Here is a 133394-nt window from a genome sequence, read left to right as displayed (position 1 = left end):
TCCAACTGGTGCAGAACGCTGCTGCTCGCATGCTGACCGGTTCCAAAAAGAGAGACCACATCGCTCCGGTCCTCTGCTCTCTCCACTGGCTCCCAGTTGCTTTTAGGATTGATTTTAAAATTTTACTGCTGGTTTTTAAGGTTCTTAACGGTACTGCACCTCCTTACCTGGCAGAGCTTCTTAGCATTTACCGCCCCAGGAGATCTTTGAGGTCAGCAGACCTGATGCTTTTAGATGTTCCCAGGTACAGATTAAAGACTAGGGGAGAGAGGGCTTTTGCTGTGGCTGCACCCAGACTGTGGAACAGTTTACCTCCTCACATCAGATTCTCCACAAGCCTAGGAACTTTTAAAACTGCTCTTAAAACTCACCTCTTCTCATTTGCTTTTAGCAAGGTTTAACTTATTGTTTTAATTTATTGTTTTATCAGTGAGATGTTTTATGTACTTGCGTTTTATTGTATTTTATATTTGTATTTTATTGTACAGCACTTTGGTCAGCCTTGGTTGTTTTTAAATGTGCTTTATAAATAAACTTGACTTGACTTGACTTGACTTGATGATGAGGTTGCTGATGCTCCAGAGCCTCCATGCTCAAGGAGAATATGAACTCGTTACCTTCAAAGAAACAGGTAACGTATTTCAGTTGATGTAGTTTGACACTGTAAATATTCTTAAAGAAATTAATTTGTAACCTAAATGAAACCACTTTCTCTTCCCAAGAAGTACTTCAAAAAAGGTCTACAAAAGGCGTGTAATGTTTGTGTGTGATGGATCATTGGTACTCCTCCAAACAATTTCAATTACGTTCTGCAAAACAAGTCTGGAGGATCTGCTGCAGAAGTACTTTTCAATAATCATTGGTCAGCATCCATCATAGACGTTCAACCTTCCTGGTCTTCATTGATGTTTGAGCCACATCATGAAAAATGCTAAGGATCTTTGTGTATATATTAAGAAATGTGTGTACATTTATATCAATAACTGTATGACAATATAATATTTCTGGTTTAAAAGTACTACTAACAGTAGTTCCATGTACTTTTCCCTGCATTTCAGAAAACTGCAGGCTTGGAATGCATGTGTTTGGGCTCCTTAAATGTTGTTCTTCAATGAAAGACATGACATGGATGGGGTTGTCCATAGTGTAGCAGTAATGTTTTTGCAGGCCTTGTAGTGGCAGGAACGTAACAAAGCACTACAACTTGAAACTCCTCATGCAAAAAAGGGGACTCTGGATGTTGATGAAAAGTGATTGCCAAAGACGGGAAAGTAAGTTAGTAATATTACTTTGTCATTCCAAATGAATGTGTCTCATTGTCTCACAGAAACTGGGTGCAGGTTACATAAAAAAGATAAATTAACTGAATAAAATGCAATCTGTTCGTTTTTAAAAATAGAATTTTGAAATCATACTGTCATGTGTATCTAAACTACCAAAACCTTAATGAGAAATTTAAATAACACCACACATAACTGTGCATGAAAGTAAGAAATATTGTTAAAAATTGTTTCATACATCACTGAATATTCATTTACAGAAAGATGTTGGGGAAACCCCGCCAAAGACCCATTTCCTGGAAAGTGTTCATGCAGCATTACTGGACTGTGAGGGTCCAGGATGTCATGGTACTTGTCCTGCCTACTTAGCTCAGTAAACACAATCACAAACACAATCCAAGAACCAGGTATTTTGAAGATGATAAGTGCAGCAGGAGTTGTAGAGCAAATTGAGAATAACATATAATAAATTAACCAATGTACTATTAAATTTCAGAATTACACACAAGTAGAACCCAGGTGATTTTGGGGGAAAAAGCCATTGGGATCCAAACAGAACTTGTATCCAATGAAGAATGACAAAGCTCGTGCATGGGTGGCAAAGGTGTGAGAATTGGAGGGATGTATAGGAAGTTGAGATGAAAGCCTACATTGGAATTTTAATTCTAGCTGGCATCTACCACTCAAGGCATGAAGCAACACGTGATTTGTGGGATGACAAGACCAGATGGGCAATATTTCGTGCGACGATGTCCCACTACCGCTATTCTCAGATCAGTGCTAACATCCACTTTGATGACAGGCTCACCTGCCCGGGACGCTTCAGGGATGATAAGCTTGCTGCATTTCATATCCTGTGGGAAAAATGGGTTGCTTGTTTTCCCCTGTTGTTCAGTCCAGGGGTTGATGTGCGTGTTGATGAACAGCTTGTTGCATTCAAAGGCTGCTGTTGATTTCGACGGTATATGCTCAACAAGCCCGCAAAATATGGCATTAAAATCTGGGTCACCCGTGCTGCGGTAACCTCCTATGCCTGGAAGGTGCAAATTTACACGGGGGGAAAAAAAAAATCACACTCCCCACCCGGTAGTTCCCAGGCAGTTGTGCTCCAACTGACAGAAGGGCTCCAAGGACACACTGTCACATGGGACAACTTTGCGTAATTCATCTTGGCAGTATAACTCCTCAGAAGGAAGAGGGAGAAAAAAAATTGGCTCTGGTTGGCACAATCACAAGAAACAAACCAGAGTTACGATAGATTTGTTTCGCTCCAACAGAGGAAGACTCTGTCATCCGTCTTTGCCTTCACCAAAATGACCATGGCGGAGTCCTACGTCCCCAGTTGAGGGGAGAATGCTTTTAAGCACAAAGCACAGGCAGTGATGGGGAAAATATGAAGCCTGCAGCAATCCTGTTCTACAATAGGTGCAAAGGCAGCGTAGATGACCTGGACAAGGTTGTTGGCATACGATTGACATACGATTTTTGATAAAGTCTCTTTTTAACATGAATTGCAATGTATAATAGTTGATGCAATACTCATTAAAAGGATACAAGCATTAACCCCATGGTGTGCTCTAGTCAACAAGAAATAGAGACTTGTCTCCTAAACTTCGAAGAAGAACTCCACATACTGCACAAAAAGTAATGATGCATAAAAATCATTTGAATAAATATAGTATAGTATATAGTTAATATAGCTTTGTTTTGCAGGAGTTTTCACAATATGAAAATACAGTGGGGCAAAAAAGTATTTAGTCAGCCACCGATTGTGCAAGTTCCCCCACTTAAAATGATGACAGAGGTCAGTAATTTGCACCAGAGGTACACTTCAACTGTGAGAGACAGAATGTGAAAAAAAAATCCATGAATCCACATGGTAGGATTTGTAAAGAATTTATTGGTAAATCAGGGTGGAAAATAAGTATTTGGTCACCTCAAACAAGGAAAATCTCTGGCTCTCACAGACCTGTAACGTCTTCTGTAAGAAGCTTTTCTGTCCCCCACTCGTTACCTGTATGAATGGCACCTGTTTGAACTCATCATCTGTATAAAAGACACCTGTCCACAGCCTCAAACAGTCAGACTCCAAACTCCGCCATGGCCAAGACCAAAGAGCTTTCGAAGGACACCAGGAAAAGTATTGTAGACCTGCACCAGACTGGGAAGAGTGAATCTACAATAGGCAAGCAGCTTGGTGTGAAAAAATCAACTGTGGGAGCAATCATCAGAAAATGGAAGACATACAAGACCACTGATAATCTCCCTCGATCTGGGGCTCCACGCAAGATCTCATCCCGTGGGGTCAAAATGATCATGAGAACGGTGAGCAAAGATCCCAGAACCACACGGGGGGACCTGGTGAATGACCTGCAGAGAGCTGGGACCAAAGTAACAAAGGTCACCATCAGTAACACACTACAACGGCAGGGAATCAAATCCCGCAGTGCCAGACGTGTTCCGCTGCTGAAGCCAGTGCATGTCCAGGCCCGCCTGAAGTTTGCCAGAGAGCACATGGATGATACAGCAGAGGATTGGGAGAATGTCATGTGGTCAGATGAAACCAAAGTAGAACTTTTTGGTATAAACTCAACTCGTCGTGTTTGGAGGAAGAAGAATACTGAGTTGCATCCCAAGAACACCATACCTACTGTGAAGCATGGGGGTGGAAACATCATGCTATGGGGCTGTTTTTCTGCCAAGGGGACAGGACGACTGATCCGTGTTAAGGACAGAATGAATGGGGCCATGTATCGTGAGATTTTGAGCCAAAACCTCCTTCCATCAGTGAGAACTTTGAAGATGAAACGAGGCTGGGTCTTCCAACATGACAATGATCCAAAACACACCGCCCGGGCAACAAAGGAGTGGCTCCGTAAGAAGCATTTGAAAGTCCTGGAGTGGCCTAGCCAGTCTCCAGACCTCAACCCCATAGAAAATCTGTGGCGGGAGTTGAAAGTCCGTGTTGCTCGGCGACAGCCCCAAAACATCACTGCTCTCGAGAAGATCTGCATGGAGGAATGGGCCAAAATACCAGCTACTGTGTGTGCAAACCTGGTAAAGACCTATAGTAAACGTTTGACCTCTGTTATTGCCAACAAAGGTTATGTTACAAAGTATTGAGTTGTATTTTTGTTATTGACCAAATACTTATTTTCCACCCTGATTTACGAATAAATTCTTTACAAATCCTACCATGTGGATTCATGGATTTTTTTTTCACATTCTGTCTCTCACAGTTGAAGTGTACCTCTGGTGCAAATTACTGACCTCTGTCATCATTTTAGGTGGGGGAACTTGCACAATCGGTGGCTGACTAAATACTTTTTTGCCCCACTGTACATAATCAAAACACTTCCTATACAGATTCAATCCAAAAGTTTATCAAGTGTCACTGAGCAGTCTTTACCTTCAAATCTGACCCCCCCACCCTGTGAAGTAAAGCAGCTGGGCCTTTAGCAACACAATGTTGAATTTGAAATAACCTGCCACTTGAAAACACGTCTCTCTTCCTGCTTCCTCTTCTTCTGTAGAGCTAGCTAGATTTTGAAGTATTGCGACCACAAAATGCAGACACCTGCACTCCTTCCAGCCCACTTTAACCCCTGAATATAAACGCTATAAATAAACCTGGAGTAACGAATCTGGTTTAAAAATATGATGAGTAGAACCTACTGATCTTTGTTAAAAAATGTAGGTAGTAAAAGTAAAGAGAAAAACAAATAGCCGAGTATAGATTTAAGTACAGTTACCACCTCATACAGTATGAAATAGTGATGCAAGCCACTGAAGCCATTTTCCAACCCTCCTCATATTTTCTTTTTTCTGTTACGTGTATTATTATGACTAAAATCTGTCCATTCAGAACAAACCGCAGATTGACGTTCACATTTAATCAGTATCTGTTTCGAAACCTACCAGAAATTATGCAGATACATGCAGTCAGCAGTTATTTCTCTGACTAAAGTCATGAAACTAGTTCTCCAAATGATGAGCCTGTAAATGTCTTAAACATGTTTATTAGTCATATTTTCTTTGTAAGGATTTCGCCTGAGACTTTAGTCAGACTATTTAGTTAATATCACAATTAGAAGTCATATCATATATATCTGTATATACCAGCATGTAGCACTTGCTAAAACTGAGGATTTGCCATTGAAGCTTACAATAAATCAGTTGTTAAGTAATATAGAAAACTGCAACCAGCAGCTTTCTATATTTGAATGAATAGTTTACTTCTTTTCTAATATCCTACCATAAACACCAGAAGTCTGAACAGGAAGAGGTACCCAGGCAGACCCAGGACTTTTTTTTTTTTTTTTTTTTTTTTTTTTTCTGCCTGTCCCATTTGGTTCTTTAGCCATCAGAATTGTTGTCTGAAGACCAACAAGGATACCCAATGGATTTACTTTGCCAAATGGATCATCGTGGCATTGCCGTATTGGTCCATTTGGTCGATCTTTGTTTTTATTATTTATTATATTTTATTTTCAGATGTTACAGACGGGACAGACATGAGTGAGGGATAGGAAAGGGAGAAAGAAAGAGGAAGGAAAGGAAAAACAGAAGGGGAGAGGGACAGTGAGAAAGGGGGGGAGAAAAAAAATAAAAATCTCCTGGATCACCTGTTGAGAGAAGAATAGAAAACAAGCAGAAAAAAAAAACAAAGCAACATACTAAACACAACACCATCGCATTAATCTAGCTAAGTGTAAACAGCAGTAAATACTAAATATTCAATGTTGTTGTGCAGCACGCAGGACAGATGTGCTTCGAAGTAGCAGCCAAGAAAGGTGTAATTTGGGTCTACGAGCAGTGAACACCCGTGTGCATACCTGTGTGGATGCGCGCGCTTGCATTCCAAAGGTTTCTCCATGTAATGATCTGCTAGGGAGTGTGTGGGGGGGCCACAGCCCCGTCCTCCGGGGTGTGAAGCGGGTATGGAGGAGATCAAAACTCCAGACATCCAGAGGCCCCCAGAACACAAGAGACCATGGAAGACCAAGGACTTTTTTTCGACAAATAGGGCTTTCACAAAGCTCTGGGAAAATGTACAGGTCGCAGAGGTGAGTTGTCTAGGGAGAAGGACACAGGATGAGTTAATCCCAAAGCTTCCCAAAAAATCCATAAAGACAAAAAAAGACTGATCCAGATTGCCTACTTGATTTATTAGAAGGCGACGTCCAGAAGGGGTTTGGGTCTGCAGGGTGGTGACTTGCTGAGGAGTTGTTTGAGCATAGGTAGGCAGGTGAAGCGGTAGGTAATCATTGAAGGCTCCATGTGATGAGATGGAAAAGGAGGAGTACTCCTGCAGTCAATGAGGAGATACTGGAAGAGGAGGGAAAGGACTGCTAGAACACAAAAGGTAAGTTTCACAAAATTAACTTGGTTTAGTCTGTTTACCATACAAAACTGGCAGATAATCTGATGAAGACTGGGAGGAAAGGAATTCAGTAAATTCTAATACAAAATTTTAAGAGTTAGTACACAAACCAACTGACAGACCACAACACAAACCTGGATAAGTGGCACAAAATGGATGAATGAATAAAGACAGGACCTTTTTAATGTAATGATGGATTTTGTTTTTTTACTTAGCTGATTGGTTCTTGCCATAATATGAATTCTAACAGTTGTGAAATCAGGCTGTCAGCAGGGTACCAACCTGGCCTGACAAGGCACACCTGTAAAGTGAAACAGGTGTGAGGTGACTAAATCATGAAGCTTATTAAGAGAAGGCCAGGGGTTTGCAGCACTTTCAACAAAGCAATGGGTGGCTACTTTCAGGAATCTATATTATAGGTTTTTTTTTTTTTCTTTGCTACATAATAGTGTGGATGCTGTAAAGCTAATTAGTTAACTAATTAAGGTTAAGTAACAAAGGTTGCTTGGTTTTTATTTATTTATTTTTGTTATTTTTAGGTTGGCTGTGGCTCAGGTGGTAGAGCAGATCAGCTACTGATTGGAAGGTTGGTGGTTCGATCCTAGGCTTCCCCAGTCTGCATGTCAAGTGTACTTGGGCAAGATACTAACCCCAAATTGACTTGCTCTTGACGAAGGCGGTCGCACTTTTCTCCTCTCCCTTAGCTTCCCTGCTTAGTCCTTGTCTAGTCTCGTGTTTTTTGTATTACTTTTCCCTGGAACACTCTCTTACAGTCTGTTCTCTAAAAACTAAAAGAGAATTATGGATTTGATCAACTGGTCTCTGAATGCAATTGACACCCCTTCTCAACGAGAAGTCTGGGCTCGGGTGAGCCTGACTGCTGAAGATATCTACCTATTCGGAACCATGATAACAGGGTTCTGGTTGATCGGAGCTGGCTTGGCCCTGGCTTATCGCAGAATTAAGGAAGCGGAACCAGCTGTTCAAACCCCCACAAGGCTGCCCGCTGGGATTGAAATGGTGGGACGAGGCGTGAGTTTCTCAAAATGGGCTCGTCGAGTGCAGCACGGAGAAGATCTTGGAGAACGCACAGCTGCCGTGAATACTCAGAACAAGACCTCTGAGTGAAAAACTGGATTACATCTGGAGGGGCTAGCTCGAATAACACCTTTGAGCGCAAATTCGATCACATCTTGGGGAAGTGCACTGCGGTCGTGAGTTCTCAGAACCTGCTCTTTGAGCAAAAAGAACGACAACATCACGGAACGTAAGTTTGGATAACATCATCACAGCAAAAATGCCAGTGTTGGTTTTTCAGTGTTAGTAGATTTCAACAGAGTTCCGAGTTAGTTCAACACTTAATTGAGTTAAAATAACACATCGGGAGTTGATTCCTGAAAAGTGTAAGTGTGGATTTTAGTCGTTACTGCATTTTAACACTGTGGGTGTTAAAACAAGACCAAGACTTCGCAATGCTGTTTGGGGAGGAAGTGTCTGGTAAATTCCTTGCAAAGTGGCCAACATTCTTTAAGCCAAGAATCATCAAAGATTGCAAAAATCTGTCTCAGAGTACAGAATTGGATGACCTGCTCGTCTCTGCACAGGGGGACTCTGACGAGGGTGGTAAGTTGGAGATGGTAGACTTCACATGTCTTTACAGCATTTTCACAATTCCCACAGCACAATATATTAGTGGACCATACTATTAAATCAAAACATGTTTTGGCACCTTTACAACAAATTGGAATACAGCTTTTGATTTTATAAATTCCGTTGGGTTTCTGTTCATTTCAGTATGGTATGAAAAGGAATTTACAAACTTTAATGGCATTTAAAGTTTGACAAAAAAAGTTACATAATGTAGTATTGTTATGACTCAATATTTACGTCACTTGGTGGCCAGAAGATTTTAAGTGTCTTGAAATGAATTTTCATACCATACTGATGACAGTGGAAAACTGCTTTATTTGAAAAATTATCAGTTATCTAAAACTGAATAACATTGAAAAAATGACTGCTGTGGACCTTAATCAGAATCAGAATCAGAAAGGGTTTTATTGCCAAATGTTGAGTGGGTTTACAACATTAGGAAATTGCTGCGGTGCTTCAGTGCAAACATACTGTTATAAATTAAGCTTAAATAGACATGAAAATAAAAATGAGAACAAGAATTAAAAGTGCTAAGTAGATAGATAGATATATACATGATATATACATGAGTGCAGGTGGTGATCAGTGCCAAACATGGAATGATGCAGTGAACACAGCGTAGGGTCATGTGTTAGTGGTGGGAACAGTTATACGGTTATTGTTCATGTATTCAACAGCAGAGGGGAAGAAACTGTTCTTATGGCGAGAGGTTCTGGTGCGAATGGACCGGAGCCTCCTGCCTGAGGGGAGCAGGTCAAACAGACTGTGTGCAGGGTGAGAAGGGTAAAATGACAGTAATTGCGATTATCCTAATTCCTATTCTGTTGTTTGGGACTGCGAGTTGGCTGCCATTCTTTTGCTGCTTCACTTGTTACCTCCAACATCTAAAGGAAGGAAGTCTTCAAAGATTAGCACATCAGATGCTGCTCACCACCTAATGAAATTCATGAAGGTATGATTTTTAGAAATGTGTTAAAGTAGCTTTCTCTTTTGATGAGAAAAGATCCAGATTATCAGATGTTTTAAGAGGGCAAGGGGTTCCACTGTGCAGCAGATATATCTATGCCAGATAGGCTTGGTGTTGCAATGCCGGCACATTATTATTTCCATTAAAACTAAAATTACACATTGGAACAAAAAACTGTGGGCCTGAAGTAAAACATTCTAATATTGTCTTAATTTTAGGCAGCACTGCCACTCAACATCCAATTACCAATTTTGTTTAATGTGAATCATTTGGTTTCTTTCACTCCCTCAGGTGGGAGGTAGCATGGAGACTTTTCTTAAGGCTGGCCCCACTCAGCCATTCCTCCTGTGTGTTGGAGAAAGAAAGAACATCATCCAGACTTTCTACATTGTCCTAGATCAAAAGGTCATCCCCTGTGTGACGCAGACGGGAGTTGCAGCTTTTGAAGAGCTTTTCAAGGCACATTTTGTATTTGCTGTGTCCTATGACGAAGCATTGCACAACTTCTGCACATTCATCCAGACCACCGTGTATGGCATTGATGTTGGCAGCGTGAAAGAGAGTCCTCGGGTCAGGGAAATCAGAGCAAGAATCCTTCACAGTACAGTCTAAAGACATCGACTATACAGCACTTTGACTGGAAATGTTCTTGTGTTACTTTTGCAAGATACACCACACAAGTTGCTCAGTGTTATTTAGACATGTAAAGTTCCAGCAACGTTTTTACGTTTGACCTTTGGACAGCCTAGATATTAATTTATCTTTTACAAGCAACACCTCTTCAAAGCACATGGAGACTTTGTTGACTCGGCTTCAGGTTGGGGTACAGCTTTCATGAGTACTGAGAGGGGTCTCCATGAAATCTGTCTTTCGTCCCAGGTCAGCCGGTGACTGCTGTTGTGCATCAGAGAGTGTGCACGGGCAGGGAGGTTGTTTATCCCACCATCAGCCAGCAGGCCACAGCCAGGCTCCACCATCAGCCAGCAGGCCTAGCCAGGCGCCATCGTCAGAAATTCCGCTTCCGGGTCCCTCGTGGTGGCCGCCTCGTGCTCTCGCTTCAGTATGCCACCCAAGAAAGGCCCAACACCAGAGGAGGTTGAGGACATTAAAACCTCCCTCGGAGCGCTGTGCGGAGACGTGGCCGCAGTCAGGGCACAGCAGGAGCTGCTTCTGGGGCTTCTGGAGGAGGTAAAACAGCTACGCCTCCAAAATGCCGAGAAGGACAGACGGATCATGGATCTCGAGCGGCGGGTGGATGAGCTGGAGCAGTACACCCGTACGAACGACGTGGTCATCAGCGGTATTAAAATCAAGCCGCGCTCGTACGCGCGCGCGGTGGCCGGGAACGTCGGGGAGCCCAGCGACGAGGAGACCCGCTCGGTAGAGCAACAGGTGGCGTCCTTCCTCCAAAGCAAGGGGATAGAGATGGACCTGGAGCACATAGAAGCATGTCACTCACTGCCCAGGAGGAGTGACAGACTGCCGGCCATCATTATGAGATTTGTCAATCGGAAGAACAAGGTCGCACTGCTGAAACAAGGACGCAAACTGAAAGGCACGGACGTTTTCATTAATGAGCATCTGACACGAAAAAACGCAGACATCGCGAGGAAGGCAAGGCAACTGAAGAAGAACGGTAAAATACAACATACATGGGTAACAAACTGTAAGATTTTCATTAAGCTAAACGGGACACCAGAAGAGGCAAAAGTACTGATAGTGAGGAACATGGAGGATCTGGACAAGTATAACTGACACCAATGTATCAATTACACCAGGAAATGACATGGACACGTTGAAATTAGTTCTTCAACAGAAAGTAATTGATCTAGATTGTGAATATAAGGAGCATAATATAATAGAGCCAGAAATAGATTCTGAAAGTAACTTTCTCTCTTCTTTTGTTAAAAATTGTAATTATTTCACTCAGGAACAATATGAAAAAGAAATTAACCTAGACGGGAAGCTCTCATTAATTCACTTTAACAGCAGAAGTATGTACTCTAATTTTGATTTCATTAAGGACTATTTGCAACAATTTTCTCGCCCCTTTAGTGTTATAGCCATCACTGAAACTTGGTTCAATGTCGATAAAGGAATAGATTTTTGTTTGAATGGATATGATTTAAAATACATGAATAGATTAAATAAGGCGGGCGGCGGGGTTGCTATATGTTCATAACTCTAAAAAATATAATGTTGTAACAACTATGTCTATGGCTATTGATGGAATTTTGGAATGTTTGACTATTGAGATTATGAATGAAAAAAAGAGAAATGTTATAATAAGTTGTATATATCGGACACCCAGTTCAAGTATTGACACTTTTAATGAATGGATAGAAAAAACGTTTGCTTCGGTGAACCAAAAATTACTATTTATCTGTGGTGATTTTAACATTGATTTGCTAAATCCAACAAGGTTAAAAGCCATTGATGACTTTACTGACACGATGTACAGCTTATCACTATATCCAACAATAACAAAGCCAAGCAGAATAACATCACATAGCGCCACTATTATTGACAACATTTTTACTAATGTCATGGATTTCCAAATTAATAGTGGTCTGCTTGTCTGTGATATAACTGACCACTTACCAGTTTTTACTTTGTGTGACTGTGATTTAAAAAAAAATAGATACCAAGATCATGATAGCAAAGCGAACAATAAATGAAGAAGCAATTCATGCCTTCAATTTCGATTTAGCACAACAAGATTGGAGTTCGGTGTATGAAGAGTCAGATGTGGACAAGGCTTATGATAATTTTCTAGATATTTTTACTATGTGGTACAACAAACATTGTCCTGTAAACGAACACATGACAAAGAAAAAAAAGATAAAAAGTCCTTGGCTCACAAAAGGAATTATTAATGCTTGCAAAAAGAAAAACAATCTGTATAAACAGTTTATCAAAGTAAAAACAAAAGAAGTGGAACAAAGATATAAAGCATATAGAAATAAATTGACGATATTATAAGAACGAGCAAACAACTTTATTATAGAAGAAGATTATATGAAAATAAAAACAATATAAAAGGAACTTGGGATGTGTTAAACAACTTAATTAAACAAGGATCTTCTGGAACATCATATCCTGAATATTTTACTGATGCAAATGGTGAAAATCACAACATGAGTAATATTGTCGATGGGTTCAATAAATTCTTCATAAATGTTGGCCCTGAACTAGCAGCGGACATCCCGTGTCATAAAAATGAAAATATCAGTAATATAAAATCAAATCCCTTTTCACTGTTCCTCTCAGCTACAAATGAGCAAGAAGTAATAAATATCACATTAAAATGTAAAAGTAAGTCTTCAATGGATTATCATGACATAAATATGTCTGTAGTTAAACAGGTTATTCTGAATATTGCTAGTCCCTTAACATATATCTGTAATTTATCATTTCAGTCCGGTTGTTTTCCAAAAAAAATGAAAATTGCGAAAGTAATACCACTATATAAAAGTAATGACAAACACAGTTTTACCAATTATAGGCCTATTTCTCTACTGCCTCAATTCTCAAAAATTCTAGAAAAACTTTTTAATTCAAGATTAGAAAAATTCCTTGAAAAACATCAAATAATAAATGTTGGTCAGTATGGTTTCAGAACGCAAAGAACCACTTCAATGGCGATAATTGAGGCAGTAGAAGAAATTACTGATACACTGGATAAAAATAATAATATGCAGTTGGTATTTTTGTTGACCTCAAAAAGGCCTTCGACACAATCAATCACTCAATTTTACTGGATAAATTGGAAAGATATGGTATTCGAGGGAAAGCTGGTAACTGGTTAAAAAGTTACCTAACAGGTCGGGAACAATATGTTAGCATAGGGCATTACCATTCAGAGAAACTTGGTATTACATGTGGTGTTCCCCAAGGGTCAGTGTTGGGACCAAAACTTTTCAATGTATACATAAATTATATTTTTGATGTTTCTCAAGTACTTAAACTCATACTGTTCGCAGATGACACCAACATATTTTTCAGTAGCGATGATTATACTGATCTTGTAATGACTGTAAACAGGGAGCTAAAATTAATAAAAAAATGGATGGACATAAATAAATTATCATTAAATATAAATAAAACTAAAGCAATGTTTTTTGGTAATTTAAAATATAATGTAGAATTACCAATTATCATTGAAGGTGTACCAATTGATAATGTGAGTGAAAACAAATTTTTGGGAGTTATAATTGATAACAAAATTTCATGGAAACCCCACGTCAGACACATAAAAACCAAAATTTCTAGAAGCCTCGCAGTTTTGAACAAAGTGAAACAATTCCTTGATAAAGATGCACTTCGTACTCTGTACTGTACCCTGGTTCTTCCATATCTTACATATTGTGTGGAAGTGTGGGGAAACACATATAAAAATACAACTAATCCATTAGTCACAGTACAGAAACGAGCACTGCGTATTATTCACAAGGCTGGTTATCTAGATCATACTCACAAATTCTTTCTTCAGGCAAAGTTACTTAAATTCCAGGATCTGGTTAATTACAATACATCCATAATTTTGTATAAAGCTTTTACTAAACTTTTACCGGCAAATTTACAAACTAGATTTGAAATTCGAGAAAAGGTTTATAATGTGAGAGGCTTTGGAGAATTCAAATTACCCAGAACTCGAACAACCCGTAAAGGCTTTTGTGTGTCTGTATGTGGTGTGAAAATCTGGAACAGTCTGAGTTTACAATTGAAACAATGCAAAAATATTCATAGATTTAAATTTCTCTACAAACAGTTGGTCTGGTCACAGTATACTCAATGATGGGTTTTAGTGTGCTCTGTAATGTCTGTCCTCTTACCATTGCTGGTATGGATTCCAAAAAAAAAAAAATAAAATAAAGTGTGCGTATGTATGTACACATATGTACATGTGTGTGTAGATATATATGTATGCATATGTATGTGTGTTTGTTACTTGTAGTTATTACTGCCTGTTACCTGTGGTAATGCAATTTATAATTTATATATTCTGTATTCAGTTATGAAGGCTCTAATTGTTGGTTGCGAGCTGCCGTTTAGATGCTTGTATCTGCCCGGGGCTGTTGATGGGTCTGTATGCAATGATGGGCGTAGCTGCGGGAAGTTTATTGTTTTTTTTTTTTTGTTGATGAGTGAGTATAGGGGTGGGATTTAATAAGTTTTCTTCGTCCCACTCCTTTTTCAGGCAAGTTTTGTTTTTTGTTTTGTGTATTTTATGTTCAATATAGGTATTTGTTGTGCCTGAAAATGAATAAATAAATGAATGAATGAATGAATGAATGACTCAGAGGTCATCAGTAATTTTTATTTTGAGCCTGCACCTTATGATAGAACCTTTGTTTCACAGCCTGTAAATGTGGCTCATCTTGTGACAGGCAAATACTAGACATGTTTAGGACTGTTATTTCTCAACTACAATCCTCAGGAGTTCTGAAAGTACTGTGCAGTGTTTAGTTGGTTCATTGGAGGAAAGTGTTAATGACATACAAGTACATGCAAAACAATCTGTTGACAAAATGTATTAATCTTTAACTCTGTACAGTGTTAAAATAACACTAGGTCATTGTTAAAAATATGACACTTTGAAAAGTGTTAATTTAACACTCAAAAGAGTGGACACATATAGACACTTTTCTAGTGTTATATTTAACACTCACAGTGTCAATTTTACACTGGCGATTTTGCTGTGTAGAAAGCTAGCGGCTCTCCAACGGGAGAGTGAGAGACCAGTGTTGGACTGTTAGAACAGCTTTGAAATTCATATGAGTTGTTCGCACTAAAGTAAAAAGCACCATCACTTCATGCGGATACCCTCTCGGCGCCAGCTGCGGTTGCAAGGCTGGAGCCGAACAAAAAACTCCCTGATAACCACTGTGTTTAGTCTGTTCATTCCCATTCCATGCAAGGCCACCTGGGTTGGCTGAAAGACTGTTTACTTAGCCTAGCAGGGCGAAGGACACTGTCTCAGCTGAACTCTGGACACGCACACACATACATATACACTGATATGCACACACTCATCCCCCCTCCCTTTCCAAACGCCTTCGACGCTTATTCCCTTCCAATGCTGACGGTGGATCAAGGAGACCAGCGCACAGGCTGCAGGCCCGGATGTACTGTCTAAATCGGTTGTCTCTCACCCTTTACCCACCCCTGTTGCTTGTCATGTGTTTCTTTGGTGTATTTAGAGTTTTTTTCATGTGCTATGTGCAGAGGTGTTTTTTTCTGTTCTCAAACTGATCTCCCTGTTGGAGCTCAGTCTGGGGGGGAGTTTTTTTTTTTTTTCGCCTTATCTTTCCTCATGTGGTGCATCTTCCATTGTTATACCTCTCTTCCCCATGTGATGTTTGTGTAATGTATGTATGGTCAGAAGGGTAAGTCGGCGCTGGCAAAGGTCGGCAGCCTTAACCCAATTTCCTTCGGGGTCAACCTTCAGGATCAATAAAGTTTTATTGAATTGAATTGAATTGAATTGAATTGAATTGAAATTGCCCTCCGATGAATGCATCAGAAGGCATTTTGGAGAGCAAATTCCGATGCGTTCACTGGAGTGTGAATGTAGATTAAGTTTGCACTTGTGTTTAGAAGTACTTGCATGAGTGAGTGTGAATGAGGCATGTTGTATACAGCGCTTTGAGTACTCTGGGAGAGTAGAATAGCGCTATATAAGAATCAGTCCATTTACCATTACGTGAATTGTTTTTTTTCTTCTGTTTTTCACCATGTAATTCTATCATAAAGTATTGTTATTGTTAATTTATTTCAAACATGTAAACAATATACAGGTACATTTAGTAAAGAAAATAAGAGGGGGAAAATACTATACAAAAGTCAATACATTTCAATATTGCTACTGTTCAGATTCATTTACATGTTGAAAGGGAAGAAGTACACACTTATTTAATCCCACCCCTTTGCCAAAAGTTATCAGTTAATATTTAGTCAGCTTCCTTACTGATATAATCTGTAATAAAAATAGTGAACAGATTTCTGATATATACTATATACTATAATATCACATCATTATTTAAATAGAGACATTCACTTAATTTCAGTATTTAACCTTTCTTTATAGTTTGAGAAGATCATATTTTTATAACTCTTTCTGAACTGTTTTATGTTTGGACATTGATTTAATTCCATATTCAAACTGTTCCACAGTTTCACTCCATGCACAGAAACACAAGAGCTTTTTCTTGTGGTACGTACCTTCCCTGTTTTAAAGTTACAAAAAAACCCTTAAATTATAACTTCCTTCTTTACAGAAAAACAAAAAACATTTTCTGAATATTACCTGGTTCAGACTGCAAAAATAGTGAGTTTGTGGGTTCCCTATAACCTGCATTGTGGATGATTTGAACTGCTTTTTTCTTCTTCTTTTTTTTTAAGAGTAAAAAGTGAATGTAATGTCATTTTAAAGTTGTTGCCCCAGACCTCTGCCCAATAGCTTAAGTATGGTGAAACCAGTGAACAGTATAGAACGTGAAGTGATGTTCTGTCGAATACCTGTTTTGCCTTGTTTAGTACTGCAATGCTTCGTTATACTTTAGAATGAATATATCTTACGTGAGCTCTCCAGTTAAGTTTTTCATCTATTATTACCCCCACAAATTTATTTTCACTGACTCTTTCAATATCAACACCATTTATTTGAATCTTTGCATTTGTATTTAAACTACTATTTCCAAATAACATAAGTTTAGATTTATTCAAATTTAATGATAATTTATTTTTATCAAGCCAGAACTTCACTTTACTTATTTCATTAGTCATATCCTCCAATAAATTCTGCAGATCATCACCAGAGCAAAAAATGTTTGTATCGTCAGCAAAGAGAACCATTTTTAATACTTTGGACACTTTACAGATGTCGTTAATGTACAAGTTGAAGAATTTTGGACCCAAAACTGATCCTTGGGGTACACCACAAGCAATGTCCATACATAAAGAGCAACCACCATTTAATTTCACAAACTGCTTCCTGTCTATTAAAAACTCCGGACCCAATCTAAAACTACCCCTCTGACACCATAACGTTCCAGTTTTCTTATTAAAATATATCATGACCTATAGTGTCAAATGCCTTTGTCAAGTCTATGAATAACCCAGCCACATATTGCTTTTTGTCTATGGACTTTGTGATGTATTCTATTGAATCTAATAGTGCCAATGATGTTGATCTGAATCCGTACTGACTCTCGGTGAGTAGTTTATGTTTATCTATAAATTTTTCCAGTTGGTTGTTAAACAGTTTTTCAAGAATTTTTGAGAATTGAGGTAGTAAAGAGACTGTCTATCAGTGTATCCGGTTTTTCTGTGCTTCCCCAGGATCAGTGATTGTTCTTGCTAAATTTGGTCCAGCAGTTACAAAGAATTCATTGAGACTATTTGCCACAACATCCATATTGTATTCTTCATGGTCATTACAAATGAAATACTTGGGATAGTTCTTTTGTCCAGCCCCACGTTTTATAACACTGTTCAGTATTTCCCATCCATCCATCCATCCATCCATCCATCCATCTTCATCCGCTTTATCCGGGGCCGGGTCGCGGGGGCAGCAGCCTAAGCAAAGAGGCCCAGACCTCCCTCTCCCCAGCCACCTCCTCCAGCTTATCCGGGGGAATACCAAGGCATTCCCAGGCCAGCCGAGAGATATAATCTCTCCAGCGTGTCCTGGGTCTGCCCCGGGGCCTCCTCCCGGTGGGACATGCCTGGAACACCTCACCCAGGAGGCGCCCAGGAGGCATCCTTGTCAGATGCCCGAACCACCTCAGCTGGCTCCTTTCGATGTGGAGCAGCAGCTGCTCTACTCTGAGCCCCTCCCGGATGGCTGAACTTCTCACCCTATCTCTAAGGGAGAGGCCAGCCACCCTAGGGAGGAAGCTCATTTCTGCCTCTTGTATCCGCAGTCTCGTTCTTTCGGTCACTACCCACAGCTCGTGGCCATAGGTGAGGGTAGGGACGTAGATCGACCGGTAAATTGAGAGCTTCGCTTTTACACTCAGCTCCCTCTTCACCACGACGGACCGGTGCAGCGTCCGCATTACTGCAGCTGCAGCCCCAATCCGTCTGTCGATCTCCGGCTCCCTTCTCCCATCACTCGCGAACAAGACCCCGAGATACTTGAACTCCTCCACTTGGGGCAGGAACTCATCCCCGACCCGGAGTGGGCACTCCACCCTTTTCCGGCTGAGAACCATGGCCTCAGATTTGGAGGTGCTGATCCTCATTCCCGCTGCTTCACACTCGGCTGCGAACCGTTCCAGTGCGAGCTGGAGGCCCTCACCCGATGAAGCCAACAGAACCACATCATCTGCAAAAATCAGAGATGAGATTCTGAGGCCACCAAAGCGAAAGCCCTCCGCCACTTGGCTGCGCCTAGAAATTCTGTCCATAAAAATTATGAACAGAACCGGAGACAAAGGGCAGCCCTGGCGGAGCCCATCACCCACCGGGAACAAGTCCGACTTATTGCCGGCAATGCGAACCAAGCTCTTGCAACGGTTGTATAGGGATCGAATGGCCTGTAGCAATGGGCCAGACACCCCATATTCCCGCAACACCTCCCACAGGACACCCCGAGGGACACGGTCGAATGCCTTCTCCAAGTCCACAAAACACATGTAGACTGGTTGGGCAAACTCCCATGCACCCTCAAGTATCCTGGAGAGGATAAAGAGCTGGTCCAGTGTTCCGCGACCAGGACGAAAACAGCATTGTTCCTCCTGTATCCGAGGTTCGACTAACGGACGAACTCTCCTTTCCAGCACCCTGGCATAGACTTTCCCAGGGAGGCTGAGGAGTGTGATCCCCCTGTAGTTGGAACACACCCTCCGGTCCCCCTTCTTAAAGATGGGGACCACCACCCCGGTCTGCCAGTCCACAGGTACTGCCCCTGATCTCCACGCAACATTGCAGAGGCGTGTCAACCAGGACAGCCCTACAACGTCCAGAGCCTTCAGGAACTCGGGGCGGACCTCATCAACACCAGGGGCTCTGCCACCAAGGAGTTGTTTAACTGCCTCAGTGACCTCGCCCCCGGAAATTGGCGGGTCATTCCCCTCATCCCCAGACTCTGCTTCCTCCTCGGAAGACGTGTCAGTGGGATTAAGGAGGTCCTCGAAGTATTCCTTCCACCGCCTGACAATTATTTTATAACACTGTTCAGTATTTCCCATAATCTTTTAATATTATTTCTAGTTATATCTAATTGCTTCATATCCTTCATATCCTTTATCTATATCTAAGTATATTAGTTAACCTATTTTTATATCTTTTGTATCTGATTTCTGCATTTTTAGTTCTCTTTCTTAAGAAATGTCTGTATAGAGCATTTTTCTTTATACATGCATTTTGCAGACCTTTTGTTATCCATGGACAGTTCATATATTTATGTTTCCTACTATATTGCTTTATTGGACAGCTGGTATTGTACACTAATGTAAATATTCAAAGGAATTCATTATACGCACTATTAACGTCATGTTCCTGATATACTTCACCCCAGTTCTGTTTCAATAAATCTTTTTTAAATGCATTCATTCTTTCTTCTGTTCTTACTCGCATGTACATTTTTTTTAAATTGTTCATTTTATTGATCTTGTAATTCCTATCATAGATTGTAAAAAAAAATTGGAAGATGGTCACTTATGTCGTTAATCAGGAGTACACTTATTTTCAACTTCATTTGTAAAAATGTTGTCTATGAGAGTTGCACAATGTGATGTGATCCTGGTGGGTCTAGTAATTTTAGAGAATAGGTTTATAAAGTACATTGCGTTTATAAATTTGTCAGTGGTTTTATGTTTATTTGGGTTTAGCAAAGCAATATTGAGATCTCCACAAATGAGAACTTTTTTTGTGACCTATTTCAATAAATGTTTCTTCTATCCAGTCTTTAAATGTCTCAATACTACTACCTGGAGCTCTGTATATACAGCTAATTATTACATTTTTACTTTTCTTTACAAATTTCAACTGTAATGGTTTCCAGTACATTATCAATCACCATCGTCATCTTATCCACCACATTAAATTTCAAGGATTTGTCCACATACAAGGCCACTCCTCCTCCAGTAATTTAGTTGTCAGTGGTCTTTCATGCCAAGTAATTAGCATGACAAAATCAGTAAATATATCTATGTGGTAGTTTAATTTTGCTTGGTCATCTTAATGTTGGGCTCCTCCATTTGCATTAGGATCTTTCATATGAAGAATTCCAGTAAACAGTTATCAAATATGGGTTTCAGTCAGCAATCCATGTGGTTATTAAGAATTATTAGCATTAATGTTCAGTTCGGTGTGTTTAGTATAAAATGTTAACAGGGCTGAGACTAGCTTCTTTACCACCTGTTAGAAGATGTAGCCTCAGATCCTCCTCAAATACTAATGTGAAGAAAAAAAGATGAAAGGTGAAAAGGACCGATTATTCTGAATACCAAATGGCTGTTTTTCTTAATAGAAACACACTCATTTTTGAGTTCGGATGTGGTTTGACATTTTGTGTGTATTTTTGCAGATTGTAGTCATTTTTTTGCAAAGAAAGAAAGAGAAGAGGTGGGTTTTTTTTGTTTTTTTTGCCCATGTACTGAGTTAGGGGAAGTCCAAAAGTCAGAAGATAGAAGGTGCCTCACGCCTCTGTGAAAATGATGAGAGGGGCTAAAACATCGATATCAGAGGGGCAAAAAAAGAAGAAAAGTCATTATTCAAAGTAATTATACTCCACTTAGAAAGTCTGTATTTTGTACAAATTGTCAAGTTTGTCAGTTTGCCTGACTCATCCAGACCTTTATGTCTTTAAGATATACTTATATTTGACTAAGTGAACAGTTTCATCTGTCCTATATCTAGATAAATATGGCTGGGCTCTGACATCGTAGTAATGCAGTGTTTTTAATAATTCTTAAACAGCACTTTGTTTAAGCAAAAACAAAGTGCTGTTGACTGCTGCACTTATTAGTCTGTAAAATTTCAGATCTGTGTCAGAGATTATCCCAAGGTTCCTAGCCTGTGTTTTAAGGAGTTATAAAACTCCCAGGTAATTCTTCAGCTTCTCAGTTAATAATTAATAGAGCTCTGTTTTAGCCTCCTTTAACTATAGTAAAATGCAGGCCATCCATTTTTTGACATGAATCCATATGAAATGGTGATTTCCAAAATTCAAAGTGTAAACCTAATGCATTGCAATTAAAAAGGATGATATGTTGGCAAATAGTTTGACCTAGAGGGGGCATGTACAAAGAAAAAAAGACAAGGTAGAACCCCGTGGAAGTCCAGCAGTCATAATAGCTGATGTAGAAAAGTATTACCAGTGTTACCTGAAAAAGTCTAAGAGAAAGTTTAATTTAAGCCACTTAACGTGAATCTGAATATGACTGGCTATATATAAATCACAACACCCAAATTATAACTTCTTTGACATGTTTTAGCCATCTGCTACAGATTATTGTTACTGCAGTTCGGCATTTATAGATCTGGTAGAACAAGTTATTGTTAAAATCAACTGTTTTAAATTGTGAAATAAATTTTAGCCAAAGATCATTTTCAGACTCTGGCCATATGTTTGAGATAAAGTCCGAATACCACATGTGATTATATAATGCGAATGAGAATCTAAACACATAGAGAACCTAAAACTTCAGCATGGTCCATTTAAACTTAACATGTTTGTACTGATCACGATAAAAAGAAAAGCTTGCTTGAACTTTTCTAGGTTAGCTTGCACATGGATGCAAAACACTAAATCTGAACAAACATTTAATTTTTCATCCTGTTTTTAATACAGTTTAAATGTCAGTGTGGTTCACATGCAAATGCAGCTACTGCTAATGCATTAATATAGATAACACGCTGTGTCTTTGTGTGTGTTGCTGTGCACGCTCAAAAATGGTACATCCTGGAGGAAATGACTTTGCCTTTTTTGTTGTTGTTTGTTTTTGGGAGGTTTTCGGGTGGTTCAGGTGATACGCAAAGACTTCACATGATGCTCTTTGACAGTATATCAGGTGGAATCAAATCAGCAGTTGAGAACAGATCAGTCGCAGGTCAACCAGCAGGTAAGTCACTGACTGAAGTCGTTGACTGTTTTCTTAGTCTGTGTAACAGAGGACAAAATGAGGCAGGATTTTCTGTTTTATCACCTGTTTATAGAACTTATTCTTGTTGTATTCGTATTAATGTATTTCTATATGTGTTTGTGTGTGACTGCATGAACAAAAAAGAGTGAGGAATCAGAATCATCTGTATCTTATCAGCCCCATGATTTTTTACTTTATTCATGTACACATGAATCTGTGCAGGAGAACCAAGAAGCACTCAGTACTGAAGTGAGTACAATCCTTCAACTCTTTGAGTGACTAAACTTTGGAAACAAACCATCCCAGCGGTCTCTAAGAAAACTGACTACCTGAAGAATGGAGAGAAACAAGAAAACCGTTTATTCACTGTTTATTCTGCTGCTACTGCTACTGGTCTGCAAAAGTGAGGAGTGTCCCAGCCTTCCAAAGAGTTAGTCGTCTTCTCCCCCCCCCCCCCTCTTGATTTATATCATATAACAAACTTTAAGATCTGTTGTTTGACATATTTACTCATTTTCATTTAATCTCTCCTGTTTTAATTCTCACAGATCTCACTTGCTACACTGACTACAATAGAAACATCACATGTTTGTGGAACAGCAGATACGTGTCTGATGACACTGCATGCACCATACATGCTCACTATAAATCTCGACGCCTGTAAGGACCTCGGTCACAAAGAGAAATCCTCAACACATAAATACTCACAATACATAAATCACACCTGTTATCATGTGCACCAAAAAGAGATTAATACTGTTTTTTTTTTTCAGTTCTTACAGCGCTTCCTGTCACCTAAAGCCTTTTGATGTCTCCAGACCAGCTCTAAAGAAGTGCTCCCTGATCTTTGAAATTGAATACACTGTGAGTGTGTGGAAAAATCAAATTGTTTTCAAGCCCCAGATATACAATCATATGTCCTATATGTCAGTTTGTAGTCTAAGTAGTGATCGATGTTGGATTAATTTTAAAAACTGGTTAGCCAAATTTATCAAGCACATACCACAGTTAACGAAAGAGAGAGGGGTCAGTGAGCAGGGATCTTTAAAAATAGTTTTTTGCCAGAATCATTCTCTTTGACTTTTCCATGTTCTGTATTTGAAGTGAAGTTTAAGGTAATTATAGCTTTTGTCCAGCTTCTTTTTAATGGCATGAAAGTGAAATTGCAATGAAATCTGAAAGTACAGAAAAATCCTTTTAAGTGAATCTATTATTTCTCATTTTCCGCTTCTGATATTTTAATTTCTATTTTACTAGACTTTTGCCTGTTGAACAGTTCAAACTGCACCGCTTTAGTCTTGTACTGAGTGATGATACATGTACTCGTTATCTGTCTAAAAGAAGCTTCATCTCTTCTCTCTTTATAGCTGCTCTCTGTTTATACCAACTCTGTTGTCTGATTGGCTATTTGTGACTCCAATCTTTGACTTTGGCAAACTTCAAATTTGATTTAAACATTTTTTTTTCCAGTTTCTGTCTTTCCATGAGTTGTCCCTTAATCTGAGCTGCAACCAAATGAAGCAGAGTTTAATCACTTCCTTCAAGCCATCCTGTCACAGTGAGTGTAATCTACAGTATACATACTGGCTCTTTGTGATTTACAGTGCGAGCTATTCATGGTGACCTAAAACAACTGTGTGTGTGATCTTGCAGTAAAGGTGAATCCTCCTGCAGAGCCAAAAGTCAACTTCACGTCTGTTTCCTGGTTGTCCCAAGTCCCCGAACATGAAAGGATCAGTTCATACAAAAGTAAAGTGCAGTGGAAGAAGCAGGATCAGTCATGGAGTGTAAGTTTAGATTTTGTGACACAATGTGAACAAGTTTAAGTGTAAAGTGATCTTAAAAGTGCACGTTTAAATGACAACCCTGTGGCTGTCTGAATCCAAGCAAGATTTATTCTCAACCCCGCACTGCTTTCTGTCTGTCAGGATCCCGCTGTGCGCAAAACACGTAGCATTCAATGTGGGCAGGAGTGCAAGGCAGAGCTGAAGCCACATTTGCTGATCCAAGGCGAGAGGTATGAGGCACGCGTTCGTGTGCGGTCTATTTTTCAGCACCGCAAGGGAGCCTGGAGTGACTGGAGCCCCACTGCATCATGGGAGTCACCAGCAAGAAGAAAGAAAAAAACTTACCATGTGTAATTGCTATAAACTTTCACAGCACACATTGCAACCTGTACCCAGATATTTAAAATCACAGATGTACGGGATGTATTTAAAACTTAGGTTTTTGGTAGCACTTAATAATAATGTCACAATGTTAAGAATTATTAATGTTTTAGTAAGGTATTAGCAAGTGTTTAATTCATACTAACAGTGAGTTACTATCAGTGATAGCTGTACATGGTGTAGTAGTAACAGATGTATAAATATATGTGTATTTAAAAATGACATACTGAGGAGGAGTAATTATATATAAAACATGGAGTACACACTGTTAGGTTCATTTTTGAGAGAGAGAAGACAAACATGCTCAAAGCGCGTTGTCTTAAATGTATTAAGCATTTGAAGGCTCAAGTTGAAAAACAGCTGCCGAGTCTCTTTGCTCGCTCAGGAGAGCCAAACGAACAAAGAGCAGCACACCCAAATAGTATAGACTTTTATGGTGGGTCACAGAAACAGAATGTTAACATGATTGGTGGAATCAGTTGAGGGTGGCCTTCGGTCTGATACTGGTGCACGTTTCTTCTTCTGCACCTCTCTGGATATCAGCCTTATATGGAGATGACCCTTTCGCAGGCAACACTCCCATTACCATGGCAACCACCTGTCGTTCTCCAGCCTGGCCTATAGAGTTCAAGAAGGGGGGTTGTCTTGTAGCTATCACGACCTCCATCCACATTCCTGTGAAGGATCTTCCCCCTGTTTGTCTGCCAGCATCAGAGTGAATCCAGACTATTCTTCAATACATTGTGTGCAGTAAAGGATAAACAAATGTGTGTTGCTAATCATCAAGTGTTAGCCTTAAAGATAATAAATCCCATCAACACTTATTACCTCAATAATGCTTAAAAGTGTAATATTATTATAAAGTTCTACCAAGTTTTTTAACTGTGACATGATTTTTTTTTTTTTTTTGCGAGGAGGGTTTGTTCTCCACCACAGTACGTTCATAATAAAAGAATCAAAAGAATAAAAGAATACATTTTTATAGTCACACAACGCATGCTTCTTATTAAGTGAAGACAAAACAGAAGAAAGACCTCCAAACAAACAGTAACTGAATGATGCTGCAGTAAAGGAATGGGGCAGTCTTATGCAAAAGATTTGAATGCAGACATTAATAATAATAGTAATTAAATGAAGGGTGAATATGTAAACTAAATAAAGTAAAGACAGCACTGAAGCGAGAGAGAAAGAAAAGGAGACGTTAATGTTGCTGCTCAAAGGCAGCAGTAACAGTGAGCCAGTGCAGGTGATTTCAGACTACGAGAAAACTGAGAGGCTCGACAATGATTGATTTAGGCTCCAGAGTCTAGATTCAGGCATGTGCAGTTGTGCAGAGGTCAGTGAAGAGAGCATGGAGGCAGATAGCATCAATATGACTGATAGCCATGATGAAGAACCTGAGGCTGAGGAGGAGGGAGGGAATGAACAAAAGGCAGATTTTCAGAGGCTGTTTGGAAGCAGCGGAGGTGTGTTTGGCAAGTCTATCCAGGTTTGTTCTGATTATGAGCGAGTGGAGAAACAGCAGGCTGACAGCCCGGAGCTTCCCAGCTTGGATTCAGGTGTTAGCAGTGGGGGAGAGGAGCAGCTGAGTCAGGATGAGGGCATGGAGGATGTTGATAAGTCCACTGAATCTACACGCTTCCTGTTTCCGCCTCATCCTTCCAGTGCTTTACCATGCTCCCTGCTCTCTTTTCCACAACTGCCTCTGAACTTGCCTGGGCCACGACTGAGTCCAGCTTTGCAGCTCCAGCCAGGTCACAAGACACAGGGGTTTGCTCTGATGTCAACAGGCAGGTCGGTGGAGCCCTCTGGTGATGGATATATGCCAGTGAAACAGGAGGACGGCTGAGAACAGACAGCAGGCTCAACTAGCAGGACAACATAGCATGTAGCACTTGGAGGAGTCATCACAGTCACTCAGTTCTCAGGAAAATGTAACATCACATAGAACAGAATAGCTCTTTATTGTCATTGTTACAAAAACAATGAAAGGCACTTTGGCATTTCTCCATGTGTGTGAAGTACACAACAGCGTAAGTATTTACACAATAACACAGAAAAAGAAAGCTGCTAAGTTGCGGAGAGCGCCGGGCCGCTGCGTCTGCTCGCGCCGCCATCTTGAAGTAAAAAAAAAAAAAAAATCATGTTTCCGCCCGGTTTCGAACCGGGGACCTTTCGCGTGTTAGGCGAACGTGATAACCACTACACTACGGAAACTGCGTAACCGTCCGCTCAGTTTTCACAATATGTGAATCATGAATGCATTACCCTTAATATATTTTCTGTCAATGTTTATGCTTGATTAGAAACTCATAGGCAAAAAAATAACGTGACTATTTCTATAATGTAAGGGCTGCCCTCTCTGCCATCCCACTAGCTGACCTAACTGTGCTAAGATTCCCTACATGCACTAAAGTTCTTGGCCACATACATATTGAGTTGCTTGGCTATAGAAATCCATACCGTGAAGCCCCAACGCACATTTTTTTAAATTTATGTCATTGGCAGAGGAAGTTTGATGCTGTGCAGAGCCTTGGTGACTTTTACTGCACCCCTACCCATTTATTATGAAAAAGCAGCGCAACTGATTTTGCTTTTTTTTTTTTTTTTTTTTGTATAATACAAAATGATTTGTATGATTTAGATTTATACTTAAGTGGCAGCTATTTACTGGCTTTAGAAAGTTATTTTAAATGATGTCATGTCATGAATAACACAAGCTAGTTTCCATAAAAACTAAAAGTGGTGAAATTCTCAAAAAATGAGCGAGAAGTGTATGTAATTTTACATATTTTGTTGTTCTGTGTGTGTGTTTGATGTGTATCTGAAAAACTCACTGCAACACAGTTTTGAAAACACTGAAAAGACCTCAAAACATTTTTTTTTAACTTAAGAGAGGGGCCGAGGACACAGAAAAGACACACCTGCACAAAAACATGAAAACACAGAGAGCGACACATGACAGAGACACAAGGGGAACCTAATGGCCAAGGAACAAAACAGCGAATACAAGAACTTGAAACATAGAATAAACTCAAGACTACTAAATGAACCTAAACTACACCATGATACATAATAGACACCAAAACACAAGAAACTCAAAACACTGGGTTAAATGACCGAGAACCATGACACAGATCTGTTACCAACATACTGAAATGTCATCAAAATGAATTTAATTGATAAAACTCAGAAAGATCTAAAAAGTCTGTCAGATTAATGCCCGAATGTCACAATATGGTTTACTGACATTAACAGTTCCTTCATTAATATGTGTATGCATCATGGATCTGACACTAAATAATGTTTCATTTTCTTCCTTTGTACATCCCCAAACTGTTATTCTTACATTTGTATAGTAAAAATAGAAAGATCCTGCCTCAGAGTTATATTGAAAAGCTTGTTTGTGCATTTATTACTTAATGTTTAAATTACTTTTATTGTAATTTATTATAATCAGGTTTTCCTAAAAACGCCTTCAGTTAATTTAATCACTAAAAATGATCAATCACAAGTTCTAAACCCTTTCTAACTTCATACATCATATCCTGTCACTTTTCAATCAGTTGGACACGTCTGTTCATTCACGCTTTCCGTGTCTGGGAACAGCAGTACTGAGTAAAATTGCATTTTTGGGGACGAGTTGTATTAAGTTTGTTTTGAATACTTAGCAAACATTCAGCAGCACAGCAGTAGTTGTTAACAACGTCTTCCATGTTTAGTGAGACACTAACTCTCACAATACTTTGCTAGTTTTATTTATGTAGTATCAGGTGCAGCTGTAGTTCCCAGCCATGGTATAACCTACTTCAGCGATGTCAAACTCAATTTAGGGCCATGCACAGTTCACTTTGATCTAGTAGGCTAAACCAGTGAAAGTGCCCTTTCTTTTGGTGTAAAGATGTTTAAATACACATTTAACCCCAATGAATATGAGATAAAGAAGTGCAATTTTGGGTCATATGAGCTCTTAGTTAGTTAGTCTTAGTTAGTTAGTTCAGTTTTCTGCCAAAGCTGGGTCTCTTTGTCAGTGTGAAGCCAAGCGTACTTAAATGTTTTAGCATAAACCGAGCAGATGTTCACTAAACGTCTGGCCCGTGAACTGTGGTAAGAACACGGACTCAACCATGCTGTGCTGAAGTTTGTAGTTAAAAGAGCTCTCGTCCTGTATAAACCGCTAATATTGAGACAGACAGTAAATGGAGAAGTCCTCCAACATTTCTGCAGGATCGTATACCCCGTTTCCCCTTAGTTTTTTTTTCTCTGATTAGAATACATAAAGTGTGTCCATGTGATTCTATTAGAAAACTGTGTTTTCATTCTGCAAGTTAATCGATATTTGGAGAGGAGAGACTGAGAAGGTGAGAGGTGATGGGACCCTGGGGATACACCAGGACTGATTCAACAGTGTGTGAGGAAGAGGGGGAGAAAGGGGAGCCAGCAGCTGCTAAGAGATGCAGAGGAGAACAAGGGGAGAATAGACAGCTGTTCTCTGTAGTTGAGGAACTGGTGAAAACATTTAAAACAGTTTCTAAAAATTTGCTTCCTGTATTTGCAGAAGTATCTCCAACCCAAACTATAACAGCTGCATACAGGGAACCACTGATGTTTATGCTGCACGACAGGATTTGACAGAGAAAGAAAGAAAAAAAAAAAAAAGTGAACCACGGACAAGTTTGATAATTCTTTGATTTATCCAGAATATATTTAGTTAAACTGTTGTTTTCATCAAAGTGGGATTGTGCTGGTTTCAGTGGGAAAAGTATGAAGTTTATTTAAATAAAAAGTTCAAAGACCTGTGAAAGGTTGTAAATTAATAAAGTTTGTCAGTATTTTATAAGGATGTCATGTTTCTGTATCACATCTGTCCCGTTTGAGCCTCTTACCCAAACATCAGTCTGTTTGGTGCTCCGATATCTTCAACATCTTACGTAAATTGTACTGCAGTTTTCTCATCCAATAAAATAATATTTACTTCATCAGTTTGTCTTCAGTTTTATGTGAAACATACAAGGATCAAATCTTTTTAGTTTATTTTAGGGATATGGGATATTGTCCTTAAATATAATTAAAGCTTTCAGACAGTGTGTATGAATATTTCTCTGTCAGACAGTCACACAAGTATAAATGATACAAAACAGAAATTTAAACCTTGAATTTTAACTGAAATACAATATTTGAGACAACTACATTTTTTGTTTCAAAATTTTTTGTATAGTAAAATCTCAATAATGTAAATCCTATTACATTTGTAACATCACAATGAAATGAGACTCGTTTCAAGAGCTACACTAGCAAACTAGTTTACTAGCTAAACTTAGCATAATTGTTGGCTAAAGGGACTCGGTGCATGGTTGTGGTGTTCTCCCAGATGCATCAAACAATACAATTTTCTCTGTTTAAAGTCAAACAAATGATATAAAATAAAGCTCTATTTCCATCGAACATGTCAAACATGAGCTGTCCACCACAGCTGTAGCTGCTTATGGCGCGGTTGCTAGGTAACAGAAACTTTCAGTAGCAATGAGCAATAAACCCTATACTATACAGAGGTAAGAGATCACAATCTTCATATCAGAACTTATATTTAAGTTTCAAAAGTTAAAAACAAAACAAAACAAAAACAAAGAGATGAGATGTTTAAACTGTTTAAGAACTAGTTTTGAAATCATAATACTTTCACTTCACTGCTTTCACAGTCATAGTAACCATGAAACAATTTTAACAAATAAAGAGTTTCGGTTTAACAAGTCTACAAGGTGCCATTGGTGGCTGACGTGTTAAGTAACTTGATAAAGAGTACAAAGGGAATTGAAAAAAAGCACATACTCATAGTGGCTGTTGTGGTGTTTCACAGTTCTTCATATGAAGTCTCAAAATATGTGACCAATCATATCACTAAGTTACTGTTGTCAGAAAAAAACCCACAGTTCGTAGCTTCTTCTGTTCTTTTCTTTGAACTCTCTTTCATAAGTCACACTAGATGTAAAGAAGTGTTATATAGGACAAAGGTAAAGCTTAAATTATCTTACAGACATTGAAATGACAGAACACTGAACACACCCGGACTGGTATGTTCTTAATGTCACTTTATGTTTTTTTAAATTATATTTTAGTTTAATAGGCAGGCAAAACAGACAGGCTAAGAGCAAAGTGCTCTCTTAGGTTGAAGGTCTTTAACACAAGACCGTGTGTGTGAGGAGAGGAATTTTAAATTATATTCTGGATTTAACAGGGAGGCAATGAAAAGAACCAATATTGGAGAAATATGCTCTCTTCCTTTTGGTAGTGCCAGAGCCAGCAAATTGGCCAATGTGACGTGGCGACCCAGTCCTGACAGCAAAGAACGGCAACAGTAGGAGACAAAGCGTGTGATTGGCAGCAGGGCAGAGGTATACCTCTGCCTACATTTGTGAGTAGGGTTTCCACGAGCTGGGCTGGGATGTGATGGCCCCAGTGAACCGGCCGGTCAGCTGCCGGCCCAGCAGCCAGCCCAGCTGCTTCTGATGCTGGGCCAAATGATGCAGCACTGGCGGCGATGTCCGCATGGCAGGCGACGGCCCAGGACGAGCAGCTGGCTGTTCTGTGGGAACAAGCACCACCAAGCAGCACCAGCACGTCCTGCCCTGCTGTCAGTGATGATCAACTGAATGGCGGAGGGAGAGGATCCACAGGTTTTCAGGCCACGGTGCTGGCATGTCGCTGGCCGGAGGAGGAGAGGGCGACACAGCTTTTGCCACTGACAGGGGTTTTGAGCCTGTCACCAGCGTCTCGGGGGGTGTTCGAGGTCATCTGCTGGGTGGTGTTGTGGATCGCATGGGCCTCTCCCCGGAGGATGTCAGAGAGATGGCAGTAGGAGGCGCACTGTAGGAGGCGCGTATGCTGAACCTTGTGTTCCTCGAGCAGTTTGTGAAGGGGCTGCCCGAGGCCACTGCCCGCTGGGTCCGCTAGCGGCTGGAGGAGGACTATCCTCCGCCTGTGAGCGCTTTGGCACGAGCGATGTGCCCACGGCAGCACCCGCTGCTTGTTGATAGTAAGAGCAACAAGCGCTTTCACGTCAAAAGTCGTCATAAATAAGCCTCCAATAACACCAGAAAAAGTCGCCAGATTTGTCGCTAGTCGCTTTTTAGAAAAAAAAAAAAAACGACGCTAAGGGGGGTTTGAAAACTCTCTAAATATAGCGACAAAATCGCTAAGTTGGCAACACTGTTTTCAGGGTATTTAAAAAAATTCAAAACAAAACAAAACCGTGCATCTCAATGTGTATTCTCTGAGCATGCGCAGAATTACGCACAGCTGTCACGTGATCCTGTGATCCTGTGATCGAACAAAGGATCAAAGGCTCAAAGAGCGCTGACGTCAAATTCGCAGCCACGAAAGTCTATAAATACCCCCTCTTCACCGTTGCAAACACAGTTTTACTTGGAACATTTTCAGAAACAGCGAGTTGTGTTTAGCAAACCAGAAACCTTTCAGAAAGGGACTATTTTAAAGTTAAATAATTAAGCACACGTATTTTTCTTTCGACACGTTGCATTAAGCTTTTAAAGAAATGTCACGAGAAATAGTCAATAATTCACAGTCTGACAGAGCGATTCCAGCGGAATCAATCGAACTATGTGGGTTAGTGGAGAGAGAAATATCGGAGCCTAGGGACCTTCAAATGAAAATACAAGAACTCCAGTTGGAGTTAAGCACCCTAAAGCGCGAAAAGAAATATTACAAAAAGAATTACTATCGCTTTAAAAATGAGCGTGAACAAATGAGTACAGATGTGCATGACAGGAATGTCCACTTTAGGGAAAGCATAGTTGAGCTTGAAGAAGTGACTCAACAGTCAGATAACATCCAAGCTCTAATTGTTGCAGAGAATAAAAATTTGCAAGCAGAGGTTAGAACCTTTCGGATGATGCTCCATGAATTTCAGGAAAAGGAAGCATCTCTGCTTGAGCAGAACAGCAACATTGTTGCTGAGTTGTCTCAGATTGAAAGGGAGAGAAATGAACAGAAGAAAGAGAACGCACATCTCAAGGAAGCGTTAGTGAGACTTGAGCACCAAGTGGGAGAAGCTCACCATAAAATATCAAAAAAAGAAGAGATAATAGAAAAACAGAATAGAGAAATAGATCACAAGACTGAACAGATAGTTGAGCTGAAAAAAGAAATCTGTACTCTTCAGCGTCGGGTGAGACAGGCTCTGGATGACAAACAGTCACAGGTGGAATCTCTGGAGGCTAAATTGCAGGAACAGGTTAAAACCGTTCAAATGATGCACTGTGACTTTCAGGAAAAGGAAGAATATCTCCTTAAGGAGAACAGCAGCATTGCTGCTGAGATAAACAAATTAAAAACAGCAAACACAAATCTCAAGAAACGTTTACAAAATCTTGAGTATCAAGAAAAGACAACAGAAAGTCTGACACTGCAAATATTTTGGCTGAAAGAAAAAGTCAAAGTGCAAAATTTCAAGATTGTTCATAACGAAGATCTCATAGATGAACTTTATGAACATCTTAAAATGAAAAGAGAAATAATTAATAATCTTCAGGATGAGCTGAGAAGGGAGGAGGAAGAAGAAATATTAGCTGCTGTTCACAACATCACTGGTGAACCTCTGCAGCTGGAGAATCTTGCTCCTGAACCCGAGGAGCTTTTTTTTCCTGCCTTGGAACCACCTCCTGATGTGGTGCCGACACAGGAGAATCTTGGTCTTCAACCTGAAGAGCTTGATTGTCCTGTCTCAGAACCATCTCCTGACGTGGCTCCGACTAGTGGTTCATGGCGTCATGGTGCCAAACGCCTACTTAAAATAGGTTTAGGTGTTGCCGCAGTAGGCCTTATTATACCTGCAGCTTACTGGGGCTTTTCAATGCTTTACAGTGATTGCCTATTTAACTCTGTCTATGGCCTCCTTGAGCCATATTGCCACCTTGGTGATGGATTAGTTCCCTTTTAAAGACTAGTAATGATGGACTGCTTTTCATCCACAGTCCAGAAAACCATACGTTGTTCATGTTAGACAACGTGCGCAACATTTAGCTAACTTGTGCTCTCATTTTTCTTTTCTTTTGCCTCTCACCCCCCAACCAGTCGCGACAGATGGCTGCCCCTTCCTGAGCCTGGTTCTGTCAAAGGTTTCTTCCTGTTTAAAGGGAGTTTTTCCTTTCCACTGTGCCTAGTGCTTGCTCACAGGGGATCATTTGATTGTTGGGGTTTAATTTGTTAAAAAACACAACAAATTAGGTGAGGGGTTCACATAATAGAGAGCACGACAAAAACTACAAATTTTTAAAAAATTTGTTAGTTGCAAATCAAAATAAAGACAACAATTTCTGAAAAACATCTCTTACGGCTCTGTTTATTTGCTTAAATGAACACTTGTATTTTTTGTCATAGAAGAATATATACATTGTCTTAAATATCTAATAATTTTAAATTTAGCCCTGCGCTGCATGAGATAAACTGAGATGAGATAAACTGAGATGAGATAAACTGTGGCACAGACGGCTGTCGGCCTGGCGAGGGAGAGTTCCTCTTCAACCTCCAGACGGAACCCAGTTTGTTACTCGCAGCATCGCAAAATTAGACACAGCAATTTCTTAGAGTCTGGTTTAAGTCCTGAAATGACATCTCCTTACCTGTCACGGTTCTGGGTCAGTTTGAGCCAGTATTTTGAGTTGTTATGTTTTGGTGTGTTTTTGCATTATGGATTGTTTTCTTATTCTCTTGTGGTGCTTTTGTTGGTTATGATGATGATGATGATGATTATTAATCTATGTTTTAGTTATTCTTGTTTAGGGATTAGTTCTTAGGTTTTGTGTTCTCATGTTTTTTGCTGGTTTAGTTCAGTGTCTAGTCTGTCTCTCTCTGTCCAGTCCGTGTCTTAGTTTAGTGTGTATTGTTTCCTGTTTTATTTTGAAGGATTGTGTTTTATGTCAGTGTGTCCAGCTTCGATCCCCTGACTCGTTAGCCCCAATCTCTCCCAGCTGTGTCTCCCTCCTGTTTTCCATTCCCTGATTACTTCCCTGTGTATATTAGCCCTGTGTTTGCCCTTGCTCAGTGCTGCATCGTACCATCGGATGTGTGTTTTATACTGTGGTCAATATTTTCGTGTTCACTACCCTTGTTCAGTTCATGTTTTAATTTCTCCAGCAATAAAGCTGAGGTTTTGAGTTACAATTCTGTGTGATTGGTTGATCCTACAAGTTTGATGGAAATGAGCTTTTGGTGATAATGAGCAGAGGATGTACCCTCAAATCAATAAACATAATTATACACTCTAATCTTATGCTGACTGTAATTGTGTGGATGCTTTAAGCATCCACACTATTGAGTTCCTGTTTCTCTTTATTCTTTATTATTATTATTATTATTATTATTCTAGTTGTAAATAATATTTCACATTCAAGAAAATATCTGGAAAATGAATAGTAAGCTGTAGGGGTTATAGCCTAACATTAGAATCTAAAATATGTGAAAACTTAAACTCATTACACCCTGTTCAAATAATGATTCGTGTCTTATTTGCTCATATTAATATCCTAGCTGGCATATTTTGTACTTTCACTCCCATATGGACCCCATTGAAAACAAGATGGCCTATCTCAAGGGGCTGTCCTTAATGAAGTGGAAATCACAACGTTACAAGTCCAGTGTGGTCTTAACGAGGGTAACACGGCTCAGTTTTTATCAATGTCTGTGATTGCTGGCTGGTCTATTTATAAAGGCTTGTTAACAAATATCCTACAAACACAGAAAATGGAGAAGAAAAAAAAAGGACTCGCAAGCCGAACTGGACTGAGGAGCAAGGTTTGTTGCTGGCCCAGTTGGTGAACGAACATAAAGGTATGTTACGAGGAAAATTTGGCCCAACTGTCACTAGCCAAGGCAAGAGGCGCGCCTGGGACACAATATCAGGATAGCCCAGCGGATCAAACACCATTCCCATCTGCAGCACCTGCTCCGTCAGCACCCCTGCAGGAGAGCAGATTGCAACTCACAATTGATGTGTTTGAAAAACAAAAAGAAGTCCTTTCCCTTCAGGAGGAGTACTACCACCTTAAAATTGAACACCTAAAAAATAAACCATTTACAGATTGTGTTCTTTGTCTTGCATTTAACAATTGCAGGTGATGTGCAGTAAAACTGTGGTAGTTCTTAATACCATCACAAGTTCTCAAAAGACATGGGGCTACAGCTTGCCTGAAATGTAAATTTGTGAAGTTTGCCCTGTAAGGCAGTCCACTCTGGGCTAGGTTCCCCTGTGGAATGTAAATATCTTCTTCACCACCATCCTCATCGTTGTCCTCATCCTCATCGCCATCCTCCAGAGGTTCTGCAATCTGTCTAACCTTGCAAATATTGTGTAATATTGCACAGGCTATGATGACTTTGCTGACTTTTTTAGGCCTCAGCCGCACCTCTCCGTGGAGAACATGAAAGCGCCTCTTAAGCTGGCCTATGCCATGCTCCACCACCGCTCTTGTTGTCTTGTGGGCCCTACAATAGAATACAGAGACCTTTAATTATTTGATGGAAATATTGCACTACTTGGATGCTCTAACATATTGCTTGCATTTCATTTCCATGATTTTTGTATTGTTTGGCTTACCTGTTATAGTTTAGTTGGGGCCCTTGGCATGGCTGGAGGTAAGGTGTAAGGAGCCATGGTTTGCATGGGTAGCCACTGTCCCCTAACAAGTGGCAATTAGCTGGCACATAGCGTCTCTCAAAAAGCTGTCTGATGCCACTCTCGGAGAGCATTCTCGCATCAAGTGTGGAGCCTGGCCGTTTAGCCACAATGTCCAAAATCTTACAGGCCGCATTGAAGACTATTTGCACATTGATGCTGTGGAAATTCCTCCTGTTAACAAAGACAGCCTCGTCCTCTGATGGCGCAATTATTCTCACATGTGTTCCATCAATTACACCCACAACGCCAGGGAATCCTGCAATGTCCATAAATGCCCTTTTATGTGTGTGTAAAGTGCGGGCATCCAGCGGGAATGAAACAAATTGTGTCACAATATTAGGTTGTGACAAAGCTGTCAGTGTTTGGGTGATGACTCTGCTGACAGAGGATTGGGACAGACCCAAGTCATCACTGCTGCATTGTTGCATTTTCCCAGTTGCCAAATACCTCAGGGTTGTGATTACTTTCGTCTCCGGTGTAATAGCGTTGTGGCGTCGAGTTGGTGAAGTAATTGCATCTCTAAGGAGATCCACCACAAACATGATTCCTGCACGATCCAATCTGTAGCGTCTCAATAATTCCCAGTCATCCAGTGTTTGCAGGACATCTCTCCTGCCTCTTCTGTTGGCCATTTTGTGCAGCTGCTTAGGGGAACTCCTAAGCCACTAAAAGTCCTCTTCCCTGCTCTTAGCAGATCTCGCCTTAGGAGCCCTTTTAAGCGCTAGGAATCTTGAGGAATAGCTTTTATATTAACTGGGATTGTCGTGTCACTTTTAGGGGAAATTCTAAGAAAACGTCATGACTCTGAGAATTTTCTTAGAATTTGGCCGCTAGGAGCCACTTTTTGCACAAAGATTCTTTAGGGATACGGGCCCTGGTGTCCTGCAGGTTTTAGATGTATCCTTGAACCAACACAGCTGATTCAAATGGCTAAATTACCTCCTCAACATGTCTTGAAGTTCTCCAGGGGGCTGGTAATGAACTAATCATTTGATTCAGGTGTGTTGACCCAGGGTGAGATCTAAAACCTGCAGGACACCGGCCCTCGAGGCCTGGCGTTGCCTACCCCTGATATAGACAGTGCTTGAAGCAGTTATGACCTTCTTGCCATATTGGCAGAATAAGGCTACGTTCACACTGCAGGCGAAAGCGCATCAAATCCGATTTTTTTGACCCTATGCGACCCATATCCGATCATGCTATGACAGTGTGAACGGCGCAAATCCGATATTTTCAAATCCGATCTGGGTCACTTTCGTATGTGGTACTGAATCCGATACATATCCGATGTTTTAGAAAGCGACTGCTGTTTGAACGGTCAAGTCGCATTAAATCCGCCTTTTACGTCACCGACACAAGACTGAAGCCAATTATCAGCGCCCGAGAAGACATCGCGAACGCTTCCTAGCCATCCAGTGTAGATGTCAGTGAAACTGTTGGGAAGACAACGTAAACATTTTATTTGTACTGTATAATCTGCAGATTCTGACAGAAATCTGCAGCTATCCTTTGAAGCACCGCTCCTCTCTTAAACAGCAATAAGGATCATTATTAGGTTATTTACATTATTATGTAAATAACAAAATAACTTAAAGCAAAAATTGGGAAACGTAAAGTCCGAAGTCTTTATATTAACGGCCATCAGTCAAACAATACTGTTTGTTCTTGGTCTAAACAGAGCGCGTTGTGTGTGACATCTTCTTTTGCGCATGCGGGCCGCTTTGAGCGTTCACACTAGAGCGCGTTTGCTGTCGCATTTTATTTGTAGTGTGAACGAGGAGACAAAAAAATCGGATTTGATCAAAAAATCGGAATTGAGCATTAAGACCTGCAGTGTGAACGTAGCCTAAATGACCTGGAAGCTGTTGCACTGTCTGCACCTGTAAACTCCAGGACACGTTTACAAACAATTTTCGTTGTTATTTGCGCTGCAGCTGCAGGTTAGGGTGGAGTTACTGTGTGTGTGTTTACAAGTAGTTTTAAACCTTGTGATCCACAAAACAGCATAACAGTAAAAGAAGAATTGACTGCGTTACAGTCAGTGCGGGAGCGGCGGCTTTGCTCGTGCGCGATTCATTTGCAGTTTGGACGCACGTGAACATCTCCTGCCCTGATACACAGCAAAATCGCCAGTGTTAAATTGACACTGTGAGTGTTAAATTTAACACTAGAAAAGTGTCTATATGTGTCCACTCTTTTGAGTGTTAAATTAACACTTTTCAAAGTGTTATATTTTTAACAACGAGCTAGTGTTATTTTAACACTGCACAGAGTTAAAAATTAACACTGAGTAACACTGACCAGTGTCAAAAATATTCTACACTGGTGTTAAGTGTTAAAAATTAACACCGAATAGTGTTGGTGGTACTTTACACTAGCCCTGGTGTTAAAAAATTCAACTCTGAATAGTGTTAATTTTCTAACACTAACACTAGTGTCAGTCAAATCATTAATACCACCAGATTACAATAAACTCCCATTAATCTCTGATATCTCTACTGCTACAATTAACCCCCAACATCCACCCATTACAAAGAAATACAAGACATTAACGTTCCAAAATACTTTGTATTCAGATACACCACAAGTAAACAAGTCATACAAAATTACAGTATGGGACAATGTACATTTTGTCATCAGTGCCATTTGAAAATTGCCTATCATAAGGTCTATAGTACACCAGATCATCTACAGAGATCAGTGCAAAGACATCTAATCCATCCTCAATAACAAATGCATTTAAGTGATCATTGAAATATACTGTTGAGACCTTACAAGTTAGAAGATAAGTATTGAAATCGCTAACAATTATACTGACAATCTTACTGAACAAAGGCATCTCATTTTCAACACCAGAACAAACATACATCCCAACTTGATATTCTGTACCATAACTTTTGACCCAGGAAGTTGTAGAAACAATAGAAGAAACATCAAACATTTTATTCAGTGCTTCACTGCCTTTTAAGCTGCTGGCCAAGACTTCATTAATGGGGCCGAACTGTAATCTTTTAAAATAAAAAATTTCAAAATGAAAGGCTAATTGATTCTGATGTTTTTTTACTAGTGTTTTTGTGATATTTTTAAAGTTCTTTACAGATCTTTTGAAGAACTTGTGCTTTGCTTCAAATCTCATGCACCACATATGTATGAGTGGCCCAATTTTTCTAATGCAGCGTGGGTAATGGATCATTAGGTGGTGCTTTGGAATCAAATTCCGTTCTGGAAAGAGAGATTTGAAAGCCTTGTGATGATCGGCAATCAGATGTTTCAAATAGCAAGTCATGCCATGAGTTATAATGGGTGAAAAAAACAATGTTCACAATTTGAACTAACAAAAGTAGCAAGTTCCAATGTCCATCATTTCTGCAAATGATATCTCCAAAAATCAATGGGCTATTCCGCAAAAGACACCATGACTGCACAGCATTAAGCCCAAGATCTTTGCTGTTGTCATCCAGTTTTAGCCCACCTGGCCTGTTCCTTCTCTGTGCATATCCGTAGTTAAAGCTTATAATTCTCTGTGACAATGAATTCAAGGATATCAAAGAGGTCTTAATCAAGTACTGAAACACAAGCTTTAACTCATACTGCACCACTCCCTCTAGTAGATCATGCATTATGTCTACAGCATAGTTGTCTGAAATATGGAACAGCCGAAGTGAATTCAGTAAACAATTTCTTTTTACACCAAATGTTGAGGCCAAAGCAGGATTTTGTTGAATGGCACCACAGTGTTTGTAATGAAGTTCTTTGGAACGCAGTGTTAAGCCTACATGATCTTCACTAAAAACTGACTGCAACTCTGTCTTATCAGTTAAACAAAATCTACAACAATAGTTTGCACTAAATGATTCAACAAAACCAAAAATGCTATGTAAAGCCAAGTTGTCACCTGTAATCTGAAAAAGCGAACCTCTCACAGGTGTGGCTGAAAAGGGCACTTGCATTCCTTCAGTCTCTAAAATCTTTAGATCATCAACAAGTGGCTTTAGGATAGGATCAAACCCATATTTTTTTAAGTCTTCTGAATGAAAAAGGGCTACAAGATGAATGTTCATCACCACAGAATTTAACTCTGGTGGCAAATTTCTCAAAACAAAATAAATACAACCAAGTTTGTGCACCCCCTTTTTTGAGCCTAAAGGATTAGCAGTTTCAAAATCGTCATAGTAGAGCTGGATCTGGAGAGCATGTTCTTGTTGTGAGAATAAACTGTGATTTTTGAAGTAGGAGCCGTCATTTAAATCTCTGTACAATCCCTCCATGTTTAGTTTTTTTTTCTGGAAACTGCTACAAAGTTCACTGTTTCGAAACATAGATGAAAGGGATCCCATGATAGGAACGTACATGAATTTATCATTGACAGGAACTTGCCTGTATGTCCCTGTTGTTCTATCTTTGCGTACATCAAAACGCACACCAAGAACATGCTCTATGGGTTCAACTATTTTCCATTTTTGCTCAAAATATCTTATCCTTTTAGATTCTGTGTTAAGACATGAAAATGGATTTTCAAGCTGATCAAAGCAATCCTCAACTTTTTCTAAGGTTTCTCTTGATGTATCAGTTGACAAACAGTCGACAACAGATTGTTTTGCATGTGCATGGATGTCATTAACCAGTTCCTCCAATGAACCAACTAACTGTACAGTACTTTCAGGAACTCCTGATGATTGTACTTGAGCAATAACAGAGCTGCACATGTTCAGTATTTGCCTTTTTTCAACTGGAACCGGCGTAGTTATTGTCATGGGATGAGCCACATTTACAGGCTGTGAAACAGAGGTTCCATCGTTAGGTACAGGCTCAAAATTGTTGATGACCTCAGAGTGAACGCAGTCTCCATGTGCTCGGAATAAGTGCCGCTTGTAACCAGAGTACGTGTGAAAGATAAATGAACATCCAGGCTCTCCACAGGTCAAACGTAAAAACTTTCCTGGGTACAAACCATGCTGGAACTTCAAATGTCTAAATAACACTGAGCAACTTGTGTGGTGTATCTTGCAAATGTAACAGATGAACATTTCCAGTCAAAGTGCTGAATAGTGGATATCTTTAAACCGTACAGTGAAGACTTCCTCTTGTTTCATTGACCCGAGGACTGTCCTTCACGCTGCCAACATCAATGCTATACACTTGATGGTCTGGATGAATGTGTAGAAGTTGTCCAATGCCTTATCAAAGGACACGGCAAATTAAAAAATGTGCCTTGAAAAGTTTTGCCTTGTCAAAACCTGCATCTCCCATCTGTGTCACACAGGGAATGACCTTTTGATCTAGGACAATGTAGAAACTTTGGGTAGAAACTTTGGATGATGTTCTTTCTTTCTCCAACCCACAGGACGAATGGCTGAGTGGGGCCAGCCTTAAGAAAAGCCTCTGTGCTACCTCCCACCTGAGGGAGAGAAAGAAACCAAGTGATTCACATTAAACAAAATCGATAATCTGATGTTGAGGCATTGCTGTTTGAAATTATGACAATATTAAAATGTTTCACTCCGCGCGCACAATTATTTTTGTTTCAATGTGTACATTTAGTTTTAATAGAAACAATGACATGTCAGTCCTGCAACACCAAGCTTGTCTGGGATAGATACATCTGCTGCAGGTTGGATCACCTTGCCATCTTAAAATATCAGCCGTTGATAATTTGCATCTGTTCTCATCAAAAGAGAAATATACAATTCTAAAAAGCATACCTTGATGAATTTCATTAGGTGGTGAGCAGCATCTGATGTGCTAATCTTTGAAGACGTCCTTCCCTTAGATGATGGAGTGAAGTGAAGCAGCAAAAGAGGGCAGCCGCCTCGCAGTCCCAAACTACAGAATAGAAATTAAGATCATCACAATTACTGTCATTTAAAGGACCACAGCAGTCATTTTTCCACGTTATGTAATACCATGATGACATTTTAGACACCTGATAATTTTTCTAATAAGGCAGTTTTCCAGCGCCTTGGTATAAAAATTCATTTCTAGAGACTTAAAATCTTCTGGCCACCAAGTGAAGTAGATATCGAGTCATAACAATAGTAAGATTATGTAACCTTTTTTGTGTTCAAACTACATTAAATGTCATTTCAGGTTTAACATGTTTGTAAGCTTGTTTTCATACCATACAGAAATGAGTGATATATTGTGTTGTGGGAATTAAGCAAATGCTGTAAAGGCATGCAAAATCTACCATTTCCAACTTACACTTACCAGCCTCGTTAGAGTAACGCTGTGCAGAAATGAGCAGCTCATCCAATTCTGTACTCTGGGACAGATTTTTGCAATCTTTGATGATCCTTGGCTTGAAGAATGTTGGCCACTTTGCAAGGAACTTACCAGACACTTCCTCCCCAAAAAACAGCATTGTGAAGTCTTGGTCAATCTTAAACACAAAGTGTAACAACAGAAACAACACATTAACAAGAAAACAAACAAAGGAACCACAAAGCAGTCATTAAATTATTTTATGCCTTACCAAGCCAGGTGTATCCAGAAATCTTGGGAAAAGGTCCAGGACAGTAGAAGCTATGGCAGGTTCTTGAACCACTTTTTGCCTATGTTGAAATATCACCTTCATGTTGTCTTTGACATGTTTCATGTCAGTTGAGTGCCTCTTCCTTGCATTTATCACCTGACAACGGCCTCACATTTGAACACAAGTTGCGAAGAGTCTTGGGGCTGTCTTGAAAAGCTGACTTTGATTAGTTCATCTCTTCTCGGGAACCAGCATATCACCACCTGCCAAGAGTAAAATAAGGTCCAGCATATAACACCATTTCTTTGCAAAATATCTAGCATGTCTAGTCCCTTTAGACTGAGTTAAAATTAATTTTGTTAAGAAAAACATCCTTGATCCATTTTTTAAGTAGTACAAGCTGTGTAACATGACTGCAATACAGTATTCTCTCAACTATCACAGGGGTTAGTAGGAACCATATTTCTATTTTATTATTTTTTATATATTTTAAGCGATAAAAACCCTCCCCACAAATATTCCTGACAATGTAGCGTTTGGTTTGTTCGTTTTTAAATTTCAAATATTGTATAACAAGACAAAACTGCAAATATGAACGCATCCCCCCCTCTCCCTCTTAACTAACCGATGCCTTTAATTGAACTACCAAATTAACACAATGGTCCTCTCTTTCTGGTCAGACACTTTGCAGCACTTCTGCTGTAATTTTATTCATATTTAACAAAATAAAAATGCAGAAATAAGTGTACACATTAGTTTTTGACTCTCACTGAACTAACAAAGCCAATCCCTCCACATGTTTGTACTCTCTTGTTACCTCGGCCAGGTCCGCGGCTCTGAACCGTGGTAATGACACCTCTGGCCAATACGCTGGGTTGTCGGGCTTGTAGCTTTACTGTCAGCAAACACAGTGTACAGTCGAATCTTAACAGCTTTCTTACAACCAGGCACTCATTTTGGCGGCAGTGGTTATTATTATATTTACATGCTCTCTTCTTCCATTTCTCATCGGTAACAGCTCTTACTTTCTCCCTCTCTCGCGCTCAAACACACAACGGGAGGGGCAGTTCCACACGTTCTCCCCGCAGCACGGACTACACTACCCATGAGGGCCGGTAACACTCTGCCCTCATTGCCTTTATATTAAATCATTTTTGGCTAATGACAAAAAAAAGTCACTTTAAGGGCCAAATTGCATTATACTTCTTCACCTCACCTGACGTGGGCCGCAAGTGGCCTTTGGGCCACGAGTGGCCTCTGGGCCGCGAGTTTGAGACCACTGACCCTAAGGCTTTGGCAGTTTAATTCGAAAATAAATAAAAGGCATTTAATAAAAACTGTGAAATATATTAACATGTAATATTCATTACAGTCTGCCAATAGCCAGATTATGCTAAATGAATATTAGGAAAGAAACTGGTACTTTGCAGAGTTCTAGCTAGCAGTAGCCCAGCTTAACAAAAACAGTTAAAATTCAAATATGACACTTAAAGATGATGTATTTTGATATAAATACTATTTCTTTTACTAGTTATCATGTTACTTGTTCTAACATCAATCTAAAACTTAATATTTAACCGAATAAAACTTACCGCATTAGCAAGAAAAATGGCGACCGAAGATTCTGGATTGCGAAGCTCCACAGGAAATGAAGGTGTGGTCTAATTTAACACCCACAGTGTTAAAATGCAGTAATGACTAAAATCTACACTTACACTTTTCAGGAATCAACTCCCGATGTGTTATTTTAACTCGATTAAGTGTTGAACTAACTCGGAACTCTGTTGAAATCTACTAACACTGAAAAATCAACACTGGCATTTTTGCTGTGTACTATTGGCCTGCCAACCTCACCGCAGCCATGATGTTGGCGGAGGATCACCTGGCCGTCGGACCAGAGGCTGTACGGTGGAGCGTCCAGCCCATGGAAGACCAGTTACAGGCACCGGCAGCTCAGAAAAGAGGCAGGGGCCCCATAAATGGTAAATGGTCTGTATTTATATAGCGCTTTACTAGTCCCTAAGGACCCCAAAGCGCTTTACATATCCAGTCATCCACCCATTCACACACACATTCACACACTGGTGATGGCAAGCTACATTGTAGCCACAGCCACCCTGGGGCGCACTGACAGAGGCGAGGCTGCCGGAAACTGGCGCTACCAGGCCCTCTGACCACCACCAGTAGGCAACGGGTAAAGAGTACTGACATTGGAGTCCCACAAACCCCTTCGCACCGCTGCTTCAGGCCAGGGGCCCAGAAGACGTGGCTGGGGCTCCAGCACCCACCCCCGGTCTGGGAGGGACGTACCACATTTCGGTAAGGTGTCAAGGGGGTATACGCCACGCCTTGGTGGACATGGGCTGCACACCGAGCCTGGTCCACCAAAGCTTTGTTCCGCCCGGGGCGTTGTTTGAGTGGGTGGAGGTAAGATGTGTGCATGGGGACATGGGAAGGTGCCCCACGCCTCCACGGGATTTTCTCACTTTGTACGGCAGACAGCCTGATTAAAAAAAAATGGGGGGAAGGGTCGAGTCCTGCGAAAAAAATGAGATTCAGTACATGCTGGACCTGAGAGCAAAACTGCACGGGTTGGGGAGGCTTTCATGGGATAATTTGCTCCAGGCTCAGCAGCGTCAACAGAGCCTGTTCAACAGAGGGGCTAAACTCAGGTTTGAGCCTGGTCAAGGAGAGACATGAGTTTGGGTGGGAGTTGCCAGAGTCCATCATTCCCACCTCCGTCCATTGTGATAACCATCTTACATCCCACACAAGTGCAGAGAGCGGATGTTGCTGCTTTACAACAGAGCTTTGCAGGCGCGTTCTCCCCCCTGCCCAGCCAAACGTCTTTCATTGAGCATCGTATTGAAATGCATCCTGGCATGATGTTGCGTTCATGGCCCTAAAGGCTTCCTGAACATAAAAGACAAATTCTTCAGAAGGACATGGCCGACATGCTGAAAATGGGAGTAATAGAAGAGTTGCACAGCGCCTGGTGTAGTCCCATAGTTTTCATGGTGAAGAAAGATGGTTCTATGCGGTTCTGTGTTGACTATCACAAGGTGAATGAGGTGTCACAGTTTGATGGGTACCCAATGACCCAGGTTGATGAGCACCTAGACCAGTTGGGCACTGCTCGCTTTGGGCTACTGGCAGATTCCCTTGTCTGCAAAGTCCCGGGAAAAATGGCCTTCTCCACTCTGTATGGTTTGTACCAATTTGTCATATTTCCGTTTGGCATGTTTAGAGCCCCGGCCACCTTTCAGCGCCTTATGGACCAGGTGCTGCTGCCGCACGCTGCATATGCTGTTGCCTACCTAGATAATGTGATCTGCCATAGTGACAGCTAGGAGGAGCATGTGCAGCGGGTGGCCGCGATCCTGGATTCCCTGAGGAGGGTGGGGCTCACAGCCTACCTAAATAAGTGTGCGGTTGGACAGAGGGAGGTACAGTATCTGGAGTACCACTTGGAGGGTGGGCAGGTGCATCCACAGGTGGAGAAAACAGCAGCGATTGCATCCTGCCTGCGCCCCAAGTCCAAAATGGAGGTGAGGCAGTTCCTGGGGCTAGCCCCTTGACCGATCTCACCCGGAAAGGTGCCCCCGATCTAGACCAGTGACGGAGCAGTGCCAGGTGGTGCTTGTGCAGCTAAAACAGGCTCTCTGTGGGGAGCTGCTGCCGTTCACGCCTAACTTTTCCCTCCCTTTTTGTCTGAAGACAGATGACTCAAAGAGGCCTGGGGGCCGTTTTGTCCCAGCAGGTAGGGGGAGCCGACCGCTCAGTTCTGTACATCAGCCGGAAGCTGACGGATCAGGAGTGCCGGTATAGCACTGTCGAGAAGAAATGTTTGGAGATCCAGTGGCCGGTCGACTCCCTTTGCTACTACCTCCTGGGGCACCCATTCCCCCTCTGCTCAGAGCATGCATGGCTGCATTAAGAGGCTCTAATGCCTGTGTCTCATTCTCGCGGCCCATGTCACCTCTACTTGTGGCCCGCATAAAGACGTGAAGAAATATTTTTCTAAATTATTATTCAAAAAATGATTTACTATGATGGCATAGCCCTAAAGAATATAGACTCACGGGCAGTGTAGTCGGTGATGCCAGCAGAATGGACTGCCATTCTGCTGGCAGCACGACTCTCCTATTTCTCCCTCCCTCCCCCTCTGAGCGCGAGGGAGAAAAAGGAGAGTCCAAAAGTACGAGTTGTCACCAGAGATGGGCAGTAACGCGTTACCGGTAACACGTTACTGTAATCCAATTACTTTTTTTAAAAGTAATGTGTAAAGTAAGGGATTGCTATTGCAAAAAAGATAATTAGATTATGGTTACATTCCCGTAAGCACGCTGCGTTACTACGTTACTAAACCGTGATTTTGTTTGCAAGAGTGTCTCATGACAATGACGTAACCGAATGCGACGTTCGTGGCAACAGCTGTGTGCAGTTCAACAGTGGATAATATATAGAGCGTGGGAGAGAGTATGACCATGCAGCGTTTAAAGCGTGGAAGTACTGACATTACTTTGATTTTGATTCTGTAAAAAGTGACAAAAACATTAGCATCCGCTGTAAACTCTGCGTGGGAAGAAAACTTCTTTTTACAGTGAAAAAAACCCCTAAACGTTTGAGCAAGCACCGAGTACGCTGCCACGGGAATGTGAAATTCACAGAGAAACTCCCGGATCCTTCCACTGACATGACTGCTGCAGCACCGGGCAAACCTCTGCCTGCCCTACTCCTGCTAAACAGGTGAAAATGGATTTAAAAGCAACAGGACTGCATAGTCTTTGATTTTATTTGTTTTCTGCTGTGTTCTACTTGCATCTATTTGAAAGTGTGAGTGTAAACACAAAAAACAATTTTATTTTATATGCTGGAATATTCAGGAAATAGGTTTAAATGTTAAACTTATTTCTTCCAGTCAGAGAATATTGCATATAATTAAATTTTTCCTTGATGCATACGGTTAAAATATTAAAACTAATAAAAAGTTTTTAAAACAGACTTTTTCATTTGGTTACATTTTATATGATGGATTATGCAGAAAAAGTAGAATTGGGCTGAAAGACCTATTGCTTTATTACCTATTCAGGTTTTAAATCATGTTTTTAAAAAGTGACTAAGTAACTAATTACTTTTGAAAATAAGTAATCAGTAAAGTAACAGGATTACTTTTTTGGGGAATTAATCAATAATTAGTTACCGATTACTTTTTTCAAGTAGCTTGACCAACACTGGTTGTCACCAACCAGAAACGGGAGCTGGAAGCATGTAAATATAATAATAACCACTACAGCCAAAAAGAGTGCCTGACGAGCCCAGTTGTAAGTAAGCTATTAACACTTGACTGTACACTGTGTTCGTGTTTTCCTCCGAAACAATAAGTTGCTTTGGAGCAGCCTTTCAACGCCTCTCTCTGTCTCTCGCTAGCAAAGTTGACCCAGTTTTTGGCTACGAGCCCGACACGGAACCCGTAGCCAAAAACTTACTACGGTCTGAGCTGCGGACCTGTGAATGATGGTTTTTTTGTTTATTTTTTTATCAGTGGAAAGAAATTTGTTTTCTGTGAAGAGAATAGGGATAGGATGTGGTTTGAACTTTTAGCGTGTATTTGTGGTTTTCTTGCTTCTGACTCGGAGAGAGGCAAAAAGAAAGTGAGAAGAGAGTGTCATCTTTCTTACATTTTTCTTGTCCTGAACTAAAGACCCCCTAAAGATCCTCTAATCACATGAGCCATGGTGTGAAAATGGGTGTAGGTCACAATCAGCCAAGGTTTCAGGTGAGCTCATTGTGAAACCTGGCCCCACCCTATCGTGTGATTTCCTGAGGTCAGATGGCCCAGGATGTGAGTGGGCGTTATGGCATCTGGGAAGGGATCTCAAACCTGGATTATACAGTGGGGCAAAAAAGTATTTAGTCAGCCACCGATTGTGCAAGTTCCCCCACTTAAAATGATGACAGAGGTCAGTATTTTGCACCAGAGGTACACTTCAACTGTGAGAGACAGAATGTGAAAAAAAAAATCCATGAATCCACATGGTAGGATTTGTAAAGAATTTATTCGTAAATCAGGGTGGAAAATAAGTATTTGGTCACCTCAAACAAGGAAAATCTCTGGCTCTCACAGACCTGTAACGTCTTCTGTAAGAAGCTTTTCTGTCCCCCACTCGTTACCTGTATGAATGGCACCTGTTTGAACTCATCATCTGTATAAAAGACACCTGTCCACAGCCTCAAACAGTCAGACTCCAAACTCCGCCATGGCCAAGACCAAAGAGCTTTCGAAGGACACCAGGAAAAGTATTGTAGACCTGCACCAGACTGGGAAGATTGAATCTACAATAGGCAAGCAGCTTGGTGTGAAAAAATCAACTGTGGGAGCAATCATCAGAAAATGGAAGACATACAAGACCACTGATAATCTCCCTCGATCTGGGGCTCCACGCAAGATCTCATCCCGTGGGGTCAAAATGATCATGAGAACGGTGAGCAAAGATCCCAGAACCACACGGGGGGACCTGGTGAATGACCTGCAGAGAGCTGGGACCAAAGTAACAAAGGTCACCATCAGTAACACACTACAACGGCAGGGAATCAAATCCCGCAGTGCCAGACGTGTTCCGCTGCTGAAGCCAGTGCATGTCCAGGCCCGTCTGAAGTTTGCCAGAGAGCACATGGATGATACAGCAGAGGATTGGGAGAATGTCATGTGGTCAGATGAAACCAAAGTAGAACTTTTTGGTATAAACTCAACTTGTCGTGTTTGGAGGAAGAAGAATACTGAGTTGCATCCCAAGAACACCATACCTACTGTGAAGCATGGGGGTGGAAACATCATGCTATGGGGCTGTTTTTCTGCCAAGGGGACAGGACGACTGATCCGTGTTAAGGACAGAATGAATGGGGCCATGTATCGTGAGATTTTGAGCCAAAACCTCCTTCCATCAGTGAGAACTTTGAAGATGAAACGAGGCTGGGTCTTCCAACATGACAATGATCCAAAACACACCGCCCGGGCAACAAAGGAGTGGCTCCGTAAGAAGCATTTGAAAGTCCTGGAGTGGCCTAGCCAGTCTCCAGACCTCAACCCCATAGAAAATCTGTGGCGGGAGTTGAAAGTCCGTGTTGCTCGGCGACAGCCCCAAAGCATCACTGCTCTCGAGAAGATCTGCATGGAGGAATGGGCAAAAATACCAGCTACTGTGTGTGCAAACCTGGTAAAGACCTATAGTAAACGTTTGACCTCTGTTATTGCCAACAAAGGTTATGTTACAAAGTATTGGGTTGTATTTTTGTTATTGACCAAATACTTATTTTCCACCCTAATTTACGAATAAATTCTTTACAAATCCTACCATGTGGATTCATGGATTATTTTTTCACATTCTGTCTCTCACAGTTGAAGTGTACCTCTGGTGCAAATTACTGACCTCTGTCATCATTTTAGGTGGGGGAACTTGCACAATCGGTGGCTGACTAAATACTTTTTTGCCCCACTGTAGATGGCAGACAGTTGGTGTCGTAAACCCCCGCTTTTGTTCAAAGATGGTCGCTCACAGTGGACATAAATGGCTTCTTTTACTCCTCTTTTCAAACCATCTGTCCTCCCAAAATATGTACATTGGGATCCTCGAAAGAGTGACCTTTGTCCTTTAGATGCAGATGGACTGCTGAGTCTTGTCCTGTGGAGGTGGCTCTTCTATGTTGTGCCATGCGCTTATGAAGTGGCTGTTTGGGCTCTCCGATGTAGAGGTCTGGGCATTCCTCGCTGCACTGTACAGCATACACCACATAGTTAAGTTTGTGTTTAGAAGTTTTGTCTTTGGGATGAACCAGTTTCTGTCTGAGTGTGTTGCTGGCTCTGAAGCACACTGGGATGTCGTGCTTGGAGAAGATTCTCCTGAGTTTTTCTGATACACCGGCTACATAGGGGATGACAATGTTGTTGTGTTTGTCTTTCTTATCCTCCCTAGTGGGTGTCTGATCTTCTTTTCTGTGCCTCTTTGCTGACTTGATGAAAGCCCATCTAGGATAACTGCATGTTTTAAGTGCTTCCTTTACATGTGTGTGTTCCTTCTTTTTCCCTTCAGGCTTAGAGGGAACATTCTCTGCCCGGGTCCTGATTACTCCAAGTTTGTGTTGCAGAGGGTGGTGGGAGTCAAAGAGGAGGTAATGGTCCGTGTGTGTGGGTCAGCATATTTCACAAAATTGTTGCTTGGATGGACAGGCCTGCAATCATACCTATAAAAAGAGTAGAGAAGTGGACTCAGCACAGCCCTGGGGTACACCAGTGCTCAGACTCAGTGTTGTGGATTTTATTATGACATATATACCTGTATACACTAGACATGTAATCATAGTTGCTTTCATAAATTGTGTGTAATCATATATACTCATATAGACTATGCATATTTACAGCGAAGTGTTTATAGAGTGGAGGCACTTTGTTAAACATTTCCTGTATGTTCAAATCACATGACCCATATATTTAGGTCATATATATCTCCCACTATATTATTGAAAAAGTTGTGGCACTTGTTGTATGAGCACATGTTGATTAATATCAATGGCCAACTGTGACTAGTCCAACAAAGGGTTAATTCAGCTTGGCACTTCTAAAGGATGTGCATAGGACCCTTCTCAGCATGCAGCTGCATTTAACTGTGCAGCAGAAGCATGCAGCGGTGTTTAACAGGATTTGGCCTTTCAATGGCTGTACAAAAGATGGCTGTAAAGCAAAGGCCTGCAGCCCTTTCTGGGGCTGTAAGATAAAAGCATACAGCCCCTTAAATGGCTGGAACACAAAAGCATGAATGATTGTAAAGCCGAAGTGTACAGCCCTTTTAATATCTATGTAAGACAAAAAACCTGGCCTTTACAGGGCATGTACCAGGGATTCTAGTTCTCGCCTCAAACACCAGAAGGCGAACAAGTAAACCCCCACTCAGCATGGATAGCGGTTTACGTCTGGCATGCAGGCCCAACAATATTGTTGAATGGATTAACTGATTAACTGCATTTCTGCAGACTTTCAGACTCACTTTGGCCATGAAACTGTCAAAGGGACCCAGTGCAATGATGGATGAGAGACTGGTTTGCAAGTTATGGTGTAGGGTCGTGTATATCATAAGTGGAAGATGAAAAGAAAACACAATGGATGAAAGGATACCCAACGACAGGAGGGGGGATCACTGTCCCTGTATAAGATGACTCTGATATGCACTGGGGCTCTCTCTTTTTTTCCTGCTGCTTCTTTCCTGTCTGTCTTTGTGTGCGTTTTCTGTTTGTGCTTTAAGGCTCTGCACTCCGGGGTTGCTTCGCTTTTTGTTTGCTTGCTTTCTATGTGATATTTCTGCTTTTAAATGTACTGTTCTGCTTCATATGACAATGTTTAATAAACCCTGTTCTAAGAATTCTATGCATTTTCCAGAGAATCATTATGAGTGATTTGATTTTAATTGGATGTGAAAAGTTTGGCCTCCACAGCGTTGGTGGGAGGTTATCATATTGGCTTCAAAATTTGCGACCCAACACCAGAGGATATGTGATCACTGACTTTCACTGTTGTGGATCCATAAACCGATGCCATAAGAGTGTCAGCACAGAACCTTGTGAAACCCCATGATGAACTTTTTGTGTTTAAGTTCTATGAAACAACTGGAATCTGTCTGAAAGGTTTGAATGCAGAGGATTTCAGTACAGGAATAAACAAAGAGCTGCTTCACATCAAACACTATGTGACATGTTTCAACCATTGGGAAGATTTGGCAGAGTAAAAGTTCAGCTTCTATACCAACACTGAGGAGCAACAGTGCATTAATGCTGTCAGGTAGGTTTATGTGGTCAGAACAATTGCAATGTGCATAGACCAGATAACAACCAGATAACAAAGCAGACTCACAACATAATGTACCACAATAAGTTTCTTCCTTCATGTTGAGACTCGCTGACTTGATTGGGTCTCTTCCATTTGTTTATCTCTTGTATTTTTTTTTTTATTCTGTACAGTTTCAGAGCTTTTATCTTGTTAAAGTACTGAATGCCACGTTGTCACCTTGAGCACCCATGAGCGCTCACTACAGAGCCTCCCAGTTTGCATGAAACTTTGATATTTATAACAGTAGATCAGTAAGGAAGTGCACCTGTTACAGAAACCATAAACAACTGCCTGCTTTGAACCATTTTTGTGAGCTGCAGCACACAACTGAAAGCTCTGCAAGCTCATTTTAAGAGGATCAATAAGCATAATGTCCCCCATCACATCTTTTATATCAACTTGAAAAGCTTTTAGAACATTTGAGTTCTCAGAAAGATCCACAGTTTTTGTTCTATAGAAGATGTGATCTGAAGATCTTCTTTATGAGTCTGGCTCTATGTTTGGGGCAAAGCTGGAGTATCTAATGTGATATGATATTTATTATGTGAATGAGAATCTAAACCAACTTCAGTACTATGCTGTTTAAACTTAATATGTTTGTATTGAACACTATGAAAAGAAAAGTTTGTTTGAAATGTGTTCTTGCAAAGATAAAATGCTTAAAGTCAGTTAATGCATAATGTGAACACATTAGGTGAGGATGTGGGTGTTTGCTGGTTAGCTTGCTCTTGGCTGCAAAACCACGAAAAGGACAAAATCACACAAACACAGTTTCTTTTTCATCTTGTTTTTCACAGAATCACCACGCAAAGGGAGCTCCTGCTAATACTTAGAAATAGTGCAGTGTGTGTGTGTGTGTGTGTGTGTGTGGTCAGAAATACAACAGGGTGGGGGAACTGACAGGCTGTACTAAAGTCAAGGAAGATTCAAAAAATGAAGCAACAACCCAGAACAGCCAGTTTCCACCTGATGCTGCATGCTTGAAGTTATCAGCTCAGAGTTATACAGACAGGTGCACTGCAGGTACTGTTATATACAACCGTTTATAAGTTGAAGAATCAGATTAGATGAAACTAAAGGGTTACAAGGCTTCAAGTGAAACACTCAGAAGCTCAAATGTTCGTCAGAAGAGCTCTGTGGGTTGTGATCGAGAGATGATCTAGATTTGTGGCTGTAGTTCTGGCAGTGACCTCACAGAATTCACCTGCCTTTTTTGTCTTGTCAGTTTAGTTGGTTACATTTGATACGTAAACAAAGTAACACCCTCATGTGATGCTCTTTGACAGGATATCAGGTGAAATTAAGTCAGCAGTTGGAAGCAGATCAGTTGCAGCTCAGCCAGCAGGTAAGTGTCACTGACTGAAGTCTTTTAATGGACAGCGTGTGTGCTTTAATGTACAGCTATTATTATTTTTATAAGAGAAATGTATTATTACAATTACAATATTAAAAATGTTTTACTGAATGTTGCAGAGGTGTGGACTCGAGTCACATGACTTGGACTCGAGTCAGACTCGAGTCATTAATTTTATGACTTTAGACTTGACTTGAAAAAATGTTCTAAGACTTGTGACTTGACTTGGACTTTTACACCAATGACTTGGGACTTGAATTGGACTTGAACCGGTTTACTTGAAAAGACTTGATATTTTACCCCAAATACAAAATTTAACATGCATATTATATAGAGATTGAAAATGTGACGTCATTCACGGGTAGAACCGCAAAGGATTCTGGGAACTCGTGGCAAGCGGTACTAGCGCACGCAGGCTTTCAATTAAAATCAGTTATACAGCGATAAAAAGAAACACAAGAAGCTGTTGTATTATTAACTGCAACAGCCGGTCGCATGACAGCCACGGGAAGCCGACGGGTAAAGAGATCGGTTGTTATCGGATTACGTCGTTGAAGAGAAATTGTTCGAGCCATGTTTCCGAAGTAACAAAGAGGCAACGGGTGGCCTGGATTGCAGCCATTCAAAGATCAAATATAACGTCCCAGAACCCTCCAGCTCACAGGTTAGTCTGCTCCAAGCATTTACACGAAGGTCAGTGTTTTTTAGTAGTTAATACGTCACTTTCATAACATAATTGGTGATATAGGTTACAAGCAAGTCTGGCGCTGAACAGAAATTGTCGCGCTATGCTCCTTTATTTATTGTGCATAAATAGTGAATTGTCCTGACACAATATTGCGTTTCGCCTCTGTTATTATGGTACATTGACAAAAACATATACTTTTATTCACAGGATAAAACAGGTTTTTTGTATCACTAATTGCCCAGTACGATTACAGCATACAGTATTATTGTCACTGCTACATTTCTGTGATGCTACCAGAAATTATTTCCACTACTAATTAATTACCGTTGAGCTCAAAGGTCCTATTAATAAACGGTTAACGAATGTGTATTTATGACGACGATTTGTGAGACTGGTAAACTTATGATACGTACGATGGTCTTTACTTTCTACACGGTGCATTTCAAGGTCCTGCACCCATCCGTCGGTAAACTGTACCTGGGCTTGTTGCAGTGACCTGAAGTTACTAAACTTCATGAGTGTATGCACTCACTCCAAGAACCGTATGATTATAAATATGCATATAAATATGCTACGATGAGATAGCTGACTTCATCTAACTAGCAAATGTTGTCCAGGCTACGTTGGTGATACAGTTTTTTTTAATGTGTATGATATTTTTGTCATGCGATTTTAAAGCCGGTCCTACAACCGCATCCAAGAATAACATGCAGCTTATCTCAGAAATGTCGGTGAAAATTATTCTTGGAGCTAAGTTTAATTGAGCTGCATTTTAAAGAGGTGCAATTTCACAATTTGTGTATATTTTCTAAGTTAACTATTTTGTCATGTGTTGAGAAAAACAGATTTTAAAATTACATGGTCTAATATTTACATTTAGCATAACTGCAACATTATTTTTTCGTTGTTTTTTTTTTTTTAAAGACTCGAAAGGACTTGAAATTCAAAGTTTCAGACTTGTGACTTGACTCGGACTTTTACACCAGTGACTTGAGACTCGACTCTGACTTGCCTGACTTGACTTGAGACTTGAGGATAAAGACTTGAGACTTACTTGAGACTTGCAAAACAATGACTTGGTCCCACCTCTGGAATGTTGTTCAGTTTAAGATTCAGTGCCAATTTCTTTTGTGTAAGAAAACATCCAGGAGATCAGGTTGTTGTTATTTATGTATCAGTTTTATTTGATTTGACATGGTGGAGCAGATCAAACCAAGTGAACACAAACCGAGCAGCCAACAGTTTGAGGCTGTGGTAGAGATGCATGTCTGAAAGAAAAGACCACAAATGCAACACCAATGGAAACATTAATTTTTGAAGCGCTTCATGTAAATTATGATTTCAATTCAATTTTATTTTATGCTTTTATTTATTTATTTATTTTTATTTTATTTATTTATGCTTTTTTTATTTTGTGCTTTACCATGCTCCCTGCTCTCTTTTCCTCAACTGCCTCTGAACTTGCCTGGGCCACGACTGAGTCCAGCTTTGCAGCTCCAGCCAGGTCACATGACACAGGGGTTTACTCTGATGTCAACAGGCAGGTCGGTGGAGCCCTCTGGTGATGGATATATGCCAGTGAAACAGGAGGAGGGCTGAGAACAGACAGCAGGCTCAACTACCAGGACAACATAGCATGTAGCACTTGGAGGAGTCATCACAGTCTGTCAGTTCTCAGGAAAATGTAACATCACATAAATCTTTATCCACTTCACGCTGTTTAGTAATGGTGGTGGTAATATTCAATGTATTTTATATTTTAAATGCATTTTCTTTTATTTTCATAGTTATGCAAAATTATGTTTCATATATCAGAACTGTGCACTATAACCTTGCTTTTAAAAGTGAATTGTTACATCAGATATTTCTACTGTTAAAAAAGAAATGCATTATCTAATGAAAAACTAAACCGAAATTAATAATAATGTGGTTATAATAATAAAAGTGTTTGCATTTTTATTGTGTTTTTAGAGATCATCTAAATGGCATGTAGCTTATTGTACTGAAACAAATGTTGGTAAAGGAATGTAAGTTCCAGATAGCTGAGATAGTTGTGTTATCTGTATAGTGTGTGAACTGATGTTATTTAGAGGGTATCATGATAATCACATATATGTCTTGTGAAAAATTTGATATTGTGCCAGCCCCATCATAATTCGTCATACAATGAGAACAGGACAAATCAACAACTGACAATGACTAATTCATAAGACCCTTATGAAAAGGACAACGAGGGAACAGTTTACCCTGCCCGGGATAGGGTTACCGGGGCCCCGCCCTGGAGCCAGGCCCGGGGAGGGTGCCCGAGGGCGAGCGTCTGGTGGCCGGGCCTTAGTCCATGGGGTCCGGCCGGGCACAGCCCGAAGAGGAGACGTGGGCCCATCCTCCCGCAGGCCCACCACCCGCAGGAGGCGCCATAGGGGTCGGGTGCATTGTGTGCCGGGTGGCGGCCAGGAGCGGAGGCCCTGGCGGACTGACCCCCGGCTGCCAAGACTGGCAATAGGGACATGGAATGTCACCTCTCTGGTGGGGAAGGAGCCTGAGTTAGTGCGTGAGGTTGAGAGGTACCGGCTAGATATAGTCGGGCTCACCTCTACACATGGCTTGGGCTCTGGAACCAGTCTCCTGGAGAGGGGCTGGACTCTGTCTCAGTCTGGAGTTGCCCCTGGTGAGAGGCAGCGGGCTGGGGTGGGTATTCTAATATCCCCTCGGCTTGCTGCCGGTACGTTGGGGTTTTTCCCGGTGGACGAGAGGGTTTGTTCCCTGCGCCTTAGGGTCGGGGAACGGGTCCTGACTGTCATCTGCGCTTATGCGCCGAGTGGCAGTTCAGAGTACCCAGCCTTCTTAGAGTCCCTGGGGGGGGGTGCTGGAGGGTGCTCCACCTGGAGACTCTGTTGTCCTGCTGGGAGACTTCAATGCTCACGTGGGTAACGACAGCGAGACCTGGAGGGGCGTGATTGGGAGGAACGGCCTCCCTGATCTGAACCCGAGCGGTGCTCTGTTATTGGACTTCTGTGCTAACCACAGTTTGGCCATAACGAACACCCTGTTCGAACATAAGAGTGTCCATAAGTGCACGTGGCACCAGGACGCTCTAGGCCGTAGGTCGATGATCGATTTTGTAATCGTATCAGCAGACCTGCGACCATATGTTCTGGACACTCGGGTAAAGAGAGGGGCTGAGCTGTCAACTGATCACCACCTGGTGGTGAGTTGGATCAGGTGGCGGGGGAGGACGCTGGACAGACCTGGTGCACCTCAGAGGTGTGGACTCGAGTCACATGACTTGGACTCGAGTCAGACTCGAGTCATTAATTTTATGACTTTAGACTTGACTTGAAAAAATGTTCTAAGACTTGTGACTTGACTTGGACTTTTACACCAATGACCTGGGACTTGAATTGGACTTGAACCGGTTTACTTGAAAAGACTTGATATTTCACCTCAAATATAAAACTTAACATGCATATTATATAGAGATTGAAAATGTGATGTCATTCAGGGGTAAAACCGCAAAGGATTCTGGGAACTCGTGGCAAGAGGTACTAGCGCACGCAGGCTTTCAATTAAAATCAGTCACACAGCGATAAAAAGAAACACAAAAATGTCAAGAAGCCGTTGTATTATTAACTGCAATAGCCGGTCGCATGACAGCCACGGGAAGCCGACGGGTAAAGAGATCGGTTGTTATCGGATTACGTCGTTGAAGAGAAATTGTTCGAGCCATGTTTCCGAAGTAACAAAGACGCGACGGATGGCCTGGATTGCAGCCATTCAAAGATAAAATATAACGTCCCAGAACACTCCAGCTCACAGGTTAGTCTGCTCCAAGCATTTACACGAAGGTCAGTGTTTTTTAGTAGTTAATGCGTCATTTTCATAACATAATTAGTGATATAGGTTACAAGCAAGTCTGGCGCTGAACAGAAATTGTCGCACTATGCTCCTTTATTTATTGTGCATAAATAGTGAATTGTCCTGACACAATATTGCGTTTCGCCTCTGTTATTATGGTACATTGACAAAAACATATACTTTTATTCACAGGATAAAACAGGTTTTTGTATCACTAATTGTCCAGTACGATTACAGCATACAATATTATTGTCACTGCTACATTTCTGTGATGGGTACCAGAAATTATTTCCACTACTGACTAATTACCGTTGAGCTCAAAGGTCCTATTAATAAACGGTTAAGGAATGTGTATTTATGACGACGATTTGTGAGACTGGTAAACTTATGATAGGTACGATGGTCTTTCGTTCTACACGGTGCGTTTCAAGGTCCTGCACCCATCCGTCGGTAAACTGTACCTGGGCTTGTTGCAGTGACCTGAAGTTACTAAACTTCATGAGTGTGTGCACTCACTCCAAGAACCGTATAATTATAAATATGCATATAAATATGCTACGATGAGATAGCTGACTTCATCTAACTAGCAAATGTTGTCCAGGCTACGTTGGTGATACAGTTTTTTTTAATATGTATGATATTTTTGTCATGCGATTTTAAAGCTGGTCCTACAACCGCATCCAAGAATAACATGCAGCTTATCTCAGAACTGTCGGTGAAAATTATTCTTGGAGCTAGGTTTAATTGAGCTGCATTTTATAGAGGTGCAATTTCACAATTTGTGTATATTTTCTAAGTTCACTATTTTGTCATGTGTTGAGAAAAACACAGATTTTAAAATTACATGGTCTAATATTTACATTTAGCATATAACTGCAACATGCTTTTTTTCGGGGGGTTTTAAAGACTCGAAAGGACTTGAAATTCAAAGTTTAAGACTTGTGACTTGACTCGGACTTTTACACCAGTGACTTGAGACTCGACTCGGACTTGCCTGACATTACTTGAGACTTCACTTGAGACTTGAGGATAAAGACTTGAGACTTACTTGAGACTTGCAAAACAATGACTTGGTCCCACCTCTGGTGCACCTAAACGCGTAGTGAGGGTGTGCTGGGAACGTCTAGCAGAGGTCCCAGTCCGCGAGATCTTCAACGCACACCTCCGGCAGAGCTTCAACAGCATTCCGAGGGAGACTGGGGACATTGAGTCCGAATGGACCATGTTCAGCGTCTCCATTGCCGAAGCTGCTGCATTGAGCTGCGGCCACAAGGTGGTGGGTGCCTGCCGTGGTGGTAATCCCCGAACCAAATGGTGGACACCAGAGGTGAAGGGAGCCACCAGGCTGAAGAAGGAGTCCTATCGGGCTTGGTTAGCCTGTGGGACTCCGGAGGCAGCCGACAGGTATCGACAGGCCAAGCGGAATGTGGCTCGGGCAGTGGCTGAAGCAAAAACTCGGGTGTGGGAGGAGTTCGGAGAGGCCATGGAAAAAGACTTTCGGACTGCCTCGAAGAGATTCTGGCAAACCGTCAGACGTCTCAGGAGGGGAAAGCGGTGCTCTACCTGCACTGTGTATAGTGCTGGCGGAGCGCTGCTGACGTCGACTGAGAAAATTGTCAGGCGGTGGAAGGAATACTTCGAGGACCTCCTTAATCCCACTGACACGTCTTCCGAGGAGGAAGCAGAGTCTGGGGATGAGGGGAATGACCCGCCAATTTCCGGGGGCGAGGTCACTGAGGCAGTTAAACAACTCCTTGGTGGCAGAGCCCCTGGTGTTGATGAGGTCCGCCCCGAGTTCCTGAAGGCTCTGGACGTTGTAGGGCTGTCCTGGTTGACACGCCTCTGCAATGTTGCATGGAGATCAGGGGCAGTACCTGTGGACTGGCAGACCGGGGTGGTGGTCCCCATCTTTAAGAAGGGGGACCGGAGGGTGTGTTCCATGAGTGGCTCATGATCAAAGTAGCCATTCATTTTACTTGAATCCTTGCTTATGTCCCTCCATCTATTTTCTCACCACGTTAATGTCACCTTCCTGTTTCTCTTCTTCACTCTCTCCTGAGGACTTCAGTCCCTCTTCGTGCACTTCTTCACAGCTGGTCCTAGCAACACCAGCCTCCTGTGACTGCAAAGCCTTGTTATTAGTTGTTGCTGGTATTACTGGTGATGGTTCAGCAGCAGAAGCCTTGACAGCTAATGATTTTTTGCTCCACATTTTCACCATTTCTTATACAATACACTTTGTTCTACAAGGTGCATGAGCGCACAATAGTTGGTTGGACAATACAACATAAGTAATGAAAATGTACGAGTGGATTGCTATCAGTGCTTGAAGGGCCCACATAATGATATTTTACGCTGCTGTCCCTATTTCCACAGGGTTTCCTCGGTGGATGGATTCTTGCGCTTGAGTTGGCTAAGATATAATCCCAGATGCACTTCCTTACGCAACCCTCTAAAGTTTCCTGGTGGCCCACTGGGTAATTGCTAATAATTAAGCAACTGACAGTAACGTATGTGCCAGCCAGGTTGCAAATAAGTATCTAATCCAATAGTAATTTTTAGTAGAAATTAGTAATGAATGAGGTAAGAGATCTCAAGGTTCTCCCAGCAAGAAGACATATTTCCCACGGACTCTTTAAAAATCGCCTTAATAAAACAGAACTTATTATTTAAGTTTGAAAAGTCAAGAAAAAACAAAGACATGAAATTAAGGTTTATGTGGCTGTTTTAAGTGTTTAAGCGCTAGTTTTGAAATCATACTACTTTCACTTCACTTCTTTCACAGTCGTAGTGAAACATTTTTAACACATAAAGAGTTTCACTTTTACAAGTCTACAAGGTGCTGTTCTACCTGCCGTTGGTGGCTGGCATGTTAAGTAACTTGATAAAGAGTACAAAGGGAATTGAAAAACTTACATACTCATAGTGGCTATTGTGGTGTTTTACAGTTCCTAATATGACATGTCAAAATATGTGACCAATCATTTCGCCAAGTGTGGCGGAGCGTGGCTGTAGGGTAGGCAAAAGCACCCGCAGGGCATCTGCAATCATGCCTCGCCGGGTTAAAAGACTGAACTGGGTTCTGTCATGTCGTTGTTGTTGTGGATATGTGTGGCTGGCAGCTGGGGAGCAGCAGCCGTGTAAGTGTGTGAGTAGCCATCGAGTGAAATAAAATAAAATGTTCCAGTATACAGAATCATGGTCGCATTATGCCTCATTCCTGCTACACCCAGTTTCTACCATCAGTAAAAGCATCCACATTGTGTTGCTTCTGTGTTCTTTTCTTTGAACTCTCTTCCATACGTCACACTAGATATGATAGACATAAAGATGTGCTACATAGGGCAATGGTAAAGCCTGAATTACCTTACGACATGGAAATGACAGAACGCTGAACACACCCGGACTGGTAGGTTCTTACTGATATTTAATTTTTATTTTATTACATTTTAGTTTAATAGAGAGGCAGTCTAAGAGCAAAGTGCTCTATTGGGATGAAACAGAGGTCTTTAAGATAAGCTGGAGCTTGATTCTTAATGACCTTATACATGAGGAGAATAATTTTAAATTATATTCTAGATTTAACAGGGAGGCAATGAAGAGAAGCAATGTGGAAAAAATATGCTCTCTCCTTCACTGTTGGTGTTCCCGTTGCAGGATTTTGTATCCACTGAAGGCTTTTTAGGAAGTTGTTAAGACAACCTGATAATAATGAATTATAAGTAATTATTATTAAAAGTGTTGATTGTAATTTCACCTCTGCACATCACCATAGAGGATTTTAAATCAGACAATCAATATGTGCTTGGAGTGCAGACTTTCAGCTTTATTTCAAAATTCAAAGCAAAAGTTTTGTATCTGTTTATTATCTGATATTAAAAACATTTCTATACATCACCCAATGCTGTGTGTCCTCCACTGAGATGCTCTGCTAGGTCTTTACTGTTTGTGGGTCTCTTTGTCTTCAGTTTTATCTTCAGTAACTTAAAAGCATGCTGTATGCAGTCCTTGGAGAATATCCTTTCTTTATTTGAGAAACTCTTGGGTTGTTATGCTTTTGCACCCATTATCTATTTGCATTATGAAGTGCTGGCCAGCCAATTCTGCAGCATTTGGCTGATTCTGAGCTGAGAGTATAAACCTGTACACTTCAGAATTTGTCCTTGCTATATCTATCAGCAGTGGCATCTTCACAGTGGCCCTGACCTCATGAGCTGTATCTTCCCTTCTGCATACGTTTGTCTCGTCATCCTTCTGGTACAAGTCCATCTTGGTTTCTCCTAGAGTCGTCTTCTCCTTCTTTCAGCTGTTTGGTTTAGAAATCATTACAGTGGATCATTGGCCTCCATTTCACCCTGCCCCGAGCACCCAGACTGTCTGGATGTTAGGACTCTTTTCTTCCTGTCTTCTTGTTTTTCTGCCTTGCAGCTCCATCTTCAACATCCACTCTCAAATATCCCTCCTCTGCACGTATGCAAACCATCTCAGCCTAACCTCACTAACGTTGTCTCATCCACCTTCACTATCTCCACTCCTTGCACATGTCTCTCTCTCATTCACATGCATTTATTCTGTTTTGCTTCTACTGACTTGCAGTCCTCTGTCTGACATCTGTAGAGCTGTTTTTCAGCAGAAGACTCACTGCTCCTCACTGATAAGCTTTCCCATAACTTCATGGTATGGATCATCAGCTTTATCCTTCTGTAGTCTGTAGTACTAATCATCTGCACTTACTGATTCACTAACTCTCCTCCATCCGTCCTCCTCTCTCTCTCATCTTAATGAGCTACTTCACCTTGTGTGCTGGTCAGAAATTACTCTAACTTGAACACAGCGGTGACCTGATGGGTCTTTATCCAAACTGTGCTCAAAGTCAAGGCCGCATTTGTTGTTTTATGGCAAATTCTGATCTGGCCTTCTTATTCCTGAGTGTAACCAGCTGTTTGCATCTTGTTGTAAGCTGTGACAAAGTGGATGAGCAGTTGTAATGCTCTCCATTTGTCCCAGATGTGTTGACCTTTTTTTTTTGCACATTATGCACATTATTCTGTCTGTGTATTTATTTGCTATGATTTTCTATTTGTCAAAGTAACATTGCTGCACTAACTATCCCGGGTTTGTTTGTGTAAGCATTCTGTTGCTGGCAAATCAAGCATTCTGCAAATTAAGGCAAATAGTCAGATACATGTTTCTTTACATTTTATTATGTTACAGATTAAGTTGTTTGTTCATACTTACTTTGTTCTTTCGTTTCAGTCTTCATGTAAGTCAGGTTTGGGGAAAGACCCGCCTAGCATTTCCTCGTTTTAAAGTGCTGATGATGTCACACATGACAGGTTTTGTTAAGTTTCATGTAGGATGGGGTTCACTGTAAATAAATTGCTCACCTCTGGAAACCTGAAATGTCTGCTAAGTCTGCTTCCCTACCACCTTCCCTAACGTTTGAGTTAAGGAAGGTGACTACCCACATGAACTCTGCATTTACATGCATGAAGGCATCTATTGAATGTCTTTGACAGTGGTACCTCTTTAAATGTTGCACTTTAGTTTAGTTTTTCTGCATTCCTTTTTTCTTTTTTTAAAGAATCGACCACTACTACTATAACTACTTATATATCTACTACTTGATTTGGGTACTCCTGCTTTTCAGCTTTTCCTATCTCTCTCTGATTGATTCATTTTGCTTTGACATCTTAATGATGGCCTCCTTCACTTGCATCAGCGTCTTTCATCATTTGAAGAGTTCCAGTGAATAGCTACCTAATGCAGTTTCTGGCGAGTACTCAAAGTGATTATTATGTAATATTATCAGTAATTTTTGTAATGCATCCCAGAATTAGTTTTTGTATTGAATGCTAGTATGGCTGATAATAGATCCTTTACCACCTGTTTGAAGCTGTGGCCCCAGATGCCCCTCAACCACTCATGTAAAGAAAAAACAGAATAAGAAAGGAAGGAAGGAAAACAGACTTTCTGGGTAGTGAATGACTTTTTTTTTTTTGCATTAGTGGAAAAAATTTTGATTTCTCTGAAGAGAAGAGGGTTTGGATGTGGTTTGAGCTTTTAGTGTGTATTTGTGGTTTTCTTGCTTCTGAGGCAAAAAGAAAGCAATAAGAGAGTGTCACCTCTTAGTAAGGGGAAGTCCAAAAGTCAGAAAACTTAACATAAATAAAGAGAACATATGCTTCACACCTCTTTCAAAATGAAGAGAATGAGTTAGAACATAAAGATCCATTAAAATAAAAGTAATGGTCTATTAGCATGACTTACTAAGACACTGCTGGGCTAATGAAATCCAAATCCAAAACAAAAAGGCCACCAGAAACACCGGAGCTCACAAAATAGTTCAAAGCAAAAAGTCCAAAGGCACTGAAGCCCAGGAAACAGTTCACAAAACAGCTTAGGGGGGCCATCTGGAGGGTGACTGTACAGGGGTCCAAAACAGTGCAGTTCACGGGGCTGGCCGCGTGGAAGATGTCAGCAGTGACTGAGTAGGTCTGGAGGCCGTCCGTCATGGCAAAGACCCTTAACTGACGGCCTAGAAAGTGGCCGGCAATGGTGTGGTGGTGGACCTGGATGAGCAGGCCGTGCTGGATGTGGACAAAAACGAGCAGGACCAACAGGCCGCGCCTGACCCCTAAGACCTTCCAGCGGAGACAGATGGCTGGACGGGCCCCTCGGACCCCCCAGAAGAGACAGATAGCTGCACAGATTCCTTTGAGTCCCCAGCAGAGCTGGAGTATCTAATGTGACGTGATATTTATTATGTGAATGAGAATCTAAACCATGCTGTTTAAACTTAATATGTTTGTATTGAGCACTATGAAAAGAAACGTTTGTTTGAAAAGTGTTCTTGCAAAGATAAAATGCTTAAAGTCAGTTAATGCATAATGTGAAGACATTAGGTGAGGATGTGGGTGTTTGTGGGGCAGCTTGCTCTTGGCTGCAAAACCACAAAAAGCACAAATCCACACAAACACACAGTTTAAATGTCAGTGTGGTCCACATGCAAAGGGAGCTACTACTAATAAGAAGTGCAGTGTGTGTGTGTGTGTGTGTGTGTGTGTGTGTGTGTGTGTGTGTGTGTGTGTGTGTGTGTGGTCAGAAATACAACAGGGTGGGGGAACTGACAGGCTGTACTAAAGTCAAGGAAGATTCAAAAAATGAAGCAACAACCCAGAACAGCCAGTTTCCACCTGATGCTGCATGCTTGAAGTTATCAGCTCAGAGTTATACAGACAGGTGCACTGCAGGTACTGTTATATACAACCGTTTATAAGTTGAAGAATCAGATTAGATGAAACTAAAGGGTTACAAGGCTTCAAGTGAAACACTCAGAAGCTCAAATGTTCGTCAGAAGAGCTCTGTGGGTTGTGATCAAAAGACTTTTCACACTTTTTTTGTCTTGTCAGTTTAGTTGGTTACGTTTGATACGTAAACAAAGTAACACCCTCATGTGATGCTCTTTGACAGGATATCAGGTGAAATTAAGTCAGCAGTTGGAAGCAGATCAGTTGCAGCTCAGCCAGCAGGTAAGTGTCACTGACTGAAGTCTTTTAATGGACAGCACGTGTGCTTTAATGTACAGCTATTATTATTTTTATAAGAGAAATGTATTATTACAATTACAATATTAAAAATGTTTTACTGAATGTTGTTCAGTTTAAGATTCAGTGCAAATTTCTTTTGTGTAAGAAAACATCCAGGAGATCAGGTTGTTGTTATTTATGTATCAGTTTTATTTGATTTGACATGGTGGAGCAGATCAAACCAAGTGAACACAAACTGAGCAGCCAACAGTTTGTGAGGCTGTGGTAGAGACGCATGTCTGAAAGAAAAGACCACAAATGCAACAGCAATGGAAACATTAATTCTTGAAGCGCTTCATGTAAATTATGATTTCAATTCAATTTCATTTTATGTAGATGTCTCCAAACCACAATAACAGTTGCTGAACAGCACTTTGTATTATATAGTAAAGTGACTTGTCCAGGGTGCACCTTACCCCTCGACCCGTGCCAGCTGAGATAGACTCTAGCTTTCATCGCTGCGATGCTAGATCGGATAAGTAGAAGAAAATGGATGAAAGTAAATTAAAACACAGTAAGTTTAAGTGCTCCTTAGTATACACAGTAGGAGTCTGGATTACATCATCACTGCTTTTAGTTTTACAAACTGAGGCAGGATCTGAAACACTTGTGTGTCTGTTGTTCCTTCCTCTGTTTATATTGTGTTTATCTGTAGCCAGCTGTTTTTCTTCTATGTGGGTTGATGTCTGACTGTTTGGAGAAATAAAACTGTGTCGTCTCTAATCATGTTGCTAACATGGTAACATTTTATTTGCATCCTTTGCAGGATGAGAAGAATCAGAAGGCAGTCAGTCAATACCTAAAGCAACTACAGTCCTTCAAGTCTTCCAGTCACAGTCACAGTCACCATCCCAGCAGCCTCTAAGAAAGAAAACTGTCGACTTAATGGAGAGAAATAAGAAAAGACTTTCCCTGTTTATTCTGCTGCCTCTGCTGTTGCTCTGCAGAAGTGATGAGTGTCCCAGGCTTCCAGAGAGTTAGTCTTTATTCCTCTTTATTCATGTTTAACTGATTTTAAGATCTGTTGTTTAACATATTTACTCATTTTCATTTAATCTCTCCTGTTTTAATTCTCACAGATCTCACTTGCTACACTGACTACAATAGAAACATCACATGTTTGTGGAACAGCAGATACGTGTCTGATGACACTGCATGCACCATACATGCTCACTATAAATCTCGCTACATGTAAGGACCTCAGTCACAAAGAGAAAAGCTCAACACATAAAACTCACATAACAGAAATCATAGATGTCATCAGTAACGCCATCTGCAGGAAAATCAAATTAATATTCCTCTTCTCAGTTCTTACAGCGCTTCCTGTGACCTAAAGTCTGTTGACGTCTCCAGACCAGCGCTAAAGAAGTGCTCCCTGATCTTTGAAAAGAAAAGCACTGTGAGTGTGTAAAGAAATCAAATTATTTCTGAGCCCCCGAGATAAAATCATATATCCTATATCTCAGTTTGTATTTTAATTAGAAGTGAGATCTAATATTCTACGGAAAGCCTCGGGGCAGTCACTGACTCCTTCCAAATAGTTTTTTTATCCGGTCAATGTCAGAGATTATGTTTTCTGAAAATCCTGTGCATATGATGAGAGGGAAATCAGCTTGCATGTTTAAATTCGTACTATAAGCGCAGTTGCTAAGAGGTTGGTTTACTTTTCCCTGTTGTGTATTTGAAACTAAGGTGAAGTTTTTATGGCTTCTGTACAGACATGGAGCAGTATCAGTAATGTCATTCTCAGCAAGAAAGCTCAAAAAATGTATAACACTCCTTTCAAATGTACCCAGTAATCTCATTAACTATTTTTACTAGATCTTCTGCTTGATGTACTCAGGTCATTCTCTGTCTAAAAGAAGCTTCATCTCTTCTCTCTTTATGCTGCTCTTTGTTTTTACCAAGTCTATTATCTGATTGGATATTTGTGACTCCAATTGTTTTACTTTAAATCAAATTTGAAGTTTGCCAAACAAAAGACTTCTATATTGTTCTCACTCAATGTTTTCTAACAGTAAATATTTTTCAAACATTTTTTTTCCAGTTTCAGTTTTTCCATGAGTTGTCCCTTAATCTGAGCTGCAACCAAATGAAGCAGAGTGTAATCACTTCCTTCAAGCCATCCTGTCACAGTGAGTGTAATCTACAGTATAAATACTGGCTCTTTGTGATTTACAGTGCGAGCTATTCATGGTGACCTAAAACAACTGTGTGTGTGATCTTGCAGTAAAGGTGAATCCTCCTGCAGAGCCAAAAGTCAACTTCACGTCTGTTTCCTGGTTGTCCCAAGTCCCCGAACATGTAATCAGGTTATACAGAAGTGAATTGCAGTGGAAGAAGCAGGATCAGTCATGGAGAGTAAGTTTAGATTTTATGACACAATGTGAACACGTTTAAGTATAAAGTTGAGATCATGAAAGTTCACATGTGAAACAAGATTCGTTCTCAACCCCACACTGGTTTCTGTGTGTCAGGATCCTGCTGTGCACAAAAAAGTTGGCATTCAGTGTGAGCAGGAGTGCAAGGCAGAGCTGGAGCCAGATTTGCTGATACAAGGCGAGAGGTACAAGGCACGAGTTCGTGTGCGGTCTATTTTTCGGCACCGCGAGGGAGCCTGGAGTGACTGGAGCCCCACTGCATCATGGGAGTCACCAGTAGGGAAAATAAAACCACCACCAGGTACATTTATCTCAACATGTTTTGTTTAACATAACATACCAATGTCAAAATCTTTCCAATTCATTTATGCTGGGTGGCTGTAGCTCAGGTGGCAGAGCAGGTCAGCCACTAATCAGAAGGTCGGTGGTTTGATCCCAGGCTGCATCCTGGCTGCATGCCAAATATCCTTGGGCAAGATACTAACCCCATGTTTGCCTACTGGTGGTGGTCAGAGGGCCCGGTGGCGCCAGTGTCCAGCAGCCTCGCCTCTGTCAGTGCGCCCCAGGGTGGCTGTGGCTACAATGTAGCTGCCATCACCAGTGTGTGAATGACTGAATGTAGTGTGAAGCGCTTTGGAGTCCTTAGGGACTAGAAAAGCGCTATACAAATGCAGGCCATTTACCATATGCTGAGCATGATTACTGCAGTATGGAATAATTATGTATATGGGAAAATATTTGAAGTGTGTTGGTGTATAATACACAGCATAGAGGGGAAGAAGCCATTGTGAAAAATGTCCAATGCTGTATGTGGCAGGAGTTTGGTCCCTGGCTCAGCTGCAGGGTAGACGTGGTGCAGTGAGCTCAGGGGGCAGTACTGGGATGCAGGTGAGCCACAGATGGTGCCGATTGACTGATGACGGTGTCTCTTTTTGTTTCTCTATATCAAGTGCCGGTGTCCTGCAGGTTTTAGACACAGCTGATTCAAATGGCTAAATTACCTCCTCAACATGTCTTGAACTTCTCCAGAGGCCTGGGAATGAACTAATTATTAGATTCAGGTGTGTTGACACAGGGTGATATCTAAAACCTGCAGGACACCGGCAGTCGAGGCCTGTAGTTGCCCACCCCTGCTCTATATAGTGAAGGCAGATTTGAGTGGGGAGGAAGGAGAAATGAACTGGAACAGACTGTTTGCGTTGAGCACACAATAGTCAATAAAAAGCAATAATAGTGAGCACATTTACTGTGTGTGTCGTGTACGTTTACACTGTAATTTAACTTGCAACCTTCAACATACAAGGGAGAGGTGAGAGAGAGGGCTGGCTCTCCATTCAAGGTCAATAGGACTTTGTCACCAGAAAAAGTGAAATATTTCATAAACAAAGAAATAGTAGCCGGTTGTTATGAGGTAAGAGTGATCTGTCTACAACAATCAGAGTGAGACTTGTTAGCCACCAAAGAAGAAGAAAAATGGCAGACAACAATAACACATACTACCAATAAAATATCAACCAGTTACAACTGCATTAATTCTCAGATTCAAAAGCATCAATGTCCACATCTGGACTGTTTCCTTGAGTTGATGAAAGTGTTTAGTTTCCATTTGGTAGTTTTTCATGGGAACATAAAATATGCAGTCCATATGGGGAACCAGTGCAAGGCCTTGAATGGGCTAAAAAACAAAAGAGACTTATCATAGAGGTCCTACAACAATTAGAGCAGCGGTCTCCAACCTTTTTTGCGCCACGGACCGGTTTATGCCCGACAATATTTTCACGGACCGGCCTTTAAGGTGTCGCGGATAAATGCAACAAAATAAAACTAGTACCAGTACCGAAAAAAAAGAAGATTTATTCATAACACACGTGAAAAGACCCAGGAAAACCGAGTTAACGATAAAAACGATAACAAAATAACGCTGAAAACTGATAAAAACCATGAAAACCATACATTTCACACCTGAGCCTCAACTCTCGCGGCCCGCTACCAAACGACTCACGGACCGGTACCGGTCCGAGGCCCGGGGGTTGGAAACCGCTGACTTAGAGGGTTGTCACATCAACAACTCAGCAGCTAAACAAATCGGTCACATGACCCCAGCCCAACATGGCGTACTTTCACTTAGTGAAGACAGACAGAAGAAAGACCCAGAAGCAAACAGCAACTGAAGGAGGCTGCAGTAAAGGGAAGAAATGGCATTTTGAAGGTTTCTGACTTCAGACAGTCACATACAAAAGATTTGCACTCAAGGATTAGTAATAATAATTAAATGAAGGGCATAACTGAAAATGTCTGTATTTTTATATTCCATGCACTTCATGCAAAATTCATCCTTAGTCTCTTGAATAATAAATCACACTCACATCTTGATTTCTATTTAAATTCACTGTATCGGCTGCAGAAGCAAACTTGTCTGTGTCTCATGGACTTGGCTGTATGACCCAGTTTTCTCATGTTTCTGAGCCACTGTGTCCTGATCTGTCCCGTATTTTTCAGGTAATACGTTTGTTGTTCCTGTAACGATAGTCGGTGTGGTGGTGTTGCTGGCAGGCCTGCTCTTAAGCACTCACAAAACCACCCGGTACGTGAGCACAGACACAAGTTTCTATGGCAAATAATATTATTAGAATTTCTTCTAATTTGATTTACTTAAGTTATTTTCTGACAACTCTGGTTTATTTTTTATTTTTTTAGGGTTTACATAGTAAAGAAAATCAAAGGTCCACCCATACCAGACCCAGGAAAATCCTTCCTGCGAGAAATCCAGGTACAAACCGCAGATATTTCCTCTGTTATAACAAGTTATTATTACATGTTATTATTCCATGCATTAGATAATACTGTGGCCACTTCAGGGCAGTAAACATAGTATTTATGAAATACTGTGGTGAATTTGTTTGCAGGAAATCAAATTATTATCATATATTCAAAGCTGTGTTTTAGCCAATAGTTTTAGTGCAATAGTGACTCTTCTTTAGTGTAGGGTTAAGAGTAGAGTGCATCATCACAGTGTTAAAATAAAATGCTGGATAAGTTCATGGGAAGTCTATTATACAATGATTTAATTTTCGTTCAGTACAGTTTTATTCATGCAGCACCATTTAACAACAACAGTCACCTCACAGTATTTTCTCTGTTAACCTGTTGCCTGCTGGGAACAAGGCTCACTGTATAACCACAGAGGTGGACTGCATCAGGGTCTAATTTTCATGTCTAAACATATTCATTAAAAAAAAAAAACCTCTGCAAAGTAGCAGGGAGCTACAGAAAGTTTAAGGAGTCCAAAAGCAAATAAACAAAATAAGCTCAGTGCAAGTTAAAAAGCAGACGGACACAACATGTACCATAAAAAGACAGAGCATTGCAGATAGCTGTGAACTCTGTGGGAGGTGGAACCAGACAGACAAAGTGACTCACTAATCCAGCCACAGACTTATGACCTTTATGATCCAAACAACTCAAATTCAGTAAAGTTTGAGTGAAGCACCCCAAACAGCTGATGCTTTCCTATTTAATCCCATTAAAGTGCAGATTGATAATTTTATATATTTCAAATCTTTCTAATCTCTTCTGTTCTGTGACTTTCTCTCCTCCAGAGTGGGTTCTCCAGTGAATACTTTCACTCCTTCTTGAAACCAGTGGAAATGATCACTGTAGAATTAATCTCACCTGTGGATGCTGCTGTGGCCTACAAGCCAGATGAGAAGATGGTGTTGAACAAAGGCAGCTATGACTCCACCAGCTCCAGCTTCACTAACCCAAGTTACTCTGAGCTTTGTAGCCCTCCTCCTATTTCCTCACTCACTGCTGGGAATCTGAAGCCCTGTGCGGTTGACACGCCTTATGGTCCTGTTGGTACTCGGGGTGAAGGAAAAAGCGCAGAACAGGAAAGTGATGAAGCGAGAGAGAAAGAAAAGGAGACGTTAATGTTGCTGCTCAAAGGCAGCAGTAACAGTGAGCCAGTGCAGGTGATTTCAGACTACGAGAAAACTGAGAGGCTCGACAATGATCGATTTAGGCTCCAGAGTCTAGATTCAGGCATGTGCAGTTGTGCAGAGGTCAGTGAAGAGAGCATGGAGGCAGATAGCATCAATATGACTGATAGCCATGATGAAGAACCTGAGGGTGAGGAAGAGAAGGAGGGAGGGAATGAACAAAAGGCAGATTTTCAGAGGCTGTTTGGAAGCAGCGGAGGTGTGTTTGGCAAGTCTATCCAGGTTTGTTCTGATTATGAGCGAGTGGAGAAACAGCAGGCTGACAGCCCGGAGCTTCCCAGCTTGGATTCAGGTGTTAGCAGTGGGGGAGAGGAGCAGCTGAGTCAGGGTGAGGGCATGGAGGATGTTGATAAGTCCACTGAATCTACACGCTTCCTGTTTCCGCCTCATCCTTCCAGTGCTTTACCATGCTCCCTGCTCTCTTTTCCACAACTGCCTCTGAACTTGCCTGGGCCACAACTGAGTCCAGCTTTGCAGCTCCAGCCAGGTCACATGACACAGGGGTTTGCTCTGATGTCAACAGGCAGGTCGGTGGAGCCCTCTGGTGATGGATATATGCCAGTGAAACAGGAGGAGGGCTGAGAACAGACAGCAGGCTCAACTAGCAGGACAACATAGCATGTAGCACATGGAGGAGTCATCACAGTCACTCAGTTCTCAGGAAAATGTGACATCACATAATTCTTTATCCACTTCACGTTTTTCAGCAACGTTAAAAGTATTTTCTTTTATTTTCATAGTTATGCAAAATTATGTTTCATATATCAGAACTGTTCACTATAACCTTGCTTTTAAAAGTGAATTGTTACATCAGATATTTCTACTGTTAAAAAAGAAATGCATTATCTAATGAAAAACTAAACTGAAATTAATAATAATGTGGTTATAATAATAAAAGTTTTTGCATTTTTATTGTATTTTTAGAGATCATCTAAATGGCATGTAGCTTATTATACTGAAACAAATGTTGGTGAAGGAATGTAAGTTCCAGATAGGTGAGATAGTTGTGTTATCTGTATAGTGTGTGAACTGATGTCATTTAGAGGGTATCATGATAATCACATATTAACTATAATCAGGATATTTGAAAATCAAATGCCTAGATATAGACTGGTATAGATATGTCTTGTGAAAAATTTGATATTGTGCCAGCCCCAAGGACAACAGCAGAATAATAACAGAGCTGTGTCTGTCGCCATCATCTGTCCCGTGTCAAATAAATATTAACATTTCTAACTTACATTTGAACGGCAGCTAACATAAAGTTTACTTCATAACATTACTGATCTATATAAGAGTTTGCATTTGTTTTTTGTTTTTAAGAATTTTACTATTTTTTTAAATAAATATACATACTCAACATCTTTAACACAAAGTTCTTCCTGTGTTTTCTCTGGGTTTAGAAAGGGTGGCCATGCCCACTCTGATCGATGTCGGGAGACCCGCCTCTTCCTTGTCCCTGTCGTTTAGGGTTGTGGGGGCGAGGGGACAAGGCTCCACGCTGACACTGGCACATATGCACATATGATGAATCTTGGGGATCCGAGGATTGACCAGCGTCACTGCTGCCGCTGTTTTTTGCGGCAGTCATGTCGGTACGCGGTTCCGTCGCTCTGACGTCTGTTTGAGAAGAAGTGATGAAAGATTTAATTTTTTCTTGGAGAAGAAAATGTGAAATGTATACGAACCCTTTCAACAAACATACTTGAGATTAAATATTTTATTCACAGCAGTAGTTTTAAACAATTCCTTCCATGTTTAATAAGACACCAACTCCCACAACACTCCCAAAACAGGACGTAAATACGGTGACATCATCAGCTGGTTTCTGACGTGCCATTTTGAAGCCTCACTACTTTCAAGCAACCGGATGAGGGTAAATACAGCGTTATATTTTCTGAGTGTTGCGGTTTAAATTGTGTACATGAACCTGTCGTGTCAAAATGCTCCAACTAGCGAACTGTTAAAGAGGACATAAAAAGCGTAAGCACCTGTCGGCTTCTATATTACCAGACGTGTCATTGTCAGTGTGAATGGATAGTTCGTTAACCAGAGTGCTTTAGTGCATGGACAGCCTGCAGAGTGCAGCCGCACTGAACTCTTACGCTCGTGTTTGTGTGTTTGTTGCGCCAAGGAGTAAATAAAATAACTTATTTCAAAGTTATATACAACTCAAAGTGCCTTTGCGTCTAAGTGAAATGTTGGCGGCATTTCTGAGGTGATTAATGTCGTGGGCAACATCACCATAACGGAGATGTCTTAACTTTGATGAAGATACACGGGAGCGCACGGCTCGGGGGAGGAAGGGGAGGGGGGGGGGACTTAGTACTATGGAAAAATCTGAAAGATTGTGGATTTTCCACTGACACCAACTCAAAGATGTGTGTTGAAGCCAAAATCTGCAGGTGGAATTGTCACTGCACCCCAATGATTAATCAAACGATTCACAGAATCCATGGAAAATTTTACTGATGATAAAGTACAGGATGCTTCAATGCATTATTTTTGGAAAATGTTAAACTGTGGATCCAACAATAGGTAGCACTGTCAAGAGTGAAGTGTTTAGCTGAAAGATACATCTCCAGAGAAGTAGTGGAGCTCTACAGGATGAAATTAGGAGGGTGAGTACAAGAGTGGACAGAACATCGTCAAGTCAGCTGACAGCTCCGCAAAATGTCTTTCCTACAGCAGCAAACAGGATTCAAGAAGTGACGGTAAGATTTCAAGATCTGTGGTCAGAGTAGGAAAACAAGCCAGTAGGACTCTGAGTGAAGCAAACTGTGCATTTGAAGTCATGGAGCTTGTGACCAATTCACTCATTCAAGATAAAATGTGACCTGACTCTCCCTTAGTTAAAGGAAATATTGAAAACACATCAAAAAAACTCATGACTTTGAATAACTCATTGTGTTTGCATTGTGATAGCTCTGAGGAAGGGATCAGTGCAGCACTGCCCAAGAGACAGTGAGGAAAGCTATCCATCACTGTTCATGGGTCCAGAACTGCACCAAAATATAATTCTCCATTCCTGAAAGTTAGAGCTTTTAGCAGTGAGGGAGGCAATTTATTAAAGATTTTGAGAACATATCTATTATGGTCTCTACTATTTATACAGTCAATAATGTATTAATCCTGTGTGTCTATCCTATGAATTCTAGTCAAAAGCACCTAACTGAGAGCATTCACACGATGGGGTGAGCAACAAGTGTCCAGAGCGCAGCGATGAAGACAGAGTGAAACAAGTTTCAAGGAAGAGGAGATACTCTCTGACCCTCTAGGTAATTGCACATAGATAAACTGAGACATATGTGAAGCATACAGTGGGTCTGTGTAATGGCTTATTGGGTAGAAACAGGGTCAAAACCAGGGGTGTTTTATACAATTATATCTGGCCCATGAGATAATCTCAATTATTAATGGCTCGTTGTATGTGGGAGCCAAAACCATGCAGGCAGACAGTGTTGGGGAGTAACGGAATACACATACGTTACGTATTTAAGATACAAAATATGAGTAACCGGTCGTGTCCAAATTCATAGGCTGCATCCTCCTGAGGACCCGGCCTTCGCGGCCTGCGTGGGCCGGATTCTCCGCAGGGCGGGTAGACCGGAAGTGAGCTGTTGTGAAACTGGATGGTCTAGCCTTCAGTTTTGCATTACCAGCTGTCTCGCTGGAGTTTAATAAACTCAACCGTTTGTTTCTTGCTATGTAAAACATAACAGGACATTGGCCTAAATTCTCAAACCATCTCACATTTCTGTTTAATCAGTTTTCTGTTTGATGTTGATTCAACTGTGTGAAAACTATCACTTTAATGTCAGCCAAACTGATTTACTCACGAACAAATAAAACACTGAAAAAAGCCAAACAAGAACATTTTTAAGTTGTCCAATTGACAGGATACATCCGACCAATCCTTCAAATCTGCACTGAAAAAAAGGCCATGTTGGATTTACTTGATTCAATAGTGGACATTGGTTGCACACAAATGTTTTGCTTTGGCAGAAACTTAAACAACTGAGTTCAATCAACACAACTTTTTCATAGTCAGTAAACCTGTGCATTTTGTGTTCATAAAACGCGATTGGAACATGTTCAGATGAAGTAAGTTGAGCTCTTGGAATATTTTAATCCTTCACAATTTTGTCATTTTATTTTAACACTATTCAATAACTTTTACCCCAATACTACTTGGTCACTTAAATACTACATGCTGTCTTCATATTACATAATGTTCAACAAAGTCTAGAGTCTGGTTACCATAAAAATTGAATGGGTCTTCAACAACTACCATCCTTCTATCTTTATCCTGGTTGCAGGAGGGACAGCTCACCAGTCTATCACATAGAAACAAACAACCATTTACATTCACAGGTAATTTAGAATCAGCAGTTAACCCTAACAACTGCATGACTTTTAACTGCGGGAGGAAACCAGAATACCCAGAGAGAAACCTGCAAACTAGCCAGACAGTGGATTTGAACACAGGACCTTCTTACTGTGAAGCAACAGCACTAACCACCATGCCAACAATCTAGGAAATGTAGGAAAGCTATGATTTCCTGTATTTGATGCAGAATTTTTTTGTTTTTGTAATAATACACAATAAATAGCAATAGCATGCACGTGGTGTGTGTGTAGTTGTCTGCCTCTTATAACTCCAGTGATTTTCCTGCAGTTTGAAATCTTGTGCGATCTTGTGAATTTCATGAGTTCAGCAACTAACCACTCTTACTAGATTGTATCAGGTCGTCTCAACAAGAACAAATTAAGTTGTTGAATTTCGTACAGATTCTTCATGATTTAATTACGTTCATAGAAACATGAAATTATTGTGTTCAAATTACAAGTTAGACTTTTTTAATGTAACAACCACCCAATTTACTTTTTTTGGTATACTAAAAAACAGTAGAGGTGGCTGCTCGACTTGACTGAGATGGATGCCTTCCTGAAACCACGATCTAAAGAGCGCGAGTCTGAAACCCGTGCAGTGTCACGGGATTTAACATTGATATATTATTGACTTACTTCACTTGAACATGATATGAACAATTTAATCTAGCCTCTCTGCATATCATGTAGTTTCTACACTATGTAGTTACACTTAACTTTAAAGCACGAGGCACTTGTGTTAAATACACGCAAGATGCTTACGTAAATACAAGAGTTGGCCAATCCCTTTTTTTCAGTGTGGGGAAAAGGAGGACACATTTGCTGTTACTCTCATTCCCTTTTATTTGGTATTCCAACTCTGTAACATGCAACTTCTGTCGGTGCTATGCTACTGGAAACTGAATTTCCTAGAGAAACCCACCCGAGGGATTAATGAAGTGTCATCTAATCTAATCTCATCTCATCTCGTCCCTTCTTGCACCAAGATGCCAGGTTCTTTCATTATCCCTCATTCACAGCAGCAAATGCAGAAGCAAGTGTAGCTGTTGCTGTTCTGTGAGTCTATGGTGCATGTGGTGTGATACAGTATGTCCATGTAGAAAGGACGGCACTGTGACGCTGGACTTGCCCTTACTCTGGGCTCCCTCTTTATTCTGGCAACTGGTACAAAGAAAACAGCACACAGTCGTCATCAACAGTGTGAAAAGCAACTGCAACATTCAGTTCACCAGCTTGGGAGTATTTTCCTTTTTTTTCCAAACATAACACTTAACAAAAGACTAATATATATTTTTCCAACACAACATCGATAAAGTCTTTCTTTAAAAGTTCTAGCTGAAACCAAACCTGTGATCATAAAGTGGCAGTATTATTTATTTATTTTTCTCCTTATGGTAACTAAGAGATGAGAGACATTATATCTCCTTTTTCCTAACCAACAACAACAATAAAAAGAGCTTTTCTCTTATAAAACAAAATCATTCTTCATCATTTTTTTATACAACATCAACTAAAACTTGTACTTAACAGTGCCTTCCTGGTACAAAGAAAACAGCATACAGTGGCCATCAACAGTGTGAAAAGCAACTGCAACATTCAGTTCTGTTAACAAGAATTAGAACTTGTAGGGCCCTTCAATTGACCCGTCACCCCACTAGGAAAATGATGGTATGACGGTATGACAGATTACCAGTCCAGCCCTGTGGGGATTACACATTCTTCCCTAGCAGCTGGTGACTGTATCGAATTCACTATAGTAGACAGCTCTTCAGCAATGTAATCATGACATCTTGTGGGAAACCATGATACTGTCACGTCATGACATGAATGTCAAAGTCAATAAAAATCATCCAAGTCAACCAAGAAAATCTTTGATACTTGACATCAAAGGCAAAATATGGGCAAGATTGTATTTGGTGCTTAGTTCCCACATTATCCTTATTACTATTATTAGCTAAAGCCACTAGCCACTACCTTAATAATGGCTGAACAGATGGCCAATGTGCCTTCACATAATGTTATTTTACGGTGCTGCCCTTATTTCCACAGGGTTTCCTCAGTGGATGGATTCTTGTGCTTGATTTGGCAAAGATATACTCCCAGATGCACCCCCTTACGCAACCCTCTAAACTTTCCTGGTGACCCACTGGGTAAAATGGTAAATGGCCTGTATTTGTATAGTGCCTTACTTAGTCCCTAAGGACCCCAAAGCGCTTTACACTACATTCAGTCATTCACACACTGGTGATGGCAAGCTACATTGTAGCCACAGCTGCCCTGGGGCACACTGACAGAGGCGAGGCTGCCGGACACTGGCGCCACCGGGCCCTCTGACCACCACCAGTAGGCAACGGGTGAAGTGTCTTGCTCAAGGACACAACGACCGAGACTGTCGGAGCCGGTGCTCGAACGGCAACCTTCTGATGACAAGACGAACTGCCGACTCTTGAGCCACGATCGCCCCTGCTAATTGCTAATAATAAAGCAACTGACAGTAACGTATGTGCCAGCCAGGTTAACACTTGTAAAAGTAGTTGTTGCATCACTCCTCCCTGAAGGAAATTGCCTTCCCGGGTTTCCTCCGTGGCGTGAGCGATAAGCAGAGTTCTGTCCTTTCCTTATAAGATTCCTAATTATTTAAAGTAACACTCAGGTATGCCATTCAGCTGGGTTAGTTACGACGTCGGGAGCAGCTTGGGAGAACAAGGAAACACAGACTGCTTCAGGTTGTCTTCCCAAATCGACTCAAAGGTTTATTTGATACACAGCAGTTTATATAGATGAAAAAAAAGGTTCGTGTGTCAGCTTTCCCAGTTCAAACCGGTACAGACCAAATAAGGAAACGTCTTCCTGCCTTGTGAACAAAGAAGTATCCTGTGTGTAGTTTATCAGTTCAGCTATAATTTATGATCATCCCAGCAAAATACACTCCTAGACATAGAATACAGAGTTCTTTCATCAGTGAATTCTGAAACAAACCACCTAGCCTTTAACGAGCCTTTTCCAGGAGATAAAGAAAAAGGGAGGATGGGAGTAAGGAAGTGGTCTCATCTCTGTGGTGTTTTCGACCTTGGGGTACCAGCTTGTGAGTCCTACACATTAATTCTTGGGTCACAGAGAAAGAGAAAAACAACTAGTAGTTGGGCCTTATTGAGTAACAGTTTTCCTGTATAAAACAATATCCTGTAAATGCTACTATGGTATCAAAATACCTAACAGTTCCCCTCTTTTATTATTTTTAAAAATAATAACTCAAATAGAAAGGAAAAATCACAAATGTAATAACATAATATAAAAAGCAAATCATAAAATGTAATAGTTCACAACCTAATGTTCAATATACACATCAGGAACATCATTGGTGACATCTGACACATAATCTGGGTCAATTTGTGCCAATTGCAAATACATTGAAGTGGCTGTACTGGTAGCTATATGGGTTATCATTGAAAATGTGGCTTGCAGAAATGTGAACAGGGTTGCAGTTTACAATACAAAATAGCAAAGAGAAATCCTAAGGTTAATGCGATAGATATGATAAATAACCTAAATATATAAGAAAGTATATAAGAAAAACAGTTCTTCAGTCGTCTCCTGGCCTGGTCCCAGGTTCGAGAGACATTGAATAAGCGTCGTATGATGACAATGGGCATTTCATTTTCTCCATTATCAGGATGGAATGAGTCTGGCTTTATCAGGTTAGACATCATGTGGTACTTTTGGCTTTCTGTTCCTGCTGGATGTTTGAGTACCTTGTTGTTGTTCTTTCAGACGTTGTGTGTTAATCAGTGATTGCGTGTGTGCACTGGATCCGGGCGCTGGCTCGCCGGAGATGTCATCTACCCGTGTGTGTTTATTTGCTCTAGTTCCGGGCGCTGGCTCGCCGGAGATGTCGTCTGCTTGATCCGACGCCTGAGATGGTCCGATTGGGCTGGTCTTAACCCTGCTGGCATGAATCCACTGAGGTTGTCCGTCTGTGAGGATGCTGGTTCTTCGTCACTGCCAGTAAAGCCTGGGGGCTGGAAAACGCGGCCTCCCAGAGTGTCCTTGGTTTTAGTGGCTTCTCCAACATGCGTCTCCTTGTCTCCACTGGTGGAACTGTGGAGGGGAAAAGCTGAGAGAGACAAACTTTCTGATAGTTATTATTCAGTTTTTCTACCAGGTTGTGAACATCAGTGGACAATGCAATATACATCACCTTCTACTAGCGGTGCCCCTCTGGAAGCTGACCATGGTGTTGGAAATAGTCTTATTTCAAATGGAGATAATTTGGTTACTGCAGATTGAGTCATTCTAATCTCACACAGGACTTGAGGAAGTAATTTGACCCAGGTCATTAAAGTTTTAGCACACTTTTGAATTACTTCTAATGTGAATGAAGATCCTCTATCACTGTTAATCTGGTGAGGTATTCCGAATCTGGGTATTATTTCATTGCTCAACTTTTGATAGACTACTTCTGCAGTTTCTTTTGAGGTTGGATAAGCTTCTACTCATTTACTAAATTGATCCACTATTACCAGTAAGTACTTGATGCTTCCTTGTGCTGGCATATGTGTAAAATCAATTTGTAATGTATGAAATGGAAAATCTGGTTGTGGTAAATGCTGATGTTTCGCTTTTGATTTTCCTACATTAGTTCGTGCACATGTTAGACAGGTTGCTAATATGCGTTTTACTGCGTGTGATGTTTTCTCAATTACAAATCTTGATTTTATTGCCCCTATTACCCCTCTTTGTCCGACATGACTCACACAGTGAAAATGTCGGGCAAGGACTGGCATCAGGGAATATGGGAGGGCAATCAAACCCTTAAGATTTTGTATAAGCCATCTCTGTCATCTAAGGTACAGTCATTATTCTCCCAATAGGTGTAATCACATGCAGAGGCTTGCTCTTGTATGAATTTTAAATCAACATTTGTGTCTAAATAGTCTGGGAGTGTAACAAGTGGCAGCTGTATGGGCACAGATAATACTTCCTGCGGAGGTGGGAGCTGTGATGCAGCTGCAGCCTTGGCTGTCACGTCTGCTAAGGCATTACCTGTTGCTTCGTCTGTGTCAGCTGTACTGTGTCCTTTCGTTTTTACAACTGCAACGGCCGATGGTAGCTGTATAGCCTGAAAAAGTCTTTGAACAAAATCAGAATTTAGCAATTTATTTTCCATCAGCAGATCTAAATCCTCTCTGTCTCCACAATGTGCCAAAGTCATGCACAACGCCAAATGTATAGCGGCTGTCTGCGCAAATTGTCACATGCTTATCCAAATGTAGCTCACAGGCGCGTATTAAAGCCATGAGCTCTGCTTTTTGTGCTGAGTGAAATGGTAATGAGTGAGCCTCTAGTATGATGTCAGGCACTGTTACCACTGAATAGCCACAAAGAAATGAGTTGTCATTCGGCCTTGAACAGGACCCGTCCACATAAACCGTGGCTGAGTCTGAGATAGGTGTTTGCTCTAAATCTGGACGTGGTGCTGTGGATTCCTGTATACGTGTCATGCAGTCATGATCGTCAAGCCTGTCTGAGCCATCCTGTCGGTCAGAAGAACACAGCATAGGATCAATAAATGTGCTGGCGAATCAGGTGTGCTGCTCGCTTTTATAGTGAGATTTGCATGTGTTGTGTAGTTATGTTTGCTATAATGGTCGTGACCTGGTGATTGGTGTGTAGAATAGTGTCATGTGAGAGTGTAAGCTTCTCGCAGTCCCTTATCATGATAGAGCAAGCTACTACTGCCCTCAGGCAGGCCGGCATTCCTGAACAATTCAGGCAGCACCTTTGAGTGGCGGAGGTCAGCACTCCCTTTAATGCATTGAAAGAGACAGTCATTTCTGTGGATCACAGTATTCGAGGAGGCTTGTCTTTTTTGCAGCATTCACGCAGAATGTGGTCATGAAAAGAACAGTCTGGTATCCACTGTCTGCAATAGTTCACCATGCCTAAGAAGGACGACATTTCCTTCTGTGTAGTGGGACGAGGGACGGAGGTCACAGCTTTGACCCTGTCTGCAGTCATGGAACGTTTTCCGTGAGACAGTGTGAATCCCAAATATTGAACAGAAGTCTGACAGTACTGCATTTTCTTTGCAGATGCTTTGTGGCCAGTCTTTTTGAGGTGCTGGAGAAGCATGTGTGTAGCAGTTTGACACAGTTTTTCACTTTCAGCACAGAGGAGGAGGTCATCCACATGTGGATCAGGGTGCAGCCCTGGAGGAGTGAAGCACCATTGAGAAAGCAGCAGAGCTGTCTATCATGCCTTGGGGCAAACGAGTCCAAGTGTACTGCTTATTTCTATGTGTGAATGCAAATAACGGCTGTGTGTCACAGGTACTGAGAAAAAGGAGCGGAGCATAAATCCACCACGGTAAAATGTGTATGCAATGCATGTCAATATGCTGTGAACATCTGAAACGAGAGGTGGCAGAGGAATGTTGACTGCATTAATTTGCCTTAAGTCTTGTATGAAACGCCATACGCCAGGTTTGTTAGGCTTTGGCACAGGATTGACAGGAGTGTGGGCTTTATTACTCCTGTAGTCAATAAATCTCCTATCATGACATCTAGGACTGCGGCTTTTTCCGTGGAAATGGGATGCTGCTTGACATATACTGCTTGTTGTGTTTTAATAGGTGTACGTGATAAAGTGTACAGTCAATAAATCCTATATCATTCTCACTTTTTGACCACAATGTCATATTCTGGTATTCAGCTGGCAATGTAACTGCAGAAATAGTACAGTGGATAGGATAGGTTAGATCTATGTGTCGACATGGTGTAGTTATGTCATAAACTATGTCTGAGTTATGTGACAAAATCACTGTTTGACCTTCACTTGTGTGAGCAGTTATCATGTTGTTGAACAGTGTGAGAGAAACAAAAGTGTGGCTCCCAGTCATGGGATTACCTGTTAGTGGCGTCTGTACACGGGTTTTTTTGGCACAGTGTGTGACATAGAGTACCGGACAAAAAGGATGTTGAGTTCATTCTCTGCTGAGGGTCCAGCTGACACAGAGGATGTTCCTTCTCCATCATGTCGGTACATAGGGCAGAGAAAACATAAGCTGTTATCAGTGTCAGCAAACATTTCACCCTTTATGTTAAATGAAATACACAAATTCATTTTTGCTTTGGGTGTCTGCGGCTGCTGGAAAACTGAGCTAAATTTGCACCTCTAGCTTGTCCAACAGTGCATAAAGCGTTTTATGAATACTAGGATGGATTCATCAGGCTTCTGTTTACACATAGTTACTGCATTTAAGTCAATTTTGTCTCTGGACATTGTTAGCAGGAATTTCTTTAGATTCTTAAAGAAATCGGCGACTTTGTCATTATTTACCCTCCTTTTGTCCATAGCGGTAACATTTGATGCATCACGTCGCGGCATTCTATCATATATTTTCTACAGGACTTTTTAAGCAGACTACTTTTCTTATCACAAATGATATTCAACATTTCTACTGACCTGTTTTCTGGCGATAATCGTTCGGGATAAGGCTCCGGAAATAAATTAGAATGCATTGAACTTCTTAAGTTGTAAACAAAGTCAGTCACATAAGCACTCCCGCATGTTCTGGATACGTGATCATGGACGTCTTCACCGATTCGCGGACGTAGGTTACACGTAACCGGAAATGGGAGTTATACTGAGCCGTTATTTGAGACTTTATTTTGTATTTTATTAATTTTTGGTTTTACAGGTACTTTAGATTTTTTATCGGACCTGTCTGTGGTCTTTGAATAATTCTGACCCATGTTCAGTGATTTCCAGAGGGGTTTACACGCTAGGAGGATTTATGTTAGTATTTTCGCTGCGGCACAGCTGAGGTCACTTTAAATTTATTGCTAGCAATTTTTTGTTTGTGTGAGCAACTCTCACTTAGCGAGCAACTTCTCGCTTAACGAGCAACTTCTCGTAAAACAACAGGCAACTTCCTGTGTCTTTCTGCTTTTAATTTACTGCTTTTAACCCTTGTATGGTAATCGGGTCTGTGAGACCCGTTTTCAGTTTTCTTTCGTTTTTTTTTTTTTAACAAAATTAAATTTAATTATTTACTAGCTTTCTGTGAGTGAGCAACTTCTCACTTTTTAACGTACGTTTCAAGATAACAGGCAACTCCCTGTGTCACTCTTTGATGAGCAACTTCTCACTTAACGAGAAGTATTTAAGACAACAGGCAACTTTCTGTGTCACTTTTTCTGAGTGAGCAACTTCTCACTTTTTAACGTACGTTTAATTAAACAATTAATTATTATTATTATTATTATTTTTTAAACAAAATTAAAATATTCAAGACAACAGGCAACTTCCTGTGTCCACCAACACCACACAAGGGTTAATTTACTTTATTCGGGGACTGAGGAAGTCAGTCAGTGTATCTCTCTGGATCACTAAGTGAAACTTCGTCAGCATATCCCGTTTTTTTATGGATCGATCACTGAGAGAGGTATAATATGGTCTCTATATAAATATGAAAGACGCATATTTACCTTCTGTCAGTAATCCCACTTCTGACACCAAAATTGAAGGAAATTGCCTTCCCGGGTTTCCTCCGTGGCGTGAGCGATAAGCAGAGTTCTGTCCTTTCCTTATAAGATTCCTAATTATTTAAAGTAACACTCAGGTATGCCATTCAGCTGGGTTAGTTACGACGTCGGGAGCAGCTTGGGAGAACAAGGAAACACAGACTGCTTCAGGTTGTCTTCCCAAATCGACTCAAAGGTTTATTTGATACACAGCAGTTTATATAGATGAAAAAAAAGGTTCGTGTGTCAGCTTTCCCAGTTCAAACCGGTACAGACCAAATAAGGAAACGTCTTCCTGCCTTGTGAACAAAGAAGTATCCTGTGTGTAGTTTATCAGTTCAGCTATAATTTATGATCATCCCAGCAAAATACACTCCTAGACATAGTGTAGCACCCCACCTGTGATACGGAGTCTAAATCCACTTACCTCAGTTTGGACCCCCTAGGCGGGGTGTTAGGTTCGTTACAGCCTAGATACCACAAAAAGGTTCTAGTATAGACAGGAATCAGGGAAACTATCAGTAAACCTTTGCCTGCAAGTTAGACTTAACCAATAGTAAAAGAATCAACCCCAGACAACTCTTTAACACAAACCAAACGTTTACTGAATGTAAGGGCAGGAAAAAGTAATGTATAAAACACCCTTTTCTTAACTCAACTCAAATGATATCCAGCTCCATAAACAAATGAAACATGCTGTGTAAATGAAATATTTCCCTTTGAAATTATGTTAAACAACACAAATTATGTTATCACCTCTTGGTAAGTGACTCACGAATGTACACTCAAAAATATGCTATATAATCCACTAGATACACAATATTCACACATGGGCCCCACACACACTCACATTCACACTTGTTGCAGGCCTGTTTGCTGCTCACGCCGGACGATGGAGAAAAATCCTCTTCTCCCCAGTAAGAGCACGAAAGTCCAACTTACAGTTCAGTTGCTCGGTAGGTTTCCGTTCGCCAGTCCCAAACTAAATTCACTCTCCGCTCTCCCTGCGGACCGGATGCTGTCTCTGCTACAACGCGTTAGCCAGTCACTGTCCAGCTCTCCGACAGTCCATAGCGGCTGCCTCCGTGGCGCAGCCAGGCAGTCCGGGCTAGCCTTTAGCCTCGGCGGTCGTAGCTGGAAACACAGTTTTTTCACGGTGGTGCGACCATTGAACACAAAGTCACTTCCCCCACACTCTGTTGCGAAGCTCTCACACGGTTAGCTTTCTAGTCCGACACTCTTTTGTGCTAGGTAACTTCAGTAAAACTAGCTGAGTCTCTCACTTTGGTTCAGCTAACCTCGTGCATCTCTCCATGCCGTTCTCCTCTCTTCCTCCATTACAACAGATACACAGGTCCCGTTTCATGCTACCTTCACGGGCCTCCAGAAAATTAGAACTCTGAACAATACTTTAACTCTCTTCAGAGTTACATACCATAAAATAATACTTTATGATTAACATAACAGGTTCATTGCTCTAATTACCTGTATTTACCTTGTGACATATTACAGGGCAAATTACATTCAGAGTACAGTTAAATCACATAATATTAACTGTGAACACCTTATGTTACTGTGGCGTTTAAGTCCATGGGAATTACGAGTATCTATTCCCAAATTCCCATCCGGGCTACACCCTCCCCCTTCTAAATGCGTTTGATGCCCCTATCAAACCCCACAGATTTATAAACACAAAAATCTGTGCTTTGTTAGTCCAGCTCTAATTTAACACAGGAAGGGCATAGTGCTAGTGGGTGACACCATGAAGTCTGGCAAGTGTGATCTCGTGAATGTCTGTAAGTGCCACTTCCCACCAAAACCCCATGGCTCAAAACCACTACAGGGTGATCTGATGATTGCCCGAGTTCATCATAACTCAGTCTCACCACAGGCCTCTTTAGTCTCTGTGGGCGGCCCACTGGATGCTCCTCTCCTTCCAGCGACATCCCACTCTCTTCGGTTCCCTCCTCAGGGCCAGTCACTGTAACTGCCTCAGGGTCTAGCTGGAGAGCTGGAGGGTTATGATCATCTGAATTTCTTTCAATATCTGCCAAATCAGTGGTTGAACTCTCAAGATCCAACACATTTGGCTTTTGACCTTGGTCCCTCAGAAGCTGTTCTGACAGTGACAGAAGGTTTTCACAATCCATGTATGGGAATTGTGTCAGGCATGCATCTTCGGATTCCGACTCTGAAGAAGATATTGCATCTCCCTGATTGTCAACTGGTGTAGCCTTGGCGAGTCCCCTTTGGGATCGAGTGACAGGTCTATCAAACAACTCTGGTTCACTATCATTTGGAAGTCTCACTAGATACCCTATGGGTAATAAGTGGTTACGATGCACCGTTTTCTCCACCCCCCTTCCCTTCTCAGGTTTCACTCTGTATACTGGTAGACGGGGCATTTTGTCAAGCACAACATAGGGTGCAGTTCTCCACTTATTCTTCAACTTGTGCTTTCCAGAGACACCAAAATTCTTTAGCAACACCCGGTCTCCTGGTGCCAAGGTCTGTTCTTTCACATGCTTGTCATGTGCTTTCTTGTTTCTCTGATGACTTTTGTCAGCAGCCTCTGTCGCTAGGCGGTAAGCTTGTTGCAAATCAGCTTTCAGCTTAGCTACGTACTGGTGATGTGTCAGACTGCTGTGTGTCTGGTCGTTGGTTCCGAAACAGATGTCCACAGGCAGCCGGGCCTCCCTGCCAAACATAAGCAGGTAGGGTGAGTACCCAGTTGCTTCGTTCTGCGTACAATTGTACGCGTGTACCAAATGACTGATGGACTGATTCCACGCCTGTTTCTTCTTGGGATCCAAGGTTCCCAGCATGGAAAGTAACGTCCGGTTAAATCTCTCTGGCTGTGGATCTCCCTGGGGATGATAAGGCGTTGTCCGGGATTTCCGGATTCCCAACACTTTCAGAAGGTCGTGGATCAGCTTACTCTCGAAATCACGTCCCTGGTCGGAATGTATCCGGGTCGGAAGTCCATAATGCACAAAGTACCGCTCACAGAGAATCTTGGCTACTGTGGAGGCTTTCTGGTCTTTAGCTGGAAAAGCTTGTGCATATCTGGTAAAGTGATCAGTCACTACCAGAACGTTAGCATATCCCTGAGAGTCTGGCTCTAGGGATAGGAAATCAATACACACGAGATCTAGTGGCCCACTACTGGTGATCTGGTTCAATGGTGCAGCTCGTTGTGTGGGTGCCTTACGTGCAACACATCTCCCACAATTCCTGATGTACTGCTCAACTTCTGCACTCATCCTAGGCCAGTAGAATCGGTCTCGTATGAGCTCCACAGTCTTGTCCACCCCCAGGTGACCTGACTCATCATGAAGTGATCTAAGCACCATGGCAACATGCTCTCGGGGTAGTACAAGCTGATGGATTTCCTTTCCAGGTTGTCTCTGTACTTTCCTGTAGAGTACTCCATCAGTGATTGCCAACTTGTTTGCCTCTCTTTGAAGCAACATGGCTTCTGCATTGGAGTCTTTGTCGAAAGTAAAGGGAATCGCTCCATTCATAGATTTCTTTACAGGAGCGATCACTGGATCATTGTCTTGTGCTTTGATAAGCTCGGCCTTGCTTATCTGGGTCAAACACCCATAGTCAAGATGAGTGGGGAAAACAAAACACTCTGGGAGTGCCTCAGGGGAAACTCCTAACGATTCAGCAAAGCTGACTGCCCCCCCTCCTGCTGAATTTCTACAGGAGATCTGCTTACACAGAGCTTTGACACTGTCCAAGGGCAGAGTTTGCCAATCAGTGTCCTCTGTTGGTAAGGGGTTGCGTGATAACGCGTCAGCATCAATGTTGCTGCTCCCAGGTCGGTACTGGAGAGTGAAATCGTAAGTGGCAAGAGCAGCTAACCACCGATGCCCGGTGGCATTGAGCTTGGCAGTGGTGAGGATATATGTGAGGGGATTGTTATCCGTCCTCACAGTGAACTGTGCTCCATACAGGTAGTCGTGAAACTTGTCAACTACAGCCCACTTCAACGCCAAAAACTCAAGCTGGTGCACGGGGTAGTTTTTCTCTGATGAGCTAAGCTTTCGGCTAGCAAATGCAACTGGTCGCAGCCCTTCTGGGTGTTCTTGGTTGAGCACAGCACCCAACCCCTGAAGGCTAGCATCAATGTGCAACACATATGGCTTGGTTGGGTCTGCAAATGCTAGAACAGGTGCATTTGTAAGAGAATGTATAATGTTCTGGAAAGCTTCTGTACATGCAGCATCCCACCTGTCCCCAAACGGTTCATTTACGCGATGGTAGGTCTTTTCTGGGACTCTGACAGCTCGCTTTCCCTTCTGGGTTGGTGGGTAACCTTTACATAGTTCGGTTAACGGCTTGACAATGATGGAGTAGTCCTTTATGAAGCGACGATAATACCCACAGAACCCTAGGAAAGACTGCAGTGATGGGAGATCGGTGGGTTGCTTCCAGCGAGCTACCGCCTCAACTTTGCTTGGGTCAGTGGCAATCCCTTTCTCTGACACTATGTGTCCAACATATGTCACCTGTGGCCTGCAGAACTGACATTTGTCAATGGACAATTTTAGGCCAGTCTCTTCCAGTCTGTCAAGAACTTTGATTAGTCTCTGCTCATGTTCTTCCAAAGTTCTTCCGAACACGATCAAATCGTCAAGGTACACTATGACCTCAATCATGTGCATGTCTCCCACTGCTTTCTCCATTACTCTTTGAAAGGTCGCGGGAGCTCCGGTTATCCCCTGGGGCATCCTCTCAAATTGAAAGAATCCCAAAGGACATATGAAAGCGGTCTTCTCCTTGTCCTCTTCTGCCATGGGAATTTGGTAGTATCCACTACGCAAATCCAAGACAGAGAACCACCTGCTGCCAGACAAACAGTCCAACGCCTCGTCAATGCGAGGAACTGTGTATTGGTCAGGGACAGTTCTGCGATTCAGGGTCCGATAGTCCACACACATGCGCAACCGCCCCGTTTTCTTTCGTGCCAAGACGATGGGGGAAGCATAGGGACTCCTTGATTCTTTTATTATCCCCGCTGCCAAAAGTCCTTGCAGGTGGCGGCGTAAGTCATCCAGGTCAGCTGGGGCAACACGGCGGGACCGCTCTCGGAAGGGGGTATGGTCAGCTAGACGGATGTGATGTTGCACTCCTTTAGCCAAACCCACATCCCATTCCTCCGTCGAGAAAACTTTGCCTCTCTCTGCAAGTTTCTGACTAAGCCTCTGTTTCCATTCAGCTGGTATAGAAGAGTCCCCAAAATTAAACAGAGATGGGTCAAGCATAGTAGAAGCTTTTGTGTTTGGGCCGGGGACATCAGTCACTATGTCAGCTACATGCAGATGTGCAACCACAGTGCCCATGGGAATGGCAGTGTCTTTTAGTGACTGGTTGCGCATGAGCACCAGAAACTTGTCTCTATCAAGCATCTTGGAGAACAGTACGGTTGGCTGCACAAGCACACTCGGGGGAAGGGCATGTGAAGCTGCCCGTTCTGTGATGAGGATGCTGTCTCCAATAGTGTGGATGTCTTTGACTTTACAGACAGCTATACGTTCTTTCCCAGCTGGAATGACCAGTGGGCCAGGACCAGTCCACTTAACGTTAGCTACTGGACTGTCATCATCCTTGGCAGACTCAGACATAATAGTCGGTAGGTTCTGAGGCTGCTGAACATTCACTTTGGCAGAGCAAACATTCCCCACCCTCACTTTCTTTCCAGTTGCAGGAATGGGTCTGATTTTATGAACATTGGTGCCCAACAAGACAGGTATGGTATCTGAGCACCGAGGGTCTGGGCACACCAAAGCGAGGACTGGGATAGTCTCAACTTTCTCTCGTGTTTCTTCGGGGAATTCCAATTCAATTTGAATGTACCCCCTGTAAGGATAGCTGGTCTCTGATTCACTTAGTCCCCAAATATCTAGGCCCGTAACAGAGCGTAAAGGCACATGAGACAAGTGTTTTGAATACCAGCTGTCAAAAATGATGGTCACCTGAGAGCCACTGTCTAAGAGAGCGGTGCAAGGTACACCATCTACCTTCACACCGGCTGTGGAGGGTGGCCCTACCAGTCCTTCAGGGAAACTAGGCGTCCTGACATTGACAACACTCCGGTTAACACCTACATTGGTGGTGGTCGGTTCTTTGGCAGGACTGGGAGTTCTATTACTTTCTCCCTGTTTCCGTTGAGCATGAATGAATTTCTGTATCACTTTAGGGTGGTTTTCTGGAGCCTTACACTTGGTAGAGATGTGCCCATCCTCCCCGCAGCGATAACAGAAAAAGTGACTGGGATCTCTGAGTGCTCTTGCTCCCCGCTGAAGGTGCGTGGGAGAACCATGGTGCCTGGGTGAGGGCACCGCAACCCCTTTGCTGGGGTTGACTGACATGACAGAGATCTGTTTTCTTAGCCTCACCACTTCTTTCTTTAATGCTTGGAAGTTTTTGTCTTCTCCCAAGCCGTCTGCTTCCACATTCTCTGTGGATGCTGCCCCAGGTGAATGGACACCTGGCACCCCGGCAGCAGTGGTGAGATCACTGACTTGGGTTTTCAGACCTTGTATCTCAAGTCTGAGATTTTCCACGTGTGCCCCTGTGGGTACAGTAGCGCTTTTGACATGCACGACTTTATTGAGGTTAAGTCTGCGCCGAGAAGCTTCATGCTCCTCTTCAATGCGGACCTCATTTAACAGCTGCAGAAAGGTAGGGGGATTATCTTTTCGTTCCCTTAAACGCAAACTTAACAGCATCAGGTCAGACCCTGTTGCACCTTTAATGAGCTGATCAAGACGTGCTTTGTCTATTAGGGCAGGAGACAGACCTCCCCTTTTGACCACCTTGCTGAGAGATCTCTCCATTCTTCTCAGAAACTCAGAAAGTTTCTCCCCTCTGTGTTGACATAGCATTCGGAAGGCAAAATAGAGTTCCTCTCCTGTTTCTGGTGTGTCAAAAGTATTCTCAATTACATCAATGTATTCTTGAGGTGTTGCTTCAGGGTTATTAAATCGTACAGCCTGTAAAATCTCCAACGCGGGACCCTTTACACTTTCCATTATCCTGATTTTCTTCTCTCTGTCAGGCCGATCATATTCCTCTATCATCAGTCGAGCCTGTAGTATCCAGTTCTCCAACTGCTCCTCTCCTGGGGGTGTGGGAACAACCCCTGAGAAGGTGCGCAACCTCCTGTAGCTGCTATTGTCACTGGCAGGCTTAGAGGTATTTTGCAGAAGGTCACCAACAGCTCTGATGATTGCTTCAGGAGTGGAGGCCTGAAGTGTGGCGGCAGGTCCCAAATCAGTTTGAGATGCCTGCCAGTCATCTGCAACCAGCTGGTCAACTGAACCATCCTCCTCCTCTAAGTGGCCGATGATTCTCCAGGGTGAATTGCTGCCATCAGCTAGAATGTCCAGAGGAATGGCTTTAGTATTTACCTTTTCTCTGCATTCACACAGTACAGTCAAACACTTGCTCTGAGGATCATACATACGTCCTCTAACCTTCACACGTCCAAGAACTTTAATGGATTGCAGAGTTCTTTCTATGACTTCAATCTCTGTGTCCTCGGGAACATCTTTAAGTAGTATGGCATGCGAAGGGTTAAGGCCTTCTCCTTTACACCAGTGCCGTAACTGAGCCATTTCTTGGTGTTGAGTGTGTGAATCTTACTGTATGTGTATAGTGTAACACAATACCAAACACAAACTGATTTTGCTCTGCTGTAACCTACTATAACTTCAAATCACCCTCTCTTTAAAGGTTGTCTGGGTCACAAGTTAATACTAATTACTACCAGTCTTTATCCCAGCGGTGCCTCCATTTTATGTAGCACCCCACCTGTGATACGGAGTCTAAATCCACTTACCTCAGTTTGGACCCCCTAGGCGGGGTGTTAGGTTCGTTACAGCCTAGATACCACAAAAAGGTTCTAGTATAGACAGGAATCAGGGAAACTATCAGTAAACCTTTGCCTGCAAGTTAGACTTAACCAATAGTAAAAGAATCAACCCCAGACAACTCTTTAACACAAACCAAACGTTTACTGAATGTAAGGGCAGGAAAAAGTAATGTATAAAACACCCTTTTCTTAACTCAACTCAAATGATATCCAGCTCCATAAACAAATGAAACATGCTGTGTAAATGAAATATTTCCCTTTGAAATTATGTTAAACAACACAAATTATGTTATCACCTCTTGGTAAGTGACTCACGAATGTACACTCAAAAATATGCTATATAATCCACTAGATACACAATATTCACACATGGGCCCCACACACACTCACATTCACACTTGTTGCAGGCCTGTTTGCTGCTCACGCCGGACGATGGAGAAAAATCCTCTTCTCCCCAGTAAGAGCACGAAAGTCCAACTTACAGTTCAGTTGCTCGGTAGGTTTCCGTTCGCCAGTCCCAAACTAAATTCACTCTCCGCTCTCCCTGCGGACCGGATGCTGTCTCTGCTACAACGCGTTAGCCAGTCACTGTCCAGCTCTCCGACAGTCCATAGCGGCTGCCTCCGTGGCGCAGCCAGGCAGTCCGGGCTAGCCTTTAGCCTCGGCGGTCGTAGCTGGAAACACAGTTTTTTCACGGTGGTGCGACCATTGAACACAAAGTCACTTCCCCCACACTCTGTTGCGAAGCTCTCACACGGTTAGCTTTCTAGTCCGACACTCTTTTGTGCTAGGTAACTTCAGTAAAACTAGCTGAGTCTCTCACTTTGGTTCAGCTAACCTCGTGCATCTCTCCATGCCGTTCTCCTCTCTTCCTCCATTACAACAGATACACAGGTCCCGTTTCATGCTACCTTCACGGGCCTCCAGAAAATTAGAACTCTGAACAATACTTTAACTCTCTTCAGAGTTACATACCATAAAATAATACTTTATGATTAACATAACAGGTTCATTGCTCTAATTACCTGTATTTACCTTGTGACATATTACAGGGCAAATTACATTCAGAGTACAGTTAAATCACATAATATTAACTGTGAACACCTTATGTTACTGTGGCGTTTAAGTCCATGGGAATTACGAGTATCTATTCCCAAATTCCCATCCGGGCTACATAGAATACAGAGTTCTTTCATCAGTGAATTCTGAAACAAACCACCTAGCCTTTAACGAGCCTTTTCCAGGAGATAAAGAAAAAGGGAGGATGGGAGTAAGGAAGTGGTCTCATCTCTGTGGTGTTTTCGACCTTGGGGTACCAGCTTGTGAGTCCTACACATTAATTCTTGGGTCACAGAGAAAGAGAAAAACAACTAGTAGTTGGGCCTTATTGAGTAACAGTTTTCCTGTATAAAACAATATCCTGTAAATGCTACTATGGTATCAAAATACCTAACACTCCCAAAGTGTTGTTCAGTGTAAACATCCTCTACTTCAGCTATTAGTGAGGGGAGGCGATGTCTGCCTGCCTGTAGCACTGCTGTGTAAAGTTGTGTGTCAGCAGGTGTGTTGGTACTGACACTGTTGCAAATAAGTATCTAATCCAATAGTAATTTTTAGTAGAAATTAGTAATGAACCCTGTACAGAGGAAAGAGATCTCAAGGTTCTCCCAGCAAGAAGACATATTTCCCAAGGACTCTTTAAAAATCGCCTTAATAAAACAGAACTTATTATTTAAGTTTAAAAAGTCAAGAAAAAACAAAGACATAAAATTAAGGTTTGTGTGGCTGTTTAAACTGTTTAGTTTTGAAATCATACTACTTTCACTTCACTTATTTCACAGTCATAGTAACCATGAAACATTTTTAACACATAAAGAGTTTCACTTTAACAAATCTACAAGGTGCTGTTCTACCTGCCGTTGGTGGCTTACATGTTAAGTAACTTGATAAAGAGTACAAAGGGGATTGAAAAACTCACATACTCATAGTGGCTGTTTCATTCTCAGATATGAAATGTCAAAACATGTGACCAACCATATCACTAAGTTACTGTCATCAGTAAAAAAAACCAAAAAAAAAACCCCAATGTGCGTAGCTTCTTCTTTTCTTTGAACTCTCTTTCATAAGTCACACTAGATGATAGATATAAAGAAGTGTTATATAGGGCAAAGGTAAAGCCTGAATTATCTTACAGACATGGAAATGACAGAACACTGAACACACCCGGATGTCACTTATTTTTATTTTATTATATTTTAGTTTAATAGGCAGGCAGTCTAAGAGCAAACTGCTCTATTGGGATGAAACAGAGGTCTTAAAGATAAGCTGGGGCCTGATTATTAATGACTTTGTATGTGAGGAGAATAATTTTAAATTATATTCTAGATTTAACAGGGAGGCAATAAAAGAACCAATATGGGAAAAATATGCTCTCTCCTTCACTGTTGGTGTTTTAGGAAGTTGTTAAGACAACTTGATAATAATGAATTACAGCTCATTATAATCAAAAGTATTGCTTGTAATTTCACCTCTGCACATCAGACAATCAATTTGTGCTTGGAGTGCAGACTTTCAGCTTTATTTCAAAATTCAAAGCAAAAGTTTTGTATCTGTTTATTATCTGATATTAAAGACATTTCTATACATCACCCAATGCTGTGTGTCCTCCACTGAGATGCTCTGCTAGGTCTTTACTGTTTGTGGGTCTCTTTGTCTTCAGTTTTATCTTCAGTAACTTAAAAGCATGCTGTATGCAGTCCTTGGAGAATATCCTTTCTTTATTTGAGAAACTCTTGGGTTGTTATGCTTTTGCACCCATTATCTATTTGCATTATGAAGTGCTGGCCAGCCAATTCTGCAGCATTTGGCTGATTCTGAGCTGAGAGTATAAACCTGTACACTTCAGAATTTGTCCTTGCTATATCTATCAGCAGTGGCATCTTCACAGTGGCCCTGACCTCATGAGCTGTATCTTCCCTTCTGCATACGTTTGTCTCGTCATCCTTCTGGTACAAGTCCATCTTGGTTTCTCCTAGAGTCGTCTTCTCCTTCTTTCAGCTGCTTGTTTAAGAAATCATTACAGTAGATCATTGGCCTCCATTTCACCCTGCCCCGAGCACCCAGACTGTCTGGATGTTAGGACTCTTTTCTTCCTGTCTTCTTGTTTTTCTGCCTTGCAGCTCCATCTTCAACATCCACTCTCAAATATCCCTCCTCTGCACGTATGCAAACCATCTCAGCCTAACCTCACTAACGTTGTCTCCAAACTGCTTAAGCTGAGCTGTCCCTCTGATGTTCTCATGTCTAGTCTCATTCTTCTGGTCACTCACATTGAAACCTTAAGATCTTCAATTCTGCTACTTGTTAGTGCTACCATCTCCAAACACACATACACACATAAACCATACATACCAACTACCAACTTGTAAACCTTGCCTTTCACTCTAGCTATATGTCTGTCACAAATCCCTTCTGACACTTGTCTCCACCCTGCCTGATCCCAATTATTTAAACTCATCCACCTTCACTATCTCTACTCCTTGCACATGTCTCTCTCTCATTCACATGCATTTATTCTGTTTTGCTTCTACTGACTTGCAGTCCTCTATCTGACACCAGTAGAGCTGTTTTTCAGCAGGAGACTCACTGCTCCTCACTGATAAGCTCTTTCCTATAACTTCATGGTATGGATCCTCGGCTTTATCATTCTGTAGTTGTTAAGCTTTAGACAACACTGTCATACTTGAAAATTACCTCAGACATCCTCTCATTGTCCAGGATTGTGTTTAACAATGTGATCAGCCATTTCCTCCTTACTAATCATTTGCACTTACTGATTCACTAACTCTCTCTAGATCCTTGACCACCTGTTTGAAGCTGTGGCCTCAGATGCCTTTCAAATCAAATCAAATCAAATCACTTTTTATTGTCACATCACATGTGCAGGCACACTGGCACAGCACATGCGAGTGAAATTCTTGTGTGCGAGCCCCACAAGCAACAGAGATGTGCAAACACAACAACACAAACGAGCAAAATACAAGAATGGCCAACCTGAAACTAATAAATATATGTACAATATATAATAGTGTATGCATTTCTGGATGTGTATACTAAATATTTTCCTACGTGTGTGTGTGTGTGTGTGTGTGTGTGTGTGTGTGTGTATACACATTTTTACAAATTAAATAGTAAAAAAATAAAATAAAATAAAATAATAATAATAATAATAATAATAATAATAATAATAATAATAATAATAATAATAATAATAAAATATATAAAATATACAAAGTTGAATATGTGCAAAACAAGTGGCATTTATATACAGTGTGGAGTGCATAATGTTGAAGTTCCAGTAGTGAAGCTGAGGTGTCTATGACGTGTTCAGCAGTCTGATGGCCTGATGGAAGAAGCTGTCTCTCAGTCTGCTGGTACGGGACCGGATGCTGCAGAACCTCCTTCCTGATGGAGGCAGTCTGAACAGTTTATGGCTGGGGTGACTGGAGTCCTTGATGATCCTCCCCGCTTTCCTCAGGCACCGCTTCCTGTAGATGTCTGGGAGGGAGGGAAGCTCACCTCCAATTATCCGTTCAGAGCACCGCACTACTCGCTGGAGAGCTTTGCAGTTGTAGGCGGTGCTGTTGCCATACCAGGTGGTGATGCATCCAGTGAGGATGCTCTCAATGGCACAGCGATAGAAGGTCCTGAGGATGCGGGGGCTCATGCCGAATCTTTTCAGTCTCCTGAGAAAGAAGAGGCGCTGCTGCGCCTTCTTCACTGTTTTGTTTGTGTGTACTGACCACGTAAGATCCTCAGCCAGATGTACTCCAAGGAACCGGAAGCTGCTCACTCTCTCCACAGCAGCGCCGCTGATGGTGATAAGGGTTTGTACTTCTCTGCACCTCCGGAAGTCCACTATCAACTCCTTTGTCCTTGCGACGTTGAGGGTGAGATGGTTGTCTTGACACCAGTGGGTCAGGGCGCTGACCTCCTCCCTGTAAGCCGTCTCATCACCGTTGGTGATAAGACCCACCACTGTAGTGTCGTCCGCAAACTTCACAATGATGTTGGAGCTGTTAGTGGCTGTGCAGTCGTAGGTGTAGAGTGAGTACAGGAGAGGGCTCAGTACACACCCCTGTGGAGCACCAGTGTTCAGTGTGATGGGGGATGAGGTGATGCTGCCCAGTCTGACCACCTGGCGTCTGTCAGACAGGAAGCTAAGGATCCAGCTGCAGAGGGAGCTGCTCAGTCCTAGATCCTGCAGTTTCCTGTCCAGCTTCGAGGGAACGATGGTATTGAATGCTGAGCTGTAATCTACAAACAGCATCCTCACATACGTGTCTCTCTTCTCCAGGTGTGACAGGGCAGTGTGTAGTGTCAGGGCTATGGCATCATCAGTGGACCTGTTGTGGCGGTATGCAAACTGTAGAGGGTCCAGTGAGTCGGGTAGTGCAGAGCAGATGAAGTCCCTGACCAGCTTCTCGAAGCATTTGCTTACGATGGGGGTCAGGGCTACAGGTCGCCAGTCGTTCAATGAGGAGATGGTGGAGGATTTGGGTACAGGGACGATGGTGGCCATTTTGAAGCAGGCTGGGACTACAGACAGAGAGAGGGAAAGGTTGAAGATGTGCGTGAACACTCCAGCCAGCTGAGCCGCGCATGACCTGAGGACGCGGCCGGGAATCCCGTCCGGACCAGTAGCTTTGCGTGCGTTCACCTTCCTTTCAACCACTCATGTAAAGAAAAAACACCTAATAAGGAAGGAAGGAAGAGAAAGCAGACTTTCTGGGTAGTGAATGACGTTTTGTGTTTGTTTTTTTTATCAGTGGAAAGAAAATTGTTTTCTGTGAAGAGACGAGGGTTAGGATGTGGTTTGAGCCTTTAGTGTGTATTTGTGGTTATCGTGCTTCTGACTCAGTGAGGCAAAAAGAAAGCGATAAGAGGGTCATCTTTCTCACTTTTTTCTTGTAATGCGTTAGGGGAAGTCCAAAAGTCAGAAGACGATATAAATAAAGAGAACATACGCTTCACAGCTCTGTGAAAATGATAAGAACGAGTTAGAACACAAAGATACTTTTTTTTAAATGTCATGGTCAATCATCATGACGCTGCTGGGCTAATGAAATTTGCTTCAGCTGTCGTTTTCTTGTATTTATATTTAATGCACCATGTTATTAGTAATCTGCAGGCACTTTACAGGTCACACACTTACCTGGCCAACTCATCTGCATCAATCATCTGATGTAGACTAAAGAATGAAAAGACACGCAGTGAGAAACCACAAACAGTGGGAAGGTTGGTGTGACAGTAATCAGAAACATGTTTCTGGAGCTGGAGACACTTACAAACAGGTACAGAGTGAGGAAGAAGCCAGACTACAGGAAAGCACACAATGATCACAGATGGGATCACAGAAATGCATGGGAGGAGAAAGAAAGGAGAGTGGAAGGAAGGTGAAGTGCATCATGGAAGATCTAGCTGAAAGAAGGCAGTGCCAAAGACTTGATCTGAGGATATGTTGGAATTAAAAATAAATACGATTGTCTGGGGGTAATCACAATGAGAGTACTTGAGGCAGAGGTTATACTAAATTTAGAGCTATATAAATCTAGATTTATATTATTTATATTATATTTAGACAATTATGACTTTAAGACATGCTTAAATTGGACTAAATGAACATTTTGTCTGGCCTCATAGATAAATATAGCTGGGCTCTGACATCACAGCAATGAAAATGCATGCAGTACTTTAGTGATATTGTTGAAGTTAAGCATGAATAAAGATGAGTGTCAGCACAGAACCTCGTGAAACCCCATGATGAACTTTTTGTGTTTAAGTTCTATGAAACAACTGGAATCTGTCTGAAAGGTTTAAATGCAGAGGATTTCAGTACAGGAATAAACAAAGAGCTGCTTCACATCAAACACTATATGACATGTTTCAACCATTGGGTAGATTTGGCAGAGTAAAGTTCAGCTTCTTCTTTGATATTTATAACAGTAGATCAGGAAGGAAGTGCTATTTCCTTCATGCATTTGGACCACCTGTTACAGAAACCATAAACTGCTTTGAAACATTTTTGTGAGTTGCAGCACACAACTGAAAGCTCTGAAAGCTCATTTTAAGAGGATCAGTCAGCATGATTTCCTCTTTCACACCTTTTATATCAACTTGAAAAGCTTTGAGCAGGAAGTGAACCTGTCAGATTAATGGAACATTTGAGTTCTCAGAAAGATCCACAGTTTTTGTTCTATAGAAGATGTGATCTGAAGATCTTCTTTATGAGTCTGGCTCTATGTTTGGGGCAAAGCTGGAGTATCTAATGTGATATGATATTTATTATGTGAATGAGAATCTAAACCAACTTCAGTACTATGCTGTTTAAACATAATATGTTTGTATTGAGCACTATGAAAAGAAAAGTTTGTTTGAAATGTGTTCTTGCAAAGATAAAATGCTTAAAGTCAGTTAATGCATAATGTGAAGACATTAGGTGAGAATGTGGGTGTTTGCTGGTTAGCTTGCTCTTGGCTGCAAAACCACGAAAAGCACAAATCCACACAAACACAGTTTAAATGTCAGTGTGGTCCACATGCAAAGGGAGCTACTGCTAATACTTATAAATAGTGCTGTGTGTGTGTGTGTGTGTGTGTGTGTGTGTGTGTGTGTGTGTGTGTGTGTGTGTGTGTGTGTGTGTGTGTGTGTGTGTGTGTGTGTGTGTGTGTGTGTGGCCAAAAATACAACAGGGTGGGGGAACTGACAGGCTGTACTAAAGTCAAGGAAGATTCAAAAAATGAAGCAACAACCCAGAACAGCCAGTTTCCACCTGATGCTGCATGCTTGAAGTTATCAGCTCAGAGTTATACAGACAGGTGCACTGCAGGTACTGTTATATACAACCGTTTATAAGTTGAAGAATCAGATTAGATGAAACTAAAGGGTTACAAGGCTTCAAGTGAAACACTCAGAAGCTGAAATGTTCGTCAGAAGAGCTCTGTGGGTTGTGATCGAGAGATGATCTAGATTTGTGGCTGTAGTTCTGGCAGTGACCTCACAGAATTCACCTGCCTTTTTTGTCTTGTCAGTTTAGTTGGTTACATTTGATACGTAAACAAAGTAACACCCTCATGTGATGCTCTTTGACAGGATATCAGGTGAAATTAAGTCAGCAGTTGGAAGCAGATCAGTTGCAGCTCAGCCAGCAGGTAAGTGTCACTGACTGAAGTCCTTTAATGGACAGCATGTGTGCTTTAATGTACAGCTATTATTATTTTTATAAGAGAAATGTATTATTACAATTACAATATTAAAAATGTTTTACTGAATGTTGTTCAGTTTAAGATTCAGTGCCAATTTCTTTTGTGTAAGAAAACATCCAGGAGATCAGGTTGTTGTTATTTATGTATCAGTTTTATTTGATTTGACATGGTGGAGCAGATCAAACCAAGTGAACACAAACCGAGCAGCCAACAGTTTGTGAGGCTGTGGTAGAGATGCATGTCTGAAAGAAAAGACCACAAATGCAACAGCAATGGAAACATTAATTCTTGAAGCGCTTCATGTAAATTATGATTTCAATTCAATTTCATTTTATATAGATGTCTCCAAACCACAATAACAGTTGCTGAACAGCACTTTGTGTTGTATATGTATTGACTGTTTGGAGAAATAAAACTGTGTCGTCTCTAATCATGTTGCTAACATGGTAACATTTTATTTCATGTGGTTACCTTTGCAGGATGAGAAGAATCAGGAAGCAGTCAGTCAATACCTAAAGCAACTACAGTCCTTCAAGTCTTCCAGTCACAGTCACCATCCCAGCAGCCTCTAAGAAAGAAAACTGTCGACTTAATGGAGAGAAATAAGAAAAGCCTTTCCCTGTTTATTCTGCTGCCTCTGCTGCTGCTCTGCAGAAGTGATGAGTGTCCCAGGCTTCCAGAGAGTTAGTCTTTATTCCTCTTTATTCATGTTTAACTGATTTTAAGATCTGTTGTTTGACATATTTACTCATTTTCATTTAATCTCTCCTGTTTTAATTCTCACAGATCTCACTTGCTACACTGACTACAATAGAAACATCACATGTTTGTGGAACAGCAGATACGTGTCTGATGACACTGAATGCACCATACATGCTCATTATGAATCTCGCCGCTTGTAAGGAGCTCAATCACAAAGAGAAAAGCTCAACACATAAAACTCACAATATATAAATCACACCTGTCATCATGTGCACCAAAAAGAGATTAATACTGTTTTTTTGTTTTTTCAGTTCTTACAGCGCTTCCTGTGACCTAAAGCCTGTTGACGTCTCCAGACCAGCAGTAAAGAAGTGCTCCCTGATCTTTGAAATGGAATACACTGTGAGTGTGTGAAAAAATCTAATTGTTTTCAAGCCCAAGATATACAATCATATATCCTATATCTCAGTTTGTAGTTTAATTTAATTAGAAAGAAGAGCTAATATTCTAAAGAAAGCTTAGGGGCAGTCATTGCATTCTTCCAAATAGTTAGTTATCTGTCATTTAACAAAATCAAGCTTTTATTAAGCCCCCTTCTAACATTAAATATTTTTCAAACATTTTTTTTCCAGTTTCTGTCTTCCCATGAGTTGTCCCTTAATCTGAGCTGCAACCAAATGAAGCAGAGTTTAATCACTTCTTTCATGCCATCCTGTCACAGTGAGTGTAATCTACAGTATAAATACTGGCTCTTTGTGATTTACAGTGCGAGCTATTCATGGTGACCTAAAACAACTGTGTGTGTGATCTTGCAGTAAAGGTGAATCCTCCTGCAGAGCCAAAAGTCAACTTCACGTCTGTTTCCTGGTTGTCCCAAGTCCCAGAACATGAAAGGATCAGTTCATATAGAAGTGAAGTCGAGTGGAAGAAGCAGGATCAGTCATGGAGTGTAAGTTTAGATTTTATGACACAATGTGAACACGTTTAAGTATAAAGTTGAGATCGTGAAAGTTCACATGTGAAACAAGATTCGTTCTCAACCCCACACTGGTTTCTGTGTGTCAGGATCCTGCTGTGCACAATAAAAGTGGCATTCAGTGTGAGCAGGAGTGCAAGGCAGAGCTGGAGCCAGATTTGCTGATACAAGGCGAGAGGTACAAGGCACGAGTTCGTGTGCGGTCTATTTTTCGGGACCGCGAGGGAGCCTGGAGTGACTGGAGCCCCACTGCATCATGGGAGTCACCAGTAGGGAAAATAAAACCACCACCAGGTACATTTATCTCAACATGTTTTGTTTAACATAACATACCAATGTCAAAATCTTTCCAATTCATTTATGCTGGGTGGCTGTAGCTCAGGTGTCAGAGCAGGTCAGCCACTAATCAGAAGGTCGGTGGTTTGATCCCAGGCTGCATCCTGGCTGCATGCCAAATATCCTTGGGCAAGATACTAACCCCATGTTTGCCTACTGGTGGTGGTCAGAGGGCCCGGTGGCGCCAGTGTCCAGCAGCCTCGCCTCTGTCAGTGCGCCCCAGGGTGGCTGTGGCTACAATGTAGCTGCCATCACCAGTGTGTGAATGACTGAATGTAGTGTGAAGCGCTTTGGAGTCCTTAGGGACTAGAAAAGCGCTATACAAATGCAGGCCATTTACCATATGCTGAGCATGATTACTGCAGTATGGAATAATTATGTATATGGGAAAATATTTGAAGTGTGTTGGTGTATAATACACAGCATAGAGGGGAAGAAGCCATTGTGAAAAATGTCCAATGCTGTATGTGGCAGGAGTTTGGTCCCTGGCTCAGCTGCAGGGTAGACGTGGTGCAGTGAGCTCAGGGGGCAGTACTGGGATGCAGGTGAGCCACAGATGGTGCCGATTGACTGATGACGGTGTCTCTTTTTGTTTCTCTATATCAAGTGCCGGTGTCCTGCAGGTTTTAGACACAGCTGATTCAAATGGCTAAATTACCTCCTCAACATGTCTTGAACTTCTCCAGAGGCCTGGGAATGAACTAATTATTAGATTCAGGTGTGTTGACACAGGGTGATATCTAAAACCTGCAGGACACCGGCAGTCGAGGCCTGTAGTTGCCCACCCCTGCTCTATATAGTGAAGGCAGATTTGAGTGGGGAGGAAGGAGAAATGAACTGGAACAGACTGTTTGCGTTGAGCACACAATAGTCATTAAAAAGCAATAATAGTGAGCACATTTACTGTGTGTGTCGTGTACGTTTACACTGTAATTTAACTTGCAACCTTCAACATACAAGGGAGAGGTGAGAGAGAGGGCTGGCTCTCCATTCAAGGTCAATAGGACTTTGTCACCAGAAAAAGTGAAATATTTCATAAACAAAGAAATAGTAGCCGGTTGTTATGAGGTAAGAGTGATCTGTCTACAACAATCAGAGTGAGACTTGTTAGCCACCAAAGAAGAAGAAAAATGGCAGACAACAATAACACATACTACCAATAAAATATCAACCAGTTACAACTGCATTAATTCTCAGATTCAAAAGTATCAATGTCCACATCTGGACTGTTTCCTTGAGTTGAAGAAAGTGTTTAGTTTCCATTTGGTAGTTTTTCATGGGAACATAAAATATGCAGTCCATATGGGGAACCAGTGCAAGGCCTTGAATGGGCTAAAAAACAAAAGAGACTTATCATAGAGGTCCTACAACAATTAGAGCAGCGGTCTCCAACCTTTTTTGCGCCACGGACTGGTTTATGCCCGACAATATTTTCACGGACCGGCCTTTAAGGTGTCGCGGATAAATGCAACAAAATAAAACTAGTACCAGTACCGAAAAAAAAGATGATTTATTCATAACACACGAGAAAAGACCCAGGAAAACCGAGTTAACGATAAAAACGATAACAAAATAACGCTGAAAACTGATAAAAACCATGAAAACCATACATTTCACACCTGAGCCTCAACTCTCGCAGCCCGCTACCAAACGACTCACGGACCGGTACCGGTCCGAGGCCCGGGGGTTGGAAACCGCTGACTTAGAGGGTTGTCACATCAACAACTCAGCAGCTAAACAAATCGGTCACATGACCCCAGCCCAACATGGCGTACTTTCACTTAGTGAAGACAGACAGAAGAAAGACCCAGAAGCAAACAGCAAATGAAGGAGGCTGCAGTAAAGGGAAGAAATGGCATTTTGAAGGTTTCTGACTTCAGACAGTCACATACAAAAGATTTGCACTCAAGGATTAGTAATAATAATTAAATGAAGGGCATAACTGAAAATGTCTGTATTTTTATAATCCATGCACTTCATGCAAAATTCATCCTTAGTCTCTTGAATAATAAATCACACTCACATCTTGACTTCTATTTAAATTCACTGTATCGGCTGCAGAAGCAAACTTGTCTGTGTCTCATGGACTTGGCTGTATGACCCAGTTTTCTCATGTTTCTGAGCCACTGTGTCCTGATCTGTCCCGTATTTTTCAGGTAATACGTTTGTTGTTCCTGTAACGATAGTCGGTGTGGTGGTGTTGCTGGCAGGCCTGCTCTTAAGCACTCACAAAACCACCCGGTACGTGAGCACAGACACAAGTTTCTATGGCAAATAATATTATTAGAATTTCTTCTATTTTGATTTACTTAAGTTATTTTCTGACAACTCTGGTTTATTTTTTATTTTTTTAGGGTTTACATAGTAAAGAAAATCAAAGGTCCACCCATACCAGACCCAGGAAAATCCTTCCTGCGAGAAATCCAGGTAAGTGTACTTCAGGGCAGTAAACATAACATTTATGAAATACTGTGGTGAATTTGTTTGCAGGAAATCAAATTATTATCATATATTCAAAGCTGTGTTTTAGCCAATAGTTTTAGTGCAATAGTGACTCTTCTTTAGTGTAGGGTTAAGAGTAGAGTGCGTCATCACAGTGTTAAAATAAAATGCTGGATAAGTTCATGGGAAGTCTATTATACAATGATTTAATTTTCGTTCAGTACAGTTTTATTCATGCAGCACCATTTAACAACAACAGTCACCTCACAGTATTTTCTCTGTTAACCTGTTGCCTGCTGGGAACAAGGCTCACTGTATAACCACAGAGGTGGACTGCATCAGGGTCTAATTTTCATGTCTAAACATATTCATTAAAAAAAAAACCTCTGCAAAGTAGCAGGGAGCTACAGAGAGTTTAAGGAGTCTAAAAGCAAAACAAAATAAGCTAATGTAGCTTAAAAAGCAGACGGACACAACATGTACCATAAGAAGACAGAGCATTGCAGATAGCTGTGAACTCTGTGGGAGGTGGAACCAGACAGACAAAGTGACTCACTAATCCAGCCACAGACTTATGACCTTTATGATCCAAACAACTCAAATTCAGTAAAGTTTGAGTGAAGCACCCGAAACACCTGATGCTTTCCTATTTAATCCCATTAAAGTGCAGATTGATAATTTTATATATTTCAAATCTTTCTAATCTCTTCTGTTCTGTGACTTTCTCTCCTCCAGAGTGGGTTCTCCAGTGAATACTTTCACTCCTTCTTGAAACCAGTGGAAATTATCACTGTAGAATTAACCTCACCTGTGGATGCTGCTGTGGCCTACAAGCCAGATGAGAAGATGGTGTTGAACAAAGGCAGCTATGACTCCACCAGCTCCAGCTTCACTAACCCAAGTTACTCTGAGCTTTGTAGCCCTCCTCCTATTTCCTCACTCACTGCTGGGAATCTGAAGCCCTGTGCGGTTGACACGCCTTATGGTCCTGTTGGTACTCAGGGTGAAGGAAAAAGCGCAGAACAGGAAAGTGATGAAGCGAGAGAGAAAGAAAAGGAGACGTTAATGTTGCTGCTCAAAGGCAGCAGTAACAGTGAGCCAGTGCAGGTGATTTCAGACTACGAGAAAACTGAGAGGCTCGACAATGATCGATTTAGGCTCCAGAGTCTAGATTCAGGCATGTGCAGTTGTGCAGAGGTCAGTGAAGAGAGCATGGAGGCAGATAGCATCAATATGACTGATAGCCATGATGAAGAACCTGAGGCTGAGGAAGAGAAGGAGGGAGGGAATGAACAAAAGGCAGATTTTCAGAGGCTGTTTGGAAGCAGCGGAGGTGTGTTTGGCAAGTCTATCCAGGTTTGTTCTGATTATGAGCGAGTGGAGAAACAGCAGGCTGACAGCCCGGAGCTTCCCAGCTTGGATTCGGGTGTTAGCAGTGGGGGAGAGGAGCAGCTGAGTCAGGATGAGGGCATGGAGGATGTTGATAAGTCCACTGAATCTACACGCTTCCTGTTTCCACCTCATCCTTCCAGTGCTTTACCATGCTCCCTGCTCTCTTTTCCTCAACTGCTTCTGAACTTGCCTGGGCCACGACTGAGTCCAGCTTTGCAGCTCCAGCCAGGTCACAAGACACAGGGGTTTGCTCTGATGTCAACAGGCAGGTCGGTGGAGCCCTCTGGTGATGGATATATGCCAGTGAAACAGGAGGAGGGCTGAGAACAGACAGCAGGCTCAACTACCAGGACAAAATAGCATGTAGCACATGTATCCACTGTTGCCAACTTAGCGACTTTGTCGCTATATTTAGCGAGTTTTCAGACCCCTTAGCGACTTTTTTTCTAAAAAAAGTTGCTAAAAAAAGACGTGAAAGCGCGTATCGCTTTTATTCTCAACAAGCAGCGGGTGCTGTAACGCAGTCAGTTCTTCTTTTACTCTTTTACTCTTATGCTGTTTTGTGGATCACAAGGTTTAAAACTACTTATAAACACACACACACAAAGTAACTCCACCAGAGTGCCAATTTCGGGTCACTTTTGCCGGTCCAAGCCCGGGTAAAGGAGCAGGGTTGGAACTGTGACATTAAAAAAAACAATAATTGCTAAAAGTTAATTTGTAGTTCTAAATAAACTCTAAATGCATTTAGGATGTTTTTTACTCACTTTATGTTTCTTCCACAATGTTATTTCTCTCTCCAACAACATAGGTTACAATTAGATTAGCATGACCAATTATGCAAATTAGGCGATGATGTCATTTGACTTCTAGCGACTTTTAGGACAACCAATAGCGATTTTCCTTACTGAGGCGTTGGCAACACTGCATGTATCACACCCAATCCGGTCGTTAAGTGATGACGTGATGAATCCTACTTCCGGGCCTAAAGTAGTCTGTGTTTAATATGGCTTTTGTGTTGTTAACATGTTTAATGTTTTGTATTTTCTTCTATTTAATCTCAAAAAGCTCCAGTGATCACTGTTGACCTCCCTCGGCTTTTATTACCGTTAATCATTTATTTAAGCTCAGTTTTTAAAACCTTAGGATGTAACTACAGCCCAGCCCATGCAGCAGTATATGAATGACTAACCTCGTATTGTGGATGGATTATCTCAGTTGTTCTCCTGGCTGAAGTTTGGTCCTTTTACAGCATCCTGCCATGCAATTACATTTGTTCCTGACCACCGAGAACACTCACGTTAACTTTTATCGAGTGGAAAAAAAGTTAGCTTGTTTATATTATGCTAACATAGCAGTGTCACTAGCGGTCACGTAGCACATCATTATATACCAGCTAGCCAAACTTCAGTAACCCTACAAACGTCCCTGCTGTTTAGTTTTCTGTCTTCATTTATGCTGGAAGTGATAACAGAGCTGTACGTTTTAATTTGTTTCCAAAACCCTGCAGTCAGGACATGCTATATTGTATTTAGATAGAAGCTAGCAAGCTAACTTCCTGCTAACTTCTAACTCTGTTAAATGTCATAAATTCCGTTTTCATGGATGCCTGGATGTTAAACTCAATTGTTACACCTGGTAGAGCAGAACGCTGATCATTTTATTAAAGATGAAAGACTTTAGACAGTTTTTCAACTCTCAGTAATGCCACAGTGATCGTTTGATACATGGAGCTGCAGCGGAGTTTAGACCCAGACACGGCTAGTGACATCAGACTTAACGACCGGATAAGTTCTCAGGAAAATGTAACATCACATAAAACTTTATACACTTCACGTTGTTCAGCAGCGCTGGTGGTGATATTTATAAATGTATTTTCCTTTATCTTTAATATTTAAACAAAATAATTTTTCATATATCTGAACTTTGCACTTAAACTGTTACTGTTAAAAACCAAATGTATTATCTAATGAGAAACTAAACTCAAATTAATAATAATGTGGTTGTAATAATAAAAGTGTTTGCGTTTATATTGTGGTTTTAGTGAGATCATCTAAATGGCATGTAGCTTATTGTACTGAAACAAATGTTGGTAAAGGAATGTAAGTTCCAGATAGGTGAGTTTGTGAACTAATGTTGTTATCATGATAATCACATATTAACCATAACCAGGATATTTGAAGATGAAATGTCTAGATGTAACAGATCATTAATAGCATAAATGACTTATATAAGAACTTGTATTTGTTTTATAAAAATAATTTTACCTTTTAATAAAATAAATATATGTATACGTCTGTAATGGAATGGAAGTATGTCAATGACAAATAGTCTAATAGTTCACATTATTGTTTTGATCTTGGTTTCCCTGTATGTTGTAGACCATCAAGTCAGTCGTAAAACATGTTGTTTACTGTGATGAACTTCACAATAAAATAAATGACAAGTGTAAATAGCTTGTGGGCCTTTTATTTTTAAAGTTTAATGTAAACCGAAGACAAGATTTTACATGAACATTTTCAAAAAAATGTGCTCCTGATAATGAATTGATTTGCAGAGGCAAAATTTAAATCAGTGAGAAACTCTTTAGTCCCTGAGATAAAGACACTCATATCTCTGTGTGTAGTAGACTCTTGTTTGCAGGGAAAACTAACTCTGGAGAATAGAGACTGTAAATAACTTATTATTCCCTGCAGTCCTACCTGTGCAGGCAGTTGCCTGGGTGCACTGCTGTTGCTTGGTGATGATTTGTGATATCAGGTTGTGTACCTGACTCACTTTTACTCCTCCCAGTTATATCGAACCATCAGTTCTTGCTTTGCTGATGCATAGAGGTAAGTCAGCTAACTCTGAGTGACATGCTTAAGCCAAATGAGGTTTGGGAAATATTGACTGTCTTTTTTTTTACCTTTGGACTTACAAACAGAAATTGGACTGCTCTTTGTCTGTCAGAGCAACATGTGCAGCTTTGTGATTACCAAAGATGGCTGGTAAAAGACTTTTGGTTGGAAATTCAGAACTCAGCGACCCCTCATGGATGTCAAGATGATTTCTCAAGGACTAAGAAATGTGGTGTGATGCAATGGCACTTGGCCACGGGTCAAAGAAGTCCGTATCCTGTGACCAGGGGATCACACATGCTTCTCTAAGCAATGGGGTCAGTAATACTGAAACATTAAAACTGCAGCAATGCACTCTGATCTATGTCCTTTGTAGGGATTTTTGCATATCTAACATTTTTTAGAGTAAATGCATGTTTTAGAGAATGCACAAGACCTTTCAAAATGGAGGCTCCTTCTGTGCTTTTAATGCCATGACTGATGCAGGTTCAGGCACTTCTACATACATGTTTCCATAAACTGTGTCAGTATGCTTTGTAACAATCAGTTGTGTTTGATTGGGATTTGCAGATATCTAATAAATACAATAAATAAATATAATAACATTTTAAACAAATCGATACCTACTTCCCAAACATAACTTACTCAAAAACCAGGTTAGATGTTAACTAAATGATTCACTACATTTTCATTTTTCTCTAAAACAAAGGATGCCACAGCGTTGGGTCTGTCTCTGTCAGATTTTTTGTAGATCATGTTAAGCTTTTGTTTTCAGGTGGGAGCTGCTACACAAGCTGTGGCTCCGCCCACTAGGAAGTCTCGGTCCTGCAAGTGTGTCCTTGCCTTCCTCATCATCCTCATTGTCATCATTATAGTTGCAGCAGCAATTTTGGCTTGGTATTTCCTGGGTGAGCAAAACATTGTCTCTCATTTTGTTAATATTTTAATCTCAAGTTGTGCTCCTGACAATGACAATGCTGTGTGAGTGGCCACATGTATACAGCATCTACAAAATGTGGTTTGCATGTTTACCTATGATCTTTTGCAACATGCTCAGTTTCAAATAATTGTCAAGTCATGAGGATTATTTGAGGATAGTAGTCATCATGTGCATGAGAAGCTGGCTCCGTAATTGTACTGCTTATCGGGATATAATTTAAAGACCCAAACCAGAACACCATACGTTTGGATCCCTGTAGAATTGCTGTTTTGGCAAAGGATTTGCACTTCAGGATATGATGGAACTGGAGAAACATTTAAATGCTTTGCAGCCAGATCAAATTTGCAACACGCCAACAGGATTCACATCCTGAACCAAGGCCAACTCTTCCAATTGCCGAACATTAAATACCAAATAATATTTTACTGACGTACGCTATTGACAATGCAGCCGTTATGGAGTACTATCTAAATGTAATATTTTAGTTCTCTCTCGGCTGACTAAAACATGTTGGTCCTACAATGACTACAGAAGCCAGGGTCATGCATTTTTATCGGGAGGAGTAGGGAAACAGAATTCAGTTGACCACAAGCTGTAATTCAGTGACATCTAGTCATGAAATTTTACAAACTAACTTAGAGTTAGCACGGTTGCCACACAGCAAGAAGGTCCTGAGTTCAATTCCACCATCAGGCCTGTGTTGAGTTTGCATGTTCTCCCCATGTTTGTGTGGGTTCCCTCTGGGTTAATAGACTGATCTAAATTGCCCATAGGTGTGAATGTGGGTGCGGATGGCTGTCTGTCTCTGTGTGTTAGCCCTGCAACAAAGGGGGACCTGTCCAGGGTGTACCCCACCTCTCGCCCAATGAGAGCTGGGATATGATAGCCCCGTGACCCTGAAAAGGATAAGCAGAAGCGAATGAATGGATGGATGGAACTTAGAGTTAGTGTGTAAAATAATAAGAGTTGATATTGTCCTCTGTGTTGTAGTTTAGTGGTCAAGCAGGTACCAGCTGTGATTCTAAAATGTAAGGCTTGAATTAGGTTGACAAGGATGTGGTAAAGAAGCAGAAACTCACAGACAGCTAGGGAAAGCAAATCAGAGTCAGTCTGAGATGCTATATTTATAATGGTACCGCACACGTATACTGAAACAGAGTGAGCAAATATTTTCCAGTTTCCTTTTTTCTTGCCTTTCATGTGTTACGAGTTCAAAATTGGGGATGGAAACAAGAGAAAAAACCACAATAACAACACTGGTCCGGTCGGGTTGAGTCAAACGATGATTTTAATGAACACACGCGTGGGAGATGGACACTGATGCAGACAGCCTCAAAATCTCAAAATGGTGGAGCATTGCTCAAACTTTTATAGCCCCTGGTGCCTCCACCTTATCATAAAAAGCCTACATATTTACATGCTTTCTCTCACACAGCGCCTAAGCTACGACCTTGGCTCCCTGCTTATCTGCTCCTGCTGCGATGGGGCAGAAAACTCCAGCATATTCTGTTCTCTTCTAATCAGACAAATAAGACAATAACTCTCTGTGAACAGTATTTCTTATAACTCAGCAGTATAATGCATCATAAAACAATGTCATTCATTCACAACAAGTCAGCAGTTTAATGTCATGCAAATCAGTTTAACTAATGCAATAGTTATCAGCTTCTTCTAATTCAGGAGAATAATGCAAACTAATCTACATAATAATTCACAATCTTTGATTCGGGGTATAACATGGCATAAAATAACACTACAATCCAACACATGCCTATTCTTAGCACAGATGGGCTGTCCCATGGATCATTATCATACGACAGATGAAGAACATTGGATCACTGTTATGATACTATTATTATGTAGCATCACAGTTACTCTTTGATGTCTTTAATTTCTGTGTTGGTCCACATTTCTGTAACAGAATACAAGGTTTGGGTGTTAGAGGCTCGTGTCCAGCAGCAGTACACTGCCTACTTATCCATCCTCAACAGGAACTTCTCTACTGATCTGTCCTCTCACAACAGTCCTGTTTTCAAGAAGGAAGCCAAGGGCGTCGAGAGTATGGTGAGCAGGGACCACGAATTCCTCTGATGCAGATGTCCTAAAAATTTAGGTCACTTAGGTGATCCTGTCAGTTTCAAAGGCTTTCTGTTTTTCCACTAATTTTCACAATGTAATCTTAACAAGTAAACAATAACAAAAAAGGGGGCTGAAACAAATAATGCTTAGCAAGTTTGTTTAGGTGCTGTAGATTATAATAATTCTGAGATATTACCACAAACAGTTGTTATCATTAACGTACATTACACTAGTAAGTCATAGACCAGAACAGAAGTCCAGAAGTTTTGTTTTTTTTCATGTGCTCTTATGTGCAAAGGTGTTTTTTTTCTGTTCTCAAACTGATCTCCCTGTTGGAGCTCAGTCTGAGGGGAGTTATTTTTTTTCTCCTTATCTTTCCTCATGTGGTGCATTTTCCATTGTTATACCTCTCTGACCTGTCTTCCCCATGTGATGTTTTGTGTCATGTATGTATGGTCGGAGGGTAAGATGGCGCCGGCATTACGTGCAATAGGTCGGCAGCCTTATGAAATTTCCCCTTGTGGGACTAATAAAGGTACATCAAATCAAAAGAAGAGTAGACTGTAGTCAGATTGACTACGCTATAAAGAACCACATAGCACAGCAAAAATAATACATTAAATTAGCATTCAGGAGGCTATGTTTGGCAGTATAAAGTACATATAGTGCATGTGTACTGACAGGAACACTACCATCCTGCACCTGAATGATTTCATGTGAACAGCTGATAGTGTTTTGCTTTCTTTCAGGTAGAGAATATTATGAAAGGTTCGATTCTTTCTCGATACTTCAACTGCACCACTGTGTTTGCCTTTGGGTATGTACATTACATTTTTTCTTCACATAGTCATAAGTCAGAGTCATAACAACAGGAATGGGGCAGTACTGTAGTTTAGTGGTAGACTAAGTGCCAGCTGTGATTCTAAAATACAAATTGAGCCTTGAACTAGGTTGATAAGTAGTGAATATTGTGCCATCATGACTCCAAGTTCAGTTCAAGTTTTTGTCAACAGGAGGATATTTTCTACTGATAAGCTTTGAGTAAAATTTAAAATCTACACTGTTCTGCACATTTTTTCTTAAAACTAACCTCTGAAAAATATCTTTGTGGCTTTAACATACGGTAAGCTTTTACTCTGTTTTCAATAAGGGAGCAGCCACCAGTTGTTTCTTTATAGTGGTTAGTGTTTTATGCTAACTGCTACAATACTGATGTGTTTCAACAAGTTCAGAATCTACCGCTTTCTGAACTGACAAAAACTGAAGATGATCAACTTTATCTTACCAACAGTTTTAGGTATATTATGGTAAATGGTCTGTATTTGTATAGCGCTTTTACTAGTCCTAGGGACCCCAAAGCGCTTTACACACCCAGTCATCCACCCATTCACACACTGGTGGAGGCAAGCTACAGTTGTAGCCACAGCTCCCCTGGGGCAGACTGACAGAAGCGAGGCTGCCATATCGCGCCATCGGCCCTTCTGGCCAACACCAGTAGGCGGTAAGTGAAGTGTCTTGCCCAAGGACACAACGACCGAGACTGTCCGAGCCGGGGCTCGAACCGGCAACCTTCCGGTTACAAGGCGAACTCCCAACTCTTGAGCCACGATCGATTATAATCAACCCAAGATCATGAGGTAAAAGTACCAACTGTATTGCAGGTCATGCATGTTTCTATAGACTGTATACAAAAAGCTCGACATGGCAACCTTAAAATGATAAACCACAGACTATAGACTGATTGTAGAGTTCAAAATTCACCTTGTTCAGATGTTGCTGTTTTATTTTTCATTTCTTTTTTCTTTTTATTTATACTGTAAATTTGCGGATTTTAGCTGGGAAGTTGCTTTTGGGCCCAAACAAGTGAAACACTGTGACTATTTAAGAAACTGTCCTTTTTGGTATTTCACCAAATACCTGCAAAAACAAGCATACTTATGACAACATGAAGCCATAGGCACCAAATACTTTGAATCAGTAAAGACAGTAAAACACTAGAAGTCAAAAGTTTGGACACACCTTCTCATTTAATGGTTTTTCTTTATTTTTACTACTTTCTACCTTTGTAGATACATGCTGAAGACATCATATATGAAGCAAGATATATGGAATCATGTAGAAAAAAAGTTGGTAAATATATCTAAATAGGTTTTATATTTTAGATTCCTGAAAGTAGCTACTCTTTGCTTTGTTGATAGCGCTGCAAACCCTTGGCTCTCTCTCAATGCACTTCATGATGTAGTCACCTGCAATCATTTTCATGTCACAGGTGTGCCTTGTCAGTGTTCAATTGTGGAATTTCTTGCCTTCTTCGTCTGACACTGTTGGGGATTTATTCAAAATTGAAGGCACACTGAGCCAGCATGGCGACCACAGCAGCCTGCAGCGACATTACATCCCATCCAGTTTACCTTTATTTTGACCATAATTTCGTTTTCAACAGGACAGTGACCCCAAACACACCTCCAGGCTGTGTAAGGGCTATTTGACCAAGAAGCAGAGTGATGAAGTGCTGCACCAGATGGCCTGTTCTCCTCAGTCACATAAACTAAACCCAAACGCAATGGTGTGGGGATAAGACTGTATAAGACTATTGGAAAACTATTTCAGGTGACGACCTCATGAAGTTCATCGAGAGAATGCCAAGAGTGTACAAAGCAATCTAAAATATAAAAAGCGGTTTGAGTTATTTCACACGTTTTTGTTTCCTACATAATTTCATATGCTCATTCATAATTTTGATGCTTTCAGTGAGAATGTACAATGTGAATAGACATGAAAATAAAGAAAAACCATGAAATGAGAAGGTGTGTCCAAACTTTTGACTGGTCTTTCATCGAGTCTTGGTTGTCTTTTTGTCTCTGCAGGGAAGGAAGTGTTGTGGCTCATTTCTGGATACTGCTGAATATACCCAGCAGCCATGCTGAGGGAGTCACGCTGGAGAAGGTCAGAAGGAGCCTGGTGGAGGGGCTGAAGGGGTACAGCAGGTCAAAGGTGGAAGAGACAGCCAGCTTTGATGGATACCTTTTCCATCTCCCTACACTATCTGTCAGTGGTGAGAGGAAGAACATGGGCAGAAAAACAGTTAAAGGAAGATTTAAATCTAAATTTAATGTACATTTAATTTAATTTCTGTTTCTTTTTGTTCTGCTCCCTACAGAAACTGACCCCAAAGTTGTAAAACTTTTGAAAGCCTCATTTGGTATCAGATTTTATTTCAGTTTGTTTATAATTTTTTGTTTTGTATTAATTAATTCATGTACCGGAACTTTAATTACAAGTAGCACAGTCCACTGTACATTAGACAAGAAATAAAGTAACTCATGGGAACAAAGGTAAACAGGATTTTATGTTGAGCATGCTTCTCAGTATAATTTAATTTATTATACTGTATACATAATTCACTGAACAAATGTGATTTTGGGGTGAAAGGCAAAAATTTTAAAGCCTTATTTTGACATTTGAACTCCACCTCTATTAGGTCGCATCATTATTTAATTGGCAACATTTAATACCCATTTTTTGACTTGCTTAGATGGGCACTCATTGGTCATGGTTAGAGTTTAACTACATCATAGTACAGGTAGTTTATATGTTTAGTTTTGAAATGACTTTAAAATGTTTTGAAAGGGGCATAATAATAACACGATAAAAACAATGGAACTTGGATACTAACTAACAACTGAATTATTTAAATTTGCTAACAACATATTTGACCTACAGCTTTATTAGCACAGACGCCAAAAACTCTATAAACTGATTTTCTCTTGTGTTATACTTTTACATGGCACATTGTTCTAGTTTAGTCTGATCTTTTAATTGTTTCTTTTTAGACAATTCCTTTTAACGTAATAGCTCCATATCTAAAGTCAAAGTAAAACTTTATATTTAGTGTAATGTCATCAATCCCTATCAGCTTAAGTTAAACCATAGAAGCAAAAGCCATTGAAGTTTAACATTTACAAATCCCATCATCTGTGCACAAAAGTACAGACTCAGTTCTGACTTTAATTCTTGCCTTTTTTGCCCCAAGACTGCTACCGCTATCAGAAGGTGGTGTCCAGCAGCCCCATTCTGCTCCTTGGCCCTAACACGCAGCGTTCCTCCTGTCTGTGGCACCTCCAGACCACCCCAAGCTCCCAGCTTGAGCTCCATATGGAGTGGCTGCTTCCAGAGTGCAGTGACAGACTGCTGGTGTACAACTCGCTCACCCCTGCTGATAATCATCTCATCACATCGTGAGTCTCTCCTAACAATATAAGTATATTTAGACTGATACACAGCACTGTGAGGCATTAATGTAAAGTGACAGGAATATTTAAAAACCACAAAAATGAAATCAATATTTGGCCTGACCTTTAAAATAGGATGATCTACACATATCTAGGCCTCTATAGTTCCTGTTATAGATGTCCAAAATAGAAACTCATACTAACACGTTATTATCACTATCATTTATGGGCTCTGTGCAACTTTCCTTCCTTCCTACCAGTGTGTATGGCTGCAGCAGACATGAGCGCGTGGTCCGTGTCCTGTCATCAGGAGAGTGGATGACAGTGGTTTGGAAACAGGGTCTATACAATTACAAGGAATCCTTTTCTTTGTCTGTGCAGGCTTGGGAACACCAGGGTAAGCCTACCTGAATGTTTTGCACTTCTCTCTGGTAAAAAATGTATCATACAATAATTTGACTAAAAGTCAGCATCCTAACATGCAATGTCAACCTTTGGTGGCACATCAAAAAGTTACATCATCTGGAAAACGTTTTGGTATTCTGTCCAGTAGATATTTAGATATATCACACTGTAAATGAAATTATTGACCGGTTAGTTGTGCAAGAGCTACAGGAATGACCAGAGTGAGTGGGATTTAGTCTCTGGGCAGCAGATATCAATATCCTCATGTATTTTTATGGCAATCTATCTTGGTCTCACAAAACCAAGAATCAATCAAGTTGTGTTCTGAAAGACATGGTAGAAATCAATCTTGTGTGGATCCTGCTATATTCATGAGTCCCCCTCTTCTTTTCTGTATATATTCACATTAAATGATTATATTGTGGACTGAACAATCTTTCTTGCTTTGTGTCTTCATCATTCTTAGACTGTAATTCCACTATACAGTTGGAGGCAGTATCAGGGGTCCAAGGGACACTAAAGACACCCTTCTTTCCCAGCTACTACCCTCCTGACACCAACTGTACCTGGAACTTTACTGTAAGCCTCTCCTTCAGCCGTGCATCTTTTATTGATCCACACATTGATTGATTATTTTATTTATCATCAAATGATCCACACTGTAAAAAAATATTCCGTAGAAAAACAGAAAATGTCCTGGTAATTTTCTGCCAGTACATTTTCTGTTTTTTTACGGAGGTTTGACGGACCTTTATGTAAATGATAAAACGGAAAATTCTGTAGATTTACAGTATACTCTCTGTACTATTTACGGACATTTCCTTCAGCTATAAAACAGAAAATTCCGTTTATTCACAGTATATTTTCTGTATCATTAACTGATATTTTCCGTTAATAGAAAAATTGAAATTTCTGTTTATATTACTATTTCCAAGCACTTCTTTTCACTGTAACTCATTAAATATAGTTCTTTATATCCTTAAACGTACATTTCTATGCAATTACAACCTAGTACACTCAAAAATTCATAAATTAAAACTTAAATTAATTTGTGCTTCGTACACAACATTGGTACAATTAATGTTAAATATTCTTTTATTCTCCTTAACTCAAACACTATACTTAAATATAATGACAGCATCCATCTTGTCATAAAACTACTAAACAGCTGATACATGAACAAAATAACTCACAAGCTTTCAAATTTGAGCATTTTTATTTCCTTGAAATCAGGTTGCCCTCATGTAAATGTGTTTATTTACATTCATTCAAGTGGCTACCAAGTGTTTTCTTCAAACAGGACACCTGACAAACAAAAAATGTCATATTTAACGACATGTTCACATTTAATAATATCCAGAGTACCTTTTAGTTAGAATCACTGCCTTGTGGTAGTTTTGCCTCAGCCAAATGGTTAAGGTGTGGTTTACATCCATCTCTGTCCACTTATGATAAAGTATACACATGTAGTCAGTTATAGCCAAACACCTTTGATTACTGAATTGCATTCACTTCATTAATGAAGTGAATGTAATTCACATTTGTGTGAACATTTGTCTGAGATTAACTCTTTGGGCTCTTTACCTTACAATATAACATACTTGAGTCAAAATTTGTTGACTGTTTAAGTGGTGCCACATGAATACAACTGAACAGATCTAAAGAAGATGTTCCTGAACTTTGGGTTTATTCGAACAGGACTGATGGATAACCACAGGACTTTTCACCATATGATAACTAAAGCACAAAATAAATTAAGACAGATCACTGTCCCAAACTTAAAGATAAAAGTGTATTTACTGGACTTGTTTTGTCAGTGAGGAGCAAAGTATAATTAGAAGTGCTTGTTCTGATGAAAAGTTAAACTGTAAACAGCAGCATAGTGAATAAGGATCTGTGTCCACGAATCCTCAGCAGTGACAACACTTAAACATCATAGTTCAAAATCCTTAATGCACACCTTTTTCTCCACGGTGTTCAAATTCTCTAAGCTGGTTAAGTAGAGGAAAAAGTCTGACATATTTCATGACCATTAAATGTTAGACAAGGCTCTGAAAACGAGGTTACAGTTACAAACAAAAACCTCTGCTTGTGCGCACAGACCCTAAATCACAACAAATAAGACAATAGTAAGACAAATTACTACAAAGTCTTGTTACCGCTCTTCATATAACAGTGTGACAAAGTCCTGAATGCAGCCTGCATGTTAGTACATCAAGGTCCATCTGAGCTTTAAGTAAAATACACTCAGCTTTTCCTTGGATTTTAAGAGTTGCTCAGTTCATACAGGAACTGCAGCAGTCGGAGTTAACGTGTCGCTGTGTTGCTCCTCCGTGTCAGCCATTGAGACTAGTCGCAATTTATTCTGAGGAAAAAAAGAGAAACAACAAGACATTTTTAAAAAGTTTGTATTTTTATAATTTTTTTTTACCTAGAGCATAAACAACATAAACAAAAAAAGGATTAGGGCTGTGCGATATGACGATATATATCAGATTACGATATAAAAATGTCTATCGTTTCATATTATACACTATTCTTTGTTTTGTGGTGTTGCAAAATAAACTGTTTACGGCAATATTTTTTTCATGGTTTTGATGGTCACTGTAGTTGCTATATTATTTCTTAAAGTTCTCTCCTTCTCTTATACTTAAAATAACCACACTATGGACGGACAAGTGACTGTTTTTACGCGTACTTTCGTTACCAACAATGAGGATAAAACCATCGTGTGGCTCCGCCGTCCGCTTGTTTATTTTCCACATAAACCTTTCACAATAAAGCTCAAGTTTCTGTTGAGACTTTTCAAACTAAACTGAAATGATATACATTATTCTCAAACATAAAATTTCAGAATATGCATCAAACAAATGACCTCAAATAAAAACATCAAGTAACTATAAATGGCGCTTACAGTCACCACGCAGATGAAGGCACAGAGAATACCAGCATGGCCAGCAAGGATGAGGCAGAACCAGAAGGACCAGTCAAAAGAAATCGAGGACCTTATTGTTAAATGAGGGGCTACCTCTGTAGCATGGACATGGTTTGGTTATGAAAAGTCTGACACGCCCCAGAAAACTGTACTATGCAAATTATGCCACAAACTGGTCCCCACCACCACTCGAACACGACAAACCTCTTTAACCACCTACACAAGAATCACATGAAAGAGTTTCGAGAGAGTTTACGAATGAAAAGCAAAAAAGAGTCGTCAGGTGCTCAAAATAATCCTTAGACTCAAACGTTAGAACAGGCTTTTCCTTGCAGCACGCCGTCTAATAAATACTCAGAAAGAAAATGGCGGCCATTTAAACTCATGTCTAAAAATGTATAGTTTCATGCATCGGTCAAAACACTCGACTCCAGGTACACGACGCCCAACTGAAAACATTTCACATAAGTCGAGTTGCCCGAGAATCACAGAATTTACAGAAAATGCACTATTTTGTGATATATATCGTTATCAGGAGAGATACGTCTTATATTGGGATATGAGACTTTGGTCATATCACGCAGCCCTACAAAGGATTATAATTCACGTAGAGTTGCATACACATAACACCATTCTGTTGCAACAAAAGCAGTTTATAATTAAAGTAACATACATACCTTGAAAAACTAAATCAACCACAACATTAAACTCACCTTGTGTTTGTAGAGAAGGTGATCAGGGTTTTTCTTCATTTCCTGAGACCAGCTGCTCTGGATCATCACCAGCTTGTATCTTCATCTTTTTTTTTCACTCGGGGAAGTCTTTCCTTTTCTTGGCCATTGCTCTGCACTGGAAAACCAAAGTGTGTGATCAAAGGTGAAATAAGGGATATTTTTCCACTGCAGGACTTAAAGTGCTTCAAGTAGTGATAGCTGTTGATCCATTTCTCAAATAATCTGTAAGGATCTGGATTTTTAAGAAAGATACAAATATCTCTGCTTATATTTGGCTAAAAGCTTGATATAGACAAGGCATATAGAGCCCCTGCACACCAGCACTGCGCTTACATTATAGTTCAATCAAGAAATAGTTATTATTGATTTATTATTGAATTTTTTTAGTAATAATTTTTAGTATTTAATCACATTAGCACAGTGGGGTGACAAAAATATTCCACATACAAGAAATGCTGCTCAGCATTTCATAAATTACATTTTCAACAAATGTTGGAGTAAAAACACAGTTACAGGGAAAATGTGTCTGTCTGTAAATATTAACTAAACATTTCTATGTGCTACAAAATAGACATACTGTAATTGTAAATGTGCTGAGGTGAAACTATACTTTCAATAATTTTACCACTACAGTCTGTTAACCACCGAAATAATCTATGCTGGTCAGCTAGCTAAAAGTCTTTACTTTAGCAGCCCAAATCAGAGGCTAACAGTAGCATTTGCTAGCGTCAGCCAGTAAGGTCTGAGGCTTAAACTAGGGTTAGTGTAACTTTGCCTGAAACCCTTTAAAGTGTACAGTAGAGCCAACTGTAAAACACAGGTATTGATACAGTACTTATTAGAGTCCTAGAATAATTTCTAGAACCATGAAGTTCTCACTTTCCCAGTTATCCACATCGCTGACTTTCGCTAATTAGCTAGTTAGCAGTCACAGCTGTGTAATACCCAGAGAGACACAGACTGCTAACTATAATATTTATGAAAACTGGTTCAGCCACTGAAGGGCAAAACTGGTGGTATCACAGTAAAAATTATTTTAACATTAATTAAAATAAAGCTTAAGTCATGTTAAACCTAAATAACAATTATTTTAAAAAATGAGTCAGCAAAATATTCCTGACTTGTCTGGAGACAGCCGAAACCAGTTAACAAATAAATTAACTTCTAATTTCTAAATAAAAACACGGAGTCTTTTGAAAAACATTATTTTAATAAAACGAAACATGAGTTTTAATACTTACCACAGAAATTTGAAGGCAGTTTCTCCAACTTCAGAATCCAAAATCCAGATGAAGCCTGAAAGAAGCCTAATGGCTGCTCTTGCGCTTACTTTTCCCTCCTTTTCAGGTTCTTTTTCCCACAATGCATTGCAGTAGTTGAGAAATACAGAAAAATACCTGTAAATGACTAATACGGAAAATTCCTTCACGTTTATACAGTAGATTGTACTGTATTTTTACGGATTTTTTTTTACAGTGCACGTCAAACTTTGAATCACTAAAGGTAACTCGTATTATAATAAAGAACCTGTCAAGTAAATGACTTGATTGATACATTTACTGTCCTGTGTGTGATTTCAGATGCCCAGTGCAGGGATGGGCTTGTGTTTGACATTTGAGGGCTATGAGCTAAGCAGAGCCAGCTACAACCAGGCCTGTACCCAGGGACAGTGGGTCATCCAGAATCGCAGGTAAGCTGTGCCACAAAGACCTTTTTCAGCCCAGTAAAGCAACGTTAGTGCCTATTCTGGAACTTATTAGACATGTTTACACACACAAAAAGAACATTTGAGATAGCCCAACACAACACAAATCCTCATCATAACTGATATAGCGGGTCGTGCTTTCAAATAGTTCCCTTTTTAGCAAATAGTCATGTGTAAAGGATTTTGTCTTTCTGTGTAATGCACAGGTGCTGAGTTCTGCTTCTTCTTAGCCTCAGTAAAAAGTATTTAGACCCTGAGAGGATTTTGTTCCCTACTGAACAACAGGGGGCAGTGTTGTACCACACAAGCCAACCAAATCCCCTTATGTTCGAGAGCATTTTAATTCCAGTATAGGCAATAAACTCACAAATCCCTTACTTTCTTTATTTAATCAGGAAGAAACCGATCAATAGTTTCTTGTACAAGTGGAGAGGTGATGCCTTCAGGGACACGTCCCTTCACTTTCACCCTCCCTCTCCTTTCTCAGGCTGTGCGGCACCAGGGCTCTGCAGCCCTACAGCGAACGTCTCTTCCTGCTCTCTACGACAGCCACTATCTTCATGACATCTGAGGTGTCACTCACAGGGCCGGGCCTTCAGCTGCAATACAGCGTCTTCAACCTGTCAGATCGTGAGTTGTGGATGCTGGAACTGACAGCCATGAAATGTTGATGAAAATATTGGGATGTCATTTTGTGACCTTTTCTCAGCATAATTTCGAGCTCTGTGTGTATTTGTGTTTTATAGCTTGCCCAGGACAGTTCCTGTGCACTGTGAATGGTCTCTGCGTGCCCATCTGTGATGGAATCAAGGACTGTCCCAATGGCCTCGATGAGAGAAACTGTGGTATATACAGAACTCCAAACATAAATAACTCTCCCTTCACATTGAGAGGGTAGAGTAAGTGCTCAAATACTGAATGTGACACATAAATGTGCCCATTCTAAGTAAAATAATGTTGAATTTATTGTCTATCAGCCACCACCCTCTTGGTGAGGCCACTTGTGACAATGGAGAGCCAAAACTGCCAGATTTATATGACATGGATGAGAGTAGAACTGTTCCAGAAAAACATCAGATATGTGAGGCTTATCAGAGTGCTGCTAATGAAAGCTGCCTGGCTTTAAATCCAGGGGTGATGTTGATCTGATCTGATGGGCCTACTCTTTAAAAACCCCATGAAAGCACTTGGAAGGCAGAAAGAATCTCTAATTTTAAAACCTGTGAGTGTTGGCAGCCTGTCAAGCTACAATGCTCTCAGTGGTTTGACTAAGGTCAAGTGTTCACTATTGATTCAGTGCTGTGAAAAAATGTTCATCCCCGTCCTGATTTTTTTGTTTTTGCACATTTTTTAAGACCTAAATATTTCAGATAGCATCTTTAGCATAGCATCTTTATTTATAACGCACTTTACATCCAACAATGTTGACCAAAGTGCTACAAATATAAAACAGAGAGGAAACAGTTTAAATTACATATAAAATATCTTAAAATTAAAAATAATATAATTAATAAGAAAATATATTAAGAGACATCAACAAGTCCTGCTGTGCTAAAAGCCAAGGAAAATAAATATGTTTTAAGACGTGATTTAAAAACAGATAAGGAAGGTGCCTGTCTAACATGTAAAGGCAACTCATTCCACAATTTTGGTGCTGCCACAGCAAACGCCCGATCCCCTCTGAGCTTACGATTAGTCCTGGGCACACTCAGGAGGAGCTGGTCTGCCGACCTGAGGGACCGGGAAGGTATGTATGGATGAAGAAGCTCAGAGAGGTACACAGGGGCAGCACTGGACCAACATTTAAAAACAAATAAAAGCAGCTTAAAATGGATCCTAAAATGCACGGGCAGCCAATGAAACTGGGGTGATATGCTCGTATCTACGAGTGCCAGTTTAAAGCCGTGCAGCAGTATTCTGGACTAGCTGCAGTCGAAAAACAGAAGATCGACTCACCCCAAAATAAAGAGAATTACAGTAATCCAGCCGAACGGTTACAAAAGCGTGGATTACTGTTTCAAATTGCTGTCTCGTAAGAAAGTGCTTAATTTTGGCCAGTTGCCTCAGATGAAAGAAACTAGACCTTACAACCAACCCGATCTGGCTTTCAAGCTTAAGCTCAGGATCCATTTTAAAACCCAGATTAACAAACTCTGGTTTACCTGCCTGCGACAGACTGGCAACCTGTCCAGGGTGTACCCCGCCTTTCACCCTATGACAGCTGGGATAGGCTCCAGCGCCCCCCGCGACCCTGAAAAGGATAAGCAGAAGCGAATGGATGGATGGATGGATGGTTTACAGAATGATTTCAGGGATTGCAGATCAACACACGGAACAGCAGTGGAAGCAGGTCTAAACACCATTACTTCAGTTTTAGAATCGTTAAAACAAAGAAAGTTTAGCGCCAACCACGACTTGACGTTCTGCAGACATCATCAAGAGAATTTTAATATTAGACAAAGATAACCAGGGATAAGGGAAAAAGCTATCTAAACCTTCCTGGCCCTGTGTGATGAAGTAAGACATCTAAAAAAGGTGAGATAAAAAGTCAGTGACATCTATCTGTCTGGAAAGGGTTAGAACGCCATTTCTAAGGCTTTGGGACTCACAGTAAACTACAGTGAGAGTCATATCCACAAAAGGAGAAACCTTGGAACAGTGAACCTTTCGAGGAGTGGCTGGCCTACCAAATTTACTCCAAAAGTGCATTGAAGACTCATCCAGGAGGCCACAAGAGAACCTAGAACAACATCTAAAGAACTGCAGGACTCATTTGCCTTAGTTAAGGTCAGAGTTCAACAACAATGAGAAAGAAACTGGGCAAAAATGGCCTCCATGGGAGAGATCAAGGAGAAAAAAAGAACACAAAGACTCGTCTGACATTTGCCAAGGTTTACATCTGGTGTAAAACTAGCACTGCATTTCATGAAAACATCATCATACTAACAGTCAAACATGGCGGTTGGTGGTAGAGTGATGGTCTGGGCTGCTTTGCTCGATGACTTGCTGTAACTGAAGGAACCACAGATTCTGCACGAAGATCCTGAAGGTGAACCACTGAACCACTCAGGCTGAACGACCGCTTGGTTTATCGGAACACCAACCCTTTTTCACATAGGGTCAGGTAGGTTTGGATGGCTGTTTTCCATTAATAAATAAAATCATCATCATTTAAAAACTGCATTTTACTCAGGTTATCGAACATTTAACTATGACAAACATGCAAAAACATAATACCAAAAATATGGAAGCGACAAATACTTCTTCATGGCAAAGACTAATGCTAATACTATACTAATTTACAGAAAGTAAAATATGCTAGCCACAAATTCAGACATATTTACTGTATATTTCTGTTATACAAAAGCATCAAAAGCACTTTATTTAATAACTTTTTCAAATGTACTCTCTAATAAAACTCCTCTTTTGCTTTTCTCCTAATAAACATAATCCAGCATACATTAAATCAAGCTATTAATTATGTACTGCGACACACTCAAAATACATTTAATCTGTAAATAAGAAGCACAGTGGGCTAACTCATGTTACACGGCTGAGTTTTTCTACAATATTTTGTCAGTGAACGGTTCTGAATGTAGTGTTTACATGTGTGTCTCTCAGTATGTGTGGCACAATACAAATGTCCAGAGGACAGTCAGTGTGTGGACTACTACAAAGTGTGTGACCAACACCCAGACTGCCCTGAAGCTACCGATGAGATGAACTGCACTGAAGGTAACAGGCTGCAAGTGTCCTTCTTTTCACACATAAAATGCTTCCACAGCCGTCGGCAAAAGGTAGTTGGAAAAATCACTACGATCCCCCTTTTTGGAATATATGTAGTCAGATGCCTCTAACACTACATTTCCTGTGTGCTGTATAACCAAAGCCTCCATTCACCTTTTAAAATGCTTAGCTTATAAAAAGTGTGCTTTAAGATGTAACCACCCAGACGTCATTTTATATCATTGATTCATTCAGTCGTTCAATTCAGTCTGAGGTGTCTGACTTTTTAATTAGAAGGTGACAGTTAGAAAGATGCATGAAGGTGAGGAATAGGAAGGTGTGGGTTGCATGCAGCAAAGCGCCCACGGCAGAATCAAACCCTGCCTGTCTGCTGCCACAGGGACAGCCAAAAACATATCAGGAATATCTGTTTTCAGTGAGGTAGTGGCCTGTTTTTATCTTGTCCTGCATCCTTTTGGAAGACCCACATGACTTTATCCTGAACATCTCAACAGTAACAGTGCATATTGGTTCCTTTTAGCTTCAAGCTGAACTGATGAGGGAAGCAGACACAGGCCATGATGTAAACTTTATTGTTTAATTGCATTAAATATAAATTTATACTTGTGTCCATGCCCAGGCGTGCAGTGTACAGATATGACCTATGTGTGTGCTGACGGAACGTGTCTGAAGAAACCAAATCCTGAGTGTGACTTTGTCACTGACTGCCCTGACGCCTCCGATGAGAAACATTGTGGTAAGAAGACTCGATCACCTAACACCTTCTAACATTCTAACTTTATTCTCATTATTTTAATTGTATCACATTAAAATTTCGAGACTTCTGTGTGCTTCTATGTCAGAGAATTTGTTTCAATAACTCGCGAGCATTTTATTTGAAAAGTATTAGCTCACACTGCGCACATCAGTGTGTTTAAACATACCTGCGTGTGTGTATCCAGAGTGCGGCCTGAGGCAGTTCTCCAGCCGCATCGTTGGGGGAACGGACGCCTCAGAGGGGGAGTGGCCATGGCAGGCCAGCCTGCAGGTGCGGGGTAACCACATCTGTGGTGGCACTTTAATCGCCAGTCAGTGGGTGGTGTCGGCTGCCCACTGTTTCTATGACGACCGGTAAGGGCAGGAAACAAAAAGGAAGGAAGTGGTGTGATGACTTAAATGTTAGAAAGTGATGTTAATAAGAAGACAACCAAAGGCTCTCTGTTGTGTAAAGATTAAAATATTATCATCCTCTGCCGTGACTTTGATGGAGCATTTTAGTCGTGGTTTTATAAATCAAGTTTATTTCTGCTGCAGCTTCCTCCTTCTGTCCTTCGGTTGCATCTTTGCTGACCGGGGTTTAACTGTGACAGCCTGTCTGAGTCAGAGGCAGAGTATTTATGGATTTGTATACACTTGTGTTTTTCAACCCCACAATCTGGACCATCCCCAAAACTATAGCTGCAGCATCCTCTAGAGCATTACCTATTTTTCTCTGCTTAATTTTCTTGCATGGTGATTAAAAGCTTAAGCAGCCTTCAGAGTCTGTGGATGAGGAAGATAAAAAAAAGCTGAAAAAGTATAAACAGATATTTCTTGGCATGAGTTAATACTGCTAACTGTGTGGGTGTTTTCTTTTTAAATAGCTCAGGAAAAAAACGCTTTCTTATTGGCCCTACAACACATTTGACCTCTTTGTGTTCCTGCTGCAGTCTCTACTCCCCCTCAGTGTGGACAGTCTACCTTGGCAAACTTCTGATCAACCGCAGCAGCCCTACAGAGGAGGTGGCGCGGGTCCAACGCATCCATCTTCATCATTACTATGACGATGAGTCCCACGACTACGACCTGGCCCTGCTCAAGCTGGACCGGCCCGCCGCTGCGCTGCTGGCTGGGCATGCTCGACCCACCTGCTTGCCCCCACCAACGCACCAGCTGGAGCCAGGCCTGCTCTGCTGGGTCACTGGTTGGGGGGCACTCCGTGAGGGGGGTGAGCTTTGAAAGCAGGGAAGGGGAGGGCTTGAAGGATGTGCAAAGAAGCTAGAGTATGGAATAGCAAATTACAGATCTTTTAATAACCAGTAAACCTGCTATGGCAGTGATTTCCAAGTTTTTGGTTTGACCTCTCAAAATGCCTCCATATCTGCTACACTTTATCACCTCAATTTGCTTTATATTGTAAAGTAAAGATTCTACAATAGTATAGAAAAACCCCAACAATCAGACAAACCTCTATAAGCAAGCACCTCTGACAGGTCTTGGTGAGACTCCCCTGGTCAGCTGGGGCTTTTTATGTTCACTCATTGCCTGCACGGGCTTCTTTCAGAAACTCCAGTTTCCTCCCACAGTCCAGAAACATGAGTATTAGGTTAACTGGTGATTTTGAATTTGTTGTAGGTTAGATTTTAGAGTGTGTGGTTGTCTCTGTTTTGGCGTTATGATGGACTAGAGACCTGTCCTTGTGTATCGTGCCATCTGGACTACTTTTTCTCTGGGAATGACATTAAAATATTGAAATAAAACTGCAAAACACAGGTCCATTTCAGTAACTTGAACGAGCTGACAGAAGGTTTAACCGTCTGTGACCTAGCCATCTGCTGTTCAGAGCAGCTGTGCCAGTAATAAACCCAAACTTTAAACCTTTAAAAAATGAGTATTAGCCACAGAGACCAGTTTTTTTCCCATGTTTATTTCTGCTGTAAAGTTGGGCAGTTTGATATAGGAGACCGTGGCAACTGACTTGCTTTCAGAGCCAGCCTCAAGTGGCCATCCATATTTATTAGAGCAAAGTTTAATTGGTTTCCTCTATGATCAAACATCTTGGAGGTTTAAAATTCATCTTCTGACATTTTAAATGGATTGGGGACCTCTATCCTACCTGCCTCTCAAAACAGTCATTTTTCATTCTCCACGATCATAAATCACATTGAGCTACAGGCTGCTTTATGGACAGACACAACAACAGACCTTAAAAGACACTTAAATCCCACTGAGCAGTTTCATAAACACTACTGGTCCTAGAGTGATGTTACATTTACTGCTTTAAAAATGGAAGGTTTACTCTAAAAGAAGAGCACTCACTCACTTTTTAGTTTTTCTTTTAAGCAAGTTTGACTCCTGTTGCAGAATGATTACCGACTTATGTATTATTCAGTGTGATGCATCATTTTCACAACCAAACGACTGTGTGGTTTTTAAAAACATCCTTTTGTCAGTGCGTGCGAGATATGGGGAGTTTTTGTGCAGACGGTGATGTGGAGGCAAGTGGGTGTGCTATTTTGATATCTGAGCAAACACACATGGAAAAAAAAAACCTAATTTAAATCAAAAAGGCAGGAGGAGATGGAGTGGTGTGGGTGGAAGTGGTTTCTGCTATCACAATGAACTTAATAAACTGAAGGCTGAAAGAGAGAAAAGGTGTGGGAGAACATATACTGGCATGCAACGCTTCATAAGAATCAATACAACTTTTGAGAAAAATCGAAGGTAAATTTGAATACATTAAAATGCATTTGCATGATCATAATCGGAATAAAGTGTTTTCTTGTTACCGTAAGGGAAGACCTTTGTTGTTCATTATTAGTAAGTGAAGACACGTCAACCAGGCTTTCCAGCAAACATGGGTGCATCTGGGTTCTACACTATGGGGAACAGCAGCTGCCCACACAAAGCATGCTAAGTGTGGTCTGCCCAGATGTACCCCACATTTCACACCAGTAGCAGGGATCACAGAGGGCTGCCTAACTGTGCCCCGTGGTACATTACAGCCACCAGCTGTATGCAGCGTGGAACAGCGTTTCTGAGGTTCTGCATCAATCACCTTCTCTCAGCTTCTCAGTCTCCTGTTATTTCTCGCAGTGTACTAAAACATGTTCCGTGGTTTCATTACCCTGTATAGTGTTTCATTAATATAAGTAATATGCTGGCAGACATACCCATGTAGGCCCAAAGTCGGGTGGCTGTGCCTCATTAGATAGCATGGGTAATATAGCAGCTGGAAGGTTGGTGGATCAATTTCTCTGGATACTTCAGTCTACAGTGTGTCGGGGAATGTTAGACAAATACCTGTGCACACACAGGATCCACAGCACCTTTGCCCCTTTAGGACCCCTGTATGAGCTTTCTATGGGCAAGCACACAATGGGTTCCCTCACACCAGTCCATAAAGGGCACATTAGGAATGTTTATTGGACGCTGGAGGTTGCAGAGTGTTATTAGTGCTGTTGGGTGATATCTATTGCAAATGGTGCTGCACCAAAATCTTCTCTGTGATTGCTTTGCTCGCTAGCAGATTGCTGCAGTTTGCATGAAAGTATGCTGATTTGTCTGCAGACAAGTCAACAGTGAAAGTTGAAAAGTGCGATGGGAAGTGAAAACGGAGAATGTTTGGCTTCACGGTAAACGTTGTGTCTTACAGTTGAAACCAACATGTTTCAGAAGACACAGATTTGACTCTGAACGCTAGTTAGCATTTTCCAGGCGTACTATGAGTGATGACAACCAAAACAATCAAAAGAAGGTTGTCAGTGCAGAAATGTATACCTTTTTGCAACAACCTCCCAAAAGCACTCGCAGTCAGGGAAAACTTGTTTTTCCCTCATCGCTGGCCATTTCCAAACAATTGCTAATGGGTCTCTAAGCTGGTGTTACTGGGGCCTTAAGCAGTGCACAAAGACTCAACAGCATTATGACTGACAGGATATTCTTTTGCCCTCTGTCACTCTGTCCTCTTACTTTTCCCAGGCACAGCCAGTAATGTGCTTCAGAAAGTTGATGTGCGCCTGGTTAGCGAGGAATCCTGCATCCGTTCCTATGGACACCTGGTTACTCCCAGAATGCTTTGTGCCGGTTACCGCAATGGAAGGAAAGATGCCTGTCAGGTACAAAGAAATACAAGCTGCATGTGCTTTGAACTTTGGCAGCAAAAATGGATCAAATGACTAAAAATTAAAAAGCAAGTGGAACTCAGAATGTCCAACACAACACTTAGCACTTCATCCCCTCAGCTCTACACATTGTTTCCTTTACAGCCTGCACTTTTACTGTTTTGTCACAATCTCACCATTCCCGTCTAAAATATCTTTACCTACATTTGAAAAAAGAAGAGTGAACAAAACAAGTCAAAAGAGGACCAGGCTTTGGTTTGCTGGGTGGAGATACCGCACAAGTGTGTGTGTAGAACTGCCAAGAAACTGTAGGTAAAATCAAAGCAGAGATTTAAATTAAACTGATTTTGTATGGATTCTCTCTTTAATATAACTAATATTACAAAAAAATCTAAATTCAATAAGTTCCTGCAGTGTTTTAAAGTTGATATGATGCAATGAAAGTAAAATTCTATGTATCACTTAGAATCGTGTAGTCCTGCTCTCTGTCAAGATGTCCTCAAAGCCACAAAAAAGGAGAAACCGATTAAAATTTTAAATATTAAAAAAATCTATAACGTTATTTCCTCTTTTTAGCCCAGTTTTTTTAAAACACATCGATGTTATAAAATGAGTTTTAAAAGCCACATATCTAAGAACCCCTGATGATGATGATATAGTGAGTCACTGTAGTAATTATAAGTACTGTCAATTATTATGGTGCCTCTGTGCTGTGAAGACCCAGTCTTATTTGTGCCTCGTTAACGTTACCTTTGTCTGTTAGGGAGACTCGGGCAGTCCCTTGGTGTGTCAGGAGCCTTCAGGTCGCTGGTTCCTGGCCGGGGTGGTGAGCTGGGGTAGAGGCTGCGGGCGTCCAGACTACTATGGTGTCTACACTCGCATCACCAGGCTCACCAACTGGATAAAGCAGGTCATCAGCAGCTCCTGAGTTACTGATGTCATACTTGCACCAGAACACCAAACCGGAAGAGAGAGAAAAAATGCCTTAAGGTGTTCACAGATGACCTGAGACTGGTTCTTATCCAAACAATGCAACTGTGAAATGTTAAAGGCTTTTTTCCAAAGTAACAAAAGTAATGAAATACTGAAACGATACGCCTCTAATAACTGATAGTAAAAAAACGCTTTGAAATTGTACCCAGCAAAAATCATTTACAAGCTGAATCTTCCTCATTTGAAAGATAATAAACTTCACATATAGCCTCACATATTCTGTGTTTGCATCTCTGATTTAAAATGAATGTAAAATATGTGTAACAAGACAAGTCCACAGTCATGATACTCGCTGCGTGAGTCTATTTATACCTTTAGTACTTTTAGCCTCCAGCTGGGTACTTTGGAGGAGACTGAGACTCCTATACTTCTGCAGACTCCAACTTGTTTTTGCAGCGGAGAAGGCGCCCCCTGCTGGTTATTAGAAAGAATGTTGTTTTAAGGCTGCACCTTTTGGACCTGGAAGTTTTGGCTTTTGTTCATATATGGTCTTTGCATATCTAATTGCAACATAGTAAAACGTAAACCAAAGAAAGAAAAGATCATCTAATTAAGGGATG

General features: G+C 41.1%; 7 protein-coding genes, 2 long non-coding RNA genes, 1 other non-coding gene and 1 pseudogene across 12 annotated transcripts; 7 read left to right on the top strand and 4 right to left on the bottom strand.

Moving 5' to 3' along the window:
• The first annotated feature begins 2029 nt into the window (after positions 1 to 2029).
• Positions 2030 to 9892, top strand: LOC147327325 (uncharacterized). Its single transcript, XM_086297392.1, has 4 exons — positions 2030 to 2136; positions 8084 to 8284; positions 9139 to 9265; positions 9572 to 9892. The coding sequence occupies exons 1-4, from the start codon at positions 2030 to 2032 to the stop codon at positions 9890 to 9892; spliced, it is 756 nt and encodes a 251-aa protein (XP_086153518.1).
• A 401-nt stretch (positions 9893 to 10293) lies between these two features.
• On the top strand, positions 10294 to 11141 carry LOC147327324 (uncharacterized). Its single transcript, XM_086294948.1, has one exon. The coding sequence runs from the start codon at positions 10343 to 10345 to the stop codon at positions 11033 to 11035; it is 693 nt and encodes a 230-aa protein (XP_086151074.1). The 5' UTR covers positions 10294 to 10342; the 3' UTR covers positions 11036 to 11141.
• Positions 11142 to 22611: 11470 nt separating this feature from the next.
• Positions 22612 to 26806, top strand: LOC147327322 (uncharacterized; annotated as a pseudogene). The gene is made up of 7 exons (XR_015130001.1): positions 22612 to 22804; positions 22923 to 23034; positions 23148 to 23238; positions 23845 to 23932; positions 24028 to 24161; positions 24303 to 24511; positions 25704 to 26806. The product of XR_015130001.1 is annotated as an uncharacterized LOC147327322 (transcript).
• Positions 26687 to 26759, bottom strand: trnav-aac (transfer RNA valine (anticodon AAC)). Its single transcript has one exon. It is a non-coding gene; the product is annotated as a tRNA-Val (tRNA).
• Positions 26807 to 31792: 4986 nt separating the features above from the next.
• Positions 31793 to 33897, top strand: LOC147327321 (uncharacterized). Its single transcript, XM_086294944.1, has one exon. It carries the CDS (start codon positions 32095 to 32097, stop codon positions 33496 to 33498), a length of 1404 nt encoding a protein of 467 aa, XP_086151070.1. The 5' UTR covers positions 31793 to 32094; the 3' UTR covers positions 33499 to 33897.
• A 7484-nt stretch (positions 33898 to 41381) lies between these two features.
• Positions 41382 to 42788, bottom strand: LOC147327320 (uncharacterized). The gene is made up of 4 exons (XR_015129841.1): positions 42707 to 42788; positions 42442 to 42613; positions 41937 to 42057; positions 41382 to 41632 (listed from the first exon to the last, which is right to left on the bottom strand). It is a non-coding gene; the product is annotated as an uncharacterized LOC147327320 (long non-coding RNA).
• Positions 42789 to 65556: 22768 nt separating this feature from the next.
• On the top strand, positions 65557 to 73819 carry LOC147327319 (uncharacterized). Its single transcript, XM_086294947.1, has 11 exons — positions 65557 to 65733; positions 65954 to 66012; positions 66836 to 67045; positions 67149 to 67260; positions 67378 to 67468; positions 68117 to 68204; positions 68300 to 68430; positions 68547 to 68751; positions 70950 to 71034; positions 71148 to 71220; positions 72050 to 73819. The coding sequence occupies exons 3-11, from the start codon at positions 66955 to 66957 to the stop codon at positions 73028 to 73030; spliced, it is 1857 nt and encodes a 618-aa protein (XP_086151073.1). The 5' UTR covers positions 65557 to 65733; positions 65954 to 66012; positions 66836 to 66954; the 3' UTR covers positions 73031 to 73819.
• Positions 73820 to 73848: 29 nt separating this feature from the next.
• LOC147327317 (uncharacterized) lies at positions 73849 to 109785 on the top strand. Its single transcript, XM_086294946.1, has 12 exons — positions 73849 to 74324; positions 75607 to 75726; positions 101402 to 101460; positions 101994 to 102197; positions 102301 to 102412; positions 102528 to 102618; positions 102849 to 102936; positions 103032 to 103165; positions 103282 to 103486; positions 105685 to 105769; positions 105883 to 105955; positions 106706 to 109785. The coding sequence occupies exons 4-12, from the start codon at positions 102107 to 102109 to the stop codon at positions 107684 to 107686; spliced, it is 1860 nt and encodes a 619-aa protein (XP_086151072.1). The 5' UTR covers positions 73849 to 74324; positions 75607 to 75726; positions 101402 to 101460; positions 101994 to 102106; the 3' UTR covers positions 107687 to 109785.
• LOC147327318 (uncharacterized) lies at positions 79456 to 94414 on the bottom strand. Of its 2 annotated transcripts, none has more exons than XM_086294942.1 (2): positions 84305 to 94414; positions 79456 to 83862 (listed from the first exon to the last, which is right to left on the bottom strand). In XM_086294942.1, exon 1 carries the CDS (start codon positions 92991 to 92993, stop codon positions 87075 to 87077), a length of 5919 nt encoding a protein of 1972 aa, XP_086151068.1. In that variant the 5' UTR covers positions 92994 to 94414; the 3' UTR covers positions 79456 to 83862; positions 84305 to 87074. The 2 variants fall into 2 exon arrangements, with proteins under 2 accessions (XP_086151068.1, XP_086151069.1); XM_086294943.1 differs by having other exon boundaries at positions 79456 to 80954.
• Positions 109786 to 110285: 500 nt separating the features above from the next.
• tmprss6 (transmembrane serine protease 6) lies at positions 110286 to 133049 on the top strand. Its single transcript, XM_086294940.1, has 18 exons — positions 110286 to 110519; positions 110978 to 111110; positions 113064 to 113206; positions 113971 to 114038; positions 116089 to 116276; positions 116382 to 116423; positions 117255 to 117459; positions 117714 to 117850; positions 118325 to 118437; positions 123108 to 123217; positions 123720 to 123862; positions 123979 to 124077; positions 126854 to 126967; positions 127599 to 127715; positions 127921 to 128089; positions 128668 to 128945; positions 131699 to 131835; positions 132605 to 133049. Exons 1-18 carry the CDS (start codon positions 110430 to 110432, stop codon positions 132767 to 132769), a joined length of 2451 nt encoding a protein of 816 aa, XP_086151066.1. The 5' UTR covers positions 110286 to 110429; the 3' UTR covers positions 132770 to 133049.
• On the bottom strand, positions 118968 to 122991 carry LOC147327316 (uncharacterized). The gene is made up of 3 exons (XR_015129840.1): positions 122769 to 122991; positions 121507 to 121642; positions 118968 to 120223 (listed from the first exon to the last, which is right to left on the bottom strand). It is a non-coding gene; the product is annotated as an uncharacterized LOC147327316 (long non-coding RNA).
• Positions 133050 to 133394: the final 345 nt, after the last annotated feature.

This window comes from Aulonocara sp. 'chitande type north' Nkhata Bay, linkage group LG6 (assembly GCF_057382095.1).
Source record: "Aulonocara sp. 'chitande type north' Nkhata Bay isolate Kocher_YH1m ecotype deep benthic linkage group LG6, A_spYH_male_GT1.1, whole genome shotgun sequence".
NCBI classification, from domain to species: domain Eukaryota; kingdom Metazoa; phylum Chordata; class Actinopteri; order Cichliformes; family Cichlidae; genus Aulonocara; species Aulonocara sp. 'chitande type north' Nkhata Bay.
This window is presented reverse-complemented; position numbering and strand designations above follow the sequence as displayed.

Bases quoted from the DNA above. Each gene is read 5' to 3' on its own strand.
- LOC147327325 (XM_086297392.1), top strand. From the start codon at position 2,030: ATGTCCCACTACCGCTATTCTCAGATCAGTGCTAACATCCACTTTGAT. The intron at 2,137-8,083 runs GTGGGAAAAATG...TGTGGATTTTAG, and splicing joins CTTGCTGCATTTCATATCCT to TCGTTACTGCATTTTAACAC. The intron at 9,266-9,571 runs GTATGATTTTTA...TCACTCCCTCAG, and splicing joins ACCTAATGAAATTCATGAAG to GTGGGAGGTAGCATGGAGAC.
- LOC147327324 (XM_086294948.1), top strand. From the start codon at position 10,343: ATGCCACCCAAGAAAGGCCCAACACCAGAGGAGGTTGAGGACATTAAA.
- LOC147327321 (XM_086294944.1), top strand. From the start codon at position 32,095: ATGTCACGAGAAATAGTCAATAATTCACAGTCTGACAGAGCGATTCCA.
- LOC147327319 (XM_086294947.1), top strand. From the start codon at position 66,955: ATGGAGAGAAATAAGAAAAGACTTTCCCTGTTTATTCTGCTGCCTCTG. The intron at 71,035-71,147 runs GTACGTGAGCAC...TTATTTTTTTAG, and splicing joins AGCACTCACAAAACCACCCG to GGTTTACATAGTAAAGAAAA. The intron at 71,221-72,049 runs GTACAAACCGCA...TCTCTCCTCCAG, and splicing joins CCTTCCTGCGAGAAATCCAG to AGTGGGTTCTCCAGTGAATA.
- LOC147327318 (XM_086294942.1), bottom strand. From the start codon at position 92,993: ATGGCTCAGTTACGGCACTGGTGTAAAGGAGAAGGCCTTAACCCTTCG.
- LOC147327317 (XM_086294946.1), top strand. From the start codon at position 102,107: ATGGAGAGAAATAAGAAAAGCCTTTCCCTGTTTATTCTGCTGCCTCTG. The intron at 103,166-103,281 runs GTAAGTTTAGAT...TCTGTGTGTCAG, and splicing joins AGCAGGATCAGTCATGGAGT to GATCCTGCTGTGCACAATAA. The intron at 105,956-106,705 runs GTAAGTGTACTT...TCTCTCCTCCAG, and splicing joins CCTTCCTGCGAGAAATCCAG to AGTGGGTTCTCCAGTGAATA.
- tmprss6 (XM_086294940.1), top strand. From the start codon at position 110,430: ATGTGGTGTGATGCAATGGCACTTGGCCACGGGTCAAAGAAGTCCGTA. The intron at 123,218-123,719 runs GTAAGCTGTGCC...CTCCTTTCTCAG, and splicing joins TGGGTCATCCAGAATCGCAG to GCTGTGCGGCACCAGGGCTC. The intron at 128,946-131,698 runs GTGAGCTTTGAA...TACTTTTCCCAG, and splicing joins GGGGGCACTCCGTGAGGGGG to GCACAGCCAGTAATGTGCTT.